The 144,179-nt window shown below is 35.0% G+C and overlaps 6 protein-coding genes across 11 annotated transcripts; 2 read left to right on the forward strand and 4 right to left on the reverse strand.

Moving 5' to 3' along the window:
- Positions 1-2,229: 2,229 nt before the first annotated feature.
- On the forward strand, positions 2,230-14,089 carry LOC125076142 (1-phosphatidylinositol 4,5-bisphosphate phosphodiesterase gamma-1). The gene is made up of 12 exons (XM_047688117.1): positions 2,230-3,011; positions 3,180-3,318; positions 3,901-4,063; positions 5,370-5,570; positions 5,664-5,779; positions 5,855-6,785; positions 6,886-7,067; positions 7,175-7,352; positions 7,562-7,627; positions 8,212-8,403; positions 8,491-9,313; positions 11,324-14,089. Exons 1-12 carry the CDS (start codon positions 2,654-2,656, stop codon positions 11,569-11,571), a joined length of 3,597 nt encoding a protein of 1,198 aa, XP_047544073.1. The 5' UTR covers positions 2,230-2,653; the 3' UTR covers positions 11,572-14,089.
- Positions 14,090-17,068: 2,979 nt separating this feature from the next.
- LOC125076145 (TGF-beta receptor type-1) lies at positions 17,069-28,442 on the forward strand. Of its 3 annotated transcripts, none has more exons than XM_047688126.1 (9): positions 17,069-17,401; positions 17,792-17,909; positions 18,274-18,434; positions 20,590-20,823; positions 20,970-21,200; positions 21,445-21,612; positions 22,997-23,169; positions 23,395-23,628; positions 24,547-28,442. In XM_047688126.1, the coding sequence occupies exons 1-9, from the start codon at positions 17,302-17,304 to the stop codon at positions 24,670-24,672; spliced, it is 1,545 nt and encodes a 514-aa protein (XP_047544082.1). In that variant the 5' UTR covers positions 17,069-17,301; the 3' UTR covers positions 24,673-28,442. The 3 variants fall into 3 exon arrangements, with proteins under 3 accessions (XP_047544082.1, XP_047544083.1, XP_047544084.1); XM_047688127.1 differs by lacking the exon at positions 18,274-18,434 and adding an exon at positions 18,764-18,915; XM_047688128.1 differs by lacking the exon at positions 18,274-18,434 and adding an exon at positions 19,191-19,309.
- Positions 28,443-29,445: 1,003 nt separating this feature from the next.
- LOC125076150 lies at positions 29,446-29,959 on the reverse strand. Its single transcript, XM_047688135.1, has one exon. It carries the CDS (start codon positions 29,957-29,959, stop codon positions 29,783-29,785), a length of 177 nt encoding a protein of 58 aa, XP_047544091.1. The 3' UTR covers positions 29,446-29,782.
- A 1-nt stretch (position 29,960) lies between these two features.
- LOC125076149 lies at positions 29,961-30,873 on the reverse strand. The gene is made up of 3 exons (XM_047688134.1): positions 30,735-30,873; positions 30,286-30,501; positions 29,961-30,193 (listed from the first exon to the last, which is right to left on the reverse strand). The coding sequence occupies exons 2-3, from the start codon at positions 30,485-30,487 to the stop codon at positions 29,961-29,963; spliced, it is 435 nt and encodes a 144-aa protein (XP_047544090.1). The 5' UTR covers positions 30,488-30,501; positions 30,735-30,873.
- A 4,896-nt stretch (positions 30,874-35,769) lies between these two features.
- Positions 35,770-109,365, reverse strand: LOC125075749 (FH1/FH2 domain-containing protein 3). Of its 4 annotated transcripts, XM_047687458.1 has the most exons (22): positions 109,310-109,365; positions 93,002-93,076; positions 89,560-92,588; positions 89,121-89,154; positions 50,885-50,994; positions 45,303-45,361; positions 44,465-44,649; positions 42,267-42,748; positions 41,751-41,851; positions 41,145-41,567; positions 40,710-41,000; positions 40,017-40,546; positions 39,824-39,826; positions 39,394-39,600; positions 39,195-39,317; positions 38,827-39,084; positions 38,483-38,700; positions 37,969-38,161; positions 37,612-37,733; positions 37,197-37,312; positions 36,876-36,930; positions 35,770-36,565 (listed from the first exon to the last, which is right to left on the reverse strand). In XM_047687458.1, the coding sequence occupies exons 2-21, from the start codon at positions 93,017-93,019 to the stop codon at positions 36,905-36,907; spliced, it is 6,528 nt and encodes a 2,175-aa protein (XP_047543414.1). In that variant the 5' UTR covers positions 93,020-93,076; positions 109,310-109,365; the 3' UTR covers positions 35,770-36,565; positions 36,876-36,904. The 4 variants fall into 4 exon arrangements, with proteins under 4 accessions (XP_047543414.1, XP_047543416.1, XP_047543417.1 ...); XM_047687460.1 differs by lacking the exon at positions 41,145-41,567 and having other exon boundaries at positions 109,310-109,351; XM_047687461.1 differs by lacking the exons at positions 89,121-89,154; positions 89,560-92,588; positions 93,002-93,076; positions 109,310-109,365 and adding exons at positions 58,582-58,868; positions 87,765-87,887 and having other exon boundaries at positions 35,773-36,565.
- A 3,461-nt stretch (positions 109,366-112,826) lies between these two features.
- Positions 112,827-121,801, reverse strand: LOC125076183 (paramyosin, long form). Its single transcript, XM_047688195.1, has 16 exons — positions 121,574-121,801; positions 121,443-121,499; positions 120,044-120,130; positions 119,229-119,395; positions 118,788-119,025; positions 118,590-118,709; positions 118,201-118,467; positions 117,823-118,069; positions 117,146-117,273; positions 116,330-116,442; positions 114,589-114,778; positions 114,277-114,411; positions 114,002-114,196; positions 113,824-113,919; positions 113,461-113,742; positions 112,827-113,336 (listed from the first exon to the last, which is right to left on the reverse strand). Exons 1-16 carry the CDS (start codon positions 121,682-121,684, stop codon positions 113,139-113,141), a joined length of 2,631 nt encoding a protein of 876 aa, XP_047544151.1. The 5' UTR covers positions 121,685-121,801; the 3' UTR covers positions 112,827-113,138.
- Between the last annotated feature and the right edge of the window lie 22,378 nt (positions 121,802-144,179).

The following is a 144,179-nucleotide window of genomic DNA, read 5'->3' on the forward strand; positions in this document are numbered from 1 at the left end:
CGACAACGCATGTGCAGGTGCACCAGGGGTCACCCCGATTCTAGGAATTACCACTGCAATATATTTTGTTGGACCAATTGAAATCGCACACGCAAACTGCACCATTTTGACAACGCATGCGCCGTGTCTACTACTGCGTCGAACGTTTTCTTTGTTACTAGCTACTACTAGATTCCACATTTATACACAATATTATGAGGACCAGCTAAATATTTAATATAAAATTTTCAAATTCGCGTAAATTATGAATGTCAATCAAGAATATTTTCTGATGGGTCAGTAGCCAATAATTTAAAATCTGATGTTTGTTAAAATAATTTCAGCGCATATATCGAGTCTGGCGGCTTACGATTAGACCGTGCCATTTATAGTAAGGATATTTAAATATTATAATACTTTTAAATAATATATTTAATGTTGATTATAGACTCCTCGAGACATGATTATTCGGATTGCGTGTCTTTTCTGCCTCATTTTTTCTCATGAGATGTTGTATTTTGACTATTTATCTTATTTAATCGTAACTCACTGGACGCTTATTATATATATAAGACGTTAGTTAGTTAGTTCAACCTACTCAGTCTTGAGCTTCGTGCTTAAACTTACTCCACGTTTTTCAGATACCTTTAATATCCGTTACAATGCTACGGTGCCACTGCTTTTTAGCCCTTCTTTTTTCCTCCAGTTTTAATATTATATTATTTTAGAGATATGGTCCTGGTCTTTTAAGAAGTGAGGCCGATCCAGTTCAATTTAAATGAAATTAAAAATATTTGTAATTGCTCGGCTCGAAAATTTTGCGTAGAGTATTTTTTAATAATCTTTAATTTTTTTGTTTCAAGTATGAACATTTGCAACGGAGAAGTAAATAAAAGTTATATTGTAATTGAAAATATTACAACGGATTAAGCATTTTTTTTTTGGTCTCGAATAAATATACTTGAAAACTTACTAGAATGATTAAACTAGACAGCTAAAACCTAAAAGTGGAAAACTAATATCCAGTTATGATAAGTCTTAAAATATAATATATCATGAGCTAGTTAATACTACTAATCTTCTAATAACCTTTACATACTAATAGTACCTAGTGGATCAATAAGTTTGGATCATTATTATCATAAAGCATTTGAATGTACCATGTCGGTCAAAAAACATTATAATTTATTTATTTAACATTACTTATCATGTGGCTTTAACTTATTAATTGTTTGATATTAAATGATCATTGCTATCCATAAATTGTATGAATATTTCTTAAATAGTGAAACTACTGGCAACTATTTGATCTAATATGTTATGTCTCTTGCGCCTGCTATTAAGTACAGTGCTTAATGCAAATACCTATTCACCCTTCAGAACTGGATTATAGCTATATATTTGGCACTAATAAGTATGTTAACCCAAAGATCTTTGGGGGAGGCCTTCGGCTGACATGAATGAGTATGTTAACTTCCTACAGAAGTTAGGCAGTAGAATATAAAAAAATAAATAGATTTAGTGCTGCCGTCAGTAAAGTAAGTAGGTACATAGAATTATAGTGGAAAAAAAATTCTGATGTTATACCCATTTTAAGCGAATTCATCTAAAATAAAATGAGCTATTGCAATATTTTTTCAGGTATATTCTATATCGATACAATCTAAATAGGTATTCAACGGGTTACAATATACAAATATAGTATACAAATTTTAAAATTTTCTTTTGCAATCATAATTATTAAGTACCTATATTAAAACAACGAGTCCTACAATGCACAGATTGATCGACATGCTGAATAGTTATCATTACAACACTATATTTTTTGATATTCTACTAAAATAAATACAAACTGTATATTAATCGCCTAGAAGATGTTCATTGGTCAAAATATGAATACACTTAATTGGTTTTCATTTTTGTTGCGAAGTGAAGTTGTGAAGTTATAATTCAATAAAATTTTGGATTCACGTATTACTATTATTTTATTCTGTCTCTAATTTACCGTAAACCATTTATATATTGAAAAATACAGAAAAACAGCTGTTATTTTTATTTTATTGATTTGTTTTACTATTCATAATCGGTAAGGAAAAGTTATAATACTACAAATTAATATAAAATATTTTAACATTAGCAGCGAGAATGTCCTACTTCCACAATATGGAATTGCAATATGTCAGTGGCAACATTCGAGAAAGATCAATAAATAAGGCAGCTAGAGATAGCGTAGAAGCGACGGCTCTCACGGTAGTCGGCAGTGCAGTTCTACTTTCAAACATACATGGAGTGATTCGTATTAAGTCGAATTTTACTGTGTGAAATTATAATCTTTAATTATTTACTGAATAACTGAATGAGTGGTAATTAGTTAAATAAGTTATGCCGTAAAATGTTTCTGTTTTCAAAATCGGGCATTTTTTTATTTTGCAAGACTTACCTGTGAATTAGTTCGTTGTGACTGATACACTGTTCTAATTTAATTTAGTTTAAAAAGTGAAAACTGATAAAAAAACACTAGTATAAAAGTGTGTGCATATTACTGAAACAAATACATTTTCCACCCCGCTAAGGACACTATCTGACTATTAAGTATATTCGTAATAGAAACTCATGTAGTTTGTAACTACTGGGTACATTTTCGACGCGGTCTCGACACTATAAAGGAAGCGCAATGAATACTCCTTGCTTTAGTGGGGGCTCCGACAGGCTTATTCACGAAGCCGATCAACTAATATCGTATATTGAAAGAGGCTCCACAGTACAAAAGTTTTATCCTCGTAAGCGTCCCGAGCGTCGCATGTTGTCTGTGCGCCGTGAAACCCACCAAGTGATCTGGTTCAGACAAGGAACCCTGACCCGGAACGCTTTCGAAGGTTCCATAGACATTCGAGATATTAAAGAAGTGAGGATTGGTAAAGCATCAAAAGATTTTGAGAAATGGCCTGAGGAGACAAAGCGACTGGAGAACTCTAAATGTTTCACTATTTACTATGGCACAGAATTTAAACTGCGCTTGTCGTCATTTGCAGGTAAATAGTTTTATAAGTCACTGCCAAGTTCTGGTAATAAAAGCACTATGTGAGATATTGCTTTATTGTCTATATTTGTCACGGTCAAGGCTATGAGTACATTTGTTATGCTTTCATATAAACGTACATATGATTTGGCATTTAAAATGAACTCTGCTTACATTACAGCCCAAACCGATAAGGAATGCGAAGCTTGGAAACAAGGCTTAAGGTTTCTCATTGAAGAAGCCATAAATGCTTCATACCCTTTACAAATAGAGAGGTGGCTGAGAAAAGAATTTTATGCCATTGAAAACCACAATGAGAAGTTAGTATATTGTTGAAATATGTTTTTTTGCTTAAAAATATTACAATATTTGATTAAATTGTATATTGCAATATTACAAATTATAATTATTTATAGTAGGTTATATAAAAAACAAATAATATGAGAATTATGTTATTCTATATACAAATAGACAAAGACAAAACAGTTAAGTTCACTTTTCTTCATGGGTGAATCAATTTATTTTTGCATTTGTTTGGCTACTAGTGACAAGATCTCTTCGACATCTCTCGTCAATAAAAGTGATCAAAACAGGACATTTTTTGTTATGATTCATATTGCATTTAGAGCATAGACATTATTATGTTTATATTTCAACTTCTGGTTAAACGCTATAAATTTGTAGGTTTTCTTAACTGAAAATTCATTACTCTTTTATTTATTTAAGAAAAATAATATTAATGAAATTAAACTAATTAAGCAATATATGTATACATATATACATACAGGTTTCAATTATTTAATATAAATATCTAAAACTGAAACATATTGAGAATTTTTTGATAAATTATATAAGTGAAACCAGAATTGGTTATGAACTAATAATGTATTTCCTTTGATCAGAGTAACACTGAAGGATGTCAAAGGATTTTTACCAAAAATCAATTGTAAAATTGCAACGAGTAGATTAAGGGATTTGTTTCAAGAGATTGATAACAACAGGAGAGGGGAAATTGGCTTTGATGATTTCTCTTCCCTCTACCACAGACTTATCTTTGATGAAAATGTAAGTTGTGTTCTTATTTTCTTTGATATAATCTTTATTAAAGCATGTGCTTGAAGTGGAAAAATTGCTTACACATAAGTTACTTACTACATTGTTAATTTTATAAATGTAGGGGTAAATCCACTTTACATAGACAATATGTTGTCAGCATATTGGGAGGAACACAAAATAACTGGTAAATATTTATTTATCTAGCAAAAATAATTTATTAATAAAATAAACTTTTTTGATTAAAGTGAAAGAGTAAATGAGTGAAGGGAAACAATCTAGCAGACTTTGCTTGCTTCTTTGATGTTTATCTAAATGATTATTTTTACAAATTGATTAAAAAAAACGGATTATATTTTTATGATAATAGAATCAGGTTCATCATTAGGCCACAAACAATAAAAATCTGATGAGCTTATTGGCAACCTGGTTTCTTAAGTATCTACTGGATTTTGTTAAAATTGTTGTAAAGTGGCTCTTACCCTCAACTTTCCAATCAATGTTTTCTTCAAATTTGTTGTACTTCAATATATTTATTTGCAGTAGAGCTTGAAAATGCTTTAATTTTTGGAATAATAAAGCAAAATAAATGTTTATGTTGCCAGTTGCCAAGTTATTCAGTTATGAATGATTTTACATTAAAGCTTATGAATTATAAATGTTACCGACTAAATTTAACTTGGAAATTGAGTACAACTTCAACTATAACCATAACATGTTAAAGATTAACCAATGTAAACTACTAAAAAACTATAAACTATGCAATAATGCATAGTAAATATCAGCCACTCAATCAGGCTTCTGTAACGGTCAGCAATATCACCTTTATGAAATTGCTGGTTGACACGGTAGGATCTCGAAGGATTAACGTCTATTAGTTTTTAGGTACGCACACACACTGAGTAAAAGTATAAACCTTTGTTTTTCTGTTCATTACTATTGGGTAAGCTTTATCTTACAATATTGTTTGATATCACCAATGATACTATTTCTTTTGAACACATATACTGATATTTATATTAAATTCAACAAGACACTGAAAAAAGGAACTACTTTTATAATAATATTATTAACTAAAACCTTCTTCTAAACGAGTGGCATGTTCTGGTATAAGTTTTACGGTATATAATATTACTTTAGTAGTTCGTTTAGTTAAGCGTTTCAAACAAAACGTCTCCTCATTTATAAGTATTGATGATAGTCGGTAACATTTACTTGTAGTAGATAAGCTCGCGCAATACCGAGGTATAGTAGCAATGTGGTTCATGTTGTGTTTGTGCCGATACGAATACTGCAACGCAACGCGACCTATCCACAGAACATTCAAGATATATTTGACACGTACAACCTATACTGTGTCAATGGTACATCGGTATTGTTGCGCGATTTCCAAAAGTTTCTACTAGCCGAGCAGAACGATCGCCTCGGTGAAGATGAGGTTCGCTCGTCACAGTTCATTAGGGACTACTTGAGAGACCCGCAGCGAGATATATACGAGCCTTACTTCAAGCTGAACGAGGTGAGTGGTCAACAAACGTAGGTATACGTATGTTGTTATGTTTATAACTGTACTTCATGAATTATTCATTACGTATGTATATGCCATTTGCAGTTTGTCGAAATGTTGTTTTCTAAACAAAATTCAATATGGGACAGCAAAAACGATTACGTAACTCAGGATATGACGAGGCCCCTATCCCATTACTGGATAGCATCCTCGCACAACACGTAAGTGTATGCTATGATAAGTTTAAGATAGTCAAATTCGAATTCAAAAATGTTTAATTTGCATTATTTCTGTAGGTATCTCACCGGCGATCAGTTTTCAAGCGAATCGTCATTAGAAGCATATGTGAGGAGTCTGCGGGCCGGTTGTCGGTGTATCGAGCTAGACTGCTGGGATGGTCCAGATGGAACCCCCTTTATTTATCACGGTCACACGCTTACCACTAAAATTAAATTCATGGACGTTCTACGTACAATTAAGGAACACGCATTCGTAACATCAGACTATCCTGTCATACTGTCGATCGAAGACAACTGCTCTCTTCCGCAACAGCGGCGCATGGCGGGCGCCTTCCAAGACGTTTTTGGGGAAATGCTTTTGGTTCAGCCAGTTGAGAAAAATGAAACGAAGTTGCCTTCGCCGCACGATTTGCGTAGAAAGATCATTTTAAAACACAAGAAGCTTCCAGAAGGCGCCGAGGAAACTTCGTTCGCATTCCGTCAAGAAGAGGGCAGGGACTTAGATCTCCGTAACACTATAAAAAATGGAATCCTTCTCTTGGAAGACCCCGTAGACAAGGAATGGCATCCGCATGCCTTTGTGCTCAGTGATAACAAGATGTACTACATGGAAAATTACACTAGCCACGATGAAACAGACCTCGACAGCGACGGGGAGCCGGACCTAGAGATAACTGCCGTGTCTCAAAACGAGTTGCACTTCGCTGAGTGCTGGTTCCACGGGAAGTTGGCCGGTAACAGACAAGAGGCGGAGGAGCTCCTGCGGGTCCATGCGCATCTTGGAGACGGCACGTTCCTGGTACGCGAAAGTGTCACATTTGTCGGTGACTATTGTCTCTCCTTTTGGAGACAAGACAAGGTTAACCACTGTCGGATCAAGTTGAAGCAAGAACGAGGTGTCACAAAGTACTACCTTATTGACTCAGTTTGTTTCGACAGTTTGTATAGTCTCATTACGCATTACCGTCAGCATCCCTTGAGGAGTCAGGTTAGAAGATTCCCGGTATTTATGTGCACTTGTGTTGTATAAGGGTTATTTGATGTTGACTTTAATGGTTTTGTGATACACATTTAATTGTTATGTGTAGGAATTCCTGATAACATTGAAGAAGCCGGTGCCACAGCCCAAAAAGCACGAGGGCAAGGTGTGGTGGCAGCCGAACTGCTCCCGTGCTCACGCCGAGGAGCTGTTGCGGAAGACGAACATCGACGGTGCCTTCCTCTTGCGGCCCAGCGAAAGGGAGCCCGGCTTCTATGCGATCAGCTTCAGGTACGTACTTCCTACCTTCCTTCATACTGCTCGCTTTGAAATTCGCAGAAAAATTCTTCCGTTGCATAATATTTCGCACTTGACTCAATCGCCCTCCCGCTCTATAGAACAGAAAAGGAGATAAAGCATTGCCGCGTTAAGCAAGATGGCCGGCTGTTCACGATCGGCACATACAACTTCGAGAATCTCGTAGACCTCGTCTCCTACTACGAGAAACATCCTCTCTATAAGAAAGTGAAGCTGTGGTACCCGATCAACGACGACATCGTGAGGAGAAACATGACGGTGATTATAGATTATAGTAGTTGTAGATATTTTTAGATAAGCTAACGGTTTCATTGATGTGAGTTTAATTTTCCTATTTTTATAAAATATAAATTTCTAAGATCATTTTGAATTTATTGTATGTTTGATAAATAATTTCTAAAATGTTTTGTTTGCGTCTCGAATATGTATGTATGGCGTGTGTTCATAATAAATTCATCAACTCGCAGGAACCAGACGACAGCTCGGTGTACGGAACACCTGGTTACATGGATCCTGCATCATTTATTTCCAAGGTAATAAATTTGAATATACAAATTGTCTCAGAACTTTAGTTACCGTCTGATTTCTGATCTGAGCTCGTTTTGTTGAATCTTTTTTTTATAATATTCGCACTTTTAATATAGGGTTGAATTTGATTTCGTCGGTATGTATTTGTTTTTAATTCTGCGAGGAAGTTTATCCCTCTCAAATGTCATTCCATTAACCGATCGCGGAATTTAAATAATGTTTCCTAGTGATGACGTAAGCAAGGTACGAATATATTGTGCAGATAAATATTCCTACGGTATTCACATGGTTCCGCCTCCAATATTGACGATAAAAAGTATATCATTGTTTTAAACATTAAATGGGTAATTTTAATTTATTTGAATAAAAGTCTATTATTATAATTTGTTTAACACGAACATTGTTTTATGTATGTATGATACAAATAAGCCTTATTAGTTTTATCCCGAGAATACAATTCTTGTATTTATATAGTTGGGTTTCTATTAATATTATGTATTTGGTTGATTTCACAATTTTTATCTTTATTTAAATTTGAAAAGTTTGATGGAACATAGAAATAGTTATGTGACCGATGCTCTCGCACCAGGTGACGGTGAAGGCGCTCTACGACTACCGAGCGCAGCAGGAGGACGAGCTGTCGTTCTGCAAGCACGCCATCATCACTAACGTGGACAAACCCGACGAGGGTTGGTGGCGCGGCGACTACGGCGGGAAGAGGCAGCACTGGTTCCCCGCCAACTACGTGGAGGTGATCGAGCCGTCGCACGTGCCGGACATGGTGAGTGACTCGGTAGCAAGCCTTCCCCTCGCATTAAACAAGCGTGTCATTGCCAACTTACTGAGTTCCGTCGTTTTATTCTAACAGACCAATATCGACAACGAGACAGCAGCTCTCGGAGCCTTACAGAAAGGTGTAGTAGACGTTCTCGGCGCCGTGGTGGAGCTCGTAGTCGGCGAACAGAGCGGTTCCGCTCGTTGGATTGTACGTATACAGAGCCCGGCCCTGTGCGCGCCCTTCGACATGGCGGCGCCCACCCGAGAAAACGCGTTGGAGTGGATGTCCGCGATCAAGGAGGCCGCTCAAAGCGCCAGCGCCAGGTCCCTGATCAACAAAAAGATGGAACGGACTTGGCGGATCGCAAAAGAAATGTCCGATCTTATCATCTATTGCCGCTCGGTGACTTTCAACGCCGAGAGACTTCGGAACGGATTCGTCTATTACGAGATGTCGTCCTTCCCGGAGAGCAAGGCCGAGCGACTGATGTGCCAACAGGACACCAGCTTCTTCACGAAGTACCACGCGGTGCAGCTCAGCCGGATCTACCCGAAAGGGCAAAGAATCGACTCGTCGAATTACAACCCGATACCTTTCTGGAACGTGGGCTCGCAGATGGTGGCGCTCAACTATCAAACGTCCGACAAGTCCATGCAGGTCAACATGGGTAAATTTAAGGAGAACGGAAACTGCGGGTACGTCCTGAAACCCGACTTTATGTTCGACGAGGGCTACAATCCGTACGACAAGGGTAGCATCACAAAGAGAGTCACCCCGATTAAGGTGATGCTGCGGGTGATCGGTGCGAGGCATCTCTGCAAGACAGGCCGCGGGACGGCCTGCCCCTTCGTCGAGGTGGAGATCATCGGTGCAGACTACGACAGCGGCATTAAACTAACCACGAGAACCATCAGTGAGTATACCACTCTAAACACGATACCTTCCTCGTTGGCATTCAGTATCCCGTGGGTCATCTCGGAGTCGGTGAAGGAAATGATCTAATGAGGCGAATAATGTCCTTAACACAATACAATCATCTTCTTAACTTTATATAAATAATAAATATTTATATAAATATGTCTCATGTATTTTTAACGATTGACTTTATTTTATATATATATAATTAATTTTGTATATAATAATGTGGAGTATATGTGTTGGCTTCCGACGTAAAGACGACAGGAGACGAGGAGAAGTCACAAAAGCCCTGGAGGTTCTACCGAAAGCAATTTGCACGCAAAAGCTTAGGTCTCACAGCTTTCAGCGAATTTGCAGTATAGCACTAACACTGTCAAGAGGAGAAGCCCATAGAATATTTCCTTATACCCAAGACGGTCTTTCCTCATTTCAATGAAACAAGGGGAGATTTGTTTAACAATTTCGAAGTAGATTTCTTGTAGTTGGTCTGTATTTTAATATTTTATGTAACGGGCGCATATTTGACACAATCATGACAGTCGACACATTAAATTACATATAAATTAAACATCAAGCAGTAACCGCCACTATCACACGATCAAATCTGCCTGAGTAATATTTCTCCATTTCACACATTATATAGATTTCCACGTTATTATTATTAACTATTTAATATTCATATATTTTTAATAAGTCTTGTGTTTTTCACTGTAACTTCAACTTGGTCAAAGTTTAGTTGATTTCACCGCGGATTCGGAGTAAGCTAGGTGCCAGTTACCACATGATTTTAGTCCGATATGTCGGAAACTCTTAATCTTATGTTAATTTTAACCCACCACTCACGTCTTTAACATTTTAATCTTATAATTTCAAATATATTTTTTTTACTTTTTAAACGAGTGTGCGGCTTCAGATTCTGGGTATCTAGCCTACTTCAAACCTGTGGCGCCTCCTGTCCTAACGAGTATTAACTGAGGACCTATTCTGTAAGAACAAATTTGAAACTCGATGTTGTCTGTTAGAAAATATGCAAAATTGTCTATATTATAATATTGTCAGGGTGCGCGCATCACAATGGCGTGTCACCTTAAGTCGGTTATCAATATTTTACGATCGGGTCAAGCTTCGAGTGTCACGTTTGTCTCTTACGGAGTATCTTTGACTCGTTCCGATACATATCTGATGTAATCTGATGAAATCTGATGTTACAATAATACTTTTCACTTTCAAGATGGAAAACTTGTTTCATTAAAAATTACTTGTGAATATGACGACACTAAACTTGAGCGCACGTAAAATTACCTGAAACAAGTGAGGAGTGCGACTTTGCATACTATATCTATAATAATTTGTCGTGAGTTATTTAAATTCAGAAATATATGAAGTTAATTTTTCATCTTGAAAGTGAAAAACTTATATCATGATTTCTCCTAGGCCATAGTTTCTCAACCTGTTCAGGCCCGAACCTCCAGAACACTATTTTATCAAAGTTCTAACACGTTTTGGTGACCCATAGCTCTTCCATAGTTACAACGGCTTTGTAACTCTTTGATCGTATTCGTGAATCAATCCTCTATTTCTTACAGTTTAGTATCGCACCATTTTGAGGAGGTTAGTGAACCTAAGATAGTGATCTTTGTGTCTAAATCATAAGAAAAGCTACCTTAAGTTTATTATTAAATTTACCCGGGTCCCAAGGTTGGGAAACATGGTCCTAACTTGAATACAAACTGCATATATAACATTTGACTATAAGACTTGTAACCAATTAATATTTTTTATTCGTTGTAGGGCGAATTGTAAGGTTGTTAAAACGTTGTTGTGACGACGTAGTGGGTCAGTTATTTACAGTTAGACATTAATACTTTTCTTTTTTTCTTGTATCGCCTTGACGTTCAGTTCCCGCTTCTCATGGTAGCTTTAGACATTAGTCGTTGTGCACGGTAGTCGTGTCGATGTTGTTCGCCCCACTGTGACGGTACTGATGCCCCCGATGCCTCCTCAGATGACAACGGAATCAATCCCGTATGGAATACGATATGCGAGTTCGAAGTGGCCAATCCGGACCTCGCCCTCATAAGGTTCTTGGTCCAAGACGAGGATATGTTCGGAGACCCGAATTTCATCGGCCAGGCCACCTACCCATTCCGCGGCATCCGTTCCGGCTACAGGAGCGTCATCCTCAACAACGCCCACTCGGAGGAGCTGGAGCTCTCGTCTCTGCTCGTCCACGTATCCTTTAAAGAAAACTAAATACATCGAGCAGGAAGGCAGGTTTCCGGTCTGTTTTGTAACATAAGCGTTCGTTTTGTTGTATTATCAAGTAGGTAGAGGGCTTGGGTAGTAGGTGGAGCGTGGTGCTGGAAGAGTGAGCTATTGTCGCAGTCGACAGTTGTATCAAAATTTCTATGAGCTTCATTGTAATTAGTGAGAGTTATTGTAATGTTATATAATATTTATTTGTATACAGATCTGATACGCACAAAAAAGCTTATAATAAGTGTAAACAAACGAATTTAATGAATAAACTTCGATTTATTCCGTAATCAATCCCGGCAGACTGAGTCGTTTTGTTCGTCTGGTTGTATTATTTGTAAGGAGACGTGCAAAGATATATTTTGACTCAGTCGGACGTTATGTACACGTGCCGCGGAACGGAGATGCCTCACTTAGCTTTATATTTTGAGTGAATTCTGCGAATGAACTCACTCGCAGGCAACTACTATTAAATAAGTCTATTATATTGTATTCTTTAAAATTATTTTATATAATTATATAATTTTTGATATATTTAAAACACTTTAAAGGTGACTTCTCTATTGGAAAATAAATTATTGTGTAAGAAATAATTAAACCTATATATCATGTATCCGTAGTTTGTTTACTGCGTCTGAATTTAGTGTTTTTAGTAGAAAATAATCTTTACAATTATTTCACCGTGGAATCATTTCGTCAATATTTTTACATAAAAATATTAAAACAAGTGCTTCTGTTATAATGCTACGTTCTCGCGTTCACGTCTATTTGATTATCGACAAACAGTGACTATTGTTACTGTCAGTGCGTTGAGTAATTTAGAATTGCTATAACAAGTATTTCTAATTAATTCGAATAAAATTATAACAAAATATTATAACATTTTGTAAAACATAGTTTCGTTTTCACGTAACGAAAACGTGTTACGTGTTTTGTATATTGTTTAATTTGTAAACAATATATTATATAACTATGTCGACGTATAAAATATTTTCATAAATTTATATGTTTTAAGCGTAATCGTCTTTTTAATGATCAAGTTAAACCTATTTCCGGTTCGTTTGTAATATGTCGTCGCTCGGGCTCACTGGTCAGTGTAAATGTGTAACGAGAGAGCCTACGATGGAAACAAGACTTGTATTAATAAGACGATTAGCTTAAACGTGAATAAAATTATACTAAACGAACGTTCGCCTAGATATTGACTGAGAATGAAATTTGAAAAGAGTGATCGCCAATATAATTGGTCATTTAAGATACGTACAGCGCCGGCGGGGCGATTCTGTAAGGACTCACTACGTATCTCGATCGTGAAACGTCGTGCGACTGTGAGCTGATCTACTGTGATACGCCATTTTGATACGTGTATCCTATCAATTTTATAATTATTATTATAGTCAATGTCGCGTATCACTCTGACATTCCACTCTCGTCTGCGGTGAGTTTCGAGTTTCTGCTTACAGAATAGCCCTGCGTGTTATGTAGCGGAATGGATATATAAACGATAAGAATGTTTAGCATTTCGCTTACGTGCTCTGCTATATACTTATATTGTATTTTATTAGATTAATTGAAAATATATATACTATGTCATGTGAGAAGCTTGTTTTTGTTATTATTTACATGAATTTTGTAAATTCTTGCACTGAATCGAAAATATAATACGCCGATGAAAATGGACGCCAGTGATTATGAGTAAAACTCGACAAGCTTCGTTTATTGTATCATATTTTCGATGAAACTTTTGAGGAAACCCTCGCGGGCCACATGGAATACGGACGTCTGGGTAATAAGGTGGAAAGTAAGAATATACTCTCCCGTTAAGGAAACGGTTACATTAAATTTGACTTAGCGGTGTGCAGTAACCGGCGAATCGGATACTTCGTGTAAACCGATAAAGTGTTTGTTTAAAAATAAGGAATGTAGCCACAAAAAGAGAAGCCACTCAGACGGCGTATTTTAAGACATCCGACCGGGAACGTTTCGGGATATAAAACATTAACAATTTGCAACGAAATGTTATTCCTATATCCGTCCGTGGTCCGACACGTCGTGTACATATTTAATGCATTTGTATCGATTATTCAAATGAGACAAGAACGGGACCGCGCCAGCCGCCCGCCAGTCCGCAGCTGCGAGGCGAGTCCGTCCCGGGTCCCGGCGTGAGTAGCTCTACAGATTATTCGCGTTATATATTACTACACTTGGATATCGACTGCAGCACGCGGTAAACGCATAATTTAGTCTAAAAACACTTAAATATCGACCTTTTTTATTACAAATTTATTAAAACGAAGTTTGTATGAAATATTCGAATAGTAGAATATGATATAATAAAGGGGCAACCGTCCGCGTTCGTTTTTTCAAATATTTTTCATAATTTAGGTAACGTGCGACCAGAGGGCAGCGTAAGCTTAGCGTTTCAGTGCAGGAATGTTCTCGATCCTTTAGATTTACACTTCATTTATACCGTCGAATATATTTGACCTCTGACATCATGTCCTTATGAATATTTCTATTGAAAAGTATATAAAAATTAATTGACATACTAGTGTCATCTACGTGTTTAATCATAATAAAATTTATCCTCATATAATCAAATATTAAAAAAATTAGTACATAAATAAGTACATTATACTATTTATAATAATATCTATCAATAAAAATTCAATAGAATTTGTACCAGGACCGGTCGCCAATAAACCTTCCAATCAAGCAACCTGCTCAGAAGCGAGTTTAAAGGGTTGCCAAATAATTTAATACATTTAAGTATCAAAACAAAGCTTCTTCCTCAATCCGTTTAACAACTGAGGCTGCCGTCGTGGATCCGGGACGTTTGGTACAGATCCTATTGAAATTAAATAACGTAAGATTCGTGTTGCTGTTTCAATGGTGCTGTTTCTGTTGTACACAATACCTAAAGTAGTTTGGCAGAAAATATTTTAGGGCTAAATGAGTTCAGTATTGTGTAGAAAAGAACCGCCATTAGTGTATTTTTAAATTAAGGTACTTCAAAGATTTACATTTTATGACGCGAGCAATGCTTTAACAAAATGTGCCAATCAAAGTAACCATGTGCTAAAATATATATTTAGTTACAAATTTCAGTACACTTAACTCAAAACTTGGAGGGGTTTGTTCTGGCTCGACGTGAATTTGATTTGTAATTTCAGTTCTGATGCTATTGTTCACAATCTCCTTATTGTACAATACCTAAATTCTGTGATGTCAGCTTAGAAACGGTAGTAAGAATTTGAGTATTCTCTATTTAGTTAGGACATTAGAAAACTTATTGCGTTTTAGTATAAATAATAAACTTCGTAACTTCCTGTGAGCACGTTTGGAAACAACAACATTGCCATAGGACGTGCTCCTGTATACGTATCGTTGCTCTTGACGTTACACCATGACTGCTCGCATGTATTCTATCCACATCATCTTGATCTTAATAGATGTTCGTAATGTGTAGTATTGTTAAATAAAAAAATATATAACCAAAAAACAATTATAATCTAAATGTAGTGATATACATATAACCAATATATATGTTAATGTGTGTTATTAGTACAATATACGCCCGACCCGTCCAGCTCGGAAGGGCGAGGTTTTAATAAATACGTACGTTTATCGTGTACGTACTAGTATTCTGTTGCATTTTTAAATATCTAATTATATCATTTTAAACTGACTAAGTTTTGACTGCTGCTTGTAATAACAAATTAATTTTAATTTAGCTAATTGTTTAAATACATTTATAAGTTTTTCAGCTGTGACTTCTAAAAATGTCTTGTTTTTTTTTAATATTTTCTTCGCAACTAAATTTGAAACGTCGCGCAACTTTGCATTTATTTATTGTATTTAAATACGATAGTTTACTCATGTTGTCTTTATTAAATAAGTAATATACTTGATGTAGATTTAGAAATAAAGTAATTGTTATTGTCTCAACTATTTTTTCATTTCTTCTTCAATCATCATTCAATGAATAAATATGATATTACCTATGTATTCATTTTGACGCAAGACTTATTACTCACGAATATTTGACATTCCGTAAGCCATTAGAGCAAAGTTTACACGGAATATGTTGACATTAGGTACTATGGCATTACAGCTCTGGAAACTTTCCAGTCCGTTTATATCGGTCAGTAGTTAGAAGGACTTCTCCTAGGTAGCTGTGGTTATTGTTTTACGGCGAAGATTCGGTTGTTATTGTGGAAATTGCGACCGAAGCAGATCTGTCACGCTGATTATCATTTATCAGTAAAAAAGAAAAACTAAATCCCAAAGATAGCTCTGCTACATTACATCAGATAATACAATTGTAACATTATCCTGTTTTGCTTAATTTTCATGACAGAAAGCTTTTTTATCAGAATAACGAAAATGTTATAACATAATTATTATAAAAACTATTCACAATAGTTCCAAGTAAAGATCTTTAAAAGAAGGAAAGTAATTACTTCAGTGTGGATGACAAAAAGCTAAACACCATAAACATTTTTTACTTAATTATGTATATAAATATTTTGACTAAATCTCACTATAATAAATTAAGTTTATTAATTGTTATCATACATTAAATAAGTACCTATATACATAATCTATCAGCTACTTTATAAAATTATAGGTTTGTTTACTCGTAAAGGCACGCCCCGTCGATTTAAATTATCGGAGCGACTTAGTCAAAAATTAAAATCTAATTAAATTGTATATTTTTATGTCTTTTTTCTTATATTAGTCATTTTACACACTAAGTCATCTTGTAAACATAAGGGCGGAGAGGCGCGCCTTCGTGATTGAATTATACAATTGAAGCTTGTTTTGGTGTTGATAAATTACATTATTATACAATTAATTTTCGTTTCGAGCAAATTAAAGTTCGATAACTTTTTCTTACAGTAAAACGTAAGGCTGTTGACAAATAATAAATATATAGTATAATAGTATCAATAATTAGTATTTTTAAAAACTTTGAATTAATTAAAATAGAGTTTAATTCTTTTAAATTTAAACGATATTCTCAAGCGTTGGCTTATCAATTGTTAAATGTTTTATTCATAGGTTTTGAGGGGAGGTTTTTACAGTGCCTGAAATTGAATTACGTAATTATAATAAAGATTTAATATAAAAGTGGATTGACCGCGTTTAAAAAGTAACATATTAAAATGTATAAATTATTTATAATATTTATTCAATTATATATCACCAAAAATAATAATTAAATGTCGCGAATAATGATAAATAATTTCATTATAAATCTACGAGATCTACAAGATATAAAATTAGAACAATATCATTGTGTCAACACAGTATGTCATTAAAATTAAATACCTAGTAATTTACAAAAGTAAAAACTTCATAAACGTATTTTATGCAAAATTATAAAAATACTTGCTATTATTATTTTTGGTATGGTTAAATTTTACAAATCAGTATTTTTAAAAATCCTAAAATGACCTAGCAACACTATCATTTTATCTGTGACGTTTTCACGCGAAGTTATTTATCTACCGGAGTCCGGAGACAATTTATTTTATTACATTGATTTTCTATTGTGTATAAGTGATAACGTTTATATCAACCTAGCTGAATTAAAACTCAAAACAAATAGCAATAATTCTTATTCTTAATATAAAAATGTTATATGTTCATTTTAGAACTGCCCAATGGCCGTATTGTTCGAGTGTCAATAATCAGTGTTTGGCCGTGTGGGATTAAATCGAAATGTTTCTATTCAGGAATGTGATTATGGACAGTTTATGGTGGAGGAAATGTTTACATCTGTTGATACTGTTCATTTTCTTAAAGTTAAATGTTGTTAGCGGTGAGTATTGAGTTGTACATTTATGAGGCATACGATTACACATTATTTATGGGGCTGGACTTGCTCTCGACACATTATAGATTTTCTTGACCGTAACTTAAAAGCTGGCAAAACTTAAAGCAATCAATCCTCATTTTAACGTCACAAAATTTTAATCTTCTATAAAATGTAGACAGATACAGACCAACGAATTTCGTTTTGTACAAAGGTAGCAATTGATTACAAGTATGTCTTAATTCTAAATGATTTGAGATATACGTCTATTAGATTACATTCAGTTATACATTAAAAGAAACATTTTAATTCAATCACATACATAAGACATTAAATAAGACAGTTGATCAAGTCACCATGTCACAGCAGTTTAAAATGATGTATTTCTTAAAACAGGGCTGAAGTGTTACTGCAACAGTGACAGCCCTAGTTGTCCAAACTCGACATGTGAGACGGATGGATTTTGTTATGCTTCATATGCTCTGGACAACGGAGAGCCCAAACACACCTACCAGTAAGTAGAACACATTGCCACTATTTCGTTTTATATAGTTTTGATTGTGATTATAATTTTTCTTAAAATGATCTGGGGTTCATGTAATCAAAATTACTGACTGTACCTTCTACAAACTCTCCAGTTGGGCTATATCATATCTTTCAAACATTAAATTCATTGTAAATCTGTTAATATGATGTTTGTAAAATGCACAGTGCAGATGAAATAGTTGAACATATGTTTTGAGGTACATATTTTGACAAAATAAACTTTTCTATTTGATAAAATCAATTGGCAAAACATCAACACAAATCTCCATTAGTTTAGGTGGCTCTGAGGTACAACTTTTAATCAATTTATATCAAACCGTTGACTTGTGTAGAGAGGTGGCCTTAAGCTGTATGCAAAGAAATGTAGCCTTCCCTCCAGACAATCCAATCAAATGCAGACAGCCAAGAGCCTATTGCTGTAGTAAAGATTTCTGCAATTCTGATGTGGTTTACCAAGAGAAATTCTATAAAGTGCTGAATACATCATCCATGGGTAAGATGTACTGCGCACTTGTGGGCGTGTGATATCGACTTGACAATGCAAATGATGAGTTTGTTTGATGTACTCTTAGAATATAATTGCCTTGCCATTTATGACCTCTAAGTTTTGTGTTGAGATGCCAATATTCTAACAATATGCTTCCGAGTTAGTGATTTGAATATGTACCTACTAAGCGAGGAGATTACTCTCGAGCCGGCCGACTCGTACCTAGTATGTTTGAATGATGTGCCGTAATCTTAACAAACACTATTTTCCGAGTGTGCATTGGTTTTGCTTTAACATACTAAACATAATGTATGGTGGTTCCACTTGCGGCGCAGCTGTATCGAGCTCAAAGCACTGATACCCATCGAGCACCCCTTCAGTTGCTCCACGACGAGAACTAGAAATGAGTCGGTGGTGATAAAATGTTGTAAGTCGCGTGACATGTGCAATCGAGATCTGCGCCTGGAGATACACACGAAGCCGCCAGGTAGGAGCGACGTGGAGGTAGCGGAAGTAGCGCCGGTAGCGCCCCGGTGCCGCTAGTGTGCGCGCCGCCGGCCGCCTGGCGCAGCGCTGGCGCGACTCCGGCCGGGCGGCGGCGCGCCTCGGCTTGCTAATGGCACACGCTGCATGGCTATTTAAATCTTTTTTCGTTCTAATCGTACTAAATTTTCTTTTCTTATCTAGTACTGCACCGGCATTGATCACGCTGTAGGGCACACTCGAATTTACCTCAAACTAATTCTACGATTTGTGGTATAGATGTTGGCACCCGGAAACGATTTTTCCTCCCGGGGACAGACCCATTTGGTGCCGCGAAGCGGAGGCCTCAGATATTTTTTGCTGCGCCACGGACTTCTGTAACCGTGACTTCTTTTCAGGTACGGAAAGTGTAACGAATGTGTCGTCCGGGCGTCCATATGGGTAGCTTTGTATTGTGATGTCCGATGAGCATACTCCGATACTTGTGTATCTAATGGATAATAAACCATTGCATTTGAAGATTACATTAATCATCTAGTTTAAATATATACGAATCAGATGGTTGCAAAAGCATGGGCTTTTTAAAAACAAGTCAGAATGGGGGAAACATATAATTATTTACTGTCACTTAGTTATAAAAATAGGTATATATACGTAGCCAATCGAAGTATCCGAGAGGCGAGTTCCTCATTAAGAAGCACTCTCTTATTATAACCGTTATCGTTCCGACTCGTAATCGTAAAGACGATCGTTTGAACGCTCTTCGAAACAGCCGGAGCACGCGACGTGAGTGATCTACGCCGGTATTTTCTTTTTCAGCATGACCTTATTCGGTACTAATCGCATGTTATAACCATCAACACACTCGAACACTTTGCCGTTTGAGTTTGCAGACGAGGGTTATCGGGATGAAGGTTTCTAATCGTTTATAAACAAGCTAAATTGTACATAAGATATGTTGGGAGGAGCGATCCGATGCGTATTAATCTCGCAAATAATAAATGCACGGTAGAGCTACGCGACACGGTACTGAGGAATATAAAAGTGTTTTTGCTGGTGTGGTGGGAGCTGTCTGTTGTCTAGATACTAAACACTAGTTTTATTTGTTTCGTACGCTTACTGCATGTTGGTGCACAGTGGTTCATTGGACATTTTAATTACTTTTGTTGTTTTATCCGCTTTTTAATTTTTATTAATATGTTACTATTTTATTAATTAGCTATGTTAGATATGTACCCTTCTTAATATGAATCAATTGTTCTTTAAATGAACATTTAACAATTTTAGTCTCGATTCGTTGTCAACATTTGGAGCGAACGGAAACGCTCATCTTGTACGCATTCGTTTAATTTGAAAATAGCTCGCTCCGAGTCGGACCGATTCCCGTCCGCGGCTCACAATGTAAGCATTCGTATCAAGGGCGCCGGCCGCTCTCGAATATGGAGCCCCAGCCGCCGCGCTCCTGATATATATGCGCAATGTTTATTAATTCGCACAAGCTCACGGCCGGCAGTCAGTCGCTCGAGCCTTTAAGACATTCAATAGCCGCCAACCGAGCGACCCTTTCTCCTTCAGTATCATGATAAACTCATTATGAAAGTAGTACGCTTGTATTAGATTTCTCGTGCGAAATGTCGGGACCGGAATAATGTGTAACTGTGTGTGTGTTAACATAAAGAGTCGAGTCCGACAGCGACTACATGGCAGCTGCTTCCGTGGATCATGGGTCTCATGGTGCTGAGTGCGTGCGCTGCCATCAGCTTTTGGTGGGCGCGTCGTTCCCCAAAGACGATAAAGCGCGAGTCCAGGTCGCTATTCGCCCCGGAGGACTCTTTTTGCGAAACTCGCCACCCAATGATGACCGCTACCATACGGGATATGATCGAGTTAACCACTTCAGGCTCCGGCTCCGGTGAGAAACTGAACAAATCTATCTTAAGGAGCTAATATAACCCAACCAGTTTAATCAAATCGGCTCCTACCAATTCCTATACTGTTTCATATTTTAAATTGATCTGTATTCGACTGAATTGTTACTAATGACTTAATCTGCGTCAGGGCTCCCTCTGCTGGTGCAGCGCTCGATTGCTCGTCAGATCCAGCTGGTTGACATAATCGGCAAGGGCAGGTTCGGTGAAGTGTGGCGCGGTCGCTGGCGAGGTGAAAACGTCGCCGTGAAGATATTCTCGTCGCGCGAGGAGAGCTCCTGGTTCCGGGAGGCGGAGATATATCAGACCGTGATGCTGCGCCACGAGAACATACTCGGGTTCATCGCTGCCGATAACAAAGGTGACGCGCCAGTGTTGAGCGCTTTGTTAATATGTATGAGCTCTCGTGAGTCGCGCGGAGGCCTTTGTTACGATTACAATAAAATTACATTATTCACATTGTAGTCGCTTCGCTTATCAATTTATCTCGAATTCCGAGGATACACTCGAATTAGGTGACTCGTTATGTTTACAACGGAAATATAAAAAATAAGACTACAGCGAGTTCGGCGTTAATATTCAAATGACAAAAATACAATCGACAGACAACGGCACCTGGACGCAGCTGTGGCTGATCACGGACTACCACGAGAACGGCTCCCTGTTCGACTTCCTCAGCGTACGGACCATCGACGCGAACACTCTGGTGAAGATGGCGCAGTCCATCGCCACGGGGCTGGCGCACCTGCACATGGACATCGTGGGCACCAAAGGTAATGCAACACAGTCAACACAGCCGAAGTGGCGACCGCCCGCTCTCATTGTCTGGATGCTTTATATTCTCGACAGTTTATCCTTTCTGTGTATTGAATGGCGTGTGAGCTCCGCAAGCGCGGTCTGAAGGTCATAGCAAGTTGCAAATTTAATACGGCTACGGTTAGGTTACATAATTAGTATTTAATTTTTTTTTATTTATATACACTGACAAGCGCCATCTAACTTAAAAAAAGATTTCGTGTGATATTCGTGCAACCGTGATAATATTTGGAATTCTGACGATTATATAGTTGAACTAAAAATTATGTATGTTTTTGTTATTTATAAAATGTTAAAAATATCCTGCTACCTGTCTCAGCTTCGCGCGGCCGGAGTTAACTTTTTACATATTTTTTTTAATAATGCGAAGCGATTTGTCTCTGTTCTTGTTCTATGCTAATCTTCCAGACGCCTCATGTATTTTTACCTGCATGCGTTTATTTAAATATATTGTAATGTCCTGCACTGCCGGCTCAAATTATAAAAAATACATTATGATTAAAATTAATATAATTTTTTGATAAACGCTTACAGTTTAAAGTTTTCATTTAGTATGTCACGTTTTAAAAAAAATGGTTTAATAATGATTTAAATCTAAAAATGCTGCGCCTAGATATTCTTGAATGTTCCACATAATTCTATATTTCTTTAGTTATTCATACGAATTGCTAATTATACGTGAATACGTCTTTATAAGTATGCATAAGAAAATCGAAAAAGTTTAATGCCAGCAAAGCGAATGCTACTTTAATTATTTGTGAATAAAATTATTATGATGCTGTTACATTATTTACTCCGTAGATGTATATTTGCTGTGGGTTTTATTTTACATTTTAAAGAAAATAAAATAGTATTCGAATCATAATATAATAATAATTTGGGTAAAATCGATTTTAATCGATTCGATTGTCAACATTTTGAAAAAAATAAATAAATTATAATTAATCGTTAAAATACGATTTTGATTCGAGTCTTTGATTACTCAAATACATCAATCAGACTCTTGTGTCTCAATGCTTTAGTGAATGAATAACTTAATAAAATATCAGAGTTAATTAATGAATATAATATTTTTTTAATTTCACATTGCGATTGAAGTGGCGAGTAATATAAATGCATTACATGGACTGCGATGGCGACATTTTTTTTGCGTTGAACATAATAATATATTATTTCTATTATTAATGTGTAGGATTTATTGTTGTTTTTTTTTTTACTTTTCCAATTTAAATAGACTATGACTGACTTGTAACGATACATAAAAAAGTCGATTACGATGTAAACGCGCCACACAGCACACGCAACTATAAATAATGATGGGCTCATATCGGCTGTACACAGGGAAGCCGGCGATCGCTCATCGAGATCTCAAGTCGAAGAACATCTTGGTGAAGTCGAACCTGACGTGCGTGATCGGCGACCTCGGGCTGGCGGTGCGGCACAACGTGTCCAACGACTCCGTCGACGTGCCCTCCACCAACCGCGTCGGCACCAAGAGATACATGGCGCCTGAGGTATGGCCTTATCATTTAACTGAAGCTCGATTGCGGTCTTTACTGAACTCTCGCATGTGTCTGTTTCTTTAATACGTCCGACGAGTACTCGTAATAATGCCAGATACGTATATATATACAAGGGTAATTTTCATTGCGATACCCACGAGTTGACCAAGGATGTTGTATTGATACCAACATTACAACAAAGATGAAAGATGAAATTCCGCTGCAATGATCAACCAGGTGCTGGACGAGAGTATGGACTCGCGTCAGTTCGACCCGTATAAGAGATCGGACGTGTACTCGCTGGGCCTCGTGCTGTGGGAGATGGCGCGTCGCTGCGGCTGCGCGTGCGACGACTACCAGCCGCCGTACTACGACTGCGTGCCGCCCGACCCCGCGCTCGAAGACATGAGGCGCGTCGTGTGTCTCGAGAGGCGGCGGCCCGTGCTGCCCAACAGGTGGCACTCCGATCCGGTTAGTGCCTCTGTATTATTTACATACGTATATTATATTGAAGCCAGTCCCTTTGGCCGAGTGGCGTGACACAAGGCTGCAGATCTCGAGGTCCTGGGTTCAAACCCCAGGGCGGGCCGGTAAAAAGGGTTCTTCTATATCATTTCTCAGTAACAACCCAGTCTAGAAGGTAGAAGTGTGTACGCTTTCGTGTCTCGATAAATTCTTTTCAGACATGTCGAGTTTACCATCCCATCGGATTATGAGGGTGAATGGTGAAAGATAGTGTCCTGCAAAGACTTCCTTGAGCTTTACCACCGCGACCGAAATCGGTCAAAACGACTTCATCGTCATATATTGATGCTTAAGATGTTCTTAATTAGACAGCAGGTGGCGGCGCGGCCACTGTCAACATGTACACTTATATGCGAGTTAACTGAGGAGAGACAATGCTATTTGATTAAAATGCAGATATTGTTAACGCAAAAATATAGGTTAGAATATAGGTTTGTTATAGATAACCCTCACTTTGTATTCAGGTCCCTGCTGAACAATAAACGACCTTGCTTTCCGATCCGATCCTTTGCCGATCCACTGATAACAAAGGTTGAACCACGTGTGACCCTCGCGGTTGTGTAACAAAACGAACAATAAGACTGTTTTAAACGTACTCATAGCGAACCAGAACGCCTTACATTTTAATCGGCAGTTCATTACTTCACGAGTACCCGACCAACTGGTTAGCAACGAAAGCTTCGTGATTAAATTATATTTCGAGTTTATTATTCGACTAACATTGAACTAAAAGTTCAGTCAATTGATTCCAGTGTTATTTTGTCGCGAACAAATAAGGTTATTTTAAAATTATTTTCTTCACATCGGTGATTAAAGGTCCCCTACATACATCAGGATACATTCACATGATGCATGTCTATGCAGGTGCTGTCGGCGATATCGAAGGTGATGAAGGAGTGCTGGTACCAGAACCCCGCGGCGCGGCTGACAGCGCTGCGCATCAAGAAGACGCTTGCCAACATCGCCACCGCCGACCATTTCAAACTATAAACGGCCCCCACTACCGGCACCATCGACGACGACAGCATTCATCGCCTTCGACCATTCGACTTAGTCTATAGTGGTACCATTAAAGAATATAGATCTTTAAAAGTAGTTTAGTTGGGGATATTTTAAAATATTTAAGATGGAAGGTTTTGACAAATTTTAGAAGTACTTCATGATGTAATTCTTCCGATAGAGTCGTGTGATATGTCTGTTATGATGAACGTTCGGCGGTCGCGTCGACGTCGAAGGCGACCGAACGCGTGCTCGCCCAACGGCGCCGGGGGGTCACAGGGTGTTTAGAAATTGTAATTGTTGTATATTGTAAGAAAAGAAGGTATCCATCTAAAATTTAGATATATTTAACAAAATTAAAGATATTTAAAGTGTCTATATCTTTGAACGGTTCCGACTATTTTAATGTGAAATTGTATATAAAATATAGAGGTCGGGATTCATTTAAAATGAATAAATTTATCGTCGAGGAAGTGGCCGTAGCCGGGGCCCGGGGGGCCGGGGAGATGGGGAGATGGGGAGATGGGGAGTTGGGTCGCGGCGAGTTTGGCGACGGCGCGTTCGGAGAGCGGTCCCGATCCTACCTCTTAGATTATATTCGAGTAATATCAAAACAAGCATTTATTATAGTAACGTGTTATGGACTTGAGGTTGTAGTGATATTTTTTCGTTACCAAGTACGTAGGTTTTTAAATTTTGTTAAGGTTCGATTTCGTTTATTATTATTATTGCGCATAATATACATTTTATGACGTATCGCATATATTTTTTTCGATTTTTATTTTTGGATACTATGTTTTCTGTGATAGGACGTCATCGCAGCTACTGTTGTAAGTCTCGCGCGTCCGCCGGCGGCGCGAGTTCGGTCTTTGTTATACGATTTTATTTTAATTTTAGTTCCGTCGAAGTTTGTACCAAATTTATTGCAACGTTATACGTCCTCTAGCGGGAGGCTCGCTCCCGGTACGAGGGTTCTGTACCTTTGAAAATTGTTAATTATTAGTAATATTACGTGGGTGAGATTCATTGAGGACTTTGGTTTCAAATTTTATCATATGTATAGAGTCCCGCGTCGCGCCGGCGCCGCGCCCTCGGGACCGTCATACAAAAAAGGTCGCGCTGAAATATTTTTGAGTCTTTTTATAAAAAAGTAACTTTCTAAATCAATAGTCTTAAGATTAACTTCATATTCAAAACAACGGTTGTAATAATGAATTTGTATACCCGTGTCGCGACTCGCGGCTGGAACTCGTTATGTCGTTACGTCGGGCGCGGCAGTCGCGGCCGAGGGTGCGGGGCGCGGGGCGGTGTTGTTTAGGCGAAGCTGACTTAGAGTATATCGAGAGAGTGAAATTTTTTACATATTAGTTGATGAGTAAAATTGACATATTTTCTTACTTGTTCGGTAATCGTTTTTTCGGATATTAAGATATTTTGAATTTGTAAATATTAACGAGAGTTAGTCTACTATATACGATCTACTATTTGCATAAGAGTTTTTATAATCACGTAGATTTGATACGTTTATGTAACTTTTTTTACAGATAAGTATAGGGTTTATTTTTTTTAATATATATTTGTATAAGTTTACACGAGCGACCGTCTGAGTGTGAGTGTAACCGCGCCACGCGCTTCATTCGGTTAACACGCACTCTGAGTACTACCAGGGTGGGCGTGCTTTAGTTTGCTGGATACGGCAACGATTACACCTAGTCCTTTGAATGAGCGAGTAGAGGTTCGAGGTGTTAACCGCTGCCGTCGCTTGTTGAGTTAATGATTTGCACCAATCCGCGGCCACCTCGACTAGTACTCGACTAGGGTGCGAGCGGCACGAGCCCGGCTCCGACTGAGCTAGCCGGGCGTGGGCCGCGGTGTATGTACTTATGAGAGTATACGCGTACTTTAATATCCTGTCCATCCAGCTTTATATTGTATTTTTTTTTACGTTTATTTGTAAAACCAAACTACCCTCGTGTTTTACACATTTTTACAGTCTTTATTATTGTGAATTATATTTTTGACTGAACATTGAACTTTGATATCTTTTAAATACTTTTGCGTTTTTGCATAAAGATTCTAACAAACTAGTTTTCGATAATATTGATATATGAAAATAATAGCAATAGTGTGGTTGATCAGTTTATAGTTCACGAGTCTTCCAATCGAGATGAAATTCGATATTCGATTTCGACAGTAAAAATAAATTCTAAAATAAAAACGTAACCTCCTCGCTGCGCGGGCGCACGATAGCACGTAAGGGTAGGCGGTAACTTTGGATCACAGAGTTTAGGCAGCTATTCTCGAAGCGTTATCATATTGCGTTTCGTGTTCTCCCGACCGCGGCAACCAAGCAATATATGGCACCGGTGTCTGTGCAGAGTTGTTTATCACATGCTATATTAATCAGGTGAGCATTTAGTTGCCTTTCCGAAGTGTACTCAAGAGTCGAAATATACATGATTGTATTATTATTATAAAATATTACTTTAAGTTTATATATATTTAAAACGTTTCGTCGCTTTACGCCTTAGTCATTAAGGAATACGTAATTAGTTCTTTAGCCCAACATTGACAGAGGGAACTGTTATATTTTAACTGTATATGTTACTTAGATACCGCTGTTTTGTTTCGGGGTAGTCGCCGGCTGTCGGCACTAGTCGTTTCCGAAAGAGCGATGTGTTATGTATAGATGATTCTTGTTGAAAATAATATAAATATTTGAAAATGTTGACTAACATAGACGTAACGCATCCGGCAGGAACATTAAATGTAATCGTTAGTTTATACGCTCCCGCGGGCACACAGAGGCCACGGAGCCCACGGAGCCCGCGACGTGACGACCATATCATGTTTTGCGGTCACGGGATATTTATTATTATTAGGAGTACGAGTACGAGTACGAGTACTGCTCGTACGGACGCAGAGCGCGCTTCAGGCGCATGCGCCGTCTGGGGAGCCAGTACCAACCAATTCTCAGTCGCGTAGGTTCGAGCCCTTGTATTATATGTGATTGTATTGTTTCCTTACGTAGCCGTACGATACTTGAGACATGTGCTTTTAGATTAAATGTTTGGCGCTTTGTGTTGAATGCGAACATGATGTGAATGTGGAAATTACATTGACGACGCGATTCCTTTTAATATTGTGACTTGTTTCCGTTCGGCGGCACATGCCAGTAATCATATTAGATGCTAGAAGGGTGGACGTCGATGAAATTAGATTTTAGTGCGTGTAAAATTTAGTCTTTTCGCGATTAAGATCTAGATGTCTTCTGTCCTAACGAGTAATATTAACGCGATAACTGATTTCTTACATTACAAATGTTTCAAGAACAGCAAACGGAGAGCGACGAAGTCGTCGCCGGGTCGGGGCGACTTTTGTTGAATGTTAGATAAAGGTGTAATTATAGATTTCATTCTTATTCATTATTATTCTGCGTTATTCTCGTAATATTAATATTGAGAGTTAAATAATTTAGATTAGACGTAGGTCGAGTTGTAACGTTCAGGCGTCAGAGGTGTTTTGTGTCGTTTTAAATGAGTTTCGAGGAGCAATACCGACGAGTACAAGACGACACGGTCGTTTAGCAACAGCAATAAGAAGCAGCGGCCGCACGGGCCGTCCCGTCGCCGCGTGCGATGCGACCCCTCGTGCGACTCGCTTTGTGTACCTACCTACCATTATTTAATTGTCGCATTACATAAGATTTATAAAATTGTTTCTGGAGTGGTATAATTAATTTAATAAAATAAAACAAGTGTTTTTATATTTGCTCGTTTTATTTCACCCCTTTCTATATTCAGGCCATCTTCTCCGACTCGGACTGCGTGGAATGTGGATCGGATAGCTGATCAGTGGGAGGCACGTGTTTTTAATTAATGAAGCGCCGGTTATTTTGTCTACGGCTGCATAAAATTAAAGGATTTTTTTCAATACATATTCTGTAATATTATGTTGTTTTTCCGAAAAATTATATTACGTATTTGTGAGAAACTGTGATACTTATGACAATAAACAAACACAAATTCATTAGCTACGATCGTCTCCATTGGCTAGTAACTCAAAATTAACCAAATAGCTTTTAGCTTCGAACCGGTTCCTACTTTGACTGTCAAAAGAGTAAGTATTCAACTTAATAAAATAAATAAGCTAAGTTACTGTCGATTGTAAAAAAATATACGTAATTTATTTTTTCTTTTATAGTCAAATTTAATATTTATATGAACCTTAAATTAACGGTAATTCTTGAGTAGAATCCATCAATCCTATTTCATCATGTCGTAATCTACTCATAAATGCGAAAGTAACTGTCTGTCTGTTATTCTTTCACGGCCAAACCGATGCGCCGAATTTGATAAAATTTGGCTTGAAGCAACCTCGAATGCTTGAAGGTTTTTGATGCCCAATACCTGGCTAAGACGAGGGTGATAACTAGTGTCCAGGAAGCGCAATTACTTGACTGTTCGTAAACCACATTTGAATATAGTACCTATATCAATTAATTCTAGGCATACGTACATAAGGTTATATAAATTAGTTTGAACTAATGATGATACTTATCACCCATTAATCAATTTTATTGAATTTAATATCGCTCTCCTGTAACAAAGCGATCAAAATAATATTTTTCAACTTTGTCAAGTCATTTTAGATTTTCCATTATTCTCGAGTTATTTTAATAAAAATTTAATGTCAATCAGTACAAATGAAGGATTTGTTTTAAGTTGCTATTGTTTTTTATATTCTGTGAGAAATAACAAGCGATTAAGAAATATAGAAAATGTTTATTAATACCAAAAGGTACATAATATAAAATACATAGATTCACTATTTTACATCTGAGTTAGCAGCAATAAGAAGATTTAATTCAAATTTTTTAAACATATTTATTCAAAATGGTAATTGTTTATTTTTTCATTAGTATCATTTTAAGTTTGTGCTAATAACTCTATTCTAGTCTAGTAAAAGCAATCAATAATCATTGAATCTTTTATATTATTTATCATCTATACATTTCTTACATACTAGTAAAAATAAAGTCTACAAACAAGTTAAAATCAGACAAAACTGGACGGAGGGGTTGCAAAATAAAGTTTAAAGGTTAAGCATATGAAACCTTCTGCTCATAAGCTTCGTCTTCATTCCAATATTCTTGGTCTGCGAATGTACTGTGCCGGAGCTTACACCAACGAGCCCCAAATCTCAGTATCAAAATAATGACCATCAGTACAAACATTGAAAGTATGGCAATGGCGGGATACATCATGAGAAAGGCCATTTTAAATATCACTTTCTCTTTTGTGCAATTCGAGGTATTCTTGAGAGGTCGTCAGGGGCTGCCGTGAAATTGAAGCGGCTACTTCTGAACCGTGCCTGTGAACTTCTTGGTAGTCCTCACTGTGGAATGGGTGCACGTACTGAACCTGTTGGTATTGACTCTCGAGTTCAGTAAAGTCCAGTGGTGGCTGTTTGTGTGGCGTTGCCGACCAAATAGACACAATCCAGCGGTTTCCTATACAATAGATAAAATTTCTAAATTAGTATCATATGGTATAAATAATATTAAATAATTTAAATTACTGCCAAGAATAGAGAAATAATCACCCGTGTGTCGATCCAGCCAATAGTCGGAGTATCTGGAGCAGCAGCACACGACGTTCAAGATGAGCAGAGCTCCGAATATAACCGAGCAGATCGCTATAGCGATATAAAACGGCGTGAAGTCGCCCACTTTAGAAAGAATTGGATTTATAGCTTTGTATGTTCCATTCCCTGTAAAGTAAGCGTGAGATTCATATGCCGACATTTTCGTATTAGAACCTGCCGAAGAAAAAATATGCTTCAGGGACTACGCTTCAAAACACCCAAAAACGCCATTTATAGACTGATTACAGCAATTAATTATGAAATAATAGTAGCACAACAATAGACACTTTCGTATTTAGGGCGTGGTAAACAAAACGATTCGAGAAATTGAACTGAATTAACCAATCGGATGCATACTTCTAAATTGAATGTACAAGAATAATCACAAAAACACGATAAAACATTACCTTCTATTTGATAACTTAAAGCTTGTTTCACTATTTCATGTAAGGAGGCGGTTGCCGTTTTCCAACTGTAAAGTGTAAATTGACAAGTGACGCGGGATGCCGATGCCGAACTTCGTTGTCGAATGCTTGTAAGTTGAAGCGGCATTACTCTATGTCTATGGTCTTACTAAAGTCACAAACTATAGTTTAAATTTTAAATTTGAAACAAATAATAGTTTTATTTAGGGATACTTGGAAATAATGTCAAATTAACTAATTAAGCTGTGTTAATGTTCGTTATTAATAAATTATTTAAAGTTTTTCGTTTAAGTACTTTCTTAGGAATTATTGGAGTAAAATTAATAATTGATACTTAATTATACTTAGTATATATTTTTTTTGCAATTTTTAACTGTAGATATATTAATTTTATTTCTACCTAACCCTTTGCATTACTTATTGACAGTAAAATAATTCTATTTTTACATATAATCCTCATATGACCTGAGATTATATATTTAAATCATATAATTACGTGGAATATGTAACAGTTTTGTATTGATGTGTAACATATTATTTCCTGCAACCTTGGGGAGTAATTTCGTGAAAAGTATGTAATAACAAAATTGGACTAAAAAGAGATGGAAGGAATGTTATTAAAATGAACAATTTTCAAACCAAGTTTAGTAGGTACTGCGTTTTCTTGTACTTGATTTGTATTATAGCAAATTAATAATACAATATATTAAGTAAAGAAGTTTATTTAGTGGTAGGGCTTTGTGCAAGCCCATCAGATATTCTACTATATATTCATTTAAATAAAATAATAATATATTGAAGTAAGCATTCACAAGGAGTTTTGACTCGTGATTTTACAGAATAGTATTAAATGTAATTACAGTTGTACCGAGTGGTGACGGTGACGAATATTACCTATCTCATCTCATCTCGTGTGGGGAGTAAAGTTTTCCCGAGGTAAGATTTACTGGAGAACGGGTAGCATATCTCTGAGTATTATGACCACATTATTGCAAACTCAAAGTCAAAAATCTTTATTCAATATACAAGTGTTAAGCTTGCTCATTGATAGTCAAAAATCTACCATCAGTTCGGAAATTAACACTTCGGACCTGAGAAGAACCGGCTTTTTTTTATCGTTGTAGTGGAATAGGCGTTTGTCTTCCATCTCACCTGATGGAAAGTGTAGATGAAGACGAAGGTGGTACACGCCCATCCAAAAGAAACCTGTTCACTCTCATCAGGAAAAATAGACCCAGGCAGGTCGTTCCAAATTTTGGCGACTCTCACCAAAAACGAGCTGTCAAACCGTTTGGTTCGAATTTTGGGTATGTCAAAAACGTATGGATGAAACTTTTGCCTGCGCCTAGTATTCCGATAAAGGATTGGAGATGGCTCAACCAGTTTGAAAAGAGCCTTCGAGCACTCTCCGAAGTGTATCCTATAAAAAACCGATAAACTGGCAACTCGACGACGATGCTCAAGGGTGTGTAGTCTGCTATTTGAGAGCTTTTCGTTGTTAATTAACCTACGGGCTCTTCGGTCAACTGAGTCCAAAGCTTCCAGATGATATTTGGCTGCACCGTCCAAGACATGACTGCAGTACTCCATGCGGGATCGAACTTGGGCAGTGTAAAGATGAAGCAGCTGTTCAGAGCTGAAGTACCGCCGAACCTTTGAAAGAATTGATAATTTCTTGGACGCCGCTTGTGCCATAGACTCAATTTGTTGGCCAAAGTTGAGGTTAGAGGTGATGGTAATACCTAGAAGCCCTAGATGGTTAGTAATCGGTAAGGATACACTTCCGAAAGTGGATGTTAAATCGAAGCTACTCTTTTTTGCGGAGAAAAGACACGCCTGTGTTTTGGAAGGGTTGAACTGGACAAGATTGGCGTCACCCCAATCGGACACCCACTGCAATGTCACATTCACCCGTTCAATCATGGACTCTCTCAAGGATCGTATTTCCTCTGGACTAGCTCGCGTGTTGGACACGTACCTTTCAATTACTGTGCTGTCCTCGGCGTAGCTAATAATACCAGGTTTTAAAAGATCGTTTATGTGCAACAGAAACAAGGTCGCAGAGAGAACAGATCCCAGAGGTACCCCAGCGTTGATTGCCATTAGATCGGAAGAGCAGCCATCCAAGACAACTCGAATCAACCGTTCCCTCAGGAAGTCACATATCCAGTCGCAGAGCTCAGTAAGTATGCCGTATGCTGGAAATTTACTAAGTAGTGCCTCGTGCCAGAATATTAACGGCTAAAGAATATTAACGATTTTTTTAAATTACATTTTTTAAAACTATTTTTTTCAGACAACTGAGAAGTCATTAGTGTTGTCCTTTAGCACAACAACGCTCTATAACGATTCTTTTTAAAATTGAATTATATTTTACAATTGAGTATTTTTTAAAGTTTTCTGGGATCCTGTTGTAAAAACGTATACATTGTCCCAAAAAAGAGATACTAACCCTGTGTAATCGGGTACTTGGAATAACAAGTTCATGATTGTTTCTAGTATTAATTAATACACAATTTCTGGAAAAATCTGGAAATTTATGTTTTTCTTTCAATTTACATCTTAATAAATATTTTGAGCCCAAGTTTTAAATTATAGCCCTCTTCTGCAATACAAAATTGGTATTAATATCAGCTGCATTAGCCCAGAGTAGGATTCCATAAGACATTATACTGTGGAAATAGCTTAAATACGCCAGGCGAACTTTTTCTTTTTTTCTTCGAGTCAAAAGTCTAATTTTTTTTACCGCATGGGCTGCAGAGCTGAGTCTATTCGTCAATGTATTTATATGGGGGCCCCATTGGAGCTTAGTCTTAGAGTATTACAGTATACCAAGGAACTCTGTTGTTTCTATAACATCTAATGCCTCCCCATTTAAAAGTACATTTGAACTTAATGCATTTTGTCTTTTTCCTATTTAACAGTAAATTATTAACATTAAACCAATGTACAATTATTGAATATAGTGACAAGGTAAGGTGCAATCACATCAATTATTGAATTGACTACCTTAACAGAGGTATGTGGGGGATCGTGTGATCCTTCACTATAAAGTTCATATAACCTTTGTCTACTCTTGTTAATTCCGAGAGTCGCCCACTTATTAAAACTAAGACTCACCAACCCGCCTGCCAAGCGTGGCGTTTATAGCATATTTGGGTGGCCAAATGAAAAGCGCTTCAAAACCGTAGTCTCTAGCCCGGCAGTCCTGCTATTCTCAGCCTTGATAACTAATGTGATAACGGTGGGGCAGGGGGTACTAAGGATTCCCGGCAGTGACCTTTTTGACTGAAGAACACTGGATCTCACAACATAACATTCGCACATTGCGGACCGACGAACTGGAGAAAGCACTGAGCTTACGTTACACTAGGATATTAAACATCAATACTTCGATATCAAGAAGAGGGAGTAACCTGCTTTATTTCCGGAAGGGCGACGAACTGTCCCATGGTAGTGTCGGGTTCATATTAATGACGTCTGAGGGATCAATGTATTCAAAATCGGGAGCGATTAAAGACAGGCTAGAAGTTCATTGAATCTCATTATTAAACTCCTGAGGTCCTGATTAAGACCACACTCCCTCCAATACCTTTCTGTGTCCAAAACCTCGAACCCTCTCAGCTCGATTTTCAAAACCGATTCGAATGCCTAGCAGCATGCGTACAAGTAGACGCATAGAATGACAGGTTCGTGAAAGGTGTCCATACAGCTGGATCTAAGTCCTTTGAGGCCGCCGTACAAACGGACCCAGAAAAATCTCTGTGTTTATCCTGCGGCTTATGGAGAAGAAATGCGGAAAATGATTCGGACGTCCTCAGATGATGCTAACGGATACCGGCGGCTTAATAGATCTCAAAGTCTCCGACACGTAACATAGACCAATTTAATATAATTCGTATTAAAGAAACCATCGAGCGCCGCAAAGGCTCCAAAGTTATTGTAAGAGATATGTCAATTGGGAAAATCCAACTTACGAAGCTGAAAACTGAAGATGGCAGAATCGTCACGACAAAACCCGAGTTGTCGTGCGTTGAGGAATTCTACGACAGCTGTACACGTCTACAATCACCTCAGTTGTGGAGCTTAAGATCTAGAATCTTAGAGCAAGACGTACCCTATACTGAAGATATAAATATAGAGGTAAAAATTGCACACATCGAGAACGAGATGATCCACTCCACGCTGTTAAAATAACTAAAATATATTTATTATTTTTCTATAAAAATAGTATATTGGAAAATAAGGCATTAAAAAATCCCGCTGATGGTTCGCCGGTTCTTCTCTGGTCCGAGGTGTTTATTTCCGAACTGGTGGTAGATTTTTGATTTTGATTTCTTAGATAAAATAAGACGGTATATATTTTTGCTAATAATCGTTGAGAACTACTGAGAAGTCGATTCCTATTATAATGTAAATTATAACAGAGTTCATATTACTTTAGCACCGAGCAGCTATTCTTACTACATTGGTGTTCCGGTTTGGAACGTGAGTGAGCTAGTGTAACTTTAGGTAGAACTGGCACAAGGGAAATAACATTTTAGTTCCAAAGGTTGGTGGCGCATTGGCGATGTAAGGAATAGGTTAAATTTCATACGGCGCCAATGTCTATGGATAGTGGTGATCACTTATAGCTCGTTGCCTGCTTTTTCGTAAATCTACCTTCCTACCTATTTTCCCTACTTTTAAAGATTTACAGAATCCATGGTAGCTATTGGACATTATTTCTAACATGGTGTTACAGACCTGATGGACAGGACACTTAAAAATTAAACAATTTGGAATATTGCTTTTTTTAAAATCCAATGATACAGTTTCAATTTAAATTTGGCCATCCAATGACTCGGGTAAAAATCCACCTGTACCCGTTATAATTCAATTAGTTATGCTATACTACGCTATAAATGTATATTTTGCACTTGGAGCTCGCCGCCTTACGATGATTTTGATGACTTTGAAGACAGCGTAATGGGTTACCAGGTGTAATAAATAATAAACAATGTCACATTTATTAATTCATTGTTATTTACACATATATTTACATTTATAATAAATACACAGAGGAATAATGAAAACACAACATACAGATTGTCTTAACACAGTTGAAAGTCTTATATTTATTGCAGTTGCTTAACTAATGACGAATACATACAAATAGACGGGAAAGCACCTGCCACCTTGAAAGTTTAAACGAAATTTGTGAAATATTACGAAAAATAGAAAGAAGAAGTCCTTGATGACAGGCTCTTGGTCATTGACAGGTTCTGTCCTGACGTGGACGCGCCGCGCGGTAAATAGTCAATTACTGTAGTCACAGTTCGCAGCGCACTACGGAGTTTTAACATTTTATATTAATTTCTCATTTGCACTGACATTTCGAAGGCAACACTCAAGCGACTCCTAAATTAAAAGCTGCAAACTGTACATGGCATAAAAGAACGAGGACCACGTCATTTCCGTAAAATTTTACTTAATTTATAAAATATTTAGGAAGAGATCGCGGAGGCAATAATAAAAAAAAAAACATTACTTGAAAGAAAGAATAAGTTAATTGCTTGGATGGATTTATGAAAGCTAATTAGTCTCCTATAATAATGATTTTAGATAGATATTCGTATTTATGTACAAAAACGTATTAGACGACGTGTGTGTAAAAATTACAATGTCCATTATTTATCAGAAATATTTAACAATTAGATATAATTAACATAATCGTACGTTGTGTTTAGGGTGAGATTCGAGTTACAATATAAAAACTTATTCAATATAAATTAGGCGTAAGTGTGACTATCTTTGTTGAATTCCTGCGCGACCTGGAAATTAATGGTTCACATTTTAGAATAAATTATGTCTTTCGAAACGTTTCAATGACAGGACATAGGGAATCAGAAATCCTTTAGTGGCAATCAAATCGATTTATTTAATACTGTTTACTATTAGTAAGCTGATGGATTACCAATGAAAATTCGGCTTAGCATTTGCCCTCTGACGACTATGGCCTGACATGAGTGATATGTTAAGTTCTCTCTTTGTTTCTTTTCACTTTTGTTGAAGTTTAAATGCCAACGTTAAGGGACTGTGTATTAATAAACTTCTATATGTATACAACACACACGTACTCACCCGGCGCTGCTCCGCTTGCCGGACCTCGACTAGTGCCCGTCTAGAGTCCTGTTTACTGGAAACCGATCATTTGCGTTCATTATGACAACAAATAATACAAGTCGCCTAGCACTTATAAAATATACAAAATTATTTCGCTCAGCAAAAAACATTTGCGCGCGCGAGCAAGGGAGAATATTACCTATTTTAACATTATTAAAATATATGTATTCATTCGCACCATTCGCATTAGAAAAATCAGTCATGAATAATTAGGGGAGGGGGGGGATGTTTTATACGAGGGCTGATGCAGTATCGTAGTGACGGTGAGATGGTACTCACAGCTCTTCCTGTCCGCGAGTCGGTTCCGGCGCCGTTCCCTCGTCAACGGCCGTCGGTTGGTGGTGGCGGAGAGCACGAGGCTCTCGATTATCTCGTCCTCCGGCGCAGTTGTTCCGCTGAACGGGTGCAATATTTTACTTCATTAACTCACATATTCTAATAAGAACTGTCTATGACAACATGTTGTTGTTCTAATTAATAATCGTTGACTAAATACGTTTGAATTACCAAAAAAAAATGCGTCGTTGTATTTAATAGTTTTTAGGTGTATGTTTAAATTCAATAAGCATTTTTAGATAGACGTGTTTTTTTTAATACTTTTGATCTTTAATAATATTTAATAGCAGTGGGGGTGTAACTCCTTATGTAAGCTGATCCGTCTACATCGTCTACAATGAGATGTAATGATACTGACTTGCGCGGACGCATGGCCGGTTTGCGTCGCGAGTCCATCAGGTCTCTGTCGGCATCGCTCTTCAGCAGTTCCTTGAGCGCGCTGTCCGCCGTGTGCTCGCCCTTGCTCGCGTAGTTGCCCACCTGTGACATCACCACAGTCATATATATTCAGTGACAAGATTTCATATTATGTCCTAATCCCCACCTTATGTTACGACGAAGTATCGTATAACACATAAAAATCTTACGAGTAATACATACAACCAGTTATGTACAACTTTAATATGTCTAGTCTTCGTTTAAAAGCAAATAAAGTCCTTAGATATATAAGAGGGATGTTTTCAATAGAAATGTCTTGTAGTCGTATTACACGTACGTCAATGATCATCTTTCCTCTGGTCTTATTTCTCTCGCGATGGTTGGCTCTCTTTTCCAGCTGCTGTAGCACCCTCTCGCGCGTCGTGCGGTACTCCAGCGCGAACTCCGCGATCACCTTCAGCAGCTCTGAGGGTCTGGTCTTGGAGACGTCACCCACCGGCACGCCGAGGTAGAGCAGGAATTTGTTATATCTGAAATTAATATTTAATCTAGATTTAGACACCGGCACTAATAAGCATTCCATCGTAAAGTTCAATGCACAATTTTTATCGTCAATTTACAACCAAAAATAAAACAGCTTGGAAGTAAAATATAACATACAGGCACATTAAATAACACAAATAAAATCATGAACACGACACGGACTGCAGGTCTGTGAAGACAGTACAACAAAAATAAATATAAATACAATATGTTGCGAGATTTGAGTTCCTTTATAATTTTTTTGTTCCATTGTTTTCAGACTTACCAAGAGTCCTTTGAATCATTTTCTCAAACAAATACCCAATTACCTGCTCATGACCCGCTTCTTTACGATGCTGAGTAAAATTATGCGCTCCGCAGCATCAGTGAGGAACTCGTTGATCTTGGTCTTGAATATCTGCGAGCCATCATGTTTAGCGACCCTCTTCATGTGATCCCAGGAAGCTTTGCAGTCTGATTCCAATTTAAGGAGATTTGCGCTGAGCACTTCGAAGTCAACCTTCGAAGCGCGTATAACAGGACCGACCTAGCAGAATTCGGATATAAATTGTAAAATGCTTAAAATATAAATAAAAGTAGAAGTTTGTTTAAATATGTATAAAAAAATGTTTCTGTAGATATAAATTATTATTTAATATAAAGTCTCGTTTACCTCACTAAAGAAGTCGGTGGTGTCCGGGAACTTCTCGATGATCATCTCGCAAATATGGTATAGTAGTGGGTGCTTATGAACGGTGTCTTTAACCTCCATCACCTTAGAGAGATACTCCAACCGGAATCCCTTCACCTGATTCCCGTTCAAGAAGCTGCCTACAGACCTCAGCGTTGAAAGGATTACTTTAAATGTTTTATTAGCTTTCAGCAGTTCTATGCCCTGCTTTAGATCCATTAGAGGTTCTGCTATTTCTTTCTGTAATGTTATAAAACAATCACAACATATTATTATGAGAAAAATCAATAGGTAGAAAAAATTATAAATATGTTTAGGTAATTTTATTATATAATTTGTTAATTTCTCACCTCTAAATTATCAAAATCCAGCTTAAAGACCCAAAGCTTAAGTCTGGACGACAGCTCATTAATAGAGGCCAGGGTCAGGAGAAACTGTTCCGCACAGCCCAGAGGTAGATCGGGGTTTGCGAACTGGAATAATTTTTAATAAATTAATAAACAACCTATATATATATAGATATCCAATAACAAATTATATGGAACACACCTGTGCCTCTTGTATTTTGACCTTCTCTTCGTGCGTGGGGAGCATCGTTAGTAATTTCTCGATCCCCTCCCGGCCGATGACTGTCGCGTCCATCTTCATTATCGCTACCTTGATGGTCTGCGGTGTAGGCAACTTCTTCATGGCTATGCTGATCGCGTTCGATCTTTTTGTGTCCAGAATCAGGTTTCTCTTTGGCTCCATAAGTTTCTATGTTTGTAATTAAATCGTTAATTATATATACATTATGATATATTCTAAAGAAATTTAAAGAACATTTGCTCAAAATTACTTTTAATTTACAATTTATATAGAAATTTTATAAGTTTAAATTTTTACACTCTTTAAGAGTTTTATATTTATTTAAATTCAAAAAACGCGCTCAAACTGTTTTTTTTTAAGATACACGAATAAAGTACTTGGAGTTACTTACTTCCTGTTGCGTCGAAGAGGACGATCGATTACATGAAAAATAAAAAATATAGCGGTTATTTCAGTACAGAGTTGGACAATGATTGAGTAGTAGTATAAATACATAAAATTTCATTAGATTACTACTAAATATGGATATTTATTTTTTAAAGCATATTTTTGATGTGTGTTTTAAAATGATCTATTTAACTCACCTTGATTATTAAATCGTTGGTTCTGGACTCGAAGAGGTGTTCTAGCATCGCAGTATCCAAGCTGACCTCTGGCAGGTCGTCCCAAATGAATCCCCCTATTTTTGGTCTGGCCGGGGGTGGCACGGGGTTCTCTTGAATTTCCCGCCAGAAAAGTTTTACTGTCTTTTTGTTTTTCTTTAACGTTGAACTGTTGGAATCGTTCAATATGTCTGATTGTGATGTCATGCTTGGCAAGTTTTTGGGTAAGCTGAAGAAATTGTTCGGTGGAGGTGGGGGAAGGCCTACTGGCGGGAGCATGTTAGGTGGAGGAGGGGGCAATAGGTTAGGTGGAGGAGGAGGGATAGCATTCGAAGTTGGTGACTCCATCTCCTCATCTGAATCGTATCTGAGATCTGAAAAATCCAGGTCACACGAATGGAATTCCCTGTTGATGCAGCCCTTTCTCAACTCTTCCCAGTGTAAATCATTTTCTGACACTTTAATTTCGTGTAGTTTTGTACTTTTCTCTATGGCTGGACTTTTTATCATTTCTGTGAAGTTGACATTTATTTAGAAAAAGGCGATATTTAGACGTTAATGTCAAAATTAATAAAACATAATTTAAAAAAAAAAGTTGTACGTAATATATATCAAAATCTAAAAGAATATAAATAGTTTATAAAAAGATTTTTAATAAATGTATTTAATAATAACCTTTAGATTTTGATTTGGCTAATTCTTCTTTGGCTTTCGATACGATTCCTGCCATTTCGGAGACCCTTATAGGCTTCTCTTCCGTGGAGGGAGTGAGGGGACTTGTCAACCTCTGAGCAAGGTCTTTAATACTGTGCTCTCGATTCAGCAGGATCTCCCTGTCATCTTTTGGGTCTGGGGAGAAGTCTTGTCCGGTCCTCACCGTGGACAGAATATCTGTTGTGTTGACGCTGTGACCCAAAGTCCCATTCTGGATCCTTTGTTTCAACCCGGTTGTGTATCTTTGGTTTCCTAAACATAATACATTATGATAGGGGTTGTTTGTAAATAAAAAAATAAAATGAATTGAATAAAAATAATAGTAACGGAAAAATGAAAATAAATTCAGCGAAAAACATGATAAGCGCAAATTAGTGGGTTAGCGAATGCACAAACCATTCATCAGAACTTCCGGTATGTAACTGGGTTTGGTTCTGTTTGTATAAGTCATCTCCTCCTCTTGTCCATTGACGTCATTGGAATTGTATATGACGGTACCATTAACAGTGCCGTTTATGGAGTATTTTACGCTCGAATTAGTGAAAGTGCCATTGGTGTTTGTGTAAGTTCCGTTATTGTTGTAGGTACGGTTCGGGGTCCACTGGTCGTTCTTCTCAAACAGCCCATTGTAAATTCCATTCGAGTTATTCAGAAGTTCTTGCTGTTGTATAATGTGATGCGCCTGTCTTGCGTACCTGTCCCTTCGCCTCTTGAGAACTGAGCTCAACTCTTTGTTTTCCTTGGTATCGATAATGGCTGGCAGGTACTGAGGTCGCGGTGTGCTCATTATGTTGTCTGGTTCCACCTGGACTGGCTTCGCTGTTGATTGTTAGTGAAATGCGACGTTTAAGGCATAGTCAAAGCGAATGCGAAAAAAATAAGACATCGATTACAACTGGAAGTTAAAGGTCATGAAATGGGTTCAAGAAATACACTCAACAGATTGAGCATGCAAGGTCACACGGAGTAAAACAATGCTATCTTTAACTTTCCAGCGCTTACCTTTCTCTTTGGCTTCTTGTTTCTTGGACTTTCGTCGTTCAGATGGTTTCAGGTTTAGACTTCTTCGCCTCACTGAAGTTATCACAGACTCATCTAGTTGTCTATGAAGTGGAGAAAAAAAGTTTTGTTTTTAAATGAGTAATGTGAAATTGTGCAAATTATTGCATATTTTTGATATTTTAAAAATGTTGGTCGTCATTAAAAGACACTCGTTATATATAAGTATAACCTTACAAGTTAATTACTAAAATACGTATGTGTTATAGGTCTATTCAATCAATTCAATTCAATATAAATGATCGCTACTTAATTAAATAAGCTTATCAAATATAACTTAATTTGATTTTTTTTGCTGTGTTTAGTTTCTGTCGTCTCACGCTAAGATTTATAATAAGCACGAGCGTCTCTCAGTCATAGTAATGCACACCCATAACAATTGAAACTTGATGGGCGACTCCGTCGTGAGTGAATAGGTAGATTATTCTAAATAATTGTTAGCACGGTTTTGTTACATACTTGAGCGCAGTTCCAGTTTCATCACCATCTTCATACAGAAGCACAGCTTCGAATATTTGCAATTGCCTTAGGAGATCTAAGTCTGTGCCTTGTTTGGACATGTACAGCTGTATGATGTCATCGATTCCCTGGTCCTGCAGGGAGTCCACTTGGTCGTAGTACATGTCTCTATCAGGCACATTATTGAGGCATCGATTAATCAGCGTAGTAGCGTAAATAAGGAGTTCCGTGTCGGATGCATCGAAGTCTTGAAGGATTTTCATTACGTTGAACCACGGCTGTCTGCTGTTGGAACTATCTACGGCGGTGATAGCGTCAATGAGGATGAGACAATTTTTCTCCGTGTATTCTACGAAGACTAGAAGAAGTTTGAGAGCAGTTTTGACGACATGTCTGAACTTGCTGGAGATGAGGGAGTATAGCCACTGGACGCAACGCTTGTGACTCATGACGCCGTGCATGCCGTCGACATAAAGAAGGATCTGTAAAATTAAACGAATATTATGAAGACGTACACAACAAAGGGCGGGCAAAGGCACGGGCGCTTTCAATTGAAAATTTGAACAACTGCCTGAAAGTCAACAAGTAGGATCTGATGATAAGATGATGTATATAATCTTCTGTTGAATAATATGCTTTATTTATTAATGTATTTTGTATAAATGATTTGAATTAAATCGGCAGAGAATTACAAATACCTGCGGAATTTTATTATAGAACACAAGGAAGATTTTCAGACTTCGCAGGGTCGAAAACGGCGGTTAAGCTACTTTACGTACATACAACAACAAAATATAATATTCTTGCGTAATATATTTTTTTAGTGTAGATCCACAAGATTTTATTCTATTAATGAAAATTTGTTGCACTCCTTGACTTAACAACATGTACATAACATGAAGCAATGAGATCAAGAGCTTTACCTTTAACATCGTAGTATTTGAGCTTATACAGAAGCTTTTCTAATTCTACACAATTAAATGCTATAGTCATATTAAATTAATATATATGCGATAGCATTCTGCGAATTTTTTAAATTGATTATTTTGTAATCTAGCCGCATCTAATATCGGTGAAGATTTTAAATGAACTGATATTTTTTTGGGTATATTATCAAAAAATATTTCAAATTTTAAAAAATAGAAACTTCGAATTCAGTATTTCGATTTCCAATTCCTGTGTTCAATTTTATTGGTACCATTTCCTTTTTAAGTATTCCGAAAAAAATACCAATAAAGTCCCATGTGGCATTTATACTATCATCCAAGATTTTGTTCTTTATGTATAAAGACTTGGCATACAGTTTTAAAAATTTTGGAATATTGCTTGACCTGACTGCTTTAAAAAGGTTTTGTTATGATTTCACTGCTTCATACCATAAATGTCGTATAATTTGTTTCTACTTTTATATATATATATATATATATATATATGTATATGTACCTACCGAGAGTCGCTGAGTCACTAAACTTTATTTTGTATTATTATTAAATTATTTCATTTTAAATATCTAATTAAATTCTTTTAATTCAAAAAATTAATTATAAAGTTAATTTGGATCTTGTGTCGTTTAAGCTAAATAATATTATTTATACGCCACAATCTTAAAACATATTAATTTATTAGCCGTTATTGGCCCGTAATTTTTTTTAATGAGTATTTTCTTGCGTTCCGCGAAAAAGAGCAACTATGCGACTTTCTTGTCGTTTCTTATCGCTAAAGGCTGCTTTCCTAAATGGCGGTAGTGTTTAAATATTGACAATTCTAAAACGCTTTATTGTAAAGTTTATTTGAATAAAATACATTCGATTTGTTTAATAAATTTTGGTAAAAAAATTGAACATTTGAATTATATATCTACAATAACCGATGTAATAGAATATGACATACAAAATCATTTATTATAAAAAATAATTACTCAAGACTTTTATATAGACACTCGTTCGTATATTGTATATTCTTGATCAGATGATAATCCCATTGGAGCGTCGTTAATGTAGTTGCATTATTATAAATTATCAACATTTATAATTGCACATATTATTTTATTCTTGTGTGTGATATAAAAAAAATATTTTTTTAAAAAATTACGTATGTAATCAAATTCACCTTTTGATACAAAAAAATACCGGTGCGTTTCATTTCGAAGAAAAAATATTGATATAATCAAGTCAAACTCATTTTAAGCTTATGTTTACCTGGCCGAGAGCTCTGAGAATGTAGTCCAGGTAGTTGTGATCTGCCATGGTGGCGACTTGCATGAGGCAGTCGAGGCCCTTGTTTGCGACGAACTCGTGCACCAGGTCCTTGTCCGACTGCAGGATCTGCTTGAGCGTGAACAAGGCCCGTCGCAGCTCCCGCCCCTGGGAGTGTAGTAGTCTCTCTAAGAAATTAACAAAAAATAGAAGTCATTATTGTTACAATTTTTTATGATATATCAAACATCTATACTACAAGTATGATTGATGATATATGACTACGAAGTCATATGTATATTTTACAATTTTTAATTTGCATTGATTTCGTGTTTTTTTTATATAAAATAATTGTAACAGCGTTTTTAGCGCGATTTAGGTTTGCGAGATATGGCAAACTTCTTAATCCTTACACAATTTAAAAACTGTCATATGGAAATATAATTATCACATATCGTATATACATTTTTTCGTTTTGGTTTAAAAATCGGTTAAAATAAGCAAATAAAAGGGTATCCTACGTCGTGTTGATCCAAATATCTCGTTTTTTAACTTGTCGCTATGAAAATTAGGGACGTTTTTGAAAATTTTCGAATATCTAAATAAGTTTAATTAAAAATACTTTTTTGAAACAAGTTTTCATTTAGTTTATGTACTAATACAAAGAAAATTGAGTTCTACTAGATTGTATTGTCGCCAGCACTAACAGTACATGCAAACTTCAGCTGAAGCGGCGCGGCGGAATGGTTTGAATATGCCTTACGCAGCTCCTCACTCCCATACTAACATATGACTCGGGGCGAGAGTGCTGAGCAGATGCTATTTAATGTTCTACACTTACCAATGATGGCGTGCACGCGGACCGACAGTTGAGTGCGAAGGACCAGCGCATTTTTGCGACTAGAAATAAAAGAAATATACGATATTATTATTTTTAATATTACAGACAAAAAAGGACTTAATTAAAAGACAAAATATATGTTGATTCTACGTTGAACAAAACAAAATCCTTTTTTTGCAAAAACTTTTTACGTTGGCTAATTCTTGGTTCGCATACCACTACGCACCACGCACTACCCTGACTAGAAGAGTAATTTTAAAATGATCTGAAATAAGCTATAATTAATACTGATTACGGTTTGACATACATTTTTATTTTTAAAAAAAACCTTGCTTAAAAATAACTTTTTTTTTATGTTAAAGGGGTAAACGAGCAGGATTACTACTTATACTTTTAGCGAGTGTATTTGAAAACTGATTTATCTTTGTATATTTTGACATTCAGTGATAAAAAGAGACAGATCTTGGCTAGACTGTGATCTAGGCTTGACATGATTAGTTTGACTTTTTATATTAATCAGAAAAATAAGTAAAATGTTACATTAACAGCCTGTAGATATCCCTTCTCTCCTTTTAAGGAGAAGGTTTGGAGCATATTCCACCACGCTGCTTGAATGCGGTTTGGTGGAATACACACGTGGCAGAATTTCGTTGAAATTAGACAAATGCAGGTTTCCTCACGATGTTTTTCTTCACCGCCGAGCACGAGATGAATTTTAAACACAAATTAAGCACATGAAAATTCAGTGGTGCTTGCCTGGGTTTGAACCCGCAGCCATCGGTTAAGATGCATGTGTTTTAACCACTGGGTCATTTAGGCTCTAGGGACATCACGGTTTTTGTAAAATAAAAGTAAAAAGTAAAATGTTAATAAAGAGACAATTATGAGATTAATTATTTTGAAGTTTTAGGTGTTTTTTATTTTATAATTATGTGAATTTATTTATTGCTTGCTGATAGATAGATAGTTTTGTTTCAATTTATAATTAATATTTTTATGTATAGGAAGAGTTAAGCGGTTGGTTAATTAGGTATTACGTACTAGTATAATTTTTACGATTTGAGTTCGTTGTCAAACCTGTGGGTTGAACTAGTCCGCTGTACATGTTGATGTATTTTCCCATTTATATAACCATATATACAACTATTAAAATCGCATTTTTTTATTATTATGTTATATTGAACATAATTTCAATTTATAAATACATTTATAAGTAGGTAGTAATAAATATTTTTAAATATCCACATATGACCAGTGCATCGAAATGCAGAGAAACTTAAACTGAACGCAAACTATTTTCCAATCTACTACAGTTTATTTGAACTACAATAAAACAAAATCCCTAAAAAATAACGATATGATTTAATGATTTACGAAAAAATGGCGTTTTGAACGTCGACGAAGTTATCTAATATTGGAAGTAAAATTAAAGTGGATATAAGTAGTTAAGTGGAATGGTTTTGTATTAAGTATAAATAAAGACATAAATCAAAAACTATTTAGTCGCACACAATATCGCTATGCTATCAGCAGATCGCATGGAATCTTTCTTCGTTCGAAGTAGGCTAAAAGTACTTACATCTCAATAATAAATAAAAAAAACCTATAATATATATACGCACGCACTGTTATTTATACAATATTTTTCTTAGAGAGAGCCTAAGTCTTGATGATGTGATTCTTACCAAGTTGGTTGGTTTTATACCCAAAAACAGTTTATTTTTAAGGCGTGCGCCGCTATTAAACTATCAATTTGGGACTTACTCATCGAAATCACATGCGTCTTTGAAATCCTTCTCCGAAACGAGCTCGTCCTCTTCCGAATCCAGGGTTGAGATAAACGAATTGTCGTGGTACGTGTCGCCGATACCCGAGTCGACCGAGATCTGCCTCATAATGTCGGCGTCGCCGGCTGAACAATCGAAGTACTCCGTGTCGTTGTGCAAAATATTCATATTCGGTTCCATAGTCTCATTATCCGAACCACAGGATGAATTAATATAAACTCGGCGATTTAAACTATTCTTTATGTATATTATTTTAATTTCCGCGCTTGCGTCCCCGATCAGTGTTCATTGAGAACTAAGCTGCGCCCGCGCTGTATCAGTTGGATGTGGGAAAAAGGGCACACTGATTTTATTGCTGGGCAATATACCCTCGCGCTATCTACATTTTTTTAAACGTGCTTTTGAATTAACTTTAGTTTTGTACGTTATTATGAAATGTTTAAAATTTCCCACTCTTAATTATAAAAATATTCTAAAATCGATATAAATTAAAAAGCTTAGTTTTAAAAGTTCTTTATTAATTTGAAATAAAAAAAAAAACTTTTTTATTTATTATAATCATATTTGAAATAAAACTAGTAATCTTCGCGGCATGTATAAATCTATCCTGTGATTTCAACTTTGTTTATTTGTCTACAAGTATTAGTTCTTATATAACACGAATATTAACATTTAAATATTTCAGTTGTTTTCATAAATTTAGACTATTAATTACACATATATGACCGAAACTTGTATAATTTCTCGAAGACGCTGCCCTGGCCCGCGCTGTGAATGTATTTCGCGGTTCGATCAGCCTGTATAGAGCTCTCATAGCGCAAGTTCATTGTGTATGTCGTCTAGTTTTTGTGCATTCCGCTCCATCGCGATTGATCTAAAAACTCCATAACGCCGAACACTCACGGTTTCGCTTGCGTCTACCGATTTCTACACTTTCTATGGCAAATTATACGTTATTATATTACTTCATATTACCTACATATTAAACAAAACACCGATTGTAATGGTATTTACAAACATTTTATACATTTGTTATCCTTACACAGTTTTTTAAGTTTACTATGTACGGGGAAACAAATACTGGAACGGGTTGTATGTAAACGTTGACAAAATTAAGAAGATTTGGTAAATTTTGTATAAAGTGCAATGACCAAAAGTATCTTATTCCGCTGGCTTTGATATGGAAGTTAGTTAACGTTTTACATAATTTGGCAAAAATCTGATATCAGATGGCTGCCGATGCTACCGATGTTACCGGGTTACATGTAACGGTAACCTAAATAATGTACATGTGTCGAATCCGGCGGAACTATTTCGGTCTACGTAAATGGTGCGACGACCTTTACTTTTCAAAGACGATTTTTTTACTCGAGAAATGTTTCAAAGATACCACATTGATTTCTTACTGCTAATCTGTCTATAGATAGTTTTTTACGGCCTACCTCGTTGTAATTTACTTAGTGCTAGTTCAGAAACTAATTAAAATGACAAGAGATATAACCGTGTTTGTAACATATGAAAAAGGTGAACTCGATCGGTCGATTATAGGAGCCAACTAAAAACGCACGTCCAGACCAGATCAGGGAAGAAACCAAAAGTGATCCAAAAGAGGTTTGACCAACCACAATGGCGTGATGATAAAAAACTTTCAGTTGAATCACACAGGCAGTAGCGATAACACAATGTAGAATGGAAGTAGTCCAGCCTGTTACGACTGCATCCTTATACCGTCAGTACATTTGTCAATCTTCATAAATATAATAGACCAACTGCCCCATGCCATGCATTTCCCTTCTAGTTCCCCCCATTGTTATGCAAACAAGAAATGGTAAGTTCGTACATTTGATATTTATAATTAGCTAGGTATTCTATGCTACTTTGCTCGCGTTGTAGGGGTCGCTCGTCAAATGTTGGTCGTAAAAAGTAGTCTCCCTTGGAGGTCAAGCTTGGTCCTTGGTTTGGCCGCGAAAGAGCAACAGACAGACAAGCAGAGTCATTTTCCATCTTCGATCTGATTGAAGTTTTCTATTTATAACCTTAGTATTAATAATAATTAAATATATACATAAATGTAGAAGTACTTTTATCGACGACTTATTACGTATACAACGAGTATTTATATATCTTTGCTGGTCATTATTATTATAATCTTGTAATTGAATTTCGAATTTTCGAGCGACTTCCCCGTAACTGATAATGCTGAAACTTTTAAACAAATATTGATTTAAATAAGTATGAATTATGTTATGTGCTTTGAACGTTCCTAAAACTGTATTTGCGTACCGAATACCAACTACGAAAAAGACACTCGCACTTATTAAATATAGGTATGTTTTTGTTTGTTTGTTCCGGTTTCGCGTATAAATATTATTGATTCGTATGAAACTTTTATATAAATTTAATTACTATAATCGATACTTAAATAAATCCAATTGGATTATTAGGGTTGGTCTGATAGAGCAAAGCTTATATGTATGGAATATTAGGAAGACAAAAGAGCCGAGATATGTGGATCTTAAAATCTTGAGATCGCTAAATCAAATCCGGATAAGCGCCAGCGCGATTCAAGTTGTAGTATTAGTCTTTATATATGAAGGAAGTCAGATAAAATTATGATACTCTATAGAGAGAAGTGCGATGATCCAAAGAATTTAAAGAGGAGCAATGGGTTACCTTCTTGGATTACTTTGTAATTTTCTATTGTACTGTTACATAATGTTTACCTCTTAACTTAAGAAATAAAGATCTTGTTTCATTTTACAGATGCGAGTCGGATTATCTACACAGGGGATTTTTTTTTCTGAATGAGGAAATTGAGGAAGTGAATCGTTTTTACTGTACAGAGGGGACACGGGAAGTGTCCGTAGGGGGCTGAATGGATCAACACAATTGCATATGTTCACAAAGACCACTTGTCTTGTTCCTTTGTATATGTTATTATATACTATAAGTTTATATGTTACGTTATAAACTTACACACGTATCATCTTTAATTATATATCGTTGGTCGAAAGGAAGAAGAGCTGAAGTGCCAAAATTGTGCTTATGAAAATTAAAAGTTTTTTCCTTTCCACTGACGATATAATGATGACGATGTCCTAACTGATTTCACCCACGACAGGTATTTAATAGACAAGTCAACTACGAGGATATATTGTTGGGCAAAATTGTGCGACTGACACTGACTACTGAGAATTTATCAACAATAAAAACAAAAATATGACTACGGAGTTTAGAGCCTGACAAGCTAGCCACTAGACAGAAGAGGCAGTCTAAATTAAATAAATATAAAATCATAATGAATATAATAAATCTTCAATCATTTGGACCGTTTGCGTAAAAGTTACTTAACTACAATTTTTACAGATATCAATCAGTCGATAAGACGATAGAAAATATTTTTTATTATAGTTTTAATGATTTTCTTATCTTATATTGTTTATGACGTTTATGTACTTACCTACCTGTATTAATCATTACGATTATTAAAATATTAAAGCAGCTGGAAACAGCAATAGACCACTAGATAGCTACTATTGAGTTTTAACCAAATCTATTACCACAAACAAAAAACATGTGGACTACATACAATAAATGAATGTAGGTTAAACTCAATGCGAAGTTCTCACAAGCACTTCGGGTAAAATGAATATTGTAAACGAACTGAAAAATATCGGCTTACAAAGCCCTTGTCCTAGTTCAGTGACCTCAAGCAACCTGCGCTGGACCTACTCGTAAGCTTACAATTATTCTTGACTTATATTTTTTGTTTCAATGTATTGTTTATACACTCACCTGTCTTGTAAACCTTCCAGTTCTTCATCCTGTTCCCCGAGAGTGGAATCCAGGTCTAAATAGGGCCCGTAGTCGCCGTCCTTGAACACCTGCAGCGTTGCATCGTCCAGCTGCAACAATTGTAATCAATATATAAATAAAATGAATTATTTAAAATAACCAATTATTAATAGCGCCACCTGTCGGTTAGTTTAGAAACTAGGACGTCATGTAATAGTTTTATGTTAGTGCCATGATATAAGATGGCAGACATACGAGAGGGAGCTGTATGTATTATGACTATCAAAATGATTACTGAGACAACTGAGGGAGCTATTTACAAATGAATATTAAAAATATAATGTTCTTAAATTAACATAATTGTTTGTTCTTATAATTTTATTAATGGGTAACCTCGTTTAATTTTATTTTTTTGTTTATAATATGTAGGCGGGCTGTTATATGAGTCGCCTGATGGTAAGCGATTACCAACGCCAACAGACATCGGCATTACATTGTCAATGCGGTAAGTTTGAGAAATAATATAAGCTAAATTGTAATTACAGACAAGTGTCCAAGTGTCTTTAATTACACTGGCTCACTCATGCATCTTTAACCCAAAACACAACGATATGGTGTTTAGGGGTAGAATTCAAATAGAAAAAAAAAAACAGACAAATAATAAATATGACATAAATATATCGTAGTCATAATATAATAGAGTCCCTGCGATATACAATATAAATATAGAAGATGCAGTGGTGAGGCAAACCGCTATTTGTTCAGTGACTTAGGGCTGTCCCAAAAACAAAATGAGTCAACAAATAAATTTAGATATTAGCGAAGGTGGAAACGCAGTCTGTTTGCGTGTTTGCGATCTAGTGCGTGGCGAGTGGCGGTCAGCCAAGATTCGGGATAACAATATTAACATAGATATAACATTTCTATTCTATGCGAATATTTTTAATTAAGCACTGTAACTGATATTATGTTCTGTTGCCAACGATTCCTAGAATTTACTAAATAGTTTTTTTTTAATAAACCATATGTTTGTATGAATTAAATGAATCTGCCTCATATTTGCAATTGTTACTGGGTTTTCTGCCAGGAGCTGTTGCACCCCAGCTCCGCGGTCGTCTCCAATTGCAATACCATCGGATTATCGGACACTCGATCGCATGCGCTGTTGATTCGTCCTTGACATTGACCGCCGATTCCGAAAATCGGCGAGGGTGACATTATTGTTGTTAATATAATGGATTCATTAAAATCACTGAATTCATCTACTCCCGAATAACTCATCAAACAACATATGACAATATGTTAAAAAATGTAGTTTAAAAAAATTGAGAAAAGAACCATAAAAAAATATAATATTTATATACAAATACCGTTTAAAAGTCGTACATTTTAATGACTATACAAATAACGATAAAAACAGTTATAATAACTGACATCAAGGGCCGTATGTACACGTCCTTAAGTATTTAACGCAAATCTTTTTAAACTGCGTTGAGCGGTCTATACCGACTCTAAGAATACGTATAAATTCGAAACTAAAATGCACGGGATCGATTTACTCGTAACCGTTTTTATATATACACAAACGCCGATTAAATAATCCATTACATCGAGACGAGTGTTACCTTCAAGATATAGTTGGTTGAGATGTTTTGAACATAGTCATTTCTAAGTTGGTTGGTTGGTAATAATACTATCACTTGGCCCCTCAATGAGCCTGGTCGTGATAGGGACCACTAGTAAAACTATTCGGAATTATACCAATGTCGAAATAAATGGAATACGGACAAGCGAATGTTCCTTGTCACTAGTAGTTTCTCTGCTATCTTGTTTTCAAGAAACAAAATGTATTAAATCCTCCACAGATGTAGGCACTGTATTGGCAAAAAGGCCAGTCTAATGACTGACTAGTGATAAATCCTGACTAGTAACATTACAGTCAAGCATCAAAAGCGAATACATATTGTAATACGTCACAACATTAACAGTCTGTAAATTTCTTACTGCTGGGCTAAGGCCCCCTTTCCTTTTGAGGAGAAGGTTTGGAGCATATTCCACTTCGCTGCTCCAATGCGGGTTGATGGAATACACATGTGGTAGAATTTCGTAGAAATTAGACACATGCAGGTTTCCTCACGATGTTTTCCTTCACTTCAATTATAAACACAAATTAAGCACATGAAAATTCAGTGGTGCCTGAGTTTGAGCCCGAAATCATCGGTTAAGATGCACGCGTTCTAACCACTGGGCCACCTCGGCTCATTACACGTCACAAGTTACACTATAATTATTAATATAAAATTTGACAATGAGATTAAGTAAAGTCGGAGCGCAGTTGATGACTTAATTAATTCGAGTAGAAATAGAAGTGACGAATCAACACCTAAATGTTGATAGTTAGTCATATACTAAAATTATAAGCAATCACATGTTGCTACAAAAGACGGCCTTGTTGGATGTTTGTTGGAGATTAAATCACGATAGCGATAGAAAAAATCTGTCGTCAACGATTACCTCTTGAAAACACAATAAAATTCCTACGAGTTATTCACAAAGAATGTTAGTTAGAGAAATTAAAACTTTACATTACATTCGTGTTAATATTCACCGAGGAGCTTAACTGATCGCCTCATTGGTTTGAACAGCAAAAAGTTTAATAGGTTTTTCTGTTGAGAAAATTTAAGACGCACCTGAGAGGTGTCTATTGCCGGTCTTACACCCCTTTCGGAGCTGATCCATTCGCATCATATCGCCGGAATTGTGACGAATATTAGTTGACAATATATACATTAATAAACAATATTTAAACCGTTCCAAGATTTAACAAAGTTTAAATCGAATTTCACGTTAAAAACGAAACAAATTATTCGATCTGTAAATATGTTGATTTTATGACATAGATAAACAAACCGACGAATGTCGCTGTGATTATATTTCTACAATATTTTGCGGTCGTCGCTAATGTCAATGTTAATACAATTTATTGGCGCTCTATGCTTCGTCGCTGATGTCATTTAAATATGGCTTCCAGTTGAGAAATATCTTTATCCATTTAAAGTTGTAATCTGGTCGTATACGCGCGCCGGCATTTTATTAGATTGTTAGTTTATTATCAATTAAACGGGAGCAACGTCATGGTATCTAGGTCTGTTTGCAAGTTACGACTAATCTTAAAAAGATTAAAGTGTACACGTGCTTGTGCTTGCAATTTTAGATAAAGCGATACTGGACTGATTCTGTTTTACACGATCACTTAAGTAATTGTACTAAGCGACATGCTAGCCTGTTTAACCTCACATGCAAACACGGGGTATCAATATTTTATGTTCTATTAAATTACTTCAGAGAGCCGTTTTCGTTTTGATTTCGCGATATTCAGTTTTATCTTATTCACAGACGGACAATAATCTTGAGGGTCGCACGCGGTATAATTAAAAAAACATGTGTGCTGGTCTTACTAGTCAACAAATTCGACTTCGACTTTTATGTGGAAGGCGGGTCAGAGGTATCTTTTGTGCCTTTTGAAGAGGTATATGTCAAGCTGCGGGCTATTTTAAGTCTTAATAAGAGACATTGTATAGTTTAAATAATTGCTTTGATTTCGCATCAGTCAGGTCATTGTCGTGTTTCAATTTCTTAATCAATAATTAGTCAGTTAATATTAACATATACACCGAGCTAGCTGCCCGCGCCGTCTTCGTGCGGGTGAAATAGAAATGACATTTATTTAAAAAAAAATCCCTGCGTCACTGCCGACTCCGATCACACCAAGGGACGCATACACAAAAAAAAATCATCAAAATCCGTTAAACCGTTTAGGTATTAAGTGACATGCACGTACAAAATAATTATATATTTCGCATTCAAGTAAATTATCTTTGGATATCATTTATAACCAATAAATATAATATAATATACTTATATTTAAAAAGGTACAGTAACAGATACTGTTAATCTGTAAGAACGAACTGGAAAGTCGTCGCAAAACACGATCGTGAAATATCAAAAAGCGATATGGATACCGACTGTAATTATTATAACATTAAAACTATACCAATATCAAACACCATCGAGAACGAAGTGATTTCTTACGAGAACTGTCCTTGTGTATGCACCTCGAGTCCAAACTCATCGACTTGATTCATCAATTGAGCTGCCGTAGGTTAAATGACGCCAACAGAAAACATCTACTGTATTAGACGACGCTGATGAATACATCAAACTGTCAAATTGATTACCATTAGTGTTCGATACATTACTTTTGACAAATATATTTCTCCATTGTTAGTCATTTTAACGTAAAACGTTAAAAGTCAAGCGATTATAGTATGATAGTAGGTGTCCACATTAAGGGTTACGAAGTACTAAGTCGTTGTCGTGTCTTACAATGCTGTAAAAAAGTCTGGTTGGTAATGTAACGGTTGTTCAGAGCCGAGGCGGCGGTCAGTAGTGACAGGTTGTAGACGCATTATAATAACTACCCGTTGAATGTCTCTGTATTGTCTCGAGACTTGAGACTCAAACTGGTTGCCATTGTTTTACTTGACGTTAAACGTCGGTAGAGCTGAGATCATAATGCGTACAATATTTCATACGACCTGTCCTGTCGAAAAGGACTTCGGACATGAAAGATGGAGTTTTTGATGTCCTCTTTCCACTTCTAAGTAACGTCCGGTGATTTGTGTAAGACTTACATAGACAAAAAATCATATTATATAATTACATGTTTAAAAATAATGTTTTTATACTTGGTTATAAAGAGGTCATAAAACATAATTATAAAACAATCCGGTTACTGCGAAATTGCGCGTTTCACAGTCCATAAATCGTGAAGAATGAGTTTTCCTATTACAAATCTTGAGTAAATAAATGTCTTAGTTTAAAACCGCTACTAATATGAGTTCAGTGGTTTATGCGAGACGCACGCACGGGCACGACACCGATACCATTCCATGACGTACAAACTGCAGACTTGCTCTTTACCTTTCCTGGTGTAAAGTTACCATGCCGCTGCTGGGCACGGGCTGATCTCATCGTGAGGAGAAGTTTCGGTGCTTTATTTACTACGTTCTTCAGTACGATGCAGTTGTTGTATACATTTAAAATAAGCATTAGTACTTGACTGTGTTGTGGTGACTTACAGGAAGGATATATTATGTAAATTTAATCGTATCTGATTGACGTATCTTTGTATTCTCTAAGTGCCGATTGCTTTAATCAATGCATTATTTGTAATAATATTTATTTGTAATAATATCCGTGACGATATCAATATGAGTATTATAGTTTAGTAAGATGATGCTGTATAATTTTATTCGATTGATAGATAGATTTAAAGATTATTTTTATTGATTGTGATAAATGTACAAAGCCTTGTGCCTATAGGCGATCTTTAAATAGTCTGGAAATAAGAGGGAGTGCATACAATCCGATACGATTTCGGGAGCGGATTAGCCCGGATAGAATATCCCAAGGTCGATGTTATAAATTTTGTCTGGAATTAAATACTTCCTATTATATTTAACCTATATAGAAATGAGATAATACCAGTTCTGTCAAATTGAACGAAGTTTAGTGCGCACTGAAATCAGAACCAGTGCCGACACAATAACTTTTTATTCGGTTTTTTTTTTTAGTTTTTGGTGATCCAGAAGATTCTAATTGTCTAGAAATGGAATATTATATAATTAATATTACAGATGACGAATGTATTTCAAATAGTACTAGAATTAAAGAAAGACTATAAGAAGTAACTAATTTAAGAGCAATTACAACCAAAATCGTTTTTAAATTGACAACGATCCTATGACGGTGCTAAATATATATTGTCCTAGCATACATTTTAATAGACTCATTCAAACATTCAATTACTCACTCACATAGAACGATTCAGTCTTGGTTTTCGGAATGTAAATAATCAACACGCCAATATCAATGGTGTTAATATTTGAGTCTTTAAATCGGATAATCAGCGCTATAAATAAAATATTACTACTTAACATAGTACAAATGTAATTTGTTTATTTGGACGTTTTTGAAGAAAACCAACAGTTTCTATTTAGTCGTAGCCAACTACATTAATTAACCCTTTATTTAACTGCCCAAACATTTTAATAAACGGCGCTGTTCGAAGCGAGCTGTCTGTCATTCAGCCGCTTCACCTTTAGTTTATAGAAAAAGGTAACTTCCTTTAGAAACCTCTTGAAATAAAATTATATACATAAAACTTTCTCCAGATTTTTTGTATCATGTCTATGTTTATTTTCAGGAGAGCCTGAAATAAATTACCTTAATCTATAAACGGAAGATGTCATTAAGACTGCTGGTTTAGTAAAAAGTGAATGCCGCAGTAAAAAGTCTAGGCTATTAATTGACTGGCTAATTTAGTTAGTTGCCTGCTACATATATAATCTCCATAGAAGGCCGGAGATAGGATTATTGCAGTATCTCGCCCTTTGGAAAGCACGTGAAACCGATAAAACTGCGTCTCTCTTCAGTCGACGGTCCTCTCGGATTACGGATACAAGGAACAATGCGAGTAAGGAAATAAATAATCCAGAATAATGAGTTCGCCTAGAACTTCTCAGTTTTCAGCCCAGAATTCGGAGGCCATCACCATATTATAATTATCTCAGCATAGTATACGTGTTCTCGATCAAAGTCCGTTCAGTGAGTACACCTTTTACAGCCTGACAGATATTTACACAATAAAGTTCTGGCGTTTATAAATGGAGCAATGTGGGATGTTCTCGTACAATTTATTAAACTAAAGATTTGCAAATCTGGCGCTCGCTTCTGTTTTATACACATTAACGGTTAACTTTTTTATTTGAACCGAGCTATTGGAGGTTATGCTAACAAAATTAGCTATTTATATTTTGGTCAAGGTTTGAAACAATAATGCCTTGTACAGAAATACATTTTGATAAATCGATATTGTAGAACGATCGATTTCAAATTCAATTCCAACCATATTTTAGTCTAATTGGCTTTTGAATCGACAAATCTGTCATGACAGGTTTACGTGACGCTATCGCCGCGCAAAACGATTTATATCAGGAAAACAGAAGAGTAAACCAGAACTTTTACGTGAATGTTTCTGTGTAAGCACGTGTGTGTAAGAAGTACGCGTGACGTTTCTTAGAGGAAAATAAACGTTTTTATTAAAATGTTATCAGTTAAAAATTTAATTGCCATCCTGTTTTGATATCGACGTGTTAAATACTAACCGCTTTGATTTATTGTTGTAGATTATTCAAATAATAGCTGAGTCACCGAAGGCTATTGTTTTCATTCATTATGCCGACCTATAGTGCCACATCCAGGGCGCGCCGGCGGCGTGGGCGCAGGTACGCTCACACAGATTTATACCAAAATAATTGTTGCGGCGCGGATGCAATTATTGCAATGTTATATCACTCACCTGAGCGGCCGCGCAAATATTTAGAACAGATAATTTTAGACAAATACCACGATGAGTAAGGCGTATTACTAACGCTATTTACGTGTAAGTTACATTCATGCTCCGTTGAATACGTAAAAACATCGCGATAAATTTATACGAGATCTTACTGCGAGTTTCGGAGAAGACGTCCGACATTAAATCATATAATATATTATTTATTGAGCGTACAACAATTTAAGGTGTAAACGTTCGTTGATTTATGATATAATAGTTCAAAAATTGGGTTACTCACCCGATGTGGAGCTTGTAGCAAACGATGCACCGCAGCTATTTGGTACGAGAGAGGAATCGTTGTATTAAACGTGTGGTACAGAGGTCTAGGAGGCTCCCTCACATTGTACTCCATAAAAGGATCCAAGTCGTTCAAGTATTGAACTCTGCACACGAATGAATCCGCCCCTAGCTCCCTCATTGTCCCATTCACCCTGTTTTCATTCACTTTCACTAATTCAATCATAATTTAGCACTATCACTGAGCAAATCTATCAAATCACAGTATTACATCGCTTAGGTTACCTACTGAATTAGAAAAAAACATTTAACATTACACAGTTATCATATTTGAATTTGGAATTCACGATCATAAGTAACGCGCGAAGCCGTTTTTTTATTATTGAAACGAGTGTATTCGACCAGTCAGCCAGTGTTCGAGCGCCGACTGAAGACTCGTGTCGCGGAAACACGTGCTGGTCTGGTCGCCGCTTAAGATAAGTGTCGCGATGCATGATCAGGCTAGTTCATAAGTTTGAGAACTAAACATGTTCTAAGTAAAATAATGTAAAACATTTCGTATTACAAATTTTAAGACTATAACATGTACTTAATATGAGTTTATTTTCTCAATTCTAGACTATGAAAATGTAAATGATATATTGTCGTTAATGTTTTCTTCATTATAATGATTTAAAACGATCAACAATTAAAGCCGATGCTAACGGTTGCATGTTGACGTGATTCTTGGATGATCTAATGTAATTTCCTCTTATCCATACATATTAACCTAACACAATTAATTAACTTATGTTTTTACATTTGAATAATATATTTTTCTATGAATATTTAAAGGAATAAAAATAGCTATTTGAAGTGTAGTGTTTTTTTTTTTTACTGAAATGTTAGTTTCTAATTTAATCATACTTATGGCAAACCAATAACGACGAAAACTTTTAAATTATACGTAACTTATTCGCTGTTTTTTTTATGTGGTCTATGAAGACGAGCTTATGGTTTCATTGTAAGTATAAATGTTGCATTGAAGCATCAGTAAGTACTCTGGGTCTCAGACGATCCGGTTTCTTGACCCACAACGCGCCGTCTCCCTCGCACAATTTGAGTAGGAGTAAAAAAATCGCTCATAGCGAAGTGATATTTCTATTGTACCTGATATCTTAACACCTTCCAACATACAATATCATTAAAGTTCATCGTTACGTACTACTACTATTATTAAGGGTTACTTTATGTATAATTAGTTCGTTTGTGTTCGGCGATACTTAAATCCTAAGGTTTTGTTTCCAACAATTTTAAAAGCCTTGAACATGATTAAAGAATTATCACCTAAAATGCAACAATTTAAATATATATTTATAATTGCAATACAGATTGATTAAAAAAATAATAATTGTCTTTACTTATTTAATTCGCAATGCTTTTATATATGTCGCTATTTTTACATTACATATATTATGTATTTAAATTCGCAATGCATATATTGATGTTTTTACATATTTTGATGATTCGCAGTGCTTGTATATATCTTTGAGCCGCACGTGACGTGACTAAACGCACCCCGGTTATCGCAAAACTAATCAATTTTATCCATTTATATATCATCTACAAAATGTAGTACTTCGCAATTGAGTTTTTGTGAGTTATTAATTGCTGTTGCACGAACCACCTCTATACCTACTAGTCACTACGCCTCGTAAATTGAGACATGACGGTCATCATGTCATGATCAATGACTTCATCCCGGGGCTGGGTCTCACACGTCTATTGGATAAACGTGAAATATACCAAGTGACAATAGTAACGAGTAAATTGATACTGAATGCCTGACCTTGTCTGCAAATTACGAAAGATTTGACAAAAGCCATTCATTGCCAAAGATCTCTGACGACGAATTAATGCTTTTTGTACATTAAATGATATGACTGATTATAGAGACGTACCAACTAATAAAAGCTAAAAGTAAAAAAAATATCACTTATCTTTATTAAAAATGATATGTTGTATGTATTTACACCTCACACACCTCATAGATAAAAAACCGTGTCAAAACGTGTTTTTATTAAATGTTTCGGAATAACGTCAATTTGTCAAAACTAAAGACTGATTAAACAAATTAATTTTATGAAATATTTTTGTCTTCTGGTAACCCTAGGGATACGTAATGTCTACATTCGATAAGTTGTCGAATTTTGTGCAAATCATGATTTAACTCTGAAGTGCTTGGAAATGAATCACTTACTTTGAAATGGCAAATCGCGATATAAATGTTCGTATCTCGTTCTTAAAATTATTTATTAAATACTACATCATACTCAACAGGCAAAAACGGATTATGTAGTGTATATTTAATATTTGAAAGACCGTCTTTTAAAAAAAAAGATATATCAGCTTCAAGATACGTTTTATAAAACTTATGGTCTAGATACTAGCCGTTTAAAAAATGTTTATTACTTGTAATCTAACGAAACTATTCGCTGACTTACTGACTTCTTACGAGTATTGAAAAGATTACGTGAGATAATTATAAGATATTCTATATTAAATTACGAATATTAGCACAATATTGAATATTATCTGAATCAGTTTATCGTGATAGTTATAAATAAAGGTTATTAGAATGAAAACCGATGCGATCACTGCATTCCCGAGTACTGCGGTCGACGGCCTCTCCGGCGACCTCTTTCTACGATTCATCACGCTTTGATTATTAGGGAGTCGGTACTTAAAAATACACTCTGGGACAGTTTTGATGCTTTCCAAATTGTAAGTATACAACAGGACAAGATTTTCAAATGGTTTTACTTTGCATAGATAGAGATGTGTGCGTTTTTTTTAAATGTCAGTATTTTGAATTGTTATGACATATTTTTATTGTGATATGATTTTTAATGTAGCAAGTTTTAATTGCATTTTTCAATATTGTTAAGGATGGTTTTCTCTAGTTATTTTCTGCTAGTATAGAGCGAGGTATCTAATTACAAAGATACTCGCTACTAGAAGTCGATGGTCGGCAGAGAAATGAAAAAATAAATTGCACTTTACGCTGACACCGTGTCATTATCTCATTACATATTGGACATTATCTCATTTTGCAAGATCGTTGATATTCAATGTTCTACATTTTTTTGCTCAGAAAGCATCTTATTCAATGCAGAAATTACCATTAAATAAACTTAACTAATTTTGTCGCGATGATATGTTAAGATAACAAATGCAACGTTTTTGTTTGTTTGTATGTATGTATGTGTGTATGTTTATTGTTTACCTACTGAGCTACTAGAACTTTTTGTTATTTTTTTGAATATATATATACATATATATATATATAGCATCACGTTGAGTTACATCGAAAGCTTGATATTGACTACTTGTATCATCGTGATCAGCTTAAAGAGCAGGGATTTAATTGGTCACTGACGCGTATGAAATTTTATATATTAAATGTAACTTCTTAACATATTAATGTTGTCTGATGCCCTTCCAATTGATTAGTAATATGGGAGCGACTTCCTAACGCTTAGCTTTCTAAGCTAATTATCTAATTAAATCATTATAAAAAACAATAAATGCAGAGGTAGATCTTTTTGTGCACTGCATGTGTGGAAATTATAACCATGAGTCATGAACAAACATATTTTTTACAAAATAGGCATATAATCAAGCGTACACTTGTAGCTTCTATGATCCCGATGAGTTTCTTTCCCCCGTTCTTCTATTTTTTTTTTATGGAATAATTAGCCGAACGTGCAAATGGGCACCTGATTGTAAGTCGAAGTATTAATACAATTATTTTTTCAAAGTTTTACTTCTATTTGCTACATGAGGTCATAAATATTATATGAATATTGTAACTGCAAAGTTATTTAGGATTAAGGAATGTAATGAGTTAAGTTAGTTATTCGGGAGAAAAAGATTTGGCATGTATACCATATGTTTGTATGAGTTTTATTGTCATTTGGAAATATATAAAACATTATCATTTAAATATTTATTGCCTAATTATGAATGTGTCGATTACTAAGCGATTTAAAATCGATCATGTGGTCGTTTGTCACAGATGTAAAAACTTAGTTACGGCACGAGGTCATCGAGTACATTTAATAACAAAAATAGACCAAGATACGGGTATAACATTTTCATGTACAGGCATTTTATTAGCAGTAAATATCGTACCACAATTTTATGAAAGTTTGAAAGAAAATGGCCGATGGTAGTAATTTAGAAAAAATCTAGTCCGTCTGTTAGTGGCGCAGGAGCTTTCTATTACTGGAAAATGAGTCGCTGGCGCCATATTTCTAAACTAGGTGTTATATGCAGCTTCGGTTGTTATCTGAACCCAGCTCACCGGTATTTTTATGATACATATTTAATTATTTTATCTGTATATAAAAATAGGCAACGACAAAGCAGTTTAGTACCTCATGTTCGTTTTTTTTGTCAATAAATATAAAACGAAAATTTGGTTTAATTAATTTCCAATGACACAACTTGTAGGTTATTTGTCACACCTTCTCGTATTACACGCAAATTTTTCAATAAAATGAGTATTGGATATATTGGTAACATATCAAGTGGGTTTAAGAAGCCCTAATGAAATAGCCAGACACGCGGCATTTATAGATTTGCCTAATAATTTGTTAATGCAATTAGCTCTGCTCTATTTCAAGCAATGCTATCATTACTATCCAATCCGTATTAAATTATCCGAAATTGGCAACGACTTACCAGTATATTATAATGTAGTTAGATTTTTTAAATTAAATAAAAAATAAGAGGGCATTCTTTATTTCTCATGGAATCGATGGTACCAATGTAGTATCGGATACGTAATTAGTTACGTTAGAATCTGTTAATGCTGATGTTCGTTACGTGATTGATAAACAAACATTGTTACATTTATAATATTCGAGATACGAGATATTATTGGGGTTCAGCTAAACCAGACAGAGATTGTCAACAAAATCTAAAAAGTACCTAACTTTGCGTGCACGCGTAGAAAAGTACGACGACTGTCTGTTTTTTTTTAAATAGCCGTTTTTATTTCATAATATGAATACCAATTATTTCTTGATATAATTTGTTTATATAATTAACTTCGAATATGCTATATTGCGTTGATTATCATATAATAAGGGTTTATAATCCTTACAAGCGTCAGGACAGAAGATTATTGCGATTAATATTCAAAACTCTTTTAAAGCCCTACATATTAAAGATAATCTTCAGCTTGAATGTGAACTCGTTCATCGTGATAATTAAAAAGAGCTTAACCCCCTTTCTACCTTAACACTACGCTAGCTTGTAATCGGATTAAGTATTAAAGAAAATTGCACAACTTTTTAATTGGTTTTCCAGGATCATAAGCGCATCCGATACAACCGTGTAATTGGTTTCATTTTTTTTTAAATAAGAGTTTTTGAGATTACAAATTATATTATATTTTTATATAGTTCATAAAATGGAACGATAAATACATAAATTCGTGTAATAGATTGATGATTTTCCGTACGTTTTACATTTTTTATAATTTATATTATTGTGTGTATGTACTCGTAATTATCATAGGATAGTTTAGTTATAACATTATGGTTTGGCCCGTGAAATTAAAAAAAATTACGTCATGGAGATCGTTTCGAAACATTATTAAGGCATATTTAAAATGTGAACACTATTGTCGATGTATAGATAGGAGGTATAGCTACATGAATGCAGAACGAAGTCAAAATCGTCATGAAAGCGTCACGACACTTGCGTCGTGATGGTCGATAGAGACAGACCTGGACCCGCGCGACCTCGGTCCTCACGATCGTCCGCGCGACTGATACTCGATTAATGTTTTATGATTTTACTTTTTCATATTTAAGGTAATGTCGAGGAGTTTGACTGCTGGTGCGGCCCCACGTATGTCGCAGTACCAACTTATCAACACACATCATACCCCTTGACCGCAATTCTCAGTATTGCTGTGTTGCACCTTGCAGTTTAAAGACCGACCGTCAGTCACAGTGCTTATTAAATATTTAGACAAGAAAGCTGTGAAGTACTTGTAGATAATATTTATGAGTAAGATCAATAATCATCAGGTGACATATGTCTAATTGTCTCTTTTACAGATGTCTTTATATGACACCTTGTGTACGTGGGGTGTTTGTATAAACGTGGAGTCAAATCTCTCAATTGAATTTCTAGGTAACCCATTGACACGATTTTTTATGTACGCAAATATAAAAATCAAATTAAATCAATATGTCTTTGAAAAGGCCATTATTTTTGTTGGCCACGGTAAAGAGCGTCAAACAATTTGATGTGCAATTTCATTGTTTAAAAAAGCATTTCCTACATGTACATAAAATCAAAAAGAACTTAATATGATCATAGCAAACAAACTACTCTCGTAAATTTTTGTAAGGTTATTTATATATATGTTAATGAGTATTGCTAATGAATGAGATATTCAAGCATATTTGGTGAACAATATACGTATATATGAGGACGCGATCGCCCACGCGCGGTCAACAAGCAATCGTTCAGTGTTTTCAAACCTATGAATCGAAATTAATAATTAAGTTATTAATGTTTGTTCATAAACTATTGAGGTTTGATTGCCGTCTAGCGAATGTGTAGAATTTAATACAAATTATCGCAGATGAAAACGAAGGCTGGCTGGGTTTCGTTACTGCTCACAACAGTGATGTACGAATGTACATTGATTGTATATTATTATTTTATTATCTGTAATAGCGGTGTTAGTGTACCGTGCGTGTCTATTCCAAAATGATGTCGCAAGATTCGGTCCCTGGATAAAACAAGGGGGAACATTGTGACAGAAGTGCAGGGTTCGGCCTATTCTATTCTAGTAGAGGCGGTGGCGCAACCAGACGCGCCGTTAGTTGGGCAATATGTGAAAACATTAATAACGACCGACATCTCTAAACGAGAGTTCTGCGGTAAACGTTTATGTTTACATTTTTTTTTTCAATATTTAGTCCTAAGTCCGAAAGAATCATCCGAAGAATCTGAATATATTGTTTTGCAATTTTATCTTTCTGATTTTCTTGAGGATTTTATTATTGTTAAACATACATTTAATTTTGGGTTTTATAATTCCCCCCTTAATCTGTGTACTGTGAGTATAATAATATAAAAGTTGGATTTATATATATATATATATATACGAAATAAAAGTATTTATGATAAAATAAAGAGCTTGCTTTACATAACAGTATCTTGTACTGATTATTTCCAGTTCAGTACTCAAGAGGCTAATGATATATATTCGAATTAAGTTGAATTGTAAACGGTTGTTATATATAACGTGTAGTTATGAACTATCGATATGGTAGCTTGTCAGTCTGTAGATCCCGTTTGTACCCGGACTGTGTTCAAAAACTGGCTCGTTAAAGGTTATCGTTTAAGGCTTTTTTCTCAACAATCATGATCTGTTTGTAGTTTGGGTTTGGTGGTGTAGACCTTGCAGTGCCATATAAAGCATTTGAAACTGATGGTTCTGCATATGAACTCTCTCTGATCGTGCAGGATTGCCATCCGGATTAAATGCAGCCTCTGTTCGCGCATATAGTTTTGCACTCATTTTTTTCCTGCTCGGTGTGTCAGAAATCAGCCAGGAAGACATTATCATGCCAGAAGTGGCCAAGACTTCTATGAAATTTCATATTCTGTTGAAATTATAAGGAAACAGCGCCGAAGGCAAATGCGCTCAGAATACGTCGTTCTATCTGGCGATTAGCATGATGTCAACGAAAGTAGCGTTTGAATATTTGCTCACTCCTGCTGCACCCATAATTAAGCGTTTCTAAGCGTAAGCCATTAACAAGAGCCTGTTTTGAATTACAATTTGACGACTGGAAAACCTTCCTGGCTAGTTGTTCTATTAAGACCAACAATTACATGGAATTCTCGGTTAGATAACTATATCTATACCTGCGTAGATATTTACATTCGTTCAAATAGTCTAAGCTGACTAACTTCGGACTATTTAAGTAATTGATACATCGTTAATTAATTGTTATTTTAATGGTTGTCTTAGGCGAGTGCGACGGAGAGCCAAACAATGGACAATTTCTGTAATCCAATTATGTTTTTTAAACACGCGATCACGATATGATGTATAATTTTTGTATGGACTCTGGTACGTGATAGATAAGTGGTTACTTTTCCAATGTATACTACTGCCACCATCAGGATGCCAAGAAGGAACTTTGGAAAACGTGTGAAATAGGGGTTTAACGTTTGTATGGAAGTCCGTTATTTTTAAGTTAAAACATGAAACCAAAATTTTGAGATACTAATTAAAAATAAGTAGATACGTATTACAGTGTTTCTGCATATTCTACCCTTAAGGGGGTGCAATATGGGTTTAAAGTTTGTATGAAAGTCCGTCATTTTTTTAAGTTAGAAGTACGCAAGTTTATTTTTGGGCTACTGATTAAAAATGAGTAGATACGTATATAAGAGTTTTTGGATATTATACCCTAAGGGGTAAAATACACCCGAATGTGGTATACAAAGTGGTCTTATATTAACGTATTATTTTAAGTCAATGTGTAAATATATCCAACTTCCACGCGAGCTACGCTGCAACAGCTAGTTATATTCATATATGTTTTAATATTTGCTTTTCTTTTAATGAATTGTCAGCCTGCATTATTAAGTCAGCAGTACACGCGCCCAATTATCGGAATTAATGTGTACTGATCACTTCCGGGCGTCAGATTATCGTCTAATAATCTATCGGAGCAATGGAATAGGGAGTGCACTTGAGTGGACAGAAAATATTTTGCTCGTACGACATATATACTTAGTGAGGCGTTGTGAGTATCTTTTATATTAATTTGACTATATCATACACGACGTTATATAGTTAACGATCATCTATAGAAGCTCCCATGACATAAGCGATGTTGCGCAATTCAGACGTGTTCAGATAAAAAAGTCAACCTATTGTCGGTGCACACGCATCCCGTAGGGTTGCCACCGTCTCACTAACATCTAACACATTATAATAATCATTCATTAATGTATCGTTTTCCTTGAAATATATTTGAAAACAGGCAGTGAATAACTATAAATATTTACAGGTTATCCCTAACATATTTTTTTCTGTATCATAAATCTCTTAATAGGATTTTTTCTTTACAAAAGCTTGTGAATTCATGTGTGCTAATTTAACTAGCCGAACGACATATTATATATAATAAGTTTTACAAGTTGTTATGTCGCAGAGACACAGACACTAATAATAAAGACAAGTTAACGACCGCATACAGTAAATTGTTAGATTTATGTTTTAATCAATTTATAAAATATATTTAATTATAAAAAAATTATATTATTATCTTCTAATTTTTATTAAATAATGTTACTCTTTTGTTACTCTTTTGTACTATTTTGTTTATACTGCCACCCCTAATAAATACTGAACACGCTATAGTTAAGTATTACAGAAAATTAGACTAAATTACTCTTTATTATATTTATGTAAGGTTGTTTTTGCCATGTTATGAAAACGCTGAACAAAATAAACATATTTTTTCTGGCACTGAAGCGACCTAGACGTTAAGTGCATTCAACCTTACTGATTTTAAAATAAAATGTTTTCAAAGGCAGAGTTTAAAAACAAGATAACTAAAAAGCTGCAATTTGAAATTCAAAACAAAATGCGTAGTATTCATTCGTAGCATAAAAGAATTGACAGCATAATACAAGTGTTCTAGGTGGCTAGGCGGAGTCGCTTTTACATATTGTTATACCTAAACCGTGCGGGCACGGACGCACAGTTCTTTTCTAGACGTCGGTACAAATATAAACGATCAGCGATTGTATACGCTGTCACATTTTGATTACGGTTATATGTATATTGATTTTATTGTATGTTTTCTAGCACCAGGAATTGTCTGAGGAGATTAACTCATGTTAATATAATATACGTGCAAAACGCGTGACGTTCGCAATTGTTTGCTTAAGTAACTTCATGTGTATTGTAAATATGTATTATATAAAACATTTTTGTCTTATATTCACACACGAAGCTGTGCCCCATCCTCTCAAATATAATAATTATCATATTCATATTAATTATATAACCTTATTTGCATTTTTAATTTGTTCGCTCAACGCTGTCGTTCGTGTAATGACAGATCGATGTGTGTTTGATCCGTTTCGTTAAAACAATAGTTAATTGGGTCTCAGAGTCATTGCGAGTTATAAGTTTATAAGCCAGCTGGGTAATTCTATCGATTTGCATAATTGCCTGATCCACAATTTTGTTTGACATTTCAACGAACAGTTTACCGATGGGTCGAAGATGAATAGTCGACTATCTAATTTAAAATTACGCCTTGAACTTTATGTATGTCATTAATATTTAACTTCTTGGAAAAAAAATTGCTGTCTTGCTATGACATCCTTACTTCGCTTGTCAACTTAACTAATACTTAACTTGGAATTCTGATTTTTTTTGGGGCAACGAAGAGAAATAAAAAAGAATACATTTACAATCGTATTGTAGCCTCAAGAAGAGACATATTCGCGAAGCGAAGTCACCTTTCATAGTGGCGAGACTCGAAACCTATTATTTTACTCCATAATTATATAAAATTAAAGATGAGTCAACTTTTGAGATAATATGTATGAACATACTTACTAGTATATTTTTTTACTTGAGTACGTTTCGATACGATGTGATGACTGAAGTCATATCTTTCAGGGAAAGTGTTCAGTCTTTCTTTCGCGATTCGCGTATAAACACTAAATATTCAAGAAATATTTTTAAAGTGGAGTAGTTTCAATTAATCTGAAGTTTACCGTGTAAAATAGTTTAAACGAGGTTATTAATCTTAAAGTCTTCATATTCATAGTAACGTTCGGTAAGTGTTTCATTGTCTTAGACATTGGTAGTTTCAAATAATGCTTTTCACAACTGGTAGTAGATTCAGTTTTCAGAAAAAAAACGATGTACGAAAATAATTTGTTGTCTCTTTTTGACTCATAAGATATTCAAAAATATATTTGGATTTTATTTAGCTAAATGAATAACAATTTCTTTCCTATCGCTCGTGACTTAAATCGATAATCTATTTAGTATGTCTGTCGTGCCGTGGTATGGCCAGGAGCGCACTTTCGTACGGTCGCGACTGCGAAGCGGCGCGAGCGCACGTCGCCGAACTTCCGCTATTGGATAATCGTTAAATATTCGACATTGCTATTTGGCCTATGACACTTCTGTTGCACATTGTGATATCATAGTTATTGGGTACGTAAGACTGATTTCAAATAGCTATAAAATGCTCCAGGATTATTTCAGCTCAAGCGCTTCGGATAAAAAGTAAAATTACGTGTTATTCGAAGCGCCGGAACGTAAGCACTGGCAACTTCAAATTCCTTGTACTTCTGAAAATTTATTTTGATTAAAGCATCTTAATATTGATTTAATCATCTTTATATTTGTTCAATCCGCTTCATGAGTCTGACTAACTACCCCAACGACGCAATCAAAAAAGTTACAACGAGGAAATCCACATATTCTGGTAAACCCCTTTAGAAAAAAACCAAACACTTTCAGATTTTTTTATGATTTCAGATATTAATAAAAACTATTAAGACAAATATAGGGAGGATATGAAAAAACACCTGGAAATAAAATCTTACCTCATATTTTAAATGTCCATTTATTTTTTGTGAAAGCGATGTTATAAATTCGTTATGCGCTCTGACTTCGTGCGGTCAAAATTGGGTTTTATGATGGTGAATTTTAAAAAGCCCTGTTACCTGTGTTATGTCGGGTAGCTAGAACTATTCAAATATTAAAAATTTCACTGTAAATCTCTGTAGGATTTTTAATATACAGCCGTTGTCAAATGTTTTACTAACCTAGAGGCGACGTTTGAAGAAAGATTTAAAAAGATTCATATGTTTTCAAAAGTATAAAAAGTGTCTGTACTTATAGGAAAAACTAGTATATATATCTCGTGATATTTCCATTAGCATGCTTTCCGACGATTACTGACGGTACCTCTGCAATGTATTATTATTTGGTGCAAGGTCACTTTCAGAGATAGCTGTCCTGATCCTGCGTCAGTGACTCAGCGAGTAAACTTCAACTGTTAATCTTATCAGTATAATGGTACTCGGCTTTACGAACAGTTATTTTAAAAAGGCATAATGATACATTTAACGAAAACTTTCAAATTTCTATTTGTCATCTCTTTTACACAAAATGTCCCTAAAATTAATGTCAAATTACTATTGTTGTATGATATTTTTATATTCTTTGATATATATTCCGCCAATGATATCTATTTTTTTATTTATGATATAGAAGTATAGAATTAATGTATTATGTAATTTGAGATTTAATGTAGCAAGGTGTTATCTGAGTGCGCGGGTTCCGTGAGAATGCGCTAAATTGATAAGGGGAATATTACGCAGCGTGCGTGTTATAGGAGTAAGGACTGAACAAACCGAATGAGTATCAATTACGAATTATTGTAAGTGAATGGTTTGCGGTGCGGGACACAGAAAGTCGGATCGTATTTCTGGAATCACTTGGAAGGATTTCTGTATTTCTTACGGATCTGTGGTCACGACGACATGGGAAAATGAAAGCTACACCCCTTCTTACATTTTAGACGAGATATTTAAAACAGATAGAGCTGTATGTACATTATTGTTTAAATGATTGTCAACTGTTTTAATGATTGTCAAATAGAACGTTTGTCAAGCCGAGCTCCAGCGGTGAGATTCTGTAATAATTCACTTCGTATCTCACTCGTGAAATATTGACAACCGACTTACGATGATAGACCGTTCTGATACGTGTATACTATTATACACTTTATAATTATATCACAGTCATTTTAAGGAATACCTCTGATAACTTGAAAAAAATATCTTTAGTTAGTATTTTCAAGGTTTGATATTCTGTATCATCGAATTCAGGGTAACTGTAGGTTACGGTATACTTAGTTGCAATAATGTTATTCGATAAAACAACGAATGTTGTTGGTGAATTCAATTTGTGAAAAACAGAATCATAACAGTTTCGACAACCTACAATTATGTATGCAAATTCGCCATTAACAGATCTGGCTTTTAAATAAGCGTTATACTAATCATAGATGAAGCGTGCGTACGAGAACAGATATAAGTAATTAAATTATTAATTTTACTATTTCAAGAACATAAATACGTAAATTCATATAATAGAATAAAATTACTATGTATAGATCGCGTCAGCATACGGCTTATGAGATGGCGTTGCTCGCTAACGAGATTGACCGTGAACGAGTTGTCTAGTTGTACAACGATGTACATAACGGCGTTGAATATATACAATATTGTTTTAATATAACATAATATTAATATCTCTATATAAAGCTGCCGGTCCTAGTTTTTTTTGTGTCAGTAGCCCTTGTATTGAGAAATGTTAAAGGCTATATAAATTAACGCTACGGCTATAAGATCAGTGATCAGAAATATCAGCCAATGAGCTGAGTACGACACAGCCGGAAACAAAAAAATTAAAAAAAAAATTGCAAACTCAAACGTTGCAAATTATTTTAAATTATAACAAACGTTTAAAACGTATCCTTTATTTAATTATCTTAATGAGGTTTCAAAAGAGATTTGTAGAACATAAAACTAAGTTGAAACGCTAATGCATCCCACGCAATTAATTTGAATACATACAAATTTCAAGCATCGAATTAACTCAGGTAATAAAAACTCTTGTTATCATTAAACTGTATTAGTGAAAGCGGTATTACTTTAGTAGAAAGTCTAATTAATATTATAACAATAATTTAAATTCAGAATTGAAATATGTATAACTTATGGTTATCGTGCACTTTCAATTACAGTCACGCTAAATGAGGCACAGATAAATAAAATATTTTTAGTCTGTGGTATTATGAAGACATGTTCTTAAAAGATTTTAATTAATACTTTTTGGAGTTATGAATATACAAATATAAAAACTTTTTAAAAGTGGTCACGAACGATGTTTGTAAGATTTTTTTTCTTCGGATAATGTATTTTTATTTTATAATTAACCAAAATTTTCATAAAGTATATTATATTAGTGATTCCGTAGCATAGTTACATACATAAACGATTATGGTTACAAATAGCGAGCAAGTCCCGTATTATGGCATATTTTACATGACCCCATGGTTAGTCTTTATTTCTCGGAATGGGTGGCGCTATGGGGTTTCAAGCGGGCTATGGGAATCTACGACAATGCTCATTTCTATAAACGCGACCCGTATTCAATATCTGTTTGATTAAAACAATAAGAAACTTTGTAAATAGTCAGTTGCATGTGTTTTAACGGAACTAAATACCCGGGATATTTAGTTAAATAACAACATACTCGGCTTGATATATCGTTAGATTTAGTATTCGATTTAAATATTAGTTTTTATTTAAGTTAAAGTAAAAGTTAGATCCAAAGTTAAAGAATAGAATTAATATGATTTTTAATTCATAATACATGTATGAAAAATTCCCACATTACTTAATAACTATACATAATATACTAAACGAACAAACAAACAAACCGTTGTCTCTTACACTTGTTAACCGATTTTTTTTCTTTTGTTTTGTAATAATTTGCTAATTTGCAATTATGATTCAAGTTATTTTCGAACTATCTAGAATGATTGATCGTTAATATAACAACAGACAAAATAGTTTTTACAATTAATTTTAATTTAATTCATATGTATTATCTTACCGTACCATTAAAATAATATATAGCAATTGACATAATTGTCATTATCGTCATGTCATTCTATTATAATATTGCAGAAGTCATAAAATATATTCACACAGGTTTCAGTAATAGATTGTTATTGATCACCGCGTCACTTCAACACCTTGTTTTATAAATAGTCTCGCCTTGCATTTGCAAAATATCGATTGCTATGCGTTTTACGATTTAAGAACAAGGAAAGATTTTTATGTCGTTTAGACTCAACTCTTAATAATATTCGCTCAGTGGTCGAAATTCGCACCGGACACGGCGCACGGACCGCAAGCATTATATAAAATTTGTCGTCATTTATTTTGTAAGCTGTCTTCTGATTAACTGATTAAGTAGTAAAATGTTAAAAATACTTAAGAAACAAACAAATAATTACATTAACCATTGTGTTATATTACACTAACCAGTAGTGCGCGACGCGAATTGGGCTGCGAGCACATAATTTTTGATTTTAGGTATCTCTGTATAAATGAGGATGTTGCTTTTATTTATCCATGAAATAATGACCTCCCGACCGATTTCGGCAACGGCGTCCACTCTCGAAGGAGACCAGCCTACGAGGGAGAGTACACGGCAAATCCACACGATCCGATAGAGTTCAAATGTGAGATCAAAGCCTGATAAGCCCACCAAGACAATGAGTGTAAAGATTACCAACTTTCAAGCTCTGGGTCAAATGAAATCTCTTCTGGATTGGAACCTAGCATATGCTACCATATAAGCTAACCACTAGACCAACTGACTGACGAGACTGTTTTAATAATTATTACAATATATTCTTTGAAACACTTAACAAGGAAAGTATCGGAAGGAACGTTGCCTCATTGAGTTTATTATCCGTTATTTAATAAATTTCAAGGATTTACAGTTTATCGCAGACATGAATCTTAGAAAGGCTTAATTATGAACAAACCGCGAAGGTTTTGTTAATATGATATTTTTTCATAATTCACCCATTTTCATTAATAACGAGTGCAAGCGGTGAAATCGAGTTGATATACGTGTCGATTTTCGATAGTACGTGTCATTTCCTGCGTCGCTCGGGAGTGGATCTCGATAATAATTATCTTAAAGGTGGGAATTTGTCATGGTCTAATCGATGTTTGTAGAGGTCGGAACACATCATCGTTACGAGTTCTTATTACTTATCTGTTGAATTTAAGTTTAGTGATGTTAATATGTTGTTGATATTAAAAAATGGTGGACGTTTTTAATGATATAAACAGAAGTTTTTAAGATTATTCGTAATGACAATATGAATGTAATGATGCGTATAGAAAAATATTCCGTAGCTAGTAAACTCGATAGATTTTACTGAACGCTGCATTGATTTCGTCAAAAAGCAATAAAAGATAAAATTAAGACAGTTCCTTCGACGAGTTACGTAAAAAAAAAACAAAAGACACACGTTGTGTTTTTCTTGGTAGACAAGAACACCGTTATTATCAAAAGAAATTCGGCTTTTATATTAGGAATATACCGATCTTTATGACTAATCGTTGACCGAACCATTCGGTAAGAAAATATATATTTTGAAATGTGTGCGAAATATACTGAAAATAATCGTAAAATTTTAACTATTTGCTATAAAATGCCTTCCGCGTTGAATCTTATATAACTCAAAAATACTGTGGCATTGATGTAGAAATAAAATATGAAATGATTTTTTTTAAATAGGCGTAAATATCAGTAACAGTCAGTCACTCACGATTAACAGTTTTATGAAAGTCCATTTTGTTTCTAGGTTTAGCCATACTTTGTGTGACAACTAACAGAGAATATCTACAAACTGAAAAAAAAAATGAAATAGTTCATTTAGGGAATACAAAATCGTCAAACTTATACCACGCATCTTTAGTTTCTGAAATAATTATTAAAAAAAAAAAACCGATTTTAATCAGAATTTAAGTCAGAAACGGGCAATTAGTGCCACATTTTTTACTACAATTAATATCTAAGCCCTTAACATTTAAAATGATAACATGGATCACATCGATCGAGTATTGTATCGATTTACTCGTATACGTGATTAGGTAAGACCAATTTTAAGTTTCAACCATGGAAGGATGAAACTAGTACAGCACAAGCAAAATTTCGTAAGAATCAGCGAAACAAAACGGATAAAGATCTAATGTTTAGCGAGCGTAAATATATTATATCTCTAAAGCGATTAAAACATTGCAAAGTTGATTCTCGTTCGACGGTGATGCAAGACTTGCCCGTTTACGGCTACCTCACTAATCATAATTATAACAAAGAATACACCTCGTTCGTTCACCTAATTGCGTTTTGATTTATTACTAATTCTCCTCCTAAAATATTGACGCATTTCTCAAGCCCTTCTATACGATCTGCAATAGCTTAAGTTAGTTTTTTGCAAATGCCACATTGTATGATAATGCACCGACTAGATATGATTGGATTATTTTTATAAACATCAGATGATAACGGAGCCACGTAGAAACAATACACTAAAGCCGTGTACACATTGTAAGTAAACACTCGGATAGTATTTATCTATAAATATCTATTCGACAGGTGTGGTCAGCGTGACAAAGGAGAGTGACTCATGGCTTTATTTTAAGACGGGACACAAGAATGGGGAACATTTTACACTATTACCGCGGGCATTTCCCGTGACCGCCGAGTTGCATTGTTTAAAGAAAATAACTACTAGAGTACATGAGCCCTTATTCTTTTGTAACGAGGATTAATGTAAAGTAATTTGACTGCACCGTATTGTACGGGAATAAGGTTTAAATTATACAGAAATGGACTACTTAAATCACGGGCAGCTTGCAATGGACGTAATCAGAGCCATTGCGACCACTACATTGAGTCTCTATAATACTGTGTATTTAGTTCTTAGGATCTGCAGTTATAAATGTAGAACGAACGAGGAAATTAGAATCATTTAAAGATGAGTAAATTTTGGTAAATATACTATTATCAATTGGCATTATGCCGTACATTTCATGCTGCAAAATATTTAAAAAATATGGTATGCCATCCATCATACATATATTATATATAAATTGCCTTAAATAAATAAGGTCACACCAAATACAGATAGTACATCACAAGGTACTCATTAAGATATATATTTTACTATTTCTAGTGCCTGCAAGCACTAGAAACAGCACCCAAAAATTCTCAAAAACTACTGAACCGATTTGACCGAGCACTGTGTCGCGAGGCGATATGTACAACCCGCTTGTTGCAAACGTTAGCGCGATTTAACTACGTTCAGCGCCATCTAGTTTCTTCACAATTCAATTCCAGCCGTATGACTACGTAAGTCCTTAAAAAAATGTTATGACCTTGAAAAATGGAAAATAAATAAATTATAAGAAATATAAACGAATAATAAGTATAATTAGGTTAATTTGACGATATTATACCAATTTTTAAGTTATGTACAAACCTAATATGAGTAAACCACAGATTCATTGGCAAGAATTTCACAATGTGATGTCATCGATTCAAACGTAATTGCTTTATAAGATGAATGTGAAAGTGTTAATTTGTTTTCAAATCACGTAGGAATGTCTGTACGTCGTCAGGAAATTTTTCAAATACACCGTTCACAATAACAATTAATTAAAATAATTAAATATTCGTTTTATTGTATATAACTTTTAATACGAGAGGAAATTTTAGTACTAGTTAGCTACAAGATATTATCCAGCCTACTCAAGGACGACTGATCGATATGATGTGCGTTTTTTTTGTTTAGAACTAGCGACCCGCCCCGGCTTCGCACGGGTGCAATGCTGACACTAAATATACCACAGAATATCTATATATCTTTATGTTATGTAATGTTTACAGCTTTTTCTATCAGTTCAGGACCATATTGAACTATATTATATGCACAGCATATTTAAGGCGCCTAGCTGCATAAGGGTTAAAATGCAGTATTGCTTAAAATCGTTTCGTAAAAAAGTAGTAACTTTACAAAAAACTTTACTAGGATAAACAATGGTTATTGTGGGTTATCTCTAAGAGAGAGACATATATTATTGTTGTTGTTTTTTTGTAACAGCGAAAAAAGTGTTTATTTACGATATCACATTAGAAACTTATAAAATTGTCAGTGTCTCTCTTCTATATTATGCATGTACCTATTATACATATAAACCTTCCTTTGAATCACTCTATCTATGAAAAGAAACCGCACCAAAATCCTTTGCGTAGTTTTAAAGATCGAAGCATACCTAGGGACAGAGACAGTGGGATGCGACTTAACGGACCACTCGACGGTCAGTGGTAATCACCTAAGCGGTGATAACACGATAAGAAACAACCACTCCTTCCCTCCTACTGTATACTTTATGCTGATGATTGTGAATCACTTATATTTTAAATAGGTCATCAATACAAAGTATGTACTTCGTGGTGGGACAAGGGGTGGTACTGGAGAGGTGATCATGGCAAAAAGTCTGACCATCTAATAATACCACCAGGTATAATTAATTTAAATTGCATTAAAACTAAATGCTAAAATACTTTAATTTATTTCGATAAATATTGTGTTTTCATATTTTCCATATTTTTTTGAAGTATGGTATGGTATGATTGTGTCATGAAACTGCGATGATTTGAGGAAAAGATGATTTCTATAAAAAGTATCCAGTTTTTTATTTACCATTTTCAGATAATCTTCTTTATAGTTAAACAATGAAAACCTACTAATAATTTTAAGAGTATCACAAAAACTATCCACTGTATTATTCCATGGTGTTTTAACAAATATTTATTCCGTAAACAAGTCTCGTAGGATACACAAACATATTCGGATGCGCCCACGCATTCCCCCGAACTATTTTCTCACGTGCACTAATATGTCACTCCTGCTCATTAGCATACTGCTAGAAAAGGATGGGTTAATACGTTATGTACATTGTGCTTTGGTCATTATGACCTATTTGTGTATGCTGCCCGCTTGCTTCGGGGCTCACTTCGCATTTGAGGACGTTATGATTGTATTTTAAATGACAACAGACATGATGACATTTTGTCATGTGATGCTATGTTACAACGAGATATTCAGAGAATAGTTTATACAAAGTCCGCCAAAGGTCTCGTCTCTTGCTTTTAGTGTATATTGTCAGGATCGTCTCTATTAAACTGAACTGAAACGAGTTGAATCTTATTCTTTCCTAAAACTCATACGAGCCAAAAAATTCAATGTGTGTTATGTCAAGGCTGCAAAAACTATGTTTTATGGTCTTTTATATTAAGTAGTTCAATAAATTATGATAGTATAGAAGCCAGCTATTCAAAATACTCGTATACTCGTAAAATTATGTATGGTTGTAGCATCGTCGACATGAATTCTATTAAATAAGTTCTTGGTAAATATTTATGATGAAGGTCTCCGGACAGATTACGGCTACAAATGCGGTATTTAACGGGAACTAGCCAATTGTGCAATTGTCCTGGAGAAACTATCTTGTACAACATAATCTCATAATCCGAGGAGAATGCCATTGTACACGACCGGCAAGAGTTCACGTGCAGAAACAAGTGCATAGGCACTTATGCACTTTTCGTGGTACAGGATATTAAGCTTACAACTTCTAAACTCTGGGCTGCTATCATTAGCAGAAAGAAAAATCTCAGAATCTTGGAACCTGCAGCCTTATACACTAGAGCAACGGGAGATGGTCATGTACCAATAATAATTATCCTCATAATAGACTATAGACATGTTCCTCGTGTTCGTCGTTTTGGAATTTAATGCGATATATATTATTCAATCAAGACATTGTGTTCTGTGAAATTTTAGACTATCTAGCAATTTATGGGAGAGAATTATAGACAGCATTAGCAAATAATGGGACAGATCCGACATTTATCTTGCTGCAAGCGTCCTGCAGCGTTTATGAATAAAATATTCATCGCAATCGGTTCTCTGCGACCTAGTGGAGTGGAAAAATAGTCGGGACTTGTATGGGACACGTACTGGGTCTTCAATGTTCGATTATCATAAAGTGGGACAGCGCCATATCGCATTTGTCTTTATAAATTACTGTATCTTATTTAGTATGAGCCAAGACTATCGTCTTATTATCTAACTTCACATCACGTCCAGATAACTTGCTAATTTCCTGGTATACGAAGATTTTCATAGTATATTGCTCCGTTAAAGCGCAGTACTTCGCTAAAGATAAATACAAGACATAATAATATTGAGTAATTGATTTTTTATCGCCGTGACCAATGTACACTGTGTATACAATGACTTGTGGTTAAGGCGTCTGTGTTGATATCCTTTCCCAAGCAAGAGATGAATTAACACAAAATGAATAGCATGAGATCTCAGTACTCTTATTTCTGATTTGAAGTGCTGGAATTAACAGTTTCACCAAGAGGGGGGCAAGTGCTGAACTACGCATTGGATCTGTGCCACCATAGGCTTCGAATGACGTCCACCGTGAGTTCTTCTGTGAGACCGCATCTCGGCTCAAGGCACACATGTGTATGAAGCGCTTTGTTGTATCAAATCCCGCAATCCTCTACTCACTGAGTCAATTCGCGGTAAAATTGTTTTAATAAGAGAAAGCTGTAATAAGTAATTTATAGGACAAATAGATAATTAAAAAGTAAAAACATATTGATTATGTTTTATAAAAATATTTAAGCGATACAAGTTATTAGGAAAGATTATGTTGTCTTATGTTATCTCTGTTCCTATATGTGTACGCATGTGTGTGTATGTCGTACGAAATATAAAAAACAATCTACAATTATAAGGATTATATTCCAGCTATTTCCTAGAACATTTCTTTCCAATAAATATCTGTAATAGAATATCTAGAAGTGTCTAGATTTCTATGTTCAACTTGGTATCTAAAGTGTATGAATTATCTCGTGCGTGGCAACTAATATTGGTCACTTGTGGCTAGCGGGTCGCTGTCTGCTCCAGTGCCTTAAGCGGTTCAGAGCAACTTTTCGCCGAGTATTTTAATCCGCCTATGTTGCAGCTAAAGTGAACAAAATTAAAATCATACTTTATTTGAGTAAACACTTATAAAGTGCCTATTTGTGAGATTCAATTGAAGATTAAGTTGCCCTCGGTTCAAATTGCACATATCGCTTTTACTCTCTTTATCAAATAAAATAAATTCAAAAATCGAAAATAATCGTTATTATATACCATATACTAAGCCCATACTTCATATCAACTATACATTCTTGTATTGTGTAGTAAGTTGTGTATGTATTGAGAATTTTAAGCGGATATTTTATAGAAACAAATCCTAATAAATGATCTATGATATTCTCAAAATACTTGTGAATATATTTTGACGTAACTGTGAGTATTTCTTCTTCAAAAAACCATCCCGATAGGAGTCTCGAGCCGTAAGATTTTAAATAGACCGGACACTTATATGCGACTTATTGAGCGACCAAGATAATTTTAAATTTCTATGTTCGGTATGCAAACCATTTTACAAGAGTATGTATAATTTGTGTTTATAATTCATCTCCCGCTCGGCGGTGAAGGAAAACAACGCGAGGAAACCTGCATGTGTCTAATTTCAACGAAATTCTGCCACATGTGTATTCCACCAACCCGCATAGGAGCAGAGTGGTGGAATATGCTTCAAACCTTCTCCTTGAAGGTAGAGGAGGCCTTAGCCCAGCAGTGGGAAATTTACAGGCTGCTAATAATATAACATACATAATATAATATTATGTATGTTAATAATCATCAATCTGACATCTCACCTTTGTAATCACAAAGGTGAGATGTCTGATGTTACACATCATATACGATTATTATAAGTCTAACTCGCTTGTTTTTTTCATAGCATAGACAGGGGGATGGTTAATCGGGCCACCTCATGGTCTTACAGCGTGTACTGGTGTACAGGTCTTACCCATGGGTACTAAGACAATATGTCCCTTGTTTGGTTTGCTTTTTTTATGGTTCACTCAACCTCATTTAGACCGGTATACAACAATACTAAGAATTTTTAACGAGTCAAAAAATTGCTTTTGTAAATATTAAGTGTAAAAAAATTCAGTCAAATAACAGTCTCGGTTTCAAATGATGAAAATTATTTTCAAAATTAATTGAGTGACTGACACCACAATAACATGAATCCTTGTATTTTATTGAATTAATGTATTTTAGAACAATTAAATTGCTTCGTATGTAATCCGGTGGCATCGTACAAATTCAGCACATCGTGCATCGTAGCGAAAACTATTTCAATAGAATAACAAGTTGGCATTATATTAATCATTTAAATAAAATAACACTTTTACTTTGCTTGCTATTTGACAACCTTATTTATAATCGGGGCACTTCTAACGATGCTACAATTGTCAAACTGCGATAGGTAATTTAAAAGAATAGGAACAAACAAAGATGCTTTGGCTGCTGAAATTATACCACTGCTTTTATATTTAATATCTGTTTTAGATAGATTTTAGGCCAATGACCTCGAAAGTTGACAAATGTACGTATTTTTCACGGATCTTTTCCATGCTTTGTACTTTTTACGTACCTCGCGGCAGAATGGCGATGCAACTAACACAATATTCATGATATTAATATACACAGACAAGACAACGACAGTGGTTGGTATTTACTTAATTATATGCAATAGCTTCGAGTGTTTGAAACGGGCATTTATAAAACAAATTGCAAGCGGTTGGAACCGCGGGGCAAAGCCAGTACCCGTATATCGTGCTACAAAAGCAACCTTATCGCGAAATCACCGGAAACGTAAAGCACAAACTTAGCAGTTGTCAGACAGGGCGACTGAAGAGAGTTTACAACCGTAAAGTATAGTCATGTACTGGGAGGAGAATATAAATGTTATTATTCAAAATAAGTAAGCTATTTGTTTATCCGCAACACATAGTCCGCCTGTTCTATGTAGAATTTTTTTTAGTCATTTCGACAGATGGTTTCGGAGAGTAATGAGGAAACTCAAGTTAAAAGGCTAAGAATTTTGTGAGATCAAATTACAAAACAATGCGGAAACTCGCTCGTTTAGCATTTAAGAGAATCGCTTAGTTTTTTTTTATGCAAAATACATGTACACTAACGAAGACATCGACTTACTTGTGTAGTATATGGTCCAAGCTTTTGTTAAATGGTTCGATTAAATAAAGTTAATGACACACACACACTTGTAAGAGCATTCGTAATTACGGCAATTATAATACTATTCCTTTTTAGTAACTTGTAAAAACAGTTCGGCTCTTAGATGGTATAAATAAATGTAATTTTATTTTCGACTATTTTGGACACCGTCAAAGTATCCGGTTAGGTTTTTATTCACTCAGACTTGAGGAGCAGATGCTTAAATTAATTTAGAGTTTATAAGGTTGCCTGCAATTACTGAGAAACGGGTAAAAAATGAAGCCCTAGCGTATCCCAATCGTTCCGTATAAGGGTAATAATCCACTCGATAGCTAGGATGTATTGCTGTTTTGGTACTTATGTATGCGATGCTATAACACAAACAGAGATGCAAGATCAGCACGATACTAAGAGAAAAGGATGCATAGATGATTGGCTGCGCTGCAATGCGCTACGTCCCCGTCGACGGTGGCAGCCGCCGAGGTCAACGCCTCGTCTCGAGACCATCTCGTCTCTATACTCGTATTCGTTACGAATTGATCACGAAACGCAGTTTTTGTTATGTCAAAAATTGATTAATGAAGTGGGAAATTTGTGAAAAAATATATGGTTGCGCAAGGGTCTAAATTAATGAAGCCCAATACACGAACGAACGAACAGCGATGACTGTACTGCTGCAGTAGTATCTGTTTGTCAATATAGGTCAATGTATAGAGTTGATAATCTAGTCTAGAAAGAACGAGGTTCAAAAGATTTCCCAACAAACTCTCCCCAGGTCACCGAGCGAACGTATCCACATTTCGTAACTGGATAAACTGATCTATTAATCAACTATTTGGTGACAAAATTATTATTTCAGCTCAAAATCGAATAACACAGATTCCGATGCCAATAGTCATATAACTAATCACTTACAAGTATAATTTAAGTAGCCTGGTAACTGGACTAAATTTGGCCAAGGCGAGTTTAAGCTAACTCGACTATCAGATATCGGTGGGCACTTACCTAAATCAAGATTTTATCAATAAATAAAGATAACTAGACTTTAAATACCGAATCGTATGAGGATCATAAAATTGATTTTTTTGTATGTAGAGTAATCTTCGGAACTAATCACCTAATACTAAAACAAAAAACTGGTACAAAGCTGTATTATTCTTGAGTGGGTATGAATTATATTTATGTCAATTAAATAAATTACAATCGTGCGAAGCCGGGGAGGAGAGCCGCTAGTAACTAGATAAAAAATCAATAGCATTTTCAGTAGCTCAGAGTATATCGATTGAATTTTTAGTCGCAAAATATAAACGAATATTGATTCAAATAAATTGCTACAACATCAGATTCAAGATTTAAAAGATTTCTTTGAAATTATAATATTGTTATGTAGGTTATATTCCACCCAACAAAGTACAAGTGTAATGGCAACATAAATATAAAGATAAATTAACTCAATATTATTATCAAATATTAGTCAAATAATTCTGATAGCATACGCAAAACGGATTTACCTATATGAATTAAAATTGAAGGCTCATTGATCGCCCATTACGTCATCGACTGCCAATCATAATTATAATTACAATCAAATTAGTTAATCTCACTTTGATCAGAGTTTGAAAAAAAAACAGACAAATCTCGTAAATTTCTGGTGTTACGGCGGGCGGTGTACCTTTGAGATACTAATTCGTTCATATCATTACACGATACAATGTACAAATATATTCCGATACAGTATCCAGCGCGTATGCTATGCACCGCAGTGTTTCATAAAGGGGCCACTAAGAAAGACGCGGCCTCGTTAAAAATTCACCATATGTACAAGTACAAGTGCAACCCCAAGAAGGCAGTCCAGATCGACGTGAACGCCATCAGACGATCTCGATAATCCTTCGGCTTTCCGTTGGTGAAATCGCTCATTAACAAGCTTTCTATTCTTTTGTTAATTCATTACAAAAACCCACGTGCTATCGTAATTGCAAAGCGGCCGAGTCCGTTTTGCGGATACGAAGATCTTTAAATTATCCGTCCCCGTTTAAGATGATAGCGACGTGTGATCGAGCCCCGTTTCCAATGGACCAGTTTAACTCGCTGTAATTAATTACTTTTTTTTAACTCACAATGCCGAGACCTTGATGTATAAACACTACTTTTTAATTTATTTATTAATACATTTTACAGGGTTCTTATTTTTAGAGAAACGAATTTATTTGTACTCGTATATGTGAATTGTCTATTAAATATGGCTGATTCTCAAAGACAATACACTATTCCTGGTGTTAAGAATTAGATATATTCTTTAACAAAAACCCCCAGTTATGTTAACAATATGATATATGCTAATCTTTATGTTTAATCAGCTTTTGCGACCATAATTACTGCAAAACCTTATTTATACATTAACACGTTTCGTATGTTAATAAAGTATATACCTACCTATATTATTTACGCCTAATCACCTGATGATTTCAACAAGAAACAAATGACATAAGGCGTAACGACATCGCATCCCATTAATAAATTTTTGGGCTAATTTAAAATATGGACTGAAAACAAAAAATAGTTATCGATCTTATCTAAATGATTTCATCAAACTGTTACGAACAAGTGTACGGTTGATAGTTATATTGTTTATTTCATAAAGTGTACTTTAATGACTTAATAAGAAACCATTTAAATATAAATAAATAATTATAATGACCATTTTTTATCTGGTTCGAAGAGTATTGAATGAAAAATGATCTCTGCACTAAATATCAGAATGGGTCGCCAGACGTTTGACAAGTCCAATTTCTATCGACCGGTTTTTGCAAATAAAGAAACCTGTCACGTGGTCTGCGTCTGGGCACCAAACGTGTATCGGTGACATCGGTCAAGACGGTTTCGACACATAATGTGCACTGGCAATTGCTTGCGATATTATTATATTCTATAACTTTAGATCGGGGATAATTTAATTCATTATCTTTTAACAACTGCGGCGGCATACGGCCATAGACCTCATAAGTCCATCATTACTAAGCTGATGTGCGAAACATTACTTATATTTTGCTTACCGGAATTCAAGGTATGCTATTGCGATGAGTTTCATCAAAATCTATAGATTGGTTTTCGCAAGGCGAGCGGAGCAAGAGACAAAGTGCGAAAAACTATTGCTTACGTTTTTTTTGAAGTTTTGTAAAATTAACTAAAATAAGAATTACTTGTTGGTAGGGCTTTGTCGGGTAATATCAGTAGAATATAACGTTATTTAATGTTTTCATTGTATGCAACAGTCTTAGTAGCAGTTTTGTATACGAATAAGTAGAAGAAATGCTGTTTTCGAAGATTTCATATGTTGTTTTCAAATTAGGGGCAGAATTTAACCGAGACATGTTGTGACAAGTTCTTGTCACTTGAATTAGGTTCTGTGTTACATATATCAAACCAGTCGTGTGGGTGGACCGAACTGTGACTGCTCACTGATTGTGAAAAAAATCTGCAATTACTTCAAAAAAATTAATAATTATTTATTTTTGAAAACAACTAGAACCTTTCAAAATGTTCTGTCAAAATTAATAAATAATGTGTAACTATTAATTTGTATTTATAGAAAATATTAACAGCCGGGACATAGAACCCTGTAGATGGTACCCAACTGTCACAGTATGGCTCCAAGTAATAGTTAAGATCATAGTATTGGGCGAAGAATGGCTTGAGCTGAGGATACAGAAGTTCCTATACGATACGTGTGCAGATATAGAGTTAAAATAAAAATCAACGCCCCATATTTATAATCAAGTCACGATTCATATATTTTTATAAGTTGAATAAAAGATAAATTAAAATAAAATACGTAAATCAAACCAAAAATAGGAGTTTTAAGCCGCCCGAGTACCAGCGTTTTACATAAAGCTGTAAAGAGAGATATCTCAAATAAAGTTGCATTAATCGGAAAGTTGTCAATACATAATTAACGCTAACTTCGCTCCTCCCTAACCAAATTAGAGTCGACTTTACCAAAAAATAAACTCTAATTTTGTGTTTCATTCATTCATTCATTCATTTTTTTTCATTTCAAATCGGTTATCGCTCAGCCCGGCAATAGTTTGATTGTTTCCAAGTCTTCACACAAGCTTGTTATAAATCCTTATCGCTCAGCTGTTGTATAATGTGTTAAGTGAGATATCGACAGAATTTTATTGCTTTTCAAATACAATCGATTTTCAATTTATTTCTAATCTTGATTTAATAAAAAAATGTCTAAAAAAATATAAATTGAATTTGGCACCTTGATCCTTCTTCGCAACCAAATTTTTTTTTAGTCTAATTGTCAATACGTCTGTACAAAATACTTCCGGTGTGAGAGTTAGGGGTCGTTATTAAATAATAAGTTGGATTAAATTAAAATTGGAAGATCAAATTAAGAACAGTAGAATTAACACCTTGGTGTAACATAATAACATTTACGTCAAAATAATGAATTATCAATTTATCATTGATTAATTTAGTTGATCGTACAATACTGTTAATACCGCGTACTTATCAAATATTTACTTATAATGTGACAGAAAAAAATATACGAACAATAAAATGGTTTAAAGGATATCCGCAAAGGAGCCAAAAAAACTGCTTTGTGAACTAACTACGACACGTTTTCGTCAACGGATGCGCTGGGCACAGGTGTTAAGGACATATTGATAAAGGATAATTCGCTTTATCTCGTATTCGTTTAAGGCTAAATTTCCACGATCAGTTTTAAATTTTAATACGACAAGGTTACTTGGATTTGTTTTAACTAAATTCCTGTAGTAAATCATAATTTTTACAATAAATATCAATAATATATCAAACCTATTTATGATCATAAAAACGTATATTGTAAAGTATCCAGCAATATATCTTCTTAATTTGACATTTAGTAATAAATTAATTAATTCCGTTATATTTATAAATTAATATTGAGAATATTATTTTGATAGAGCTAACGATAAGATATTCAGCCACTAAATTCAAAACGTAATGCATATATTATATCGTAACTGACTACATATTTTTGTAAATAAAGAAACATACATAATAAAGTCCAAAAACACGTTTACGATAATATTTACTTGTTGCAAATTACTATATCGAAAATGTTTTTTATAATATAAACACGATAATAAAGTTTATTAAAGTTGAAAACAATGGCAAAATAATTCACCACAGGGCATCGTTAGCTCGAAAATAAAATGAAAAAAGTAAAAAACCGGCTTCGGGTAAACGTTACTCATTAAACGTGATCGAGAATAAACGTATAAATAAGAAACACTACCTTCTTGAGATCGGAGCAAAGTCTTAAATCACAAACTCACTGCATTATTTGTTTAAAACTTTTTTGTGTGACGGATACCATGACGACACACTGTCGTGTCGAGTCGACACCGACTTTGTCTGAGGCTTATGTGAAACTGAAGAGGTTGTTTCGACTTGCGAGACAACTGGCCACACGTCTCAGGTACAATTTTCACGTTGCTATAACCCGGTCGAGTTCCGAAGACTTTGTTTGTTTACTACGTGGGACTCGGCGTAGGGCTCTCTTACACGGTGAGGTTATTTTAAGAAGAACATTGTATCATATCGTTCAGTGCGGAAGAAAGAGATGAATAGTGAATGACTACAAGCCTTCGGATAGACCGACGACGTCGGTACGTGCGTAGACGTTGTATTAGGTATACCGACATACAATTTAAGTGCATTTTAAATTATTCGAAAATCTCTCTAAATCATTTTAAAAAAATGTACCTGCCATTTATATTTAGCTATTTATAAAAACAACAGGAATAAAAGGTAATATAATTAAAATTGATTTTAATTTAATTTTAAATTATTTTCATTGAGATGTGAACATAAGGATAAACAAATTGTGTTTGAATAAAATATAAGTTCACTTTGGTATAATATATTCAAATTTTTATATTCGTTATAATATATTTGAATTAGCATATATTATTTAAATCGTTTATTAATCTGGAGACGAACGACAAATGTTCGTTTTATTCATTGGCCGTGACGTCAGCATCTTAAAATGTGAGTACCGAGCCACGCACAACACGCCGCGCCGTCTCTCTCCGGCGCGCTGTTCCCAGAGGGAGATTCAAGGATAACAGTGCCTTCCTCGGTTCAGTGCTCCCGTCCGCGGAAGCCTTAAGGCGCTCCGTGTGAATATTAGGCACTTGTACAACCTGTTATTGCATATTTATTACTACTGCAACTACAGTTTTTGTATAAATGCACCTTCATGTCTCACACTTACCATCTGCTTTTGATATAAATGAAAAAGTTCAATACGTTTTCGAATCGAGATAAGCGAGTTCACTATAATTTTTAATAGCTCTGAATGCCTGGTGAGTTTTTATTGAGAAACTTGACCACTTCATTCTTTACAGAATAATAATGATAATTATTAAGCGTTTCTTGTTACATTTATCGTTAAGTTCAAACGGTTTGTCTGTGTATAACACGTATTATCATTTATTTGTTATACGTACTTATAAAATATAATGTACAAGTTTAAACATACTGCATCATCAGACTCTATAATCAAAATCAATGCGAACAGGATCGCGGGCATATCTCGTTTGGTTAAACACAATTTATTAAATGTAAATCAGTACTCATAAAAACATACCTGGTCCTCTTCCCGGTAGTCAATAATTTCACTTCTGTAAATAAAAGAAATAATTGTTAAAGGAAAAATTCAATAACTAAAACAGTTTAAATCCAACTTGATTAATAAATAGTTTTTATTTTGCTTTCGATAACTTGTGAAATTTATTTCGTTAACATGTGAAATTTAGTTTACATTTGAAATATAATTCTATAATTTTTATGATAATTATTTCAAGAATAATCATATTAAAATTTATTGTTCTTGACGTTATTTAGGTTACACAACGAACATTAGTCTAGATACTAAAACATAATATTGTAACGTTGCACATTTTTAATTTGAATCTAAAGTTGCAACATTATTTAGTGTGAAAATACTCATTAATGGCAATTAAGAATATCTCCTTAAATATGAACTGGAGTTCCCAATTAAAACAATATGCCGAGTATTAAATTACCTGCAACGGAGCTTCTTGATAACGGGCATTTGCGCAGTGCTGTCGTGGATCCTTACTTGGGTGGGATCTATCTCCTCGCATTCGTCATCGTCAAAAGGTATCTGACCGGTTCTGCGTGCTAATATGGAGTCCATGAATGGGCTGTAAATCTGGCCCGAAGTGCCCAATATGTCGTCGATATCCGTATAACGTGATATGTATTTCTCAGCGCCTTTTTGATACGGTAAATTGGCTGAGTCTCTTCTGTACTGTCGATTATTTTCGTAAGGCGAGTTGCGGCCTCTTCCATAATCCTCATTCGGAGTTTCTAATCCTTCCGGGCTTCTTCTGTCACCGAGTGGCTCGTCATCGGGAAGATGAAGCGGGAATGGTGGGATCTGGCTTGATGGTACATAAACCTCGACTTCTTCCGAATCTGAGGAGTCACTCTCCTGTTGTGGAGGTGGCGTTGGTAATTTTTCAATACCCTCCGGAATGTTTTTGTCACTTGATAGCCACCATGGACGTTCACCAGATTCGATGTGTCGAATTCGCCTCATTGGAAAACTTCTTTGATCGGATCCTGATTTACTTAACGTTATGCTATTTTGTGATTCTTGTTTGCTCAGCATGTTTTCATTACTAGATAGTCGCCAATCTTTTCGATCCCCAGAATCGATATGTCGCATCTTAAAGAAGTTAAATTTATCACTTTTGTCGCTGTCACTTGATGATTTTCTCGGTGGAGTTAATCGTTCGATTCCTTCTGGTATATTTGCATTACTATCTAGCCACCAAGGCTTCTCATCATCCGCAAAACTATTTAATTTGATTGGCCGCTTCGTATCCTTTGCCTCCGATGTATTTGGGTGTAATAATTGACTTTCGATTTTTTCTTCATTGGAGGTTTCTGGTCGCCGTTCTTTTTCATTGCTCTTTTTCTGATCAGAGTCCGACTCTAACCACCACGCTCTTTCTCCGGATTCAATATGTCTTATCGCTTTCAACTTCACTAAATTGTCATCATTCGAAGCTATAATGTTGCTCGTATTGTTTTTGGTTTTATGTGATCCATTTTCACTAATAATATTTATTATATCTTTATTCGTTGGTTCTACATTTGAACTGTCCAAAAGGCGATTTGTGTCGCTATTGTCTTGATGTCGAAGTTTAAATAGATTTGTGACGGGAGCTAATGCTCGTATTAAAAATGATTTGGCTTCTTCCGCACCTTCATTTTTCTGTAATTGTATTTGTTTAACTGGTTGATCTATAGGCGAATAATTTTCATTGTTTGTTTTTATACTATCACTTGATTTTAACTTTAATACTGTTTCATCTTCACTTATAGATGATTGAGTCGATAGTGTGATACTCGACTCTGGGCTATTACTTTCTCTAGATTTAGGACTTTTTAACTTTGAGCAGCCGTTGGGTAAGTTAGTAATAGAGGGTGTTTTACTTATATTCTTTGAGGGAATTTTGGTGGGATCTTTTAGTTTCTTAGTTTTTTCACCATTTTGTTCAGAGTCAGTAGAGCTTACAGATTTACTTCTCTTTTTAACTACTTTTTTCGTGGGCGCTGAATCGGAAGAAGAGTCTGTACTAGACTTACGAATTTTTATTTTTTTTATTTTACCAGTACTTTCTGATTTTGGAGGTTGAGGTGGTAAATGATGATTGTTTGTATTTAATACTTCAGGAGAAGATTCAGTTAAAGAAACTGTTGGTATTGGTGGTGGACTTATAGATTTTTGCAATTTAAGATTAACATTAACTATTATTTCCGAAGATGCACCGTCTTTATTTTGGTCATTATTAATTTCTTCGCTGTATTCTATATTATTGTTTGTCGTAGCCGTTTCTTTCTCTTTGTTCTCTGAACCAGTTGTAATAGTTTTATTTTCTATAGGTTCCTTACTTCGACTTCGGCTACTTCTATCATTATTGCAATTTTCTCGCAAATTTGAGTACTGTGTTGAATATCTCCCCGCATAACCAGTGTAACTGTTGACATTTGGAGAATAATATGTCCAATTAGTCATGCTAGTTCTACTTGTACTAGCATATCTGCTCGTCCGAGTTGGATCATCGAGCTTATCCGATTGAATTTCTTTATCTACCATTTGAGGCCTTTTTTTTAAACGAGTTGTAATTTTTTCAATAGTTTTAGCCATGTCTGCTCGTCTCATCCTCACATAAGCTGACGAACCTGGCGGTGTAGGTGAAGTATGTCGTGTTATAACCGAAATTGTTTCAATTTCATCGTTTTCTTCAACAATAAGTTCCGTGCCATTTTGATTACATCCTTTACTATGTTCTTTTCGATTTTCATTTATTTCTTCTGTAACACAACTCGATATCGTCGTTTTGTCATGATCATTTTTATTTACTTCAAAGTGACTGACAGGAGACAGTGAAGGCCTCTTAACAGGAGTCGGACTTCTTAAGTAGGTCGATGACGACAAGCGATTGGCTATAGCATATCGGTTTACCGTAACTTCTGGTTTACTGTCAACTCTAGAAGATGGTCTCGAGTAACTCGGTGTTCGCGGATAAAGTTTATAATTCGATAGACTACTGTAATTAGTAGACTTATCAGTCTTATTTGGAATGTCTTTGTCGCGATCAGCAGTACTTACGCTTTGGCTTTTTTCTTTGTAATTTTTCGCCGTTTTTCTTTCAGGACTGGTATGTCGTGAAGCTCGACTGATACTGTATTTGGAAGTCGTTGATACGGGGCTAACATCTCTACTTCGGTTCACATTTGCTGAAACTGATGGAACAGAAAGCTTAGAATAATCTTTCTTTTCGTATTTAGACGTCGTTTTCTCTGGTGTCGCAGTTTTGCTGTAGCTTGCATATCGGTTGGCGATTGTGGATATCGGTGTTTCTTCGCGTGCTGAGCGATCATTGAGTATAGGGATACTAGAAGACTTGTAAGAAGGTGTCGTTGTGTATTTGGCTGTGACGGTTGCTGGTCGGTCTGTAGATACACTGGCTGTTCTGGCCGTATCTCGATTCCTACTGTACGAAGACGATGAATCATACTGAAAAGAAAAATAACATCAAATTACGTTTTGCTCTTATGTAGTACTTCTATTTCAGCTTTGTTAAATATTATGATCTTGCACTTAAAATACACGACGAAGTCATCTTCAAATCATATTTTCAAATCCATAATCTTCATTTAACACTATCAGACATAAAGCTTTTCCTTTCACCGATTTATTAATAGCAAGAGGAATGCGCGCTCGGAGATAACATACATGAGTTTTATTGAGCCCTTCGCTCTCACAGACTGATTAATAGTAAGCCGAAGAACATCACTAGACTCATACACTTCAGTTCGTATTGTTTTTTTTTTTAATATATATATAAAAATAATTAAAAATGTTATAAGTTCATTTTCATTAAAGAAAGATTTATTATAAGTATTTTGATAACAAACGTGATCACTTACGTAATTTCTAAATGACATTTTTGATAGTTGTCACGTTGCTTCCATAAGTCTCAACGTTCGAATCCAATTAGAGTCCTGAAAATAAAACATTTTTTTTATTATTAAAATGACGATCAGCTGTACGATACGTTTATATATGAAAACATAAACTGTAAGCGTGCTATTTCATTAAAATTCGATAAAACATGTATTGAATGTTAACGAAAACGCATCCCGTATGTACGTATGGCACCTATCGACCTGTTCATGGACGTTTATCAGGTTCAGAGACCAGTCCTCGTCTGTACCACTGCGAACTGAAGATTTCTATTTATACGAAAAACGACTTGTTTTTTTTTTATTACCATGCACTACCGTTTCTTTATAGTTTTAAAATAGACATCGTTTCGATTCAATGTTTCCGTACTGACCTATATCGATAGTCAGTTCGGAGGTGATGGATGGCCAAATTTTTCCCCACAAGCGCCAGATGGTATGTACGGATTGCTGTTTACGTATTAATTGGCGCTTGATAATGAAACAGCATTCTCATTTGAGTAATCAATTGATACCGGACATACTCGGTTTGTCTGTAGATGTAACACCAATGCGCTTATTTATCGATGTTTTATTTAAAGATTGCCTATGAACAAATAGAAAATTAATTTAGAGCGTAGGTTAGTGTGGATTTCGCTCGAAATAGAAATAACAGCCGTTTGACTTTACTACTTCAAACTAGATACATTACTTTATTTTACTATGTTTACTATTAGGATTTACCAATAACTTCATGAACTTATAGTATCGTTTGCATAGAATCTTACCTAACGTGTATTATGTAAGTCTTTATTCTGAACAGTATAATATAGTATGTTGTCTCTTTCTTGCAAATATGATGTATCTTTGAACGCCAAAGACCTAATATAAAGATGAAACTAAAATTTGAAACTGTATTAAGTGATTTTTTTGGAAGGATTTAATTTTATTGTAGCAAAAATTATTATAATATATACGTCAGTATTGTTCCTTATTGGCTGCTGGTGATAAATGCACTTTGAACCGTCATGTTAGTGTTGAATTAAATGTTAAACCACCACCGATTCGAAAAGTTAATTCAACCGAAAAGAACTGTGAAAAAGCCCTCCCGGTGCGTGACCTGTATATGTAACCCAACCCAATTTGTAAAATATATTTTATAGAAACTGAGAAAAATGTAAACAATTACAAACTATTGACATACAAAAAGAAGACCCTGTAAAGGACCCGTCGGGCAAAGGCATTATTCACCGCGCTTCCACATCGCGGTTTGATGGACACATATGAGTAAAAAAAATTCCAGCGTATAAGAGATAGATATGAAAATTTCCTCACGCCGATTAAGCACCTAAAACCCAACATTCGCTTAAGGTTCACGCGTATACAAATTAAAACGAAATTTTAAATTAAAAATTCAAATTAAATTGATTAGATTAAATTTTAATGAACTCAGTTCGGGAACCTGATGGTGCGAATCCCACTAATAAGGATGTATTTTTTCATTAGAGCCGACCACTATCTCCGGTTCAAGAGTTGGTATGTGTACAGGTGTTAGGCGTCGTTACTTGATTACTGGCAACATTTACTTCTAGGGAACGTAACAAGTTTGGATTAAGTAATTATTTGTAGACTTGAATCACAAGTGGTACTGACAGCATTAGTATTAGGCTATCTAGACTTTAGACTTACGAGCCGAGCTGGCACAGTGGTTAAAGCACGAAGATATTCACCAAAGGTTTCGGGTTCAAAAACGAGCTGTTAGCTGAGTTTTCGTTTCTCTGAAATATGTTTATCTTTCATGTCGTGCTAGGTGGAAACGCACTTGGTGGTAGAGTTTTTTGCAAGCCCGATAGGTACCACACTAATTTTCGTCTGAACATCATTATTGGGTATCGTTGTGTTCCGGTTTGAAAGTTTAATTACAGTGTAACTACTGGAACAAATTATCATAGATAATAAGGTTGGTGGTACATTGATTATGTAAAGAATGGGTAATATTGCTTTCTTAATGTTTACAGGCGATGGTATCTTTACCACTGTTATTCATGTTACCATCAGATGGCCCGTCTACATACAGAAATTACCTAACAAAAATTAATCTGTTAGTAATAAGCTTCATCCAAAGTGGGACAAATTGTTACTCTACTTATTTTGTTTAGATTCAAGAATCAACATCAGATATGTTACGTGTCTGAACTAATTACGTAATTAATTTAACAGAAGAGAAGATGCGCACTATTTCTGTCACGAAACCATAATATATATTGTATAGAAATGAGAGATAAACAACAAACTATATAAAGGACGTATAGAGCTGCAATCTGCGTCCGTTCGTTAAATATTATTTGAAAAAATATATAGTATCTACAAGATATTAAACCATAACTAGCAAGATAGATTATTAGCTTTTTACAACGAATACCAACTCCTCCCTTATTTAATTATTTATTTAATTTTGTATAGAATAACAAGCGTATAACATAAAATAATAGGCGTATGTTAATCCTAGTTTTGGGTCTTTCTCATTAACGATAATATACGATAAAGTATCAACATCTTTTTTAATCTGTGACAGTATCATAATGTCTGTCATAAGGTACATAACCGCCTAATCATCTCGCGATCAAAACAAATTATACGAAAATTGCTTTGAATTTTTCCTACCAGATAATGATTTTTTTTCCGACTGAAAAAGTATTTTACACACAGACAAAGTGATTGAGTTTTAAAAGTGTAGTTTATCCCGACATTGTTACACCGGCGTGTTCGAAAGTTGGAAGAAAGAGAAAAGAGCCCAGAGGTTAGCCTTAAGGGCTCCATGACCAAGCACAGTGCGCGCCTTATTGCCTCCAAACTAAGCACGGTGCCTTATGAAAGTACTTACATAGCTTAGAACAGCCTTCTCATTTGTAAACTCGTTCATATTAAAATAGTAATTATATGTATTATTGTATTAAGCAAAGCTACCTTGTCATTATGATGTCTGATAGTTTTTTTGTGATGTGGATTGCCAACGAAGTCTACACAAAAACATTTAATCGTGATTCACACAATTTTGCTCAAATAGTCATGATTAAGGTAACAGAACGTGTATCAAGTTATAAATAACTTTAACAAAAATACTCGTACAACTATATAAAAAGGGGTTACAAGTTATGAAAGAGTTCCTGAATGATTTCTTATCTATTTCGATGTCATTTTTAATCTTATCTTAAAAACCATAAATAAATAAATTGTGTAGAAATGTTTGTTCCAATAAATCTCTTCTAATTTTAATTGAATCCAGTTTAAAGTATATCAATCGATCAGAGCAATGAAGTAGGCTTTGGTTATACTAACACAAAATTGCATTTAAATGGCATTCGTTGTCAATTTGATCGTCTGCATAGACTAAATGTTATTAACATGACTTATATCATTGTTGAATAATTTATCTGTGAATAATAATTGTCATCGACCATTAATTAATTTTATAAGTTAAAGTAGATAATATAAAAAGAAACAAAACACTCACGCCACTATTAAATCAGCCGGTTCGGAAAGTAGAATCTACCGAATAAAACCCTCGAGAAATTATACTCATTCTTCTATTCAAATGAAACAATAATAGATTCTAAAAATTTAATAGAAATTGTTTACATCAAAAATCAATGTAGCATAATTAAATTCAACAGGGTTGTTTTTATAGCAATCTTATAATATTTAATTTAAAATACATTGTTATTTTTAATGGTTTTCTGCTCGTCTAGCTGAGTCTACTCGTCAACGCACTAAATAGTTGTTCTGTTGACAAACGTCAATTCTTTGTGTTGTTGTGGTCCTTGTTATATATAATATCTTACAGCCTTTTTTGTGACGCATTAATGCAACAATGACAATTAATATAAAAAAATAGAAGACTGTTTGTTGATCCTTCAAGTAATCTCGAGGGCTTCGTATCGTATACATTTTGCATTATAAATGTTTTGGTACACGATGCATTAATTGCGTTCCTTTAGGTTGGATTGAATTTGGATTGGAGTTTGTGACAATGCCGGGCATAAGTTCAAGTTTACAACTTAGCTGTGGTTTCTGTTACTAGATCGCAGGCGTATGATTGAATACCCTTTTTTTAGCTAAGAGAAATCATATTTATACGAAAAATAAAATTATAACGTAGAAAAATATTTTTAAAAAGACTAATCTAATCTGATTTATCACAATTATTTTAGGTACCTCTATTAGGTACCCGAAGATGGGGATATACGAGAACAAAGATTGCCTAGATTAGAACACCTAGAGGAAATCTTGGTATCGGATTATGTGTTTCGTGTTGGAATCATTAATACATTTATAGGAAGCCACTTTTCATGTAGATGCCCTGTTTTTATTAACAGAGAAAGCGATAAGTCATTATAACATATTCAAAGACTTTTAAGCAGCTAGGGGATGCTGTTATTATCACTTGCTTAAGAAATCACGTAACCACAGTTAATGCCGAATCATCAACTGTTTCAAAATGACGCAAATGAATATCAGAATCAATCAGATATTTAAGAGTTTTATTAAATTTGAAGCAACAAAAACCAACCATGTATATGATTGGTGTGTTTTTAAATTTTAGACGCGGTTGAAAAATGTCCGCGGAATTATCAATAACGCGCGCGGACAGCATCATGAATTCTTCATTTTCCGCCATCTTTACTGGCTATTTTAATTGAGCCGTCAGTTCATTCTACTAACGTCTATCACATATTATTGTGTTCATACCGACTGTAATTAAGAAATATTAAATTTAGTTACAAATTTAGTAAAAATAGTAATGACAAAAATAATTAAAAATAAATCATAATTAGTAGTTGTATAATCATACAAATGAATGCTTAACTCTGATAGGCCACTTGTACAATAAACGTATCGTTGAGTGTTCTCTGGACCCGATGTTAGGAAACACGTTATTTGGCAACTTCTGCGCAGGCGCACAGTGAACGACCGCGTGTCACACCTGAACTCTACACGGAAGGTTTATCTATGAATCATAATTGCGTTTAGTTCGTTGGCTTGGATAGATTCCGTCCAGACTTCTCAGACGGTTAATTTTAAATCGGAAATGGGGGGATTGATTCTCATTCGTCATTAGACTCGGGGAAAAATGGACTAATTGCGTTTTTGATTTATCTGATGTACGATAAGAAGGTAACCATAATAACTATAAATCTTATTGCTGCATTGTTTGTTTTACGGTACTATTTGTATTATTCATTCTTCGAAATATTTGGGAAAACTGCAACTATGAAATGCTTTTCGTTTTCGGCTTGGGTATTCGAACGGACTTGTAGTTTACGGTATACAATTCATCAATTACATGCGTTAATAAAACTATAACATTTACAGCACTATACGTAAGTAAATATTTTTCATGTTTATTAATGAATAATTTGTTAGTTGTCCCCACAATAAACAAAAATCTATAAGCAATATTTGTTTAATGAACCTTTGAGACATATGAACTATTACAACGACAACGCGTTCATCCTGCAGATGTTACGTCTCTTGTGCCTATAATTACACTGTCTCACTTTGAATAATAATTTTAACATTGACCTTTAATAAAACGACATTATACGTACCTCGTTTTTCCTCCATATAATTCGAAACGGGTCCGATACAATAACATAGAGTCGGTAGGATTTATTTACGTCGAAAGTACATCACGAAAATAATTGGCCTACTCCCGGTAAGTGTCAAAGACTCGGGTTCAGTGCGTCGGGTTGTTGGCTCTCCTGAAATGAGGACGGTTCGCTTCCCGCGTCGCGACCGCCCCGTTGCCGGCTGCCAGTTCTTATTGTAACCCAATCTATGATTCTAGTGACGTATTTATTCTATCCTATTGATTGCTGATTTATGTGACATTCTTATTATTTTACATAATTGTAAGTAAAAATGGGGAGATCTCGCCTAGCCTAGACTAAATCTGTCCTAAATTTGAGTTCTTTAAAGCATCGGTAGAAGTTTCAGAAAGAAATGAAGTGATAAGTAATGTATGATTTTAAATCAAATTTTCAATTAGTATGATCTATATTTAATTATCGTGATCATTAAACTAACTTTCTCTCTCGTAATTACAATTTTTCCTAATTGGAAAAAAATCGTTTATATTGTCTCTATCATTAATTCTTTAAAATCTTATTAATTATGTATTGTTGAGGTTTTTAGAAATGCCATTTATATTAAATACAGTATATATTAAAAGGAATAAAATAAACATTCACTTAAATAATTACTTATAAATTAGTGTTATCAATTTACTAAGAAAATGATAGCTCCTGTTTCTTCGGATTACGTAACCTATTTTTGCAAGAATAGTCTTTTGAATAAATGACAGTATTGAAATTGTTCACTTTTTTCGTACAATATACAAATATAAATTTAAAAAAACTATCGAAATACAAACGCAAATGATTTATTTCTATGTTACGTTTGAAACATTGATTCGTGACGTCAAAACTCAACAAAAAAATAGTACGGTGTACTCACTCACTACCGGAAGTGCTAAAGTTATTCGTGTTTTAAAAATAGATGTGACTACGTGAATACTTTGTTCTAAATAACCATTAAACTCGAGGAAATCTTTTACTTCCTAAAATAATCATGGGCATGGAACTTTTGACTTATTTTTATAGACCATATTCTTTATAATTGTAGACCTATTTAACACTCACCTGAAGAATCCTAAATAAATGTAGATATAGCCTACATTTGTCTTTCAATTCTCCAGCTTCTATATTATATTAAAGCATAGAGTTCACCCTACTTCAATGCACGTTGATCTTGAAAATTGGATAAATTCTTTGTTGTTAGATAATGTCGTAAACGGACACAAGTTTAGGTTATAATTCGTGATTCGCTTTGCATGGATTACAATGTAACATTGACGTATCGAGTAAGAATCAAATGGTCGCTGCGATTTTTATTAAATATTTAAATTATACGAGAGAACAAAGATTGCGTAAGATAATTTATTTGGTTTGTGTAAGTTTTATACGTATTAGATTGAAATGGACTTTAAAACGTGCTCCGATATCGGCGGACATTTTAAGTGGCATCGATTCAAGTGGCCTACTTCAGTATTTACGAATTTATGAGAATGCACTTCACGAAATAATATTAGCAGTTACAAGCTGTAATCGAAGTCATGTTACCTAGAGCCTAAATAGTTGCCGTGTTCGATTCTGTCACCAAATAAATACTCAGGAGTGTATATTATATACTGGGATGAGTAGTTTAAAGCATATTACAGACTTGGGCTTACAACGCATAGAGATAAAGAGAATCGAATTGGGATGCAATGAGGTATTGCTGCTAGCATTCAAGCCGTCATTCCACGTGGTTGTATTTTTTATTTGTATATACTTATTTAGGACCTTTCTTATATATGTTTTACGTAAACTTATGTATATCTTACATACAAAAAAAAAACATAGACTCAAGTTCGATCCGATCTATGGTTTCAATTGGAAATTGTAGATTGTGTTGTTATATGCATGTCATCTGTATGCATTAGGAAATTTATTTTGTTATTAATAAAATATGTTCTTTTGTTGAAAATATTATCTAATAAGGCTTATTATATAGTGCAATAATATACAGATGATAAGAAAGAGTGGAGGTCGTAAGACATATAAATTCAATTTTATCTAAGTATTTGTTACATTTGAACAGAAGAGAGTATACAATTTCTTGACGGTGTTATTCAGTAGATTCTACGTTTCGAACCGGCGGTGTTAACATAAAGACGACGATTTAAAAGTACCGTGAGTGTTTTATTTCTGTATGTTATATACTTTAATTTATATGATGATAATTGTATTCAAAATTACTTAAGTCATGTTAATAAATAAATCCCATATTGAAGTAATTTAGACATTACCCTTTTCTGTAATGGTGTATCCGTTATTGTGCTTTAAGATCAGATATAATGTTTGGATAATTATATAAACAAAGTTACTAGTTAACTAAGTTGTTTGTAAGTTGGTCTTCAGTCGAGACCTTGGTGTAAGCATTATCGAGTTACACATTTGTTTGTAGTTTCGTCTAAACTGGGCAAACCCCGGCAGCAGAGAAAATGTTTACGAATACTCTAATAATAAAACTTTTAGCGTGTAAATTCAAAATATTGTGTTTGTATGACAAACAATATTTAACACTATTAGACGAATGACCCCGTTGGCACAGTTTTGTCTATGCATCTGCCAAGTCGCCTGTGGGTTCGACTCCCTTGTGTTTAGGTTTTCTAAAAGGTTATTCCGGTTCATCCGGATGATTGTCTGCAAGTGGATCACTATTATATTTTTAGTTTGTCACTTTGTTACGCAATCTCCGTGTATTATTAATTATAGATCAGTATTCGTTTTTGACTAGACACAGAGAGATAAAAAAAATCTACATCTCGAGAGGTCTTTATCCCATTTGATTGTGGACCCAGTCAATAAATAACTCCGATTTATGCTTAGAATATTAACTATTGCCAAGCCATATTTCATCAATAGCAAAGAAAAACAACAATTTTTATTTAAAAAAAATATATACGTTGTTGTTTTGAACGTTGTAGAACCAAAACTTCGATAAAAAGTTAAGTTAAAATCCATGTTTTGATTCAAAATTAGCTTTACCTCTTTCTAAAGTTAACAACAAGTTTCAGTTTAAAATAAAATAAAACATTGTAGGTTTATTGCGAGGGACCGGCCGGAGTCTATTTGCAGCGGTTTCCACTATGAATGCTGCATTAAGCGAGACAGCGCTTAGACAAAGATGGAAGCTGCAAAAATACAATGTGAGCATAAATAAGTTCGATGTCATGACTTCTTCCTTTTGCTCTGAAAATGCATGTTCGAAATGCATTTCGAGAGGCTGCCTGACAGAGATGACGGGGGCGCTGCGTACGCGCACCGAAAGACGATATTAATAATTATCATTTTTGTGTGCGTACACGCAGACGTGCGACATCTAGACGGTGTTGGTGTAAGTGTAATATATTGTGAACGGCGATGTTTAAAAATAGCGAATGCAGCACCGATGCGATGGGATATCCTGACAAATTATTTTTATATATCCACGGTCTCTATATCCGTTGGGAGCAGTTTATTAATTGCTAGTGCTCGTCTTACTTATTTATAAACTTTCTGGGAATATATATATTTGATTGTTGAACTTTAAACGAGCTGGAATCAACAATCAATAGCAATGTATTACGGCGGTATGTTAAATTTAACTATAACAGAACTTATTTTAACAACGGAGACATAAACGTAATAAAAAAGTTAAGAGTTCATAATCGACGCGACACCGAATCCCGTATAATGCTTGCCTACACCAAGGCTGGACCTGTCCGATCGTACAATTGGAAACCTTTTTTTGTTAGTCCTCTCAATTAGACGCAGGCTGTGGTCATGGCATGCGAGAGGGACCCATTTTATTAAAAAAAATCCTTGGCCACGCAAATGTGTCTGAGTCTTAATTAAGGTTTGTAACCATACTAACGAAGCGCTTTTTTATTTAACATATATAGACTGACGGGTAAATGGGCCGCTTGATTGTAAGTAGTTACCACCGACCATAGACATTGATGCTGTAAATTAAATATTCATTTTATTAACGATGTAATGGAAATACCAATGCGTCGAAAACCTACATAACGCCCCTCGTGTCTATAATTGAACTCGTTTACTCACCCTTCGAACCGGAACACGATAATACTTGATGTGTTTGACGGTAGACTATGTTACCTACCCTATTGGATAAAGCTTAGCTTTAGCTTCTACAAACTCCTACCGCCCAGACTATATAGCTTAAACTAGCGCTATCGTGCTAGTCGTAAATATTAATAAGAATAGCCGGTACGGAAAGCCGGGTAGTATCAAAATTGATAACGGACGGAGGGCATGATGGCATAAAGCAGCGTCCTGCCGATTTCGATCACGTCATAGAATCCGGTCTCACTCAGAAGTCTACCCTCCTCACCCAAAAATATTCGGTAGACAATTACAAAGGTACTTTCGTTTTGATTCATTGAGCGTGACAACTATTAAGCCGAACTTTTAGAATATATATATAGAATAAATAAAAATCCTTGTAGGCTCTTTCTAACATAGTTCAACTTCTTAACTACGGCTTGAAGTGCGTAATTACGAGAAACAATCTGAGACTCCACAATGACAGGATACACAGTGCTAATGTATAATGAGGGATACCCGACTAGTTATCATCAGGTGGAACACCGATGGCTTGTGTGTCCATTCGCTTCTTCAGTATGACTCCCCAGATGATATTTATAAAATAATCTTCATCTCTAATTCAGTTCAGTTCTCAGTAAGTGAGTATAAACAATAATACTCGCAGTTAATTTAATTTCGTAATGAAACAAATAACATCTTGTTAGCCTCGCTCGTGTTTTGAGTGAAATAGTTAGTACTTGCTGTAAATATAGTGGATTGTTTGTTTTCCACAAAACGATCGTGAGAATAGTGATCCTTATATCTTTATGCATAAGAGCCGTTTTACTAAAATACAATTAAGATTTTCCTAAACTCCTGACCACGGAAATGAATAGGTAATTTAACAAATTAAACGGTCTTTGTTGGTTGAAATTGTGAATCGAATGTTTTATGTTATAACGTTTTGTCAAAATATATTCTAATGGATGTAGTCATACACTTTATTTGCCCAGACTTTGCTCGGCCTATTTATAATTGTAATTACTCACTTTACTATAGACAAAGCTTTTGTATAGATTTTAAATTGTCTAAGCGTTTGTTGGAATAAGTTACTAATTATTTTGATTCCTACGAGTATACCTATGCTTGAGAAGAGTTTATAGATAGATACAAGAATTTAATTAATTTTATATCGGAAATAATGTGCACATATATATATATATGTGTGTGTGTTTCGTTTGTTTTAATGTACAAAATATAAAACCTGAAATGGCTCAGGAAATAGAACAAGACAAACTCAAACAAAGATCGCGGATTTTCATAGACAAGCACCGGAGTTCATGTGCCTAATTTGTCTGATAATTTCATCCCGTGCTCGATAGTGTATCGTAAGGTAACTTGCATCCTTCCGATGAAATTATGCCTCATGTTTACTGATACTGGTTGGTGAATTGCGCTCTACTTTCTTCTCTAAAGCAAGGCTTGTGACCAGAAGTATAGACGAAGTTTAAATTTGAAATCAGAATTTTAGTTAGTAGTGTCCTCGTCCTTTTCATATCAAGCGCCCTTGTTTTATGATACTAGAAAAATACAATACTTCAGACTAATATTATCTGGCTATACTAATATATAGTATTTAAAATAATATGTTGAAATCATAAAAGGATTCTAACAAACTTTTGTATCTATACGTCCAGTCTATGGATAATACAAATATTTTAAAATTTAGTTTAGTTCAAGTTTCGACAACATTTTGCATCTATAAATTTTGGCAAACTTGCGCCGCCTCCGACAATAGATCTTACTGTATAATCCATATAACATCGTTTAACCGCGTCTCATTATAATCGCTGAATACATTTACAATCAGTCACTTATAAAGATCTTCGTTTTCAACAGTATTCCAATTTTGAAAGCAATCCTTTGAAACAGTGACTCGACCAACAGAACGATCTGTGTTTTTAATAAAGTCGAAAACTCCGTGTCCTCCATAAATAAAAGCTTCATTTGTCGATGTTAATAATGTCAGTTTTTCCCACTGCTGACCAAGACTTTCAAGAGATGTATTTCTTGCTTAACTATTTTACAGTCGACGAACTTTTCAGCACTTTACAATTGATACAATTGATTTAAATTAACTTTTATTTATATATATTATATGTATATATAGTAAAGCTGTAATTGTACTGTGTCTGTGTTCATGTTTCATAAAATGAATGATTTTTTTTTTAAATATTTTAAAGAATAAATTAAGTAGTCACGTATACCAGGAATTAGGATTCTGTGAAAACCACTCACGTTTAGAACGAGTGGACGAGAAGTATGACTCAAAAATTTTAAATTCATATTTTTAACAAATTTTCGTGTATCTACTGGCGAACATATACACGTAAAAAAATACAGTAAAAATGCATAAAAAGAATAAACCGATGTCGTACAATTACATTTTACTGTGAACTTGACATAGATCCCGGCGCTGTTCCCTGCCAACTCGCTTTATTTATGAATTTCAAATACAAAAGAACATGCGATAAAATCGGAAAGTTTATTTCGAATAACTCGCGCGTCTCCGGCAGATCGGATCGAGATTTCATTGAACACGTGCACAAATGTGCATGTTTATTTATGTCATATTGGTAGTGATATATGGGCCATCTGATGGTAAGTGGTCACCACTGCCCATAGACATTGGTACAGAGAGAAAAATCGAACATCAAAGCCCCACCAACCGTAGTAACAAAGATATTGTTATCCCGGTTACACTGGTTAACTCACCCTTCAAACTGGAAACAAACATACTAAGTATAGCTGTTTAACGGTAGAGAATGGTTAGTACCTACCTAGAGATGCTTGCGCAAAGTCCAACCGCCAAGTGTAATAGTACTTGTTTTATTGCTGGCATGCAAAAAGCCCCATCACCATGAAACTACTACTAAGTTTTACTATTTGAAACAATGAAAAATGCGACATCCTACAGAGGATACAAGAGAGCCGTTAATATCTGTATGTACAGGAACTCAAATCGCGAGATCTCTGATACGTTAAATATTAAAAGTTTTGATTCTCAATCATATTAATTTATTAATGAGTACCATTAGACTATCTGGTATATTCTGTTATGCCACCGTAGAACACAATAATAAAATATCTGAATATAATAATTATAAATTCTATAAAATAATCGTATCAAAATGGCGTATCACGCGTTGTCAACATTTCATGAGTGAGATACGAAGAGAATTCATACAGAATCGCACCGCTGTATGAAATATTATTTATGCTCAGATTATATTTAGGACGGTAGTTAATTTTTTTTAGATATTCACGTTTAATCGTACCGAGACGCGGGCGTATCAACCAATAAACAAGAATAAAGTTATTGTATGTATGTATATTTTTACTAATAATTGAAAAAATGATTGACTCAATCCTATATCAAAAGAAGGTTCTACAGGTACGTATACCTACGCTACAGGGATTTTCCTTCAAACGTGTCCAATCGCGCTTCCGTCTATTTTAAGAGCAAATTAATATAGATATACCTATTGTAAGTGTGTATTGAAAGTAAGCTAATTCTTAGAGTTGGTCGTCAAAACTAAAGGGTAGCTTATTCTCTTTATTTTGGAGTCGTCATCGTACGGAGTTGTATTACCTACAGAACGACCACTGACAAAAAACTCTTGTACTCTTTTCCAACATTTGAAATATAATATTAAACAAATATAATGGAATCGTCGTGAATAATATTCGGTATAAAGGCTTCGCTGGGTGTTGTAGATTCCCAAGAGATCATAATATTGGTAACCCACAGTAAAATCGTTGTTTTTGTATGATTTTGCCGAAAATAGAAACAGTTCATAATTCTAAGGTACCAGATGGGATATTCTGCGTTTTTGTAACACATGAGGTTAAGAGCTTATCATCTTGTATAATCAACATAATATGCTAATGGCATTTTATGTGGTACAGCCGATTTTTGGCCATTGTGGTCTATCTGAAGGGCCAACTGCCAACTGCTAAGATGTTAATCATTAATCATTCTATATAATTGTAAATAATATTTGATAAATAATCAGCTGAATATTACACAAATTTATTAACAAGACGAATGTCTCCTCAGTCTTTGTCACCAGATTTGTTTAGACGGAGAAGGTTTGATGTTGGACTAACATGATGGATTTTAGTTTTGTTGGTAAATTTGGTGGTATTTTGTTGGACTTTTTGCAAGTCCGTCTGGGTAGACACCACCCACTCATTAGATTTTCTACCGCCAAAGTATTGTTGTGTTCCAGTTTGAAGGGTAAGCGAACCAGTGTTACTACAGGCGCAAAGAACAAAAACACGTTGTTCCCAAGGTTAGGGACGCATTGGCGTTGTAAGGAATGGTTAATATTTCTTACAGTACAACAACGCCTATGGGCGGTGGTGACCACTCAACATCATCTCTACATTAAAATGTGTCATTTGTTGTATTAAGTTTGATTTACGATAGTATCGATAAAAAAGAGTGTGAAAAGTAAATTTCTGTATAGTACGATTATTATAAATAATTATGTTTCATTATACGCCATTTAGAAATGTTTACTCTAGTCTTACATAGGAAGGTAATCTTCAAATTAGGCCAATTGGTTCCACTTTCATCGTCCTCATAGAAGACTTAAATAGAGTTCTTCAATAGACTTCAATAAAAATTCATTTAATTAAATAAAGCTTGTATAAGAAATTGATCAATCGCGTAAGTTCTATTGAAACTCCTCGCAGCGGTTTCTGAGTAATTTGCGCAAATAAGTTTTTGTATTCTCTGCTTTCGTATCATTAATAAATTTAACCCTTACAGTTTTAATTTTATGTGTATAGATTACGAGTTTAAGTGTTTTCGTCTCTTAATGAGGACTGTTCGGAGATAATGGATTTTAAAAATTAAGGCCAAGTAAAAGTAGGTTACACAACAAGAACTTCAAACAATGTAATAAATACAAAATAATCTATTGAGCATACAATGTGTGAAATACGTTTACGTCTAGCCTTAGATCTTTTATCCGCTCATGCTGAAATGGGCCTGGTATGTCTTTTATAATAGTAAAGGACCATACTTGTCCAACAACTGAACAAAGATACGCTGCTGCAATGGGTGAACAGAAATGTTAGCATTAGACAAATTATTAATTCAAATTAAGCACAAGTAATGTCTATGATGCTCGCCCAGATCTGACCCCGCAATTTTTATCTAAGATTCACGTGTCTTATCCGCGAAGCCTTCCAGGTTCTTCATTAGAATGCCTGTTACTAATTAGAATACACTTCAAACTGAACAAAGCGGTGCCGTAGCGAGGGATTCGTAGAAGCGGCTCAAGAAATTCGATGACGTTTAGACAAGAAATTTAAATGGCGGAAGTTTTTAAGGTTCACTAACACTCATGTTCCATCCATATCTCCTCCTGTCTCCAGATATTCCACATTCATAGTTACGTTTGCCTTAAATCAATCTGCAAGGTTTTATTTCAACTAATTTTTAATATATTTTTTTTTATATTCTTATCAATAAAATTTCGGATGATATTTATAATATTTCTGAGTTTGTTTATTTCAAAAATTGATTTTTTAAGTTATTGATAATATTTCTTTAGACCTAGAAATCTATTCAATTAACTAATGTAAATTCTGTCGCACATTTTTTTAATCAAATATTTTCTTAGAAATCGGTGAACAATATCAATCAGAATTATTCCGACAGAGTTTCCGAGGTGACCATGCGCCTGTGCCTAAAACAAAGGCCAGGGTTCGCAAATACTATAAACTTTCGTGGTAAAGAACAAAATTCATAGCTACCACACGAGAGCCGAACTCACGGTAATTGTTGTGTTGTTTCAATGTACATACCGTTTAATAGTTATCAAACGTATGGTTTTCTCACTAGTTCTCACAAGTTCAAGTACTTCATAAGAACAATTAATGTATAATTTTTAACTTTGTAGTTATATCCATAGCTGGCCGCTCAAACCACATTAAATAGGTAGTGGTGCTCGTATAAATCAATCCATTTCATAAACAATTAAAATAAATGACAAAATTAAAATAGCAACCGCGTTTAAAAAGAAAATGTTACAAAATATTAAACTTCAACAAAAAATGTGTTGTTTTATGCCGAGAGCCTGGTAAATAGATTGATCCGCTTCGCTAAGAGCACACGTATCAACAAAACTAAACACACAAACTATTGTAAATATTTCGAGAGTAATTAATTTCATGTCGCTAATAACAAATCGTTAATAATTAATTAACAAAATATAAAAAAATAAACTGTTCGCTGAGCTTCAACTAAGTGTATCTGAGGTAGTCAAATGGAATATGCTTAATTATTTATATAATATCTATTTAGAAAGATCTCAAAACCGCAAAGCCAGCACAAAATACCGTTTTGGTTAATTACACTTCAGCAGGCGAGGCGACATGCACCCGACATAGTGCAGTACGAAAATAAACACGAACGATCACTCAGACTCATAAAGATTCAACGAAATTTGATTGCTTTATGTGATTGCGGTTGTTATTTTATATAAATATGTATTAAATCGTGTAAAAATGTGAGATTATAACTGACCTGTTTTTATACGTGATGCGCGTGCGATGCAGGGCGGGCGGCCGGCGACTGGGCGGGCGGCGGCTGCACGCGCGCGTCTCGTCGCTGAATACGTTTATAGTCTGTGCGACGGGACCGACACGATATAGAAGAATATCGTTTTATGTAAATTTTGCCATAATTAGTCTTATAATGATCTAATTTCTAATGGAAGCAATAAACAAAATATGTGTTGGACATTTTGTATTATCGATATCGGTGTCGATTACCAAAAATTACCTCTAAGTGATTAGTGTGTTTTTCTAATAATTATTTTTATAATTATTCACATGATCAGGTAGCCGATATTATGCAAGGAAAACTATTTTAATAATATTAATGTTCTTTTTGGCGGTCTAGTTTCAAGAAGTCGTTTGGTTCAACTGACATTAACAAGAACATGACAGCATAGTGAATTACATTTAAAATAGTCCCAATTAAACGATACATAATATATAATTCATATTAATGTTCTTATGAATATAACCAATCCAATATATATATATTATATTTTAGCATTTAATATTATTCTTACAGCGTTTCAGTTTAAATTCAGTTAAAAATATATATTATGTATATAAAAAAAATATAGTATTACTTATATCAAATATTTTATATCGATCGAATACAACGAAAGGCTTAAAATGTCTTTTGCATAAAAACTAGCAAAAGTTCTAGATCGAGTCTATTTCAAAACGAAATTATTGAACTCTAAACCAATAAAATTAGTTGTTGTTAATAAAAAATAAACGAAACGAATTAAATTTTCCTATATGTACTATTAGCAATATTTACACCAAAACATTTGCTGTTTTTAGCGTTAATATTTCAAATGTATTAATACAACAAACGCAGTCAGTAATATGCCAACAAAGTAATTCTGAATATTAATTGAATCTATTGCTGAGATCGGTGAGATAATTAGAAGCGACTCAGACGAACACAAGGAATTCATTGTAAGCCTTCGCCAACACCTGTGTTGTCTTATAACTTGCCTAGAGATACTTCGTAGCGAGTTTGTGTGGCAGTATAAAATAAAATAATAAAATCCTTCAAGCTTATGATTGGCCCCTACACGGACAATGTTACAGTAGTCAAGAGGGTTCGAAGTCCTTGAGACGGCAAAGCCACGCGACAAGATATCGTGCAGCCTTTTGCGTTTTCTGAGCCACGAGTATTATTGTCCGCTCTGGGTTGCTGCTGATTGGTTTTTTATGGAAAACATAGTAAATTTTATTAATATATAATATTGAGGTTATCCGAAGAAGAACAGGAGTTACCGAAGTAAGTAGCATGACTTGCAGGCTAAAGAGAAAGCGGACTGGTTTATGTCGAAGGACTGATGGCTGTTAGGAGAGACGACTCCTAGTGTGGAGACCGCGGACTGGCAAACGCAGTTCCAGGCAGACCACAGGTGGAGAGATCACCTGAAGAAAGTGGAAACACCTGAAGAAGGTCCTTGGATGTTCAGCAGTGGATTACGAGTGCCTCTTGATGGGGTACAATTTTTGATCGACTAAACATTGCCGCTTTATAAGGTCGTTATACTCTGGACTCAGGTTAGTTAGTTATACTCTCTAGATTTAGGACTCGGGACTCGGGACTGATAATTTATTGATGGAGCTATTAAGCGGTTTGAAGTGCGTTGCTATAATTTTATGAAAGGCGCCGTTACACTACAATATAAAATGTTCGGGGTCCGGAGATACTCGCACGTTCAAGCTAAGTATACCAAAATTTAAAATCGTACATGACATACTTGTGTTCAAATCTTGATTTAGAATTTGATTTTTTATAATATATAATTGCCATAATAAACTTTTGTTGCATTATTAAATACATATTTTTAAATAAATCTTTGTGTCTGTTTTATAATAGTTAGATACATGACATTCTCACATGCAACAACCTATACTAGCTTCACTTGTGTGCACCACCAATGTATATATAAATCTTACCACCACAATCTTATTACCACCATTTTATATATAAATCTAGAAATGCAACGAAGCAGTCTAACTAATACTAATTTGAGTTTCAAACGCTGCTCTAAGGTATAGTATATTCAGAATATTGTAAAAGTATTCTTAAAAAATATATTATATATTTTTTTATTCGTCGATGTAACATTGTCGCTATAAAAAAATATATTTTGACATTGTGTTGTGTTGTCAACACTAGCCATCATCGGTACCGATGTCGCCCGCGTCTGCAATGATTTAAGGTATCGTATTTTTGTTGCAGCCATCAGCCAATTCACCTTCCGTTCATAGAAACAAACCGACTCCATGTGGTCTTGTCGGTCGACACCGAGAGTGTTCTTTTAAGAAACCGAAGGCGCGAAGCAAGGCTTACGCAAAGCAGGTGTGCTGCACATCCTGTAGCGCCGAAGGCCACCGAATTTCGAAATTGTTGATAAATACCACCTTATTTTCAGGAGCTATTCTAGCTATAAAGGGAAGATGAATTGACTGATGATACTCAGGTCAGAAATTTCACGCACAATAATGGAACTAAGTGCCTGACCGGCCCATCCTTTGGTAGATTTAGGTTGGAGTGAAAATATCAATATTTATAGCATTACATTTAATTCTACACTCTAACAGATGATTCAAAAGTGCCTATTTGAAAAAAGAATATTTTGATTTTGATTTTTGATTTATAATCCATCACGGACTACATACAACCGGGTAATATTTCTGAAGACTACCAGAATGTTCTAGTTAAAAATTTGTTACTTCTACCATAATACTTATTTATTCTTAAATAATCGTCGTGTTCTTACTATAATTAAACGTTCTATTTTTGAATTTAATTTATTAAAAAGTTAAAAACATAAGACGCATGATTAAAACATGTTTTGAGATCGTATAATAATATTTTGATAGAGTTTTAATCGAACCAAACTTCATTATTTTCCTCTGTGTGGACTTTTTATAGACAAGACATTTTAATTAAATCTTGAAAGGATCGGTCCAGATTTGTATGAGATAATAACTATAATATAATATAATAATAAATTTAATACAACAGTTTCAAACTTCATTTTAACTAAATTATTTATTAATTCGACTTCAAACACCTTCTTAGTTTGATTTTGGAATATTGTAAATGTATTTCTACTGTTGTAAATAAAGATTAAACTTTTTGGAATATTTTCAGAACGCATTAATTTTGATCACAGAAAACGACATTCTATGAGCAATAATTAGTATTAAGGTTCTATAAAAAATTGTGTCAACATTTATATCTTTAAAATAAAAATCCATTTTGTTTTTGAATTTTTATTGCATTTTTTGTTTTATTTAACTCTGTAACATAAATAGCATTTATTTTTATTATTATAAGTTACAGTTACAAACGTACAATACGCGTTTCACATTTAATAAATAATATTATAAAATAATTCTTTATTTTAAGCTACTGCACCTGAGTATGGTACGTAAAGCCAACGCCAAACGCTGCTCACTTATATTAGAAAGTAATAAAAAAAGCTTACTGAGTTTTTGGTTCCTTTATTGATTGATTTAGTATTACAATAGAAAATTGACTGGGGACGATCGGTCGGCGGTCGGCCACAGTACTGTGGAGACACGGCAGCGTTAGGGCGAGCCCAGCCGCAGAGCGACCGTCCCCTTTCGCAATTCCGGCAATGGCTAGATGGCGCTAGTGTGCTTAAAAGCTCACTAGCGCTATCTATCGGAACTCAAACATCACTTAACGAACGACTAGGTTTATACCCGACCGGAATTGCGCCCCGTAATTAATTGGTGGATAGAAATGCTGGTGTGGCGGGGCGAAGGTGAGCTTTTCACTCCGTGCTGAGAGCGCGGGACTCCTGGACCAAGTATACTTGGGAGCCAGGCACCGTGGAGGTGGTGACGAAGGTGCGGTGCTTGGCACGGATGAGCGAGAGATTGCTCTCGGCAACATCGGCACGGTCCTCTGCGGCTTCCAGTTCGCGCTGGAATCGGCGTACCCGCGTTACGCTTTGTTGAGAAACGCCCTCCTGTTGACACAAAAATAATGATGCATTATGGCTTACGTTTATCGCAATAGCTTATGATATAAATTCATTGGTAGAGTGACATCTTGAAGTTTCTAAGTTTATTTGAATTTTAATAAAATTATACCTGTTCCGTCAACTGCCTCTTGTAGATGTTGACCTTCTGAGAGCATTTTTCCAAGGAATCTTGAAGAAGGGAGATGTTCTTCTGGTCTTCCTCGCATTGAATGATGACTTCCTTGAGCTGACGCTCCTTTTTGCGGAGGATCTTGATGGTCTCAGCGTGTCTCCTCTTTTCTTCGTCCATTTCCAGTTCCATATCCTTGATACGGGCTTCAAGTTTGCTGATGATGCGCTTGCCTCCAACAATGGCATTCGCTTCAACTTCCTCCAGACGCACAGAGATGTTCTAAAAAAAAAACGTTTGTTACACGTAATCAATATTTTGATAAATTTATTTGATAATTTGGTTCAGCTATTGTCATCTTACCTTAACTTCAATTTCGAGAGACTTCTTGATGGCTTCAATCTTGACGATCCTTTCTTGTTCCTCGTGCAAGTGTTCGACGGTGTGTTTTAATTCAGTCTGTAAAGGAAATTTTGTGTTAGAAAGCATCTTTATTTTATGAATATAAAAAAATAGAAGATATATATTTTCATAATGTTACCTGGACGCGTTGGTATCTTTCGTCAGCTACGCGCAGCTCCTTGGTAATCTCATCGTAGTCAGCGGCAACCACGGCAAGCTCTTGTTCAATCTTAGCCTTGCTGCTAGACAGGTTGACGTTGATGACTGTGAGCTCATTGATACGGGTCTGTGCCTCTTCGTAAGACTGTTCAATAGTGCGCTTGGCACGGAGGGCCTGAAGAAAAAAATTAATATAGTTTTTTTTGGAATTAGTTTAAGATGTGATTAAATTCTACTTAAATCAAGAATACTGACCTGTTCATAATTGCCACGGATTTCTTCAACCTCACCGGTGAGTGACTGAATTCTGCGCTGAGCGACACCATACTGGTCAAGGGTTACTTGCAGTTGCCTCTGGACCTCATCGTAGTGAGATTGGATCTCGGTGAGCTGAAAATACGAATATGATATTTTTGTATTCGTTTATTGCCAAATTATTTTTAAAGATCAAGTATTTTGAATTAATTGGGTTGATTGGTTATTTTTATTATATTATTAATTTACTGTACGATTATTTGAAAAAATATTAAATGTCCTCAACATTGAAGAATCTATAAGGGAATTTACCTGCAGAGATTGTTTCTTGATGGTCTTCTGAAGATCAATGTTGGTCTTGTTAGCAACATCAAGCGACAGCTCGAGTTCTGTGATCTGGATCTGAAGCTTCTTCTTGATGCGAGTCACTTCAGTCTTGAGCCTGGTTTCAGCCTCAACAACACGAGCGTTCAGCTGCTCGATTTCAATGCTGGTCTGTTTGCTATTAACAAGAAAATGGACGGTTTAGTTTATTTGATACAGCTTCTACTTCGTCAAATTACAAATTGTCTTTGGTTTCAGTTATACCTTTGATCAAATAAAAAGTTCGTATTTAATTGTTCAAATTGATTTATAGTTTGTTTTATTTCGTTTATTTTTTCTATATATTCGGTATTCATAGTAGGGATATCTGTTTCGATTCGTACGACACATACTTTTGGAGTTTTCGTAGCCATTGTAGCAATTTCATTTAATTTGTCTTCTATTTCGTTTTGTATTTTAGTATTAGAATATACGGACACATTTTTTGAGAAGGTATCGGGAATTTGATCGTAGTGATACTTTCCCATATTGATATCAATTTTTTTAACTTTTCCTTCAGCTACATTATGTCTGGTTTCTTCCAAGAGAGTTTGAGCTATTGCCTTTGCTGATTTTCCTCGGAATACTTTAGCTTTGCTTCTTAACTCATCTCCTACATTTAATTGCGTGTTATATAAATCGAGTGCCTTGCTATATTCCTCTCCCTTACCATATGGATCAACACTTAGTTTCTCCCTTTCAACCCTTTTCTTTTTAGTTTTTAAAGAAACACTTTTAACTCCGACATGTTTTGTTATGTTTGCAGCTGCAGCAGTGGCTATGACAGAGAAAGGAGTTCTCCTACCAACACTATAAGTATCGAGGTGATTTTTTGCTTTCTCGGCAACTTCTTGAGATAATTTTACGACGTCGCCTTCAGAATAAGTTTTCACTGGTTGGTCAAATCGGTATTTTTCTAAGCCCCTCTCGTTGTTCCATGGCAAATGAGGTGGTTTTACATTGGCTCCTTGTTTTTTAGCAGATATATAATCAATCATTGGTTGGTAATAGTTTATTCCATAGCCGTAATTGTTTTCATAAATAGCCGTCGGTGGTTTTGACCATTTCTTACTTTCGGGTACTTTAATTGGAGGCATCTTGAAGTTCTATCGTGTATTTAGTTGTTGTTTTGAATGAAATGCTAAAGGTCCACCATTTTATCCGTATATAACCGCACTTTGCGTGTGGGTGAGGAACACTGACGTCTATTAGTTTCAAATCACAGCAGTGCCAATGTTCATATTAGCTAATTGCAGATGTGCACCAATCAGAGAACAAGATATATTTAAACGGCATGCCTTGCCAATATTTGAAAATAAATAAGGAGCGAACGTAACCATCTCTTGCCGGAAATGATAACATTGTCATAATAAGCATCTGCGCCTTGCAACGATTTCTCTTATTATAAATGATTGAAAGGCGTAGACGCGTGTGATCATTGCGATTTTCGGATTAAGCTTATGATTGTTTACAACTCACTTGGGTAATATGAGCTTTAATTATTAATTTTAATATTTAAATTATTTAATATAGGGTTTTATAAGCAAAAATATAACAGTTTTTAAAGTTTCCGATTTTTTTCTTTAAAGAGACAATGCTGTTTATATTATGTCGGTAATGTTCAATTTTCATTAATAGTCAACAGCAACTAATTGATCTGTATGAAATACATGTTTGTCTATCTACTAACCGGATGGACTCAATTTCTTCTTCCTTCTCCTGGAGGCGACGTTCAGCCTCGTGACGGAACTGGCCAAACTCGGTTGTCAGCCTCATAGAGCGCTGCTCCTCGGCTTTACGACCCTATAAACAGGAGTATTTATTATAATTTAAAATAATATAAAGCGGTTTCGGGTACAGTTCCTGGTATTGCAAAAAGGGCTAGTCAGTAAGCTACGCTGAGTCCAAGTGTGAGTTTATATAATTTGGAATATAATTCGAAATTTATGAAAAATTCGGCCTTTATTTACTTTCTAGGGTTACAACATTACTTAATGTTCGGTGTAGAATGTATACTTATTTTATCTTTATTCATTATGTGAATATTATTATTCAGTAAAAGCTATATAATAATGGTCATCGCATCTATCAGACTATTAAATAATGATGATGTTATGTGTATTTAAGAATAAAACAATTTGTTGTAAAAAACCTGCCAAATCATTCACAATAACACGAGCTTGATATGCTTGTCACTTGTCTCTGGCGAAACCGTTTGGCAGTGCACGTCAGTTATAATCACTTTAATTGGAAATTCACGTAACACAAAACTCGAGTTTGAATATTCGCCAGAAATTGTCAAATTAATAAATCAAAACATCGGTACCAGGTTGCACAACGTGATCGTTGTATTCATTACTTTATTCGAGTTCACTACGTCCAAATTTAATTTGATACGTGTGTAATGATTATTGTAATGCCATGTTTTATATTATAATTTACCTTCCGCAGCGAAATGCTCTATTATGCAGAATTGTTTACAGTTGGTAAAGTTGGGAACACTTACGGCTTCAGCTTCCTTGTAGGCGGCGGTGAGTTCTTCTCGCTCGTTCTCAAGACGGCGCAGCTCGATTTCGAGCTCGTGAAGACGGCGGGTCAACTCAGTGAGATTGGCGCGGGCGTCGTGCAAATCGTCTGTGTAGTGGAAATAAACAAATTAATACCACCGCATCGACTAAAGTTACGACTAAAGCTGTGATTAATATATCATTATTTGATGAACCACAATAACTTATGAATTTGCGTGATGATACGTAACAATATTTTAATGTCTTCCTTTAGGGATAATAAATGATGGCAGCAGTATAAGTATAAACGGTTAGCTATTGCAGTACATGCAGCTTTTCTGTCAAAATACTGAAGGATGAAGAAAAAACACTTTATTCCATTGCACCATAAAAATATATAATACATGTAATGAATTTACATATATTTATATTTTTTTCTGTTTGTGTAAGTAACGAAATTAATTAAACTATTTGGTAAAGTAGATGCATTTAAATTTGAAGTTAGATTTCGGTTTCCTTTAAAAAAAGATTATATAACTGTGAATTGTGGTTAATTTGCAAATTAAGTGTGATCAAAAACTGCTAACAATAATCGCCGCTGATAAACAATACCTATAAAGGTATTTGTTCATTATCGTTTAATTATGGTGTCATTATATTGTAAATTTTAACTCACCACCCAGTTTCTTGTTTTCGCGACCGAGGGCATCTTTCTGCTCACGAGTTTTGTCGAGCTCGTGCGAGATGCGCTGGATCTCGGTCTGCTTGTTGCGCAGGTCGCGCTGGCTCTGCTCATAAAGCTGCACCGTCTCTTCAAGGCGCGACTTGATTTCGATGTTGACGCGTTCCAACTGCTCCGTCCTCTTCTGCAGCTCCCGGGCTGTTCCATTAGCCTTCTCAAGGTCGATGATGAGTACCTCAACCTGTACACAGTAATTGTGTTTAGTAAATTTCATATTTATACAGAAATATATTAATAATTCATTTACATCATTTGCGATAATTTTTTGTACACAAAATGGTGAATAAATAATATAAGTTATTACTCCTGTACCTCAGATTGAAGGCGCGACTTCTGCTTCTCAACGCTGCTAATCTTGGCGATAAGGGTCTCAATTTGTTCTTCCTGTTCCTGGATGCGGATAGAGTACTTGCGACGGATCTCTTCAATCTCCTCGGCTCTTGCCGCAGCCTCAGCTTCGAACTTGGACCTCCAGTGCTGAAGTTCGCCATTGGACTTAACCAGTTGACGCTCAAGATCCAAACGAGCCTCAGATTCTTCTTCCAATTGTACGCGGACAGATTCCAAGTCAATTTCAACCTAATTTTATTAAAAAGAAACACGTTAGATCGAAACATTTACTACTTTTATGAGAAATAATTGTTTAGGGAAAATAATATATAAAGAAATAATAACTTTTTTGTAATGTAAAGTCAAATTACCTGGTGCAGGTTGGCCTCAAGCAGAGAGCGCCTTCTCTCGTCATCCTCAATCTTGCGACGCGCGTCCTCGAGCTGGCCAGCGAGCTGGCTCCTAAGGTACACCACGTTCTCAATGTTCACCTGCAAACATATCGCCAGATTCATATAAATAAACGTCAGATAAGTTATAACCGAAATTTTCTAAGGAACAAAACGCACCTTAAGGTCCTGAACTTCCTTGACGAGCTCAACATTCTCCTGTGACAGGCGCTGCTTGTGCGATGTGATGTCAACAATTGTGCGGTTTAGCTCTTCGATCTTAACGTGGAGTTCACTGATAGTGATTTCGAGTCTTTCGCAAGTTTTGATGACTGTAATTTTTTCCTTGGTTACGTTCTCCACTTGGGCCAACAGCTCGTAAACTTCGGCTTGGAATTTAGCCTTCTCTTTCTCGACCCTGGAGACAAAAGAAACGACGATGCAATCATAAATCTTAAAAAAAATATACCAAATATTATGGTGTTCAGATGTAATGATCTTGAAATGAAAATATATATTTAACGCACAGCTTTTTCGCAAAAATACGCATAGCCCTTATAACTAAAAATAAATTTACAATATTAATTAATAATGGACACATTGTTAGTTCGTGGACCTCACCTGGTTTTGCTGTGGGTGAGTTTGTCGATCTGTTCCTGGAAGTCAACCACGATCTCCTGGTGCTTCTTCTTGAGCAGGTGAGCGGTCTCTTCGGACTCCAGGTGGACATCTTCCAAAAGTTTACGGAGTTTGGTCAACTCGGTATCACGTTTTCTGTTGATCTCGAACTGAAAAATGCGAAAATGATTCAAATTGTGTCCCCAAAAATATTTAATTGGGAACATATTTGATTTGTATTGTCATTATGATTGCAAAATGAAGTACAGCTAAACTAAAAACGTTTTTAGTAATAAAAATAACATACGGGGTGAGAAATAGTTTTATTTGTGACCGTAATAATGTCATTTTTTAAAATCAGAATTCACTGAAACATAACACTATTTAATATAAATAATAAAGTAATATTTCAAAATCGCATAGCAAATCATTTCGCCAAAGCAACAGTAATAACAAATATCTTCGCAAGGCAACAAGTATACCACAATATATGTTTTAATAGTTCATTCTTCGTTTTGGCGCTTCTTCGTTTTCAGGGCCAGCTATTTATATATACATTTTCACTTCATTTGTATGTTTGGTAAAATATTCTCAGAACATCAATCTGTCTCTTAATATTCTTTATATTTTGATCAGCGATTTGGATCGGCGATTTTTAATCTCGATCATCCATGAGCCAAATAGTTACATTCGGAAAATTTTGAAAATATGTCATGGTTATAGGCATATACTTACCCCCTGATCGGCATTTTTTAACAAGTCCTGCTATAATGATATTTATAAAATAAAATTTTCATAAGTGAAGAATGTTTTTTTACCTGGCTTTCAGCTCCGCCTTCAGCCTCTTCTAGCCTCTCGGAGAGCTGGATAACTTGCACGCTCAAATCTGCCTTCTCCCTTTCGATCTGTAAAATGTATCTTATTAGTTTGTTTCATTTGTTTACATATTAATGACGATTAATTTCAAAACAAATATTGCGTTAATTCATTAAAAGTGTGAACCGTTATTATAATTAAATTTTAATTTAAAATCTAACTTTTTGTAATTTTTAAATTAATCAGAAATGTTACTGAATCTATTTTATCGATTTGTTTTGCTATATCGAAGTTTGGTAGGCGAAACTTTCTAGAACTAAAAATTTAAACTACCTTTACATAACAAGTAGTTGTGCAATAAAAACGTTACTCGATAATACGTCCTTCGCATATTTCAGTATTGTGTCCATCTAAATTTAGTAACGGGCCGTGTCTCACGGCAGTGACTAAGTCGGATATTTTCGCCACTTTACCACGGTCTATTATTATATTTCAATATTGTGGCATTCTCAGCAGGAACGAGCATCATTTGGCCCAGTTTCAAAAGTGAGACCGGAGAGCGAGACGTCGAGGTTTCAGCGAATACTTTGCTTCGTGTCTAAATTTATCACGCTGCGCTCGAGCGTCGGGTAGAAGGCGCTGATGGTCTCGCGGACGCGGACATGATCGAGCGCGTTCGCCTGTACTGTTCACCGGTGCAACAGATTAAAATAGAACATGCGAATCTCGGTGACGAGAGCGAACCCGACCTCAATGAGATTATATCAACGATAACTGCCGATCGAAGAATGCAAGAGCATTTTGAAACAATTTACGGCTTAAATTTAACTATCGCGGTTTAATAGAATTCAGATGATTAAAATTATCACTGAACTCTATTACTGTTATTAATGCCAAGAGATCATTTCATTTTGAAACTTTTCTTCTTTATATGTCAACCGTTCTAAGACTAACTCGTTGATTGAGTAAAAGGAAAACTTCGACAATCTTCAAATTTCTATTCCATATTTAATGTTAGCTTATTATTTTTTTAGGAATAGTAAACGAAACTTTTACACACAGTTAGTCAAATAACAATAATGTAGATTATTTAATAAGTTAATTTAACGACGCTTAAGGATTAGATATCTGCCAGGATACTTACACTTTGTGAAGCCGAAATGAATTCTTGTTAGTCTAACAGATCTTAATGCGAATGTGGTAAAAATGGAAAAGTTAGATTTTTTCATTCATTCAATGATATTTTTTTTATAAGGGCGTGAAAGGGCAAAACATGAAATGGAGGGCGGCGGTATTAATAGAGGTGTGTGAGCGGCGCCCGCCCCGCCCACACCTGCGCCGGCGCGCCCGCTATGGCCGCGGCGCCCGCACATATCACATTTCGCGCGTTCGAAGGCTTACCCTCTGACGTAGCTCCCTTTCGGATTCCAGATCATCTTGGAGGAGACGGATCTTGTCCTGAAAAATACAACATATTCTATCATGTGTCCTCAAACACTTCACAAACACTGCACTGATTTCAGGGCCGCTACCTCCAGCCTGGAGAGAGCACTCAGGTCGGCGCTGTACTCGATGTTAACGTCGGTGGTGCCACCGCCGCTGCTGCGGTAGGTGTACTTGGAAGTCTTCGCCACGGCGGACATTGTCGCTGGTTCGTCTCTCGATCGGCAGTCGGCGCTACGTTACCGGTCGGGCACCGTTCGACTAGTGAGAGCGGGAGCGGGAGTCGCAAGCGCACGAGCCGCTCCCGCGCACCTTCGCCCGCGCCCCTCGCCTTCGCCGCACCCCCGCCCTCGCCTTCTCCCGCTGCTCCAGGGCGGCCGGCCGGCTGGAGCTCGCGGATCGTGTTACCACCCCCGCGCACCCCCCTCTCGGCCTTTTATAGACACGCCCGCCTTAACGCTGCTGTCGCGGTTCTCTTTTATTTGTTTTGCCCAAAAATTTGGCAAATCCCTTCATGTGTTCCGCCTTCGGGGCGCCGTGCTTGAACTATAATGCAGTAGAGGCAGGTATGTGTCGACGTGGATGCAGCGGCGCGTGCGCCGGCGGCAGGCGCTCCCTGGCAGATTCCTGCAGTACGCTGGCAGCGCAGGCCGTTGCACACCAGCGTACAATGCTGAACTTAACAATGAACTTCTATTCTTTTCATTAGCCTCTAGCGACCCAAAGCGATTGTTCGTATGTTTACAAACATTAAAACGTTTAAATATAACTGATTGATTAGGTACTGAGTGTTAATAAATCTGTTAATGTACTCTCTTTGGGAGTAGAGAACATTTGTTTTAATCAGTTGTCATTGTTGAAATTACTAAATTAATATATATATATAGGTAGGTACCTATATAGGGTAAAAGAATTAAGCAATGCACGTCAATGTTTTAGAATTAAAAGTAGGTTGGAGTGATGAGTTTATGACGTCATTCCTAAAGTAGACTGTTTCGATAAAAGTACTCAATTTTCGTTACAAATTTTCATTAAAAGTAGTAGGCGGCGCTTAGTGTCAGTACATAGAATTATTTTTCATCTATAATTAGTTGAAAATAAAGTATACCAAAGTATTCTCGACCTAAAAATGAATTACTAGTAGATGCATCTAAGATACTAATAAACTTCTCTCAAGAGATTCGAAATTTATTGACATAGAAAGATTTTCGATATTTTACATATTTCATTTGAGATAATTCCTTAAATACATAAGTTTATGTTAAACTATTGTATGCCTGGGTAGTTTGAAATTGAAAGCAAAGGGATGCCAACATTAAAATTGACCTACGAAACAAAATATTTACTTATGGTTAAGGTTCAGTGTAAATCCGAGCAGCTGTATAACGATCCCCTCGCCTGTTATATTGCAATTGCATCCTGTTCCATTGAAGTATATGTGAGCCAGTGAGAGATAAACACATATGCATACCAAGAAATGTAACGTGTAACGATTCAGTGCAGATAAGCTTGGGTCTACGACATACATTAAATAAATATTGGACAACATCACATACATTACTCTGATCCCAATTTAAGTAGCTAAAGCACTTGTGTTATGGAAAATTAGAAGTAACGACGGTACCACATACACCCAGACCCAAGACAACATAGAAAACTAATGAACTTTTTCTACATCGACTCCGCCGAGAGTCGAACCCGGGACCTCGGAGTGGCGTACCCATGAAAACCGGTGTACATACTACTCCACCACGGAGGTCGTCGAAATTATTTACTACACTATTTGCTTTTTTAATTTGTAGGATAATAATTTAAGATATATATACACAACTATTTCTTCAACGGCATTCTTTAATACACGTAATTATACATGTAGCGTTATTTGTATAACCTATGGAATTCGAAGAAGGAATAAAGACTAACCCTAAGATTGTCGTATTCCATGCGAATTGCTATTAGCTCTTCTATATTATAAATCTAATTATATTATAAATCACCTTAACCAGCATTTCTCGTCTTCGGATACCATAGATGGTACGACAAAAACAAACACTATTAGAAATATTTCAGCGTCTTCTACTCCCAATATTCCTTCTTTCTCTTTTAGTCAGTTTACTGTATGTGATGTTAAGAAGAACATTCTAGACATCAACTCTGATGCCGTGGGTTCAGATTGCATTAGCCGTAAAATGATTATTCCCATTATTGACCTTGTAGCTCCTATCATTACATCTATCTACAACTTGTCGATAGAATCCTGTACATTTCCTACGATCTGGAAAGATGCTCAAATAATCCCTGTACCGAAAGAGTCCAATCCGAATAGTTACTCCGAATTCCGTCCAATATCGATTCTTCCTTTCTTATCAAAAGTATTTGAGCGTCTTATATATCAACAAATGACTCCCTTTCTATCCAAAAATAACCTTATGAATCCTTTCCAATCCGGTTTTCGCTGTGGTCATAGTACGGCTACTGCCCTCGTTCAAATAACGGACGACATCAGACTTGGTATGGACAACCAACTGATTACAGTGTTAGCACTGCTGGATTTCAGTAATGCATTTAACACTGTCGATTTTGACATTTTACTAGCTATACTACGTTCTCTTAACATATCTCCTAAGGTGACTGACTGGTTTCAGTGTTACTTGCGAGGGCGTCGGCAGCGCGTATACACTAATGGTCGTAACTCAGACTGGTGTATGTTAAGCGCTGGCGTCCCGCAAGGTGGCGTGTTGTCTCCTTTATTATTTTCTATATTCATTACCTCTATCACTAATCACATTTCTTCTCTCTACCACTTGTACGCAGATGATCTCCAAATATATTCACAGACTCAATTTAGCGGGCTCTCGGACACCATTGATTTAATAAATAAAGATTTGATGCACATAAGTCAATGGAGTAAATCCTATGGTCTGAGAGTTAATCCCACAAAAACAAAGGTGATTATCATTGGTAGCCCGAGACTTATTTCACGGATTGACTGGAAACAATTACCACCTGTCCTTTTTGATGGCGTCTGCATACCAATCTGTGAAACAGTAAAAAATCTAGGTGTTATCTTTGATAGGCACCTTTCGTGGGCACCTCAAATAAATGAGGTTAGTAAAAAAATATTCTCTTCCATTGGCTCACTGAGAAGATTGAAAAACTTTTTACCCATTACAACTAAAGTTACGCTAGCACAATCTCTCCTTCTACCTATTCTTGACTATGCTGACACTTGTTATACTAACTTAAGTGAGGAGCAATTAAATAAACTTGAGCGATTACAAAACCTATGTATACGGTTCATATTTGGTTTACGCAAATATGATCATGTTTCCGAATTTCGCCAAAAACTCAAGTGGCTCCCTATTCGCCTTCGCAGGAATACTCACATTTTAACTCTTCTCTATTCTATTCTTTTTAATCCAGCGGCACCCTTCTATCTTAAAGAGCGTTTCACTCTCCTCAGGGAGACTCATAAGCGCGCTCTTCGCTCGAATGAAAATTTAATTCTCTCCATTCCTTCCCACTCTTCTTCTTATTATTCTAAGTCTTTCACTGTTGAAGCTTCTCGAATTTGGAACTCACTACCCTTAGCTATTAGACGCGCACCGTCGTTAGCCGTTTTTAAAAGAATGGTTAAGGACTTTTACTTGTTGCATTAAGCAGTCGTTTTGTCGTTGATAATTTTTTGTTCTGTTATATCTCCTTTTTTTTTATATATATATATTTTATGTATTTATTTATGTAAATATTTATTATAGTATATATTTATATTATATATATTTATTGATATCTGTGTATTGTGTAATTTTATATTATGTAAGTATTATATTATGACTTAAATTACTGTACCCTTCCCATATATGTAAATATTATGATCCTCTGCCCAAAGGTTGCCTGGAAGAGATCGCTGCTGAGCGATAAGGCCGCCTGTTGCACCTCATGCAACTTTGTGTAGCAATAATGTAATTTTTAGTTTTAAGTTTGGGTGCAATAAAGGATAAATAAATAAATAAATAATTATAACTAAGTAATATCCACTTTAATGCTTTCAAAGTTCTGATAGCAGATTTCAACATTCAAAACGCCATTTTTCTCGAATACATAATAAATACCATAGATTATACAAGTTGTCGACCAATGATATCGTGTAAATTCAATGTCAAATGTTTATTTGTCTAGATGTGTAGCTTGTGGTTGGAATCTTTGTATGTATTTATCTTTTTTTTCTATATAATAGGTAGGCGGGCCTCTGGTAATACCACCGATGGTATGTGGTCACCACCGCTCGTAGACATTGACGTTGTCAGAAATATCGACCATTCCTTACATTACACCAATGCACTACCAACCTTGGGAGCTAAGTTATATCCCTTGTGCCGGTTTTTACACTAGCTCACTCACCCTACTGCAAAAATACTAAGTATTGCTGTTTGGCGGTAGAAAATCTGATGAGTAGCTGGTACTTTTCCAGACGGGCTTGCACAAAGTTTACCACCAAGTAAATCTAAGTAAGTAAGCTACGGTTAAACCAATGTGATATATCCAAACTCGAATAAAATGGAGAGCTTAAAACTTGAGCTCATGAGTAACATTTAAAATCTTGATTTGATTGATTAAATTTTACAAAAGATTTCAATATAAGTATTTATAATTAGGAAAAAAAAAACAAAATCTCTAAATTACCTAGGCATAAGTTCTACTACGTACAAGTAGTCTCACCATGCGCTATCATATTGCACTATATGTATTAAAATATAAATTAAATATAATTTCAAATACAACGCAAAACACATATGAAAACAGTATGAGTAAATAACCTTAAAAAGGAGTTCTTCCAGTCAACTTAATAATCCCACCCTCAGAACTGACTGGATTAATAGTCTCATCATCATTCTATTCTCGCACACTGCTGGGCCTAGGTATCCAAAGACACTCCAATGAACTAGAAGTTCACTTCTCAATATATATCTACTGCTATTCACCTTCCATTTATCGTGCTTCGTTACATTTTTCGAGGTATGGCTTCAACTCCAGAAAACGTCTACGGCAACGGGTGTCGCACTGTACTGTCACTGCACATTATGTATCCAGTCCACTGTCATCTAACTATTCCTTTGTCTTCGTCCATACATTTAATAGGCAATTAAATGATACAAACAGAAGATGAGATGGTCCAGAGCTTAGGACACGTCAATCTTAACCGATGACTGCGAATGACAACTTAAATTATCATGTGCTTTTTTATAATTAATTTGTGCGCCAGTGAACACAAACATCGTGATGAAACTTGACGTCAGATGGATCTGAAGTGTTAACCAACCCGCATTAGAAGGGCCTCGTGGAATAAGCTACCGATTTTTCTCCCCCTGCGAAGAGAAAGCCTTAGCTCAGCAATAGGACATTTGTCCTTACGAAATTTGAGAAAGATTTGAATTATACATATTATAAAAATCAAGGATGCTTGCCCGGGTTTGAACCCGCATTATTCGGTAAATATTTATATGCAATTCCTGAACCATCTCGGCTACACACTAATTAACTGTACATTAGTTTCTACACATAATGTCTGCAATATTGGAGATCAAGCGCGGGATAAATCTCGACATAATGGGACAGCAAAAAATTAGTGGCGCAGCTGATGGTATCAGGTGAGAACAGTTGTTCACTTTCCATCCATAAAAGTAGAATACCTATTACTTAATCTTGGGAAATAAAATCCTCACCATTTTTTTTTTATTAAATTATGTAGGCAAACCTATAATTATTTATGTTATAAATATTGTTGTCATAGCCGAAAACGATGGGAAGGAAAAGGATACATCATAAAGGATACGTAATTTGTGTCCCATGACCTTTCAAGCTAGAAGAAAACTATACTACGAGGATGTATAGCAACAGAGGGGATTGAACTTTACACGACACATACCCTAATAAAAGAGTTGAAACCAAAAAGTTCTCATTAAAATTTATGAAATATTCTCATTAACCTTTATTATTGAGATTTATATACATTTAATTTTTGACTATAATAATTTAATATTTCAATTTGAAGACTATGGTATATAGTCTTCAAATTATTTCATAACAGCTGATATCAGCTGTAATATTTTTTTTATGATTGTATTAAGAACTATATAGTTCGTTTCATTCATTCGTTCGAAAACATTAATTATTATAAGTATATGACATCGACTTAACTGGTTCTCAAAAATATTACTAGAAGTTATTATTAGTAGAAGTAAAAACTATGATCGTTCGGAAAAGAAAATTCGTATACTATTCCTTTTATAAAATACGTGTGTAAACAGTTATTGATCCGCTTGAACGGACCCAAGACAACATAGAAAACTAATGATCTTTTCCTACATCGACTTGGCCGGGAATCGAACCCGAGACCTCGGAGTGGCGTGCCCATGAGAACCGGTGTTACACACTACTCGACCACGGAGGTCGTCAAATTATCAATAAACATTTAACATAAATATTGTGTTTATAATTGACATAATGAATTAATTGTACACTTGATTTATGTAGAACGGACGAGATGAAATTGCCAGTGGTGGTCCAGACCAAATGTGGACTATCAACAGTTACCTGTAAAACTACCAGGAATAATTTTATCAGTAGATTTTCATTCTGTATAATGAATTAAATTCTAATCTCGATAAGGTGTTGCTGTAATATTTATGATCGAAGATTTATCTGATTGACTTTAATCTCCCTGTGACGCTTTATTGCATGTAATACTTGTTTATAGCAGGTCTTGTCTTCGTGTATGTCCAGTACGCGAGTCCATGGGTGTGTCATCCTCTTTCTATTTCGTGGTTTCTTTCAGGCAAGGACAGTTGCCTGTATGCAAGTGATACAGTGTTTTCCTATCGCTTGGACATGTGTGCACCTTTGTAAATTTTCAGTTCTAGGGAAGTTAAGGAGAAGTTCATCGAATGAACGGGTTTTTGAAGATTTGGGCAGCTGTATTGCAACAGAAATAATATTTAAAAACATTTTAATTGACAAGTTTAATTTTGCTGTTTAATATCCCCGATAGAGGGAGTAAGCACCAGTAATCTTAAATTGTCATATAATGAGCCTGAACTCTATCATAAGAGCGTCATCGAGTAAGATTACCAGAAGTCCTGTTTTAAGCTCTATGAGGCAATTTAACACTACTGATGCCATTGTTCTCGCCGTGTACGTAGTTTCAGAACCGTTGCGTCTCCTACTATTTTTTAGTAAACAGAATGAAAATATATATAATTTTTTTATTTTAGGGAAACAAGCAATGAGATGATACTTATGGTATAATAATATATAATATTACATACATCAGCTAAGTTTCCACCGATACTGTGTATACAATTATTAAAATTTAGCAAAGACTAATTCGAATATTATACATTCAAATGAGAACAATAAACGTAAAAGAAATTTCATAGATTATAAATCAATTTAATACATATATAAAAGAAACAAAATTATAATATGATATATATGTATAATAAAAGTGCGTAACCATATTCATCAGCCAGCGAAAATTTTTATATCTGAAAAAATAAATAAATATAAATTGTACACGACATATAATATGACGTCAGGCATACAATTAGCGTGAAAGCCAGTCAGTATTTTCGTGGTGATAGAGTTCGAAGTATCGTCGCATACAATTTTTTTATTGAAAAATCTATATTTATATTCTAATACTAGGATTTAAATGCGCTTATATTTTGAGCTAAATGTTATAATCATTTTAAGTAAAGTAAAGTTAAGTTATAGTAATACAGTCACCTAGGTAGGAACTATGTGACACTAGCCAACTATGCGTATTTTATCAAAATTTAATGAATGAAACCGAAGGGCAAGATTAGTGCTATATAAAATCGAATATTTATCCTTAGTTTAACAAAAAACAAATTGATATATTCATTACGTTTCAAACACGAACGCGGATTTTTTATCAAAACGATGGAGCTAAAAGGAAAGGCCTAAGCCTTATACAGCTGAATTAATGAAGTGGAGTCCAAGTGCTAATTATATGACTGTATATAAAAAAATCAGTTTACAAAAGATTTAACAATATTTATTAAGATCGATTAATAAATATTATTAAATATATTGTTCGATAATCAAATTCGCTGACGCTAACTTTATACCCACATAAGTAAAAGACAAAAGTCGTTAGAACTTTTGTTAAACAAAATAACGTTATTTATTAGTAAAAACGTAACTCTAACTAGAAATCGAATAAGTTAAGTTCGACATGAAACGGATTTCATTATTATTTTACAGGAATTATGAAATAATAATATGTAGCTTATTGCTTTTATTATTTATTTTATTATTACAGTTAATGTAAATATAATGATTAAGTTGGTAGATAAAAAAATATATTTAAAAAATTGCCTATACATATAATTACCAATTGTATTGTGTTAAAGCGTTTTGTGCGCGATTACCTACGGCCCGATTTCCACGCGCAGGTGGGATAATATTCGGTTATATCTGTACCTGCGAAGTGGGCCGAGCGCTTTCCGTGTAACCTCCCCTCTCCACATTTCCCCCATCCGTGACTCATTCGAAGCTGAAATTATATCAGCTCCAGTTACTTGTGGCACTGTCATCGACCAATTGGACATTTTATTTATTTTTTTCGTTTTTTTCATCACAGCATTTTTTTTATACGATTGACAATAAAATTTATTACAAGAATTAGACTTGGCTTCAAAATTTTTATCTATGATTTAGGTTAATCTATCATTCTTTTAATTCAGGAATTTATTCATAGCGAAAAAATATTAATTAATGATTTTTTATGAAGGCGGACGATCAAATGTGCCTTCTAATGGTAAGTGGTCACCACTGGCCATAGACATTGCCGCCGTATTAAATTTTAACCGTTTCCTACTAAACCAATGCACCACCAACCTTAGGAACTGAGATGTTATGTCCCTCGTGCCTGTAGTTACACTGGCTCACTCACACTTCAAACCAACACAACAATTCTTAGTAGTACTGCTTGGCGGTAGAATCAATGATGAGTGAGTTGTACCTACTTAGACAGTTTTGTAAAAAGCCCCACCATTAAGTTACCAATGTTCAGTAACACGATATTAAGATTATAGCACCTGTAATTGCTTGCAGCTTCCACTTCAATGGAAATATTAGATATATTTTATAGGCAGCGAAAGTAGACTTTACCTTTACCGTACCGGGTCTGTACTGTGCTTAAAGAAGCTCTAGTGGTGGGCACGAACTGACCACTTCACGTAAAAAAAATACTTGTTACAACCAATAAACAACATGTAATTGTTGGTTTTAATAAATTAAGAGGTATTTTAATTTGTACTGTGAAATATATACAGAGAGAAATACGTTATTAATTCGAGCAGGATTATCAAAGCCTTCTTAAATATTCATTTTATGATATTGAATTAAATGTAAAGCTGCCACTATTTCTGAATGTAGATCTTACCGAGAACGGCAAACTAGAAACTCAGTATATATACTTTTATATGTTTATACTTTTTCCGGTTATTTGAACTTGACGAATAAAATGGAACATTGGTGAAACTTTGGGCAGTGAGTGGGTCTCATGTTATCTTGCAATATTTTTTCCATGAAACTTTGTTTATTTATGTGATATCCTGAGTCCAAAGTCACTAACTTAAATTTCATCATCTGAGGTGATCAAATTCAGATCCAGAGAAAACACAATTTTTGCAATTAAATTGGTATTTATTTAGTCGAAGAACAGAGAAGCTCGTCTCCGATAGAATTCTTCAGATTCCGCATACGAATCTGTTAAGTAACTATTGTTCTTTCGTAGTTCGCTATCAAGCCGAAATAACGGTGCAAGTTTGTTGGTATTTTTACATCACATAAATAACTAAGATTGTTGGCAACGCGCTCAGCGCCGGTGACTCCTTTATGACTGTATCGGGCGTAAAGATTAAAATAAACTTTATCCACTGCGAAGGCGATGAGGACCGAATTATGATTCCTAGGAGTATTTTGGAACTTCACGAGGCAATTATTGTTGTGGTCTGTGCCAGATTTCTAACTCTAGTATGAGTTTACTCTCTATCTTTAATTTGATTACTAATGAGTAATTTATATTAACTGCATCGATGTCACGATTGTTTACGAATCTGAAATTTGCTTTCTTATATGTTCCATTTATTATTCTTTGGCCTTTGGCATATTATACGTTCTTCTTCTCAAAGTTCTCCTTGTCAAATTTCCAACCCTCAGTCATCTATAGATATAACTAAGAAATATATATATATTACTTATAGATTAATTTTTACTAGGAGACAATAACATCAGCCTAACCTAACCAAAGCTCCGTCCTTTAGAGAAAAAAATTGTATTTCAGAGGCTATATCAAAATCGATAATTCCTGTAGAATTATTGAGCTCTAAAAAGTACGAAACGAGAACATATTCTTTCAGAAGTTCATATGTATCAACAATTCTTTTATTTGACATCCAATAAGTAGACATCATGTATTTCAAAATAACACATAGATATTGTCAGGTTCAGAGAAAAACTTCCATCTTGTAGATCCAATATGAAGACGAATTTTTATGATGGTTGTGGCTTTATTTTTGGTTACTGACCAAATTAATGGTGATTTTATTTTATTTTATTTTTTATGTCACAATTGGCAAAATAAGGCAGTTCGAACATAACAAACTTTAGCAATACTGTGAAAGATTTAAAAAATATACACAAATTTAGTATCTTTAAATATTAAACCTGGCAAGTGGCACTCCCCGTTGTTGTAGATTTCCGGTATGGGCGTTAGTTGTCACTTTCCATCAGAAAAGCTTCCAGCTAATTTGCCTTATTCATATTAAAAAAAATGTTTCTTTTTGATTTATGTCTCACTCGATATTTGTCACATTAATAAATTAAAATGAACGAGCTACGGACTAAAAGTCATAACATCGGGTTACATTTTGCGCCTTTCATGAAGTAGATAAATAAGCTACAATTATATCGAGCAGCGAAGTAGTTCACAAGTATCATAATGACAGGACGATACGCGTGCGCACGTGCTCCGTGTCAGGTGATATAATCAACTGCAATGTAACCCAGAACAACATTGGTGTCACATTATGTTATAATATCTACTGCTGTCGTTCTTTTGACGACGCTCCTTGCGATGTAATCTTGACGCAAGGCTGACACTGCATACAACGTTTTATCTATCAAGGCTGCAAAATTACAAGTAGCAGTATTGGGGTGCTGTTTTATAACGCAAACAGCACTCTGATGGAACTGCCCCGATACTTCAGCCTTCCTTCAGCCATCCTTGATTATTATTTCTACAGATTGCTGTATTTTCGATTCTACGAATGCTGTTTAAACCATGTACTGTTAAAAACGAACCCGTTCATATATTTACATTACTTATGTTATTATGCTTTCATGATTTTATGCATTTGTATTGGAATAGGTGTCAGATTAGCTCAAATAAATGGAATTATTACTATTATACCAAACTTCTATGCAACGGTGTAAGGGCCGGTCTCGCGATAGCTGGTGAAACGTCGCTGGTTTGATAAATATGTAAAAGTATTTAGCAGGACACGAAGAAGGGGTGAGAGAGGGAAGGGCCAACATGAGATGCGGAAATGAAAAAATAGGTAAACTTTGGGTGTTGCCTATGTCCAGCGGTGGACTACGGTAAACTGTTTTTGTCTTAGACATTGGCGCTGTAAGAAATATTAACCATTCCTTACATCGCCAATGCGTCACGGACCTACGGATCTAAGAGGTTGTCCCTTATGACGGTTGTTACTCGCTCATTAACCCTTCAAAGTGGAACACAATGTACTGAGAATTACTGTTCGACGGAACAATATATGGTGACTGCCCAAATGGGGTACTGATTGTATGTGAATATCTATGGGCGGTAGTGAACACTCACCATTAGGTGGCTCATTTATCGCTTACCGTAATTATACAAAAAAAAAAAACAAATCTTGTCTTTGTGATATGAGCAAAAGCGAATTACAAAACTGTAAACATAAAGCTCATAACAAAAGACACTGATATCAAGCGCACGATAAAAGAATCACGATGATGTTTCTTCAAGTTGCCACCAGACACATAATTTCAAATATTAATATATGTTTCCACATTTTTCGTCTTCCACGATATGATTTACACAGACACATCATTCATTATGAAAAATTGTAATATTTTTCAAACGGTCGCTGGAGCTGCATCGACTTGTAGCTAAAAATTGTCACAGGGCTCTGAGACATTAATTGCGTAGCGTTAAATATGGCAGCGTTGTTCTGGATGCAAATTGAAATGCAAACTGCCTGTTTGTCAGTCGTTATGATTAAATCAAAATATTGTATACCAAATAAAAGAACTCAGTTTCGATTAGAATTCACGTGTTCTCTTCTCTGATTCAAGTCTTGGCAAGCGCCGCTGAGCTTTAACGTTATTAATGTTTTTGTTACGCATATCGAGCTGAGCAGCAAACCTCCATGTGCTGGAGGAAATTTTGTCACGTAAGTCACCAACCCGTAAGTGAGCAGCGTGTTTACCTACATAAGCTCCAGACCTTCCCCTCAAGTAAGGCGTAGGTCTCGCCGAGCATTTACATTATATTTATTGTCTAATGACACAGCGTTTTATAAAACAATAACATGTAATTTGTTCAAACGCATTATTTAATAATTGTCTTGTTTTATAGTTTGATTGAATTAAATTAAATTACATTAAAATAAATTCGTCGTTAATTCCTTAATCCAATTATAAAAATTGATTTATTAATATGCCTTAATAATATATATATATATATATATATTTATATATATATAACACAATGTAGGTAGAATTCTTGTAGATAAATTTTCTCAGTTGTTGAGTGCAACATTATTTGTAATAGATAAGCATCATACAAGATTAAATAGATGATAACAAAGTTTTAAGGTGTAATCGTTGGTTAACCTAAATCACATATAAAATGAATTTCTATTTTGAATAATGTAAGAATCGATGGACAAGAAGTGCCGTACCGTGTAAATAAGTTACTTATATCGCTTACTTATTTAGTCGTGTACAAAATATTCTCACATTATTAATTATTGAAATTAATATTGTCAGATCGATCCCGGCCGCTCTGTTTTCTTATTTCTAAATAAGCCGGGTAACGGCTAGGTAAAGGTGCGCCGCCGCCCACTGACGACTATTTCTGCGCTGGAATGCGACTACATCTCATTTGATGAACATCTCATATTATCATGTCGTCAGTGGAAAGGCAGAAATGCTAAAGCAACAGACTTACTTTTGGAAAATGAGGTTTACTAGCTTAATTTTAAACCTCTTTTCTTTCTGATCACTGCTAATATTGATACCGATTTGCTTCAAATTAAATATAAACTATATTTATGAAATTACTTCGTATAAACATAATTATATTGGAAAGTTATAAAATACAATAAAAATAATGTTATTTTGTTAATATTATTTTTATTGTATATTTCTTTTTATTATTATTTTTAAAATTTTAATGTATGTTGGTCTTGTGTATCTTATGGGTTTGAAATTGCCTGGAATAAAGAAATATTTAATTTAATTTAATTTAATAATACATCATATCAACCAAGTCCACTCATCAGATATTCCACTTCTATTAAAATTGCTAAAAATGAAGACACGAAAACCATTAGGATTAAATACTATTGTATTGTTAAATCAGTCTTAAATTTGGAAACAACACAACAATGCGTATCACGATGGAAACTCAGATGGATATAAATAAAACCCCCCATCCAATGACCAGGAGTAGACAACCAAAAAGATTATGTAATGTGTCCCAAAGCCGGGAAAATTGTTAGATCGGTACAGAATACTCTAGAATAATAATTCAGATTTAGAACTTTGTAAGGTTTCATCAAAATTATCAATAAAGTATGCCGTTACAGCAAACACTGGGACCAACCAATTGGTCAATTATGTTTTTGTAAATTTGACGTATCAAATGTACAGTGATCAGTGACGTAACTCCAAATATGATTTACATCTTAAGAAGTCTTTATGTGAAGTATTACTCCACGTCACTCATTGCTTAATTAGAAAGCCCAAATCTCTAATATACGATACAAGAACATCATATCGCATCGCATCTACTTATAAAGTAATCCTGCATACTAAAACTTTTACCAAAATACGCTGCACCTTATAGTTAGTTAGTTAGTTAGACGTTTTACTGCTATTGGTTTTATAAATTAAGCATTAGGTATTTAAATATTTTGTTGAACAAATTAATTTAGTTGGCTCAAATGGTGGACTTAATGCCAAAAGGCATTCTCTACCAATCCATCAGAGAAACATTACACTATAATTAAAAGATTCAAAAAATATATATTACTGACTTCAACGTAATGTTAATACTTAGAAAATAGATATAGAAAAAATAAATAAGAATATTTCTATTTTATTTAGAGATTAAAAGTCGATATTTGGACGGCAACGGATCTTTTCCAAAATATAAAAAATATTGTAACAATCATATATCAGATTTTTATTATAATAATCTAACGCCTACCAACCTAACCTTCCGTATCGAAGTTTTATTGAAATTATATACGTTAACTTAAAATTTTGGAACTAAAACAAAAATTCCCTATAAATTCCCTACAGCTTCGGCGATTTCGGTGATGGCGATCTTGAGGAGATTTCGAGATTAAATTCGAACATTATTTCTGTTGAAACGACGCAGCCGCTCTGAGTCACAGTGTTTATAGACGAGTGATTTGAAACGTGCCACAAAAACTTTTATGAATATATTATTATATTATTATTCAAGTTTCTAATTAAATCTTATTCCACATGTTTAACTTACAATGTATTTTTAATCATTTGTAATTACGTAGGCTGCATTAAAAGGTATATTATATTTAAATACATTTCGAATACTATACTATTTATATCTAACAATACTTTTATTAACATAAGAATTGAAAATTACTCAACATTAAATTGAATAATACTGGGGAAAAATACACAGGTACAAAAAGTAAACTTCATGAATTAGCATTTCTGGGGATTTCTGGGACTCAGTGACTCCTTCTATTTTCCCCAATGTCTCATCTTGAATGATATGATTAGCATATTATGATAGACACGAATGGGCAATTAAATAAATTATCTCCATTCGCTTCCACTTACCAGGAGTCAAAGTATTCGCTATTACAGAATCTTATGATTAGAGTGTCTCTAATAATAATTTTTTTAGCTTCTATTTTTTATGTAGTTATTTATACATTAAATACTATAATAATATGTTTTATACATGAAGATATAATGTACGATGCCCAAAAGATAAATTACATAAATAAAATGGATATTTTCAATCGCGTCTTTGTTGAATATTTTGGGAGTTATAAATAAATCACTGAGTCATTTTAGATGCGATTATATCATTAGTTCTAGATCAAACTAAATTCGCACATTCACGCAGTTGCCTGATTTCACAATTCATAATTTCTCAGAACATATGTGACGATATTTCGTCAGTATTATTCCGACAATGGAAATAAACTAAAACTTGTCGGAATATAAGTCGCATTGTACAAGACAAAATTATTTTCTGAGATATAAATTAAATCTGTATATTTGTACTGTAGTTACACTAAATTAAATTTAAATTAACAAGTGTGACTATCGACCTTAATTATATTAGATATAATCATAAGCGGTGAACATTATGCGAAGGAAAATAACTCACTTACGAGTACGAGTCTAGAAACTAAAACGACTGAGAAAAATACGCCATAAAGCGAAGGCCACACTACGATCAAGACTAACTAACAATATTAAAGATTAGTATGCAAGTATCTTACTAAATAGAATTTAAATAAGCAAATAAGCCAATCTTATAAATTAGACGTTACACTGAATGAACGACGTGTTACATTTATATCTACTATTAAATCGTCTTTAGCGTCCACAAAAAGTATTACGTAATTGTAATCGTGATGATTGTTTTAAAATGTAGCGAATTCAACAAGTAATAATGTATCGTTGATTTTCCCATACACACAGTTGGTTTAAACTATATCGTAGCTCGTTCCTCAAAGTAACTAATAATAAATGTTTTAAAACACGATCTTGGTTTTGTTAACAACTGAGCTACAATTAGAAAGGTCACCTTAGCGCTTCGGCATTTTCCGGGCTACGTCCTTCCATTCGCTGTGTACGAAACCATTCCTTTAAATATAACAGAATAATATAAATATCTTATCATGCGCTCGTGTTTATGACACAATATGGCGACTTTCATTAGCCTTAATTATGATGTTTTGGTTTTAAACGCACTAAATCAAGCATATTTTTACTATACACCTCGCTGGGTAAGCCAAATAATGTCTACCTACCAAAGCAAACCGCAATTTTTTTTTAAAATAACGATACATTTTCTAGGTCCTTGGTATGATATTCTATAACATTATTTTCATACGTTTATTCAAAATTCTTTTATTTTCCGAATTAGAAGTTCAAATGACCGAATTAGAAGTCCTAACTGGATGCAGAAGGCGAAGAACCGAAGGCTTTGGCGCACTTTGGGGGACTCTAACGATTGGCTAAAAATGATATGGTTCAAAATAGTTCCCTTACTTTATAAGAAATTGCAGCATACTGCGATTTGATAGAAAGGCAGAATCTTACGTGCCAAATGCAGCTTCTTCAAATCTCCTTTACTGACTACTATTACGTAGACATTTTGATAATTAATTGACACATCTCCCTTCCAAATTTTTGTAATATTAAAGTATAGTACCTAGTAGTTTCTTCTTCTTCTTCTTTTCGACAACTTCAATACGTCGACATAATAATCTGAACCTTGAATGATAACATAAAAAATATCATGAGCATTCTTAAAAGTACAACCATTTAATCTGAAAAGATCATAACACGTTTGGAAGTCGGATGGAAGTCCTGCTTCGTGGAAAACCAAACTTGCTTCTATAAATATCAAATATAATAATAATACTTCTGTGAATATCAAATCACATTCCTTAATGTGATTTGATATTCACAGAAGTAGTTACGCTTACTTAATGCTTATGTAATTAAAACCTACCACCGGCTTGGATAATAAATTTTTCGGACCTGAGAAGAACCCACGAGAAAAGAGCAGCGTTTTTTTTCTCAATTATTATCAATTTTTTGCTCTTCAGATTTCAGCCGCTTAAAGCCAGATTGAATCGCTAGTTTTTTCCGAGCTGTACAAGTCTAGTCTAGTCTATTAAAATGTACGAGCGATGCATCGGAGCCAAGTGATTAAATATTTTTTGGGATCTTTAATAATTTTGTAAACATACTATCTTGATGTTTTATGTTGATATTTATACTTAAAGAAATACAAAGTAAATTTTGTTTTCCTTTTTGAAATTAAGATGCAAGAGCACAATGTACTATTAGAAAATATAATTTTATTAGGGAATATTTATTTTTCAAAGAGATGTCAATCAGTTGGCAGACCAGGTTTTTGAACACTCGCTAGAAGAGTTTTCCACTAAGACAGCGAACGCTCGAGTTGAAGGTATCATAACTCAATTATGGCAGAATTACGGTACATAGTAATAAGACAGCAAGCAGCGGCAGCATCTAAATCTTCTACTCGTTAAATGATATTATCATCATATTTACTACCAATCTTATAATTGTCTAATCTCGCTACGATCCACGTTGTTGGAACAGTGAGCTTTAACTCGAGTAGCTAAAAAGAACTGCATCTATAACAAAAATCTATTTATAAATGAGTAGTAGTCTACTAATTATGGTACTTATTATTTATAACTTATAATAAGTAAAGTTAATCAATTTTTTTTCACTACACCATTGTCTTCAACGAGCCACGTGACGGCTTATTTGTCGCTAAGCATTAGCATCAGTTATGACCTACCCAGGATTGCAATCACATATGTCGGTCAAAAACCTATACCTTTAAGGAATACAAATAAAACTCTAAGTATCTTTCAGGTCCTCAGAACTCAGAAATCTAAAACATTCCGGGCCGCTGGTATAATTTCTATATAGTCAATGTACAAGTGTAATGATTATGATTCTGCATAGATTTGCTGTCATCAAATCAACTCTTCAGAGCATTCAGGTAATGGGAAACAGAATGTTGGTGCACGAGACTACGCGCATTATATTTAGAGCGTGCTACATCTGATGCGGAGTTTCGCAATGGCCGCGTAAGCGTGGGCACACGACACCGGCCTTGCATAGATCATCTAACGCAGAATCTCCTGAAAACCGTGGTGATTCATTCGAAGCACTCGAGGATAACTCTATATAAACACACACACACATACCGTCTGGAAGTCGGAATCGTTTAATAATAAAACGTGGTAGTCGCGATGACCTTAATCCGGCAACGATTAATTACTTACAAATATTATAATTAAGCTATTAACACGGAAGATTATGATTATATTGTATACTAGTTTGCGTCCGTGGCCTCGCCCGCAAAACATAGGAGTTTTGCATTTAGTAGGTACATATTTCCGCGATAAAAAGTACCGTTAGACAGACTCAAATCTTGTACCTTGTCAAATATGTCAAATTTTATAGAGAACCGATCAGCTGTTCTGGTGTGATCGAGTAACAAACATTTACTCAAAATTTCGCCTTTATAATATTAGTATGAGTATGATTCAATTCGAGTCGATGAATACAGTATTCAGTAAATTCATAATGGGTTAGATGTAGCCGCTGGATACGACCATATGTTCGTTGTAGTAGAAATCAGTGAAAGAGCTCCACATTAATTTAGGCTGGTACAGTATGGTAATCAAACGATTCCAACCCAAGTGATTCTGTAGTGACCACGGCATTACTTATATCATAAACGATATAAAATTAAAAGTTTTATTTTCATTTAGTTTCTCTATGAATCACACGTTACATTTGACGTAAAGAGTTTATCCCATAATAGTTTTAAGACGGATGCTTATGTGCTTAAAATAAAATATGTAGTACACACATAAATTTAAAATGAAATGTCAGCTGCGTTTTTTCAAGTAGATTTTTGTTGATCAACTCTTAAATCCAGAGCTCTTTGAAACTTTAAAAAAGTATTGAAATAAAACTATACTAACCTAACTAATAAAATGTTTAAAAAATATAAACTAACCAATAAGCGTTGGAGTTCCTAGTACATTATTAAACTAGCCTTAGAAAATAATATCTCCAGTAAAAAATACCTATCAAATATCGAAACAAAGAATCTAATTCGAAAGCCCTCTCTGCGAAATCATACCATATACCTACTTTTTGATCTTTTTTTTACTTTGCTAATCCATCTTACGTGACGACCGCTTGTTCCACAAAAAGTTATTCCTTTTCGCTTTTGCTAACACAAAAATACTGTGGTCTTTAAAAGACAGATATGTGGAGCCATTGAGTTTTCTCTTGGAAATTTTTCTGACTAACTAATTTCTCTTATAATGACGCGGGCTGCGTTACCTTTGAAAACACTCGGACTGAGAACATTTTCTATCCGATTACTTCAGCATAACATATACATTGAAACTTTATTATCAAATCTGGTTGGGAGTTTTGTGTGAAACAACAGAAAACAACGAAACAAAACCTACCTCTTTATAATTGTGTCTTTCTGACCGCATCGGACATAATGTAATGCTTAAGCACAAACACAGGTGCACTCTCTGGTCCTCACCCTCATGGCAAAAGATCAGATGCAAGAGCAAAGCCTTTACGTGCTCTCCGAACACCTGTAGATTTTTTCCGACAGAAAAATCCAATTATTTTTTTATCTGCCAAAAAAATGTAAACCCAGGATACGGGGATTCGCGGCCTAATATCTAGCCACTAGACCAGCGAGATAGTCGTCTTTACAACGACAAATATAACCTCGCGGCCTCTGGTCTGTGCTGATTTTTATCTGTCATTCATATTTTAAGTGCAGTTTATTTCTATAGACTATATCAAAGCTAGATCTGTCATGAAGCTATAATTATCAAGTCAATGAAAAAAACAAACTATATATTTAGTACACATTCGCTTAGTCTTTGAGGAATGAAGACAGATACTCTTAATTACCTCGAAGAAACTATTAATATTTGTATTCTATTTACACGTGACATATTATGTCAAGATAATTGTAAAAATATTAGTAAGGATGAGACTAAGGTTTCTTTTCAGGTACTGACGATGTCTTAATTTTAGAAGATCTTTTTTTGGCAAAACAATACTAGGAAATTGTCTGTAAGATTAAAATTGTGAATACGACCGTTGTGGTATTGATGCTTACATTAAAACTAGTATCTAAAATTTAATTGGTTTCAAATGTTATTAAGAAATACAATTTTTCATCTTTGGCAGAAGCACTCTCGTAACAACTGACAGGTAGCTATCGGTGTTGCGGAGATGCGGCATAAACACTACACTATTTATAGGTTGAGTTAGTAAAACTAAAATATATACTCACGGAAAAACAGATCTATTACCTAGGACATAGAGTGTAAAATCTTCTATCGGAATATTGAGAGGCCCAAGTTATGGCGATATTCAAAACTGTTTAATGTATAAATTTTCTGTGAACATACGTTTCCTATTTTACTAGAATTATTTATTTTTGTAAATAGAGCTGTGTCGTTTTGTCGAGTAGTGTAGAGCTATTTTTTCTCGAAGAACAGGGAACTCTTTGACATATCCTTCTGGGGATAACTAGATCATTAACCGTTTTTATGGGATTTCTACCCTCGAAAAACCCCTGGACTGTTACTTCCTCTTCAGATTGGGAAGGCCTCTGGGTCGTTTTCATATACAAATCCACTATCGTGCTGTGTTTTGCTCAGTAGAACTCATTTAAAATAAATAAAAGAGTTCGTACCCTAGCGAATATATCAGCACGACTCATATTCATTTTTCTCAGGCTCGCATGGCAATACCCTAATTATTAAGCTTTGGGGGCAGAGCTGTAGTAGGGTCGAGAAGAAACCATCGTCATCTCCACCGAGCGAGATCAGCCATTTCCCAATCCATTTAAGCCATCTTTCTAAAAGATGACGATCTTAATAGAAGGATGAGTTGGTCCACACTCCTTCTCTGTACAGCGAGGTCGAAAAGACACTATCAGCAGGGAGATTTCGCGTCCAACTTCACATCCAGAAAAGAGCTACCCAATTTCAAGGGACTGTAACCAACTAAGGGAATTTCCGTCAAGTAATTTTACACTACACTGAACTTAAAGAAATCATATAAATAATTTATACATAGATAAGGGTATCGAATACTGAACTAATTTTATTTTAACGTTAGGATAGTACCCAGCGATATCGTTCTATATATAGTATTTATTTAATGTAAACCTAAGCTTTTTTGATTAAATACGACTCTTGTTAAATATATATTTTCTTAAATTTAGATGTTTAGAAATATGATAGCTTTATTCAGGTCCTGTTTCGGTTTGAAAAGTAAGTGATTCAGGCACAAGGGACATAGACCGCGCACAGACAGCGCACAAGGTTGCCTATGAAAGAAATCCTACTGTGCCAAGATCTTTGGGCGAACTATAGTGAATATCTTACCATCAGATGGTCCAAATGCACGTTTGCCTACCAACATTATAAAAGAAAAAAATGAAAAAGGAACGACGATGTCTTATCTATGTCTATTATGTCAAAAGATTGTAGATTACTGATTCTAGAATCATTATTCTGGTGAGATAAAATCCATGTTCCAATTACCAAATCTATCACAAAAGGATTTTTCATGTGACAATTCTGCAATATATTAAAAAGTAATTCTCAAAAATTCTCGTCTATTGAAAATATACCCTACGTTAGTTTAACAGGAGCGCTTTATGTTATTTACAGATAACATTTTCACTCGACATTTATTTTAATAATAATCAGTAATTAGTGCATGAAAAGTTTATATGACGAATTAGTCACACCTGCGCTAGGAAGACTCACTCATCTTCTAACCTGAATCACTTAAAATAAATGTTAGTCTTACGACTGGTTTTTTTGAACATTTTATAGATTCTTAAGCTTATTCTTTTTGAAATGTTTTTTTTTTTAACTTATTATTTTATTATTATTACGAGTAAAGTCGTTTATTAAGTTTTTGTTTATGATTGACAAAAAATGACTCGCAGATATTTTAATTAGAATACGTCTTTGTACGCTATAGTTCATCAATGTCATTAAGTAACTAGCTTGTCTTATGGACAGTGGTCCCATCGATTTATGTGGATGACAATGCAACTGTGTTTCCGCATAAGCTTGTGCACTAAAGTACATATATACTTTGTTATTCTGTGTTAAGAATGGCCACCGTGCCTAATATTACCATTCATGTTCACAAATATGTTTCTGAGGCTTTTATGCTAAGATTGATGTAATAAAAGTTATCATTTCCCTGGCTATATATCGGATATCTTTTAAATCCTCAGTAATATTTGCACTCCGACACTATCAAAAAGAGTCAGTTTATAATTGTACATAGATATCTAGTACATTTGTCCGTGTTCAGACAATTATAAAAGAGTAGACGATCATTAAATGAAAACGGGTGTATGGACGTATTTGCCGCTTTTTTAAGGAATACGACTATTTCTCGAGACGTTGTTAGTATTAATAATAAGTAAGTATAGATAATGCTTAAACATATATTACTAAAAGGGAGGCGTTA

Source organism: Vanessa atalanta, chromosome Z (genome assembly GCF_905147765.1).
Source record: "Vanessa atalanta chromosome Z, ilVanAtal1.2, whole genome shotgun sequence".
Classification (NCBI taxonomy): Eukaryota; Metazoa; Arthropoda; class Insecta; order Lepidoptera; family Nymphalidae; genus Vanessa; species Vanessa atalanta.

Excerpts from the sequence above, each read along its gene's own strand:
- LOC125076142 (XM_047688117.1), top strand. The coding sequence starts at position 2,654 with ATGAATACTCCTTGCTTTAGTGGGGGCTCCGACAGGCTTATTCACGAA. Across the intron at positions 7,068-7,174 it reads TTCTATGCGATCAGCTTCAG|AACAGAAAAGGAGATAAAGC; the intron begins GTACGTACTTCC and ends CCCGCTCTATAG. Across the intron at positions 9,314-11,323 it reads ACTAACCACGAGAACCATCA|ATGACAACGGAATCAATCCC; the intron begins GTGAGTATACCA and ends ATGCCTCCTCAG.
- LOC125076145 (XM_047688126.1), top strand. The coding sequence starts at position 17,302 with ATGTTTCTATTCAGGAATGTGATTATGGACAGTTTATGGTGGAGGAAA. Across the intron at positions 17,910-18,273 it reads GAGCCCAAACACACCTACCA|AGAGGTGGCCTTAAGCTGTA; the intron begins GTAAGTAGAACA and ends TGACTTGTGTAG. Across the intron at positions 18,435-20,589 it reads GCTGAATACATCATCCATGG|AGTCGAGTCCGACAGCGACT; the intron begins GTAAGATGTACT and ends GTTAACATAAAG.
- LOC125076150 (XM_047688135.1), bottom strand. The coding sequence starts at position 29,959 with ATGGCCTTTCTCATGATGTATCCCGCCATTGCCATACTTTCAATGTTT.
- LOC125076149 (XM_047688134.1), bottom strand. The coding sequence starts at position 30,487 with ATGTCGGCATATGAATCTCACGCTTACTTTACAGGGAATGGAACATAC. Across the intron at positions 30,194-30,285 it reads TTGGCTGGATCGACACACGG|GAAACCGCTGGATTGTGTCT; the intron begins GTGATTATTTCT and ends TCTATTGTATAG.
- LOC125075749 (XM_047687458.1), bottom strand. Across the intron at positions 89,155-89,559 it reads ATCAAGAAGCTCCGTTGCAG|AAGTGAAATTATTGACTACC; the intron begins GTAATTTAATAC and ends TTTTATTTACAG. Across the intron at positions 39,085-39,194 it reads TGGATTTTGATAATTTAGAG|AAAGAAATAGCAGAACCTCT; the intron begins GTGAGAAATTAA and ends ATAACATTACAG.
- LOC125076183 (XM_047688195.1), bottom strand. The coding sequence starts at position 121,684 with ATGTCCGCCGTGGCGAAGACTTCCAAGTACACCTACCGCAGCAGCGGC. Across the intron at positions 117,274-117,822 it reads CGAAAACAAGAAACTGGGTG|ACGATTTGCACGACGCCCGC; the intron begins GTGAGTTAAAAT and ends TCCACTACACAG. Across the intron at positions 116,443-117,145 it reads CCTACAAGGAAGCTGAAGCC|GGTCGTAAAGCCGAGGAGCA; the intron begins GTAAGTGTTCCC and ends TCCTGTTTATAG.